The 140,010-nt window shown below is 36.3% G+C and overlaps 3 protein-coding genes, 1 long non-coding RNA gene and 1 pseudogene across 7 annotated transcripts; 4 read left to right on the top strand and 1 right to left on the bottom strand.

Moving 5' to 3' along the window:
• Positions 1-3,696: 3,696 nt before the first annotated feature.
• Positions 3,697-25,959, top strand: LOC113081469 (pleckstrin homology domain-containing family G member 5-like; annotated as a pseudogene).
• A 9,712-nt stretch (positions 25,960-35,671) lies between these two features.
• Positions 35,672-61,746, top strand: LOC113081468 (ankyrin repeat domain-containing protein SOWAHC-like). 2 transcript variants are annotated; one of them, XM_026253530.1, is made up of 13 exons: positions 35,672-35,944; positions 41,157-41,218; positions 42,074-42,313; positions 45,584-45,682; positions 48,362-48,418; positions 48,502-48,603; positions 48,745-48,757; positions 53,193-53,197; positions 56,687-56,773; positions 56,876-56,878; positions 58,157-58,229; positions 58,315-58,404; positions 60,758-61,746. In XM_026253530.1, the coding sequence occupies exons 1-13, from the start codon at positions 35,821-35,823 to the stop codon at positions 60,940-60,942; spliced, it is 1,140 nt and encodes a 379-aa protein (XP_026109315.1). In that variant the 5' UTR covers positions 35,672-35,820; the 3' UTR covers positions 60,943-61,746. The 2 variants fall into 2 exon arrangements, with proteins under 2 accessions (XP_026109315.1, XP_026109316.1); XM_026253531.1 differs by having other exon boundaries at positions 45,587-45,682.
• Positions 61,747-67,559: 5,813 nt separating this feature from the next.
• LOC113081475 (iroquois-class homeodomain protein IRX-1-like) lies at positions 67,560-68,889 on the top strand. Its single transcript, XM_026253538.1, has 2 exons — positions 67,560-67,766; positions 67,959-68,889. Exons 1-2 carry the CDS (start codon positions 67,560-67,562, stop codon positions 68,676-68,678), a joined length of 927 nt encoding a protein of 308 aa, XP_026109323.1. The 3' UTR covers positions 68,679-68,889.
• Positions 68,890-70,949: 2,060 nt separating this feature from the next.
• On the bottom strand, positions 70,950-76,317 carry LOC113081470 (tumor necrosis factor receptor superfamily member 5). Its single transcript, XM_026253532.1, has 9 exons — positions 76,164-76,317; positions 75,055-75,139; positions 74,678-74,800; positions 74,331-74,480; positions 74,066-74,156; positions 73,091-73,149; positions 72,655-72,753; positions 72,241-72,260; positions 70,950-72,105 (listed from the first exon to the last, which is right to left on the bottom strand). The coding sequence occupies exons 1-9, from the start codon at positions 76,191-76,193 to the stop codon at positions 71,899-71,901; spliced, it is 864 nt and encodes a 287-aa protein (XP_026109317.1). The 5' UTR covers positions 76,194-76,317; the 3' UTR covers positions 70,950-71,898.
• Positions 76,318-106,722: 30,405 nt separating this feature from the next.
• On the top strand, positions 106,723-109,388 carry LOC113081474 (uncharacterized). 3 transcript variants are annotated; one of them, XR_003282224.1, is made up of 5 exons: positions 106,723-106,784; positions 108,486-108,586; positions 108,690-108,755; positions 108,838-108,909; positions 109,019-109,388. It is a non-coding gene; the product is annotated as an uncharacterized LOC113081474 (long non-coding RNA). The 3 variants fall into 3 exon arrangements; XR_003282225.1 differs by lacking the exon at positions 106,723-106,784 and adding an exon at positions 108,255-108,403; XR_003282226.1 differs by lacking the exon at positions 106,723-106,784 and adding an exon at positions 108,356-108,378.
• The last annotated feature ends 30,622 nt before the right edge of the window (positions 109,389-140,010 follow it).

The raw sequence follows: 140,010 nt of genomic DNA on the forward strand, positions 1-140,010 counted from the left end.
ACTTAAATATAATGAAACATAAATATCAATCTTCCATTTTCCGGTCTTTTGTGTTTCCTCTTGTTGCTCGCAGATACTTTCATTCAACCCTTTAAAATGGCAAGGGCAAATTTTTTGTGCAGCTTTCCATGAAAAGAGAGATTAAATGCCTGCATAATTATCTGTATGAGAAAGAGGGATGAAAATGTATATTATTAAGACCGCTCGCGCTGTACTGTTAAAAGGAACAGGTGCTCAGTTTTGCGGCAGACGGATTAATCCTGAGCTAAAGGACACTGCACTTGACTTTTGACCTGAAACTCTTCACACTGTCTGAACAGCACCCTCTTCACCAGATATGGGCAGGAGAACATGCTAGCCACATAGAGACCACAGAACCTGTTTACCATGGGTCCCCTTCACTCCAGATCATGTTTGCAGATCGATACTGATGAAAAAAACCTTCGGCATGAAAAGCTTTCTAAATCAAGGATTAATAGCTTGAAATATGATTTAGGGGGGGGGGGAATGTGGGCATGAAACTATTAAAGCATACATTAACGTCATAATCCTTAGACACGCTCTGATAAATAGAGATGGTGGCTGCTATCGTTTATGTGTTGTAACCAAGAGTGAAACACATTTCCAGTGACAAGTAATTTGTTTTTTGGGTTGTTTTAGCCCTGGTATTATGTGTGTTTTTTTTCGGCATAGTTTTCGTTAAAGAAAAAAAACACTACCTCCCACACAGAATAGACATTTTTTTTTTTTTTTTTGGTCTGGGTGATTCTGTATTTGGCACATGTAAATATTTTCACATTCTTTACTCACGTAAAAAAATAAAAAATAAATAGTAGTTTGGTCCTATGATCTCTGCAATGCAAAAAAATACAGATGGAATCATTGAATCCGTGACCTGTAGAACACGGACTGTCACTGATGTTGTCAAATTTATAAATATTTTACTGAAAGCCAATACTAGTGGACTAGTGCCTATGAATATTAAACCACAAATAAGAGTGGGGAAATTTTTAACTGAAAAAAGTCAAACTGATTTTACAGAGCCCTATAGCTTAGAGTGGTGCCACGTGTGTCTGAATTGGATAAGCCCCTCTGACTCTTGTGTGTGTTCACAGCTGTCTGTTGTTCTCTGCTGTTCACTGACGATTATCTCCACACTCCAAACACTCCCCTTCCTGAGGCCCATGAGTAACACAGCAGAACTTCAGAATCAGACAGTCCACACACACACACACACACACACACACACACACACACACACACTCAGCTGTCCTTGGCTTGGATCCCTGGCTGAGGGTCCTTTTAAATGACCAACTGTTTGGTCAGCGCATAACATGCTTGAAGTCTCGTGATTTAGCCATTTCAGAAAGACTCATCTGTGCACTCAGTCTCTGTTCCAGTTCTGTTTTTAAAACCTGTTGAACTTCCTACCTAGACAACATCTAAAGGTAATTATAGGTAGAGATCAGGGTTATTGTAGTTAACTATTTTTCATTTAATAAAACTAATTTTTTATTACTCGAAATGAAATAAGTTAACTAATAAACTGAAAATAAAATATAAATAAAATATCAAACTGATTTCAGCTTGTTGGCATTCAACATTTCTCATTTTAATAGTTTAACTATGTACAAAAATAACAAAAACAAATAAAAACTATATGAATTTTTTTTTTGCGCAACATAAAACTAAAATGAAAATGTAAGTTGTAAACCAACTTATTCAAAATATTAATAAAAACTATAAAAGTATCTCATTTATTCTAAAATAACACTGGTAAAGCAGTTTTTTAAACCAGCTGATATTTATAATTTAATTGTGCATTGCTCATTCGCTGTGTTTACATTTGGATTATCTTCCATAATTAAACGTTCATATCTAAAAATATTTTTTTATTTTTTTAACAAACAATTTGCAGCACAACAGATGTTTAATGTTAATTAAAACATGGAAGAATCTGGATTTGTAAGGATTAGTCCTTAAACTAATTTTTTTATAATAATTTATTAGTAGTAGTGTTACATTAAAGACTATTAATAGAGATCTAGTTTTAGTAACAATACTGATAGTCTCAAACTTCATCAGTCACCTCAACTTCATACATTTTCTTGTATCACCTTTCTCTCCATCGCTTTATTGTAAATGAAGCAATGATCCTCTCATTCTCCTTCAGATAAATGTGTTGTCTTGTCATACAGACTCCCCTTTCGGGCTCCTAGTGATCCTCGGATCTCATGTGAAAAAGCTAAAGCATGCAGTGAAACCCAACAATGTTGCTTGCTTTGCAAATCTGGCAACATTTGCCCATTTAATTTCCAAATGTCTGCAAATCCATAAAAACCTGACTTCCAAACATGCACCAGTAATTAAGTTGTTCTGCCTAAAGTGACTTGTGTAAGTCGAACTGACTCCATATTTCACCATTCATGCCTATAAAGCTGTTGAAGCTTTGCATGAAGTCCCAGCAAGCCCTTGAATTCTAAAAAACATGAAAGTACACCTAACCTAATGTGTCGCTATCGTGGCAGACCATGTCATGCCTATACAAACAACAAGTGCCATTTAAAAGCAAATGCTATTTAAAAACTTTTTGGAGTCAAGACCACCTTTCTTGATTCATTTGAGGAGTCCAGTCTGAGAAAGAGATGAGCCCCATCTAATCTCCACCGCCCCATCAGATGGGTTCATGAGAGCACAACAGAGATTACGGGGCTTTGGACATCCGAAGACTGATTTGGTTTTGGGGTAGACCAGGGCTGCCCTAAAACTGCCCTGCCCCCATGAGCGCTTAACTTGAACTAGACACTAGGGGGTGGATTAATCGGACCAAGTCTTGTTGGTTCTTTGGGGGGAAGGGCATTGAACTGAGACTTTTCCATGTGGTTTTTGGGGTGTTGTGACAGTACTGAAGTGCTATTCTTTGCTGCCATGGACCCAGCGTCAGTGGAGGGGGCGGCCTGCACACATCCCATGATGTGAAGGTAAGAGTAGGAGACGGCCGTCTGATTGATGTGTTTCAATAGGAGTCATTTCAGATGTTGATTTGGATTAATCTTGAGTAGGTGTGGCAGTCGAGGCTTTTACTGTATAAAACAGCAAGCTACAGATGTGAAAGTGTGCAGTATGCACAAGAAACTAGTTGTGGTTCTTGGTTTTCTTATCAAAACAAGGCAACCATTGGCTTATCACTAAAGAAAACTTGATGTGGTCTTTTTACTTTTATCTTTACAAAATTTGGTTGAATTCTGAAGCATTCTACTACCTAAATGTTCATATTATTTATCATATTATAATGATTTCTGAAGATCATGTGAGGAATGATGCTGAAAATTCAGCTTTGCATCACAGGAATAAATTACATTTTTAAATATTAAATTAGGAAATATCTTGGAAAATCTTAATTTCTACCAAAGTAACGTCCAAAAACATGGTAAATGATATCACAAACAATGGTCTTTGTACCATGTAAATGCCATGGTATGTGAATTCTTCTAGACCATTCACTTCTGGGTTTCTGGATTGTTTCGAGGTTTTAAACGATGTGCGTCTTTTTCAGAAGAGAAAGCTTACAATAGATGGAATGATGTCAGCTGCAGAAACTTCACACAAGTTCTTTTTGTGGTCTGGTGAAGTGAAATGAACCTGACCGTGAGTGACTCCAAGCATCTGATGTGATTTCTCTCTCTGTTTCTGTAGGTGTGTCATCATCCCGACTGTCAGGAACTGAACGGTAAAAGCCCCCTGCACCTGTGCGAGTCATGTGATTCTAGCTGTCACCTGGATGAGTCTGATAGCATGCACTTTGACAGGCATCTGCGCTTCGATGTACAGACACAAGGTAAACGCCCCCACTGGTGCAAACACTTCTCTGACCCTCTGTCAAACAGGTTTAAACGATGTGTTCGGAAGTTCGGTTATTTATACAACTAATAACTACCAATAAAATTCAGTCACCCAACAACAGATAAGTGAAGTGACATTCAGTGAAGTGACATTCAGCCAAGTATGGTGACCCATACTCAGAATTTGTGCTCTGCATTTAACCCATCCGAAATGCACACACACAGAGCAGTGAACACACACACACAGAGCAGTGAACACACACCCGGAGCAGTGGGCAGCCATTTATGCTGCAGCGCCCGGGGAGCAGTTGGGGGTTCAATGCCTTGCTCAAGGGCACCTAAGTCGTGGTATTGAAGGTGGAGAGAGAACTGTACATGCACTCCCCCCACCCACAATTCCGTCCGGCCCGAGACTAGAACTCACAACCCTTCGATTGGGAGTCCAACCCTCTAACCATTGGGCCACGACTTCCCCTCTGAATATGAATAATATAATAGTATAGTAAAAATAGTATAAAGTTTTTTTTTATTGATATTGATTTATTTTGATAATTTAAAATAATTTAATTACTTTGATTTTATCTTTTAAAATGTTATTTTATATATTATATTTATATCTGAATACTGTATTTTCCGGACTATAAGTCGCACTTTTTTTCATAGTTTGGCTGGTCCTGTGACTTATAGTCAGGTGCGACTTATTTATCCAAATTAATTTGACATGAACCGAGAGAAATGAACCAAGAGACAACATTACCGTCTACAGCCACGAGAGGGCGCTCTATGCTGCTCAGTGCTCCTGTAGTCTACACTGAAGACATAGAGCGCCCTCTCGTGGCTGGAGACGGTAATGTTTTCTCTTGGTTCTAAATAAATGTGACTTACAGTCCAGTGCGACTTATATATGTTTTTTTCCTCACCATGACGTATTTTTGGACTGATGTGACTTATACTGAGTTGCGACTTATAGTCCCAAAAATACGATATATATATATATATATTTGTACACCATCATTTAAAACATTATGTAGTTAATAGTTAGTTTATTAGTTGATTTACTGTTATAAAGCAAATGTTTCTGTTTGGAGTAAAGAATGTGAGATCAGATTTGCATTAAATCTGTGTTGTCAGGTTCTATCCTGGCGCGGAATGTGTCCACGCGTTCCTGTCCCCCTCGCACAAGTCCCCATTCAGACCTGGATGAAAACGAAGAAGGAAGCACTGAACGAGGGTCAGTTGATGATCCACAACATTTTAATAACTGTGTGAAATCTTACAGCCTATACACACCAAAAGGCCCAACAATTTGCTGCAAAATTCAAAATGTCTTTTCAAATCAAGGTGACACGCATGAAGCGTTTGCATTCCTGAACGAGAGTGAAACACACTTGGTCAATCTGGCTCACTGTCCTCATGTGTCTGTGGTGTTCTTCTGTCTTTTAAATAGAGAAAATAAAACAGGAGGAATGAAGCTGAAAGCTAGAGAAGGAATAAAGCGGCGCCACACTGATGTGAGTGCTGTCCTCCTTTTGCAAAGGCTCATGGGAAACTTTTTTTATTCTTAGCTGAATGTACTCACTGATTGTCTAAAAACAAGCATGTATAGCTCCTTTACATCCTACATATTATATTAATATACCCTACCGATATTTTCTGTACAAGTACCTGTACAGACTTTCCTTTCCAACATAGTGTACAGGAAATGACACGTCTCTGAATCATCAGCAGCCCCAGGATGTGGTAGCCTGACGGATATCTTGATCTGATAGCATCTAGAGTTCATTGTAAATGACTGGAAGTTGTCTGTCTGTCGCCCACCTTTGACCAGCGCTGGTCTGTCGCCCCCTATAGGACCCCAGGAAGGAGTGCTTTAGCCTCAAGTTTGACCTCAACATAGACATTGACACCGAGATCGTCCCCGCTGTCAAGAAGAAGACATTACGGTGAGTCAGAGAACCGATCGCTGTTCCCTGGGAATCGAACACACAACCTTGGTGTTGCTGAGTCTGTTCTCTGCCTTTTATTCCACAGTAATGAACGAAATTGATCAAAAAATAAAATCTATTTCAAGTAAATGCTATTCTTTCTATTCATCAAAAAAGTGTTAATGTTTCCAACAAATATGATGCAGCACAACTGTTTTCAATATTGATAATAAAAAATGTTCTTTGGGCACCGAATCAGCATATTAAAATGATTTCTGAAGATCATGTCACACTGAAGACTGGAGTAATGATGCTGAAAGTTCAGCATTGATCACAGGATTAAATTATTTTCGTATATTTAAATAGACAATGGTTATTTTAAATTTTAATAATATTTCAGAATATAACAGTTTTCCTGTATTTTATTTTGTCCTGTATTATGCAGCCTCATAAACTTTAATTTTTAAGAACAAGTCTCTATTTTTACCTTCACTATAGTTTATTTTAAATATAAAAATTTAAAATTAAAAGAAAAACATGCATGTAGTATCTAAATGTCATAAAACATATTTATAAAAACGATAAAAAAAAATGTCATACCAAAGGAAAGGCGTATTTCATGCCATCTTACCAAATAAAAACACAATTTCTTACAGATGTTTCGTCTTTTAAAGGTCTAAATTTATTTGATTTGAAATCTCCATAACTCAGTCTTTGTTCATTTTCGCCGTGAAGCTCATTTACTCATTTTATTGCTCTTTAGAGAGGTGCTCGGACCCATTTTTGAGCGCAAGGGCATTGAATTATCCCGAGTGGATCTGTTCCTGGACCAGTCCAACACTCCACTCTCACTCCACTTTGAGGCGTATCGTTTCGGAGGACATGACATCAAAGTGAAAGGTAAGAGTCGTGTTGTTTAAAGCGTGATGCTTCCTCTGTGGTCTACAGCTTCTTCTTCTCATTAGCATCGTTTCCAGATAATCACGGTGACAACATATTGCTTTAATCTTGCTGTCAGCATTTCCCCTCTGTTTATGTAACCATTTCTTCCTACACATTTGCAAACATACACCATATCTCCGTATTACACAACACCGGAGTCACTGTGTCGACAGAACCAGACAGTTTCCCGGGAAATGAGGTGTGACCAATTACATTTCTGTTAGCCGTCATCCTTCTAAAGAAGGCTCAGAGGGACATGCTGCTGCTTCAAATAGATCATCTCATTCACACAATGCTTTTAATGACTATACAGCCATGTGCCTGTCTTTACAAATCCCCATGGCCCCACATCTTTAATCAGATAATGCAAACACACGCTAACTCAGGCATCCCACCGAGGCTCGAAGGCTGCTTGTGTAATGCACTGCCTGTGATGTGAGAACGAGGAGAGGGGTTAGCATTAAAATGATTGGGACATTAGCAGCCAGACTGAAGTTTCATTCATGCTGAAAATCCTTCTGTTACTTTAATCATACTAGCAACGGATGTCAGCTTATTCAGTGATGCTGATTATATGATTATATTTAACAAACAATAATACACAGTAGTGTCATTTATTTTGTTTTAAACTTTATTTTATTTGTTTACACTCCCTTACAGTGTTGGTCAAAGTTTTTTGTCATATCTAAACACCTTGTGAACTTGTAATATTCCATTTAGAATTTTTACTCTATACTAAACAAGTATTTGCTCTTGCTTATGTTTTATTTATTTAATTGTTTAATGTTATATTATTTTCGTACATTTGTTAATTTAATTGTTTTTATTTATTAATTTAACAGCAATTATTCCTTTTATATAATAACATTATATATATATATATATATATATATATATATATAAACATTAATGATAATAAACAATTATAATAATCTATTATTTGAAATGTTGGTTTTTAATGTCATATTTAAAATTATGAATTATAAAAGCAAATAGCCATTCAAAGCTATGTGCACCACTGTTTTTACCACAATTTAAGTTTTTATAAATATAATAATACACACTGTAATATTTATTTTAATGTTTTAAACTATATTTTATTAGGATTTGATTTGACATTCATTTTTTATGCATTATAGATCTATTTCATAAACAGTGTTTTCAGAATAAGAATATGATTTGTCTTTTTCATACAATTAAATGAGTGTTTATTACAGTGTGTGTTTTTCTGCAGCTCGGCCTGGCGATGAGCTGAAGGTGGAGCAGAGCGTGAAGGATCTGCGCTCTCTCAGTCTACCCTCCATGAATCCGCCAGTAGGGGGGCAGCGTCTACATCCTCACACCGGGCAGTGAGAAGCCAGAGCACGCGTCTTTACCGCGGCGGGAGAATGTTGACGTACTGGTAAGTGATGCTGCTTTTCCCTGTCTACAGACACTTAAGCATAACAAAAGCCAGTTTGTGTCATAAATTAAGATTTTAGAAACATGTCCTAATGTCCTAAGGATGCCAAAGGGACCATGTGTGCCCCCTAGATTTTATTTTATTTTAGAGACCATTTCTGCCAGATGGTACTGCTGCTTATCACGTTAATCGCATCAAAAAAAAAAAAAAAAGTTTTGTTTGTTTATTATGTATATATAAACAGACACACATTCAGTACATATTTTGAAAATATTTACATGTGTATATATATTATATTATTATATTTTATATTATATATAAATATATTTAATATATAAACATAAAATGTTTCTTAAATACATGCATGTGTTTGTATTTGTGTAATAATAAATGTACACACAGTACACACACATATATACTATGTAAACAAAAACTTATATTTTGGATGCGATTTAATCGCGATTAATCGTTTCACAGCACTTATAGATAGTAGTAGGTGATTCTTTTATTCTTTTATTATATTTTTTGTCATATCTGTTTTAGAAATGTTTTATTTTATTTTCATATGTTTCAGGAACACAGCCTAATGTGCTTATTTTTTTAATTATGTTTTACATCTTTGCAATATTTTTTTTTTGCAATAAGTCCTTAGTGGTTTTAATCATTTAGTTTCTCAAGACCAATTTCCACCCCTTCAAAAGTAAACAGGCTCTTTTCTTTTTGCCAGTTAGCAACGTCTTTACATAAAGAATTATTTTTATGATTGGCTAATCTATTTGCATGTGCAATAAGCGTGTTACTCTTATATCATGCACCCCTGTCTTTCTTGATTTCTAAAAACCTTAGTCCCACTTGAACTTCCTTTTAAGATGCCAGCTTGGTGTAAATCATCTTAAACCTAACACATGACCCCATACAGGAAGTTTACGGAGTGCATCCTCCGCCACATGCAGCACTCTGACCCTCTGACTAATGTTGCCGTTTGTTTGGGTTTTAGCTCTTTTCTGTAGAAATGGCTGATTACTCTTTCAACATCATGGGGCTGGATTTCCCCGCCTGCACCGTGATACTCAGTAAAAATGGATTCATGGAAAGGCAAGCCTGAACGTACTCCTGTGTGCGTGTACAAACATGGACATGCAGGCATCGCAGATGAGTGCAGACTTTAGGATTGTAGGCAAAGGCCTGTCGATGTACCCTGTGGGTTTTTACTGTGATTCAAGGTTGAATTTTCAGGCTTAGCAACAAAAACTTGAGAACAGAGCATACAGGTCTAGGCTGTGTCGTCCCGTCAGGCTTTGCTGGGTGCTGTGTGGATGTAGGTCACATAAAGGCATAAAACAAGTCTCCACGTGTTGAATGAATGTTGCACAGGTATTGCACATCAGAATCGGGTTTGTTTTTCTAGTTCTTCTGTAACACTGGCCTTTTTGGAACATACACAGAGAATCTTACTAATCCGACCTGGGATCTGATTTACACTTTTTCGTTTGTGATGAAAGGTTCATTTGCAACCCAGAAAGGAAAAATAGTTAAATTACAGAAATTACAGTTTCTTCTTTGAATATAGAAGAAAAACTCAGGAAAGATACTGTGTGTCAAATTACACAGCTTGTTTAGAAAATGTATGTTGTTACTTTTCAAAGCAATTTTGCTCCATCAATTTCAATACAAAGAATGGCTGTTATTTCGGTTTCTGCTTTCACAGAGATCACGTCTGGTGTCTTTGAAGGCTAGTGGTTTTGCATTCACACATTTGTTTCGTAACAACTAGCATGAGTTTGCATTATGGTATCAGTTTCTAAATTTGTAAGTTCCACCACCCACTAGTTTTCCAGCAGGGCATTTCTTATCACTCCATTCCCATTGTAGTTTTTTCATTATATTCAAATAGCACAATGTAGGGCAAACCTTTCCCAAAAAGTGTTTTTATTTATTTTTTTTATTTTTTTTGAAGAACCGTGATGGCCATTTAATGTATGGAATTTTTATCATTAAATTTGACTTGGTCGAGAACCTTTTTGGTGGCATCCTATTAGATTTAAGAAATTTGTGATTTATTTATTTATTTATTTTAATTAATTGAATGGCCATTAAGGTTCTGAAAAAAAAAATTATATATATATATATATATATATATATATATATATATATATATATATATATATATTATTTCTAAATGTTTTGAAAAAAAAGTTTATTTATTTACCAAATATTATATTTTATTTCTGTCAAGATTGTAGTAAAGTATTTTTATGCCAAAAGACAGCTAAAGAATATATATATATATATATATATATATATATATATATATATATATATTCTTTAGCTGTCTTTTGTCTTTAGCTGCTTATATATATATATATATATATATATATATATATATATATATATATATATATATATATATATATATATATATATATATATATATATATATATATAAGCATTTATATGTATATCTACACTACAGATCTGGGGTCTGTAATATATAAAAAATAAAAATGAAAAAAGTCTCTTTTGAGTGCAAATTTTGCATTTATTTGACAGTAAAAACAGTACTATTATTATTATTATTTTATAATTGAAATAACTGTTTTCTATTTGAATGTTTATTGAAATATGTATGTATAGATAGAAACAGAATAAAGAGATTTTCTGATCTATTGTAAAGTCCGACCTCTTCGTTTCCCGCTGATGAAATTCTCAAGTCATCTGCCAACTATTCCGTTGGAATTTTTATGAGAGCTGCTGGGTTTTGTCTGTGAGTGCGTTTGACCTGTATGTGGTAACTCACCCACTGTGTCTTGCCCCCTCACCAAAGCCTGACCTTTAGAAAGGAACCCATCACCCCTGGGATTATTGGTGCGGCGGTGACACCAGGACTCCTCTTTGAGGTTTGATTGGCCAGATCCACCCCGGTGGGGGAGTGACCTTTGAAGCGCGAGCGTTTGATGTAGCGCCATGACTTTTACGCTCCCAGGAGCTGAAAGACCAGTATCTCACAAAAGCAGGTTTTCAGGTGAAAGTCGTGTTTTTGCCCTTCTGTTGGCATCAAATTGCCTAAATATGATGGTACTCTAATGGTTGTGTATAGATATTAATACTACAGTTTAGTACCGCTTTACAGTGGGCGGGATTATTCGCGTGTCATTATAGTTGTCGCCCCTACTGCCACGGCTCCAAAAAAAATGTTCATTCCAGGTCACCCCGTCAAGCTCTCGCTGGATCCGCTACTCTGCTACAGTTTTAACGAGAGGAATGTCTATACTTCCACAACAGACAAAGAAACGTTTTGGTTTTTTTTAAAAAGTGCACATGTATAAAAAAAGAGTTCGAAACTTCACTGGGTGTGCTGGTTTAAATCTTGCCGTTCTTTTGTGTTTGTGTCGCAAGTTCAGTGATGCAGGTAGTGACGATTCTCTCCGGCCAGTCCGTGATCAGCAGAGATAACATGTCACATTTTGGTAATGGTACATTTCACTTGGAACCTCAACCAAAGTAGTACTAAAAAAGAACCCGGTACTGTACCCAGTGGAAAACCCCCCAAAAGGGAACTGTACTGAGCCGTACCATGCAGTGGAAAAGCACCATAAGATTCATCTGTCACCTCCAAGACCTCAACTTCAGGGCACTTCTCTTCACCTTTAACCTGTGGCTCTGTTGCATCAGTCAAATAGCCTCAGATTGATAATGCTAGCTGGCATTTGGTTGCACTGTTCACCCACACAGATCTCAACTGTCTAATGACCTGAGAGATGTATTACACAAGCCTACAGGTGGTTAGATCAGAAATCCCCATGGCCCTCAGGGGCCCCAAATGTGCAGTGGTGCAGAGAAATGGGTTATGATAGATCTAGTGAATCTTGTTCATGTAGCATATGCCATATATATATATGTATATATGTGTGTATATATATATATATATATATATATATATATATATATATATATATATATATATATATATATATGTATATATAGTGATTTTGGTTTTATTTTACTGTGTTTACATTATTTACATTATTTACATTAGCTTATGAAAGAATCAATAGCTATACAGAAGCTATTGGTGTGATTTAAATATTTGGCCTTTAAGGAACATTTGTCTTCGGAGACTGCAGAGTTTTGTCTGGAAAATGGCATCAAAAGCTGTCAGAGAAGGGTTAAATAAGGAAAGGGTGTGTTTGATCAAATTTACCTCAGTCAATGGAATATCAAAGATCTGGATAAACCGTGCAGCATCTTTCATCTGCGACTAACTGCAGGAAATGAGCCTTTTCCTGTTCCTATTTGACCTCTCTGATAAGGTTCAAAAGTGTATTAATGTCACAGCGTAGAGGTTAGCATCGGAGCAGACACATTTAATCTGCATCGGTTTCCCTCTTTAAAGTTCTTTAATGTTTTTTTTTTTTAAGGGGTAAAATAACTCTTGCAAGCTTTAGGCCCAAAAAAAACTGCACACGGCAGAGCTCTGTTTCACAATCTCTCGCATTAAGCAAGAGACCAATGCAAACAGTAGTAATCATTTATTTACATGGGATATCAACAGAGAGCTGCTCTTGACGCAGCAAACCCCCGCGTGTGATTGCTCTTCTGAAGTTAACACCGCAAGCAATTAGTATCTGACTATTAACACCCAGTGTTCAAAGACAATAGAACAAAAGATGATTAGCAAAAAATGGGTTTTATCTTCATGGGAAACTAGTGGGGCGAATTTAAACTGTTGTTAGTTTTCTTAGCATACATTGTGTGGAAAGCACATTCATACTGTTTTGCATAAATCACCTTCAAATGGAGAATTAGTAGTATCTGCAACATAACATAAAGCATCTTCATTTACTTATTATACATTTTTACATTATAGTGATCATAATGGGATTTTTATGCATTATGGTAACATGGAATAATGCATCAGTGCATGAAAAACTTAATTTTCTTTTTAGGAAAAATAGTTTTTTTATTAAGTTTGATTTTGCAGTGAAATGCGACCTGTTATCGTCCTACATTTTTATTATATACCCATAGAATTATATTTTTTCTATAACAGTTTTTTTTTTTTTTTTGCATTACAGCAGTGAGGAAAATGCTTAATTGTCATGAAATTGTCACATTGCGCAAATGGTAGCAAAATAAAAAATCTCTATTTTGCTTTTGGGGTAAAATGTGACTTATAATAATCCTACATTTTTATTGTATTTTATTATTATGACAATTTGCTTCTAAGCAACTTCTTTTATATTTTTGTTGGTTTTATCAATCATAAAGTTGTGGAACAACAAATACTACAATGATTGCATTACTTCACGATATAATTATTTGTTTAATTACAGAAACAAGAACAATATAGTAATTAGAAAATATAATTTCTTGTTTATTTTTAGTTTGATGTGAAACACGACCTACAGTAGATTCCCTCACCTTCTTCCCCAATGCTTCCACACTGTAAGGAAGTGATCTTGTGAGTGTCTGCTGGGGGAGGGACCGGCATCTAGTTTGTGATTGTTGTGTGCTGTGATGTGGAACCTGACTTTGGAGGAGATGGGAGGAGACATTGATGAAATCACAAAGCAAAAAGCTTAAAAACTACTCGCTATCATCCAGACCCTAAGCACATGTGGGGATTTTTAGCTTCTCTCTTAATTTTTGCCTCTTATCTGGATGTTGACTGCTGAAGTTTAGAGTAGGACGTGCACTTCAGTGCTTGAGTGAGGTTAGAAAGGGCGTCCAGGCTGGATCATGGTGCGTTTTGGCCATCTGTCTTCATGGCACAGTTGGGATCTGCTTCACATGGATCCTGAAAGTCTGTCTGGCGAAGCGTCTTTCAAGAGTCCATCGCCAGCAAAGTATCAGGTAAAGCAATGCTGCACCATTTATGAGTTACTTGCTCTCTTTTGAACATGATGCATGTAGCCATATTTTGAGCATTCATGTTTCAATGAATGCTTAGTCAATTATTAAACTTCTTTGTAGCATCATTTTGTTTCCACACCACTGTGTTTCTCATTGAGCAAATGTTTGTATTGAGTGGGAAGATGTTACGTGTTCATGTGTAATGGAAGCTGAATGTGCACGTAATGGAAAGCCGCTAGCATCATTCCGCGAACTGATGACACAAGTTAGGCCCCTGTCAGACGATAAGGCCGTATCGTGGTTTTGATCACTGATTAATCGTCTGTCCTTAAGCTTCAATGGCTCTTTGTTCTGCCTCTACTAATCAAAGTGAATGGCATTGTGGGTGTCTTTGGCCCTGAGATTAGTCCTGTGTTGAAACTCAAGGTAAAGTTAGCCGATGAAATGTGACCTGGTCAGAATGGTGTTTGTCTAATGTGTTTTTGTGACTTTAGTGTTGGTGCTCTTCCACTTCCCTTTGTTTGTTTCATTATTATTTAAAGCTTGATCAAAAGCTCTTCTTATCTTCACACTGCTTTGTTGGGTTCTTGAGCTGAACTATGTTGTCTAGAGAAGGTTTAAGTTAAAAAGCAGCCTCATGCATCACTTCCCAGTTGTCAGTCTGTTGTTGAATGGCATCAGGGTCTCGTACGGGAATCTTAGGAGTATGTTGCGGTAAGCAGTAATATTTTAACTAGGTGGAGGAGGAACTGATTTGAGTGCTGGTAAACCCAACCGGTGGGGAAATGTTAACTTGAACACCCCAGCTGACTGGTAAACACATAACATGACTTAGGAGTTATTCATAGCAATTTTAGTTATTTATTTCTGTGCATCAAATAAGGTTAATAAATATGATTTATTATTATGCAGATCCAGGACTGTGAGTCATTTTTGAAACCGCTGTATTGAGGAGTTAACATCCACTTAGTCATTTCATTAAAGATGATAAACATGTTTCTTTTATTTAAAAGTAGTGCTCACAGGTCAGTTGGGTTGGCCATACCTTGTTTAGATTAATAACAACGATGCAGAAATTCAAGACTTGTTTCAGCACATACGAAAGTCTGTGGTTCCCCAAAGTTTCATATTGTAGAGATCATTTCCGCGTAGTAAACCGGAATGGGATGCTTGGAAATCATTCATAGTACAGGAATGCCATTCTCCTGTCACTTTTGATTTATCATAAATTTAGAGGATCATAAGAACCTTTATCTAATAATAATAAATCATTGAATGGTTTAAATGAATAAACTCGCAGTGACAGTTTTGCTATGTGAAATATGATTTCAAGCTGATGGTGAAATAATGTACTTTTCCTAATTGCGTAACTTTTTTTTCTTTTTCTTTTTTTTTTTGTGCACAAGGACCAAAGTAAATTTATTTTATAGGTAATTTGAATAAAAAAATATGTTGGATTTCTTTGAGGCACCAGGATGTGTTCTTGGGATCCTGCAAGCTGTCTTCTCCCCTCCCTCTTTACATGTAACCCTCTGGCTCTCTCTTTAGCAGCCACACCTCTCTTTCCTGTCTCTCACAATGGGACTGGGACCTCCTAGTTGCCATGACGTTTGGGCTGTCCTATCCAGAAATGCAGGCAGACAGGCTCAGTCGAACAGCTTTACCTCTCATTGCAGATTGAGAAGCACTGGGAAACTAGAAAGGACCTAGTAGCGAACCCTGATGTGCTACATATTTTTAGAATTTCTAGAAAAGATGGGGTTGACATGGGATTGCACTGATTAATAATTTTTCGCAGTTCGTTTTGTCTCTAGAACTCTTAACACCCTTCCAGGAGGTTTAAAGTATTAGTGTATCTCTTGGTGTTTTTGTGAGCATTTGAAGAGAGGAGGCTTTGAGTGATCATAGCAGCTGGCTCTAGCATGGGTCAGGCTCCGTGAACCCGGCTGAGAGATTACCATGGTCTACCTTTCATTTGACATGCCGCTTGCTTCCATGGTGAGTAGAACAGATGCTGTTTTGCTTCATAAATTTGCTGGTCATTCAGTCTATACACAGAGAAGGAGAATATCCGGTACAGCTGATCCTAATGAGTTTCAATAGATTGCTTTTTTTTTTTGCGTTTGGATGAATTATTTACTTTACTGGTGCTGTGTAAAGTTTATCAAGATGTTGCTTGTAAGTTGAATTAAGTGTGTGTGTTGGGGGGGTCAAAATATTGATTTAACGATCTATGTAAATTATAGATGTGATTTGAGGCTTTCAACAGAATGTTCATTATAGATGCATAGATGTGTGAATTGCAACAGAAAGATTCCTTTTGATGTTACATTTGTTTTACCCATTGATGTTTATACAGTACTTTATTTGTTGGTTGTGCGTAATATAATATAAACCAATTATAAAATCATAAAACAAATTTAAAAATGGATAGAATTAATACACTTTTTTTTCTTTTTTTTGATGGCAGTAACTTTTAATTTTGTGCCAAAAGTCAATTTTTGTCTTGAATTTACATCCCCAGTGCTGATAGTGCAGTTATAACCAGTCAGAGGTCCCTTGTCCATCCTCCTCAAAGTTAGGGACATTTCCTGACATCTGCGTCCTCATCCTTTCACCCCAGATTCCGCAAAAATCCCCTCATCAAAGCTCATCGTCTGCTTGAAGTCTGCTTGTCTCTGTTCTAAATTTAGCAAGGGGGACATCGTGGCCAGTCCACCATTCATTTATTTTTGCAGGGATGATGAAGACTGGAGTAATGATGCTGAAAAATCTGCTTTACCATTAAAGAAATAAATTACATTTTAAAATATATTAAGATAATATATATATATATATATATATATATATATATATATATATATATATATATATATAGTTTCACTGTATTTTTTATCAAATACATGCAGCACTGGTAAGCATATAAGTCTTCTTTAAAAATCATATTGAAAAGTCTTAGTAAAATATACTTTTTTTAGAAATTCATTCAATTGTATAAAACACCTCCGCAAGTCTCTGAAGTGTTGAAATCAAATACTTCTGTTATTGCAGCAGGTATCAGCTTCACCCGTGTTTGTTTAGGGGATTCCATTGTTATGTCTTCAGACTTTTCCTGTTTTTTTGTGCATTCCCCAAAAATGTCGTAGTCATCTCTGGAATTTGCAGGAGTTTTAATGGGTAACGGCACTGAGGGCAGTGGAATTCCCTATGCCCTGGCGAAGGGTCAACAAGCCCATCTGCGTCCCTCTCAGAGAGAAGTCTACTTCCTTAGATACTAAACAGCTGTTTGTTTGTTTAACTCGCTGCAGCTCGTCTTAATAGAAAGATTTTGCAATGCACTCTAGCAAAACAAATGCTTGTGAAACAATAGCAATCTTAATCTTTCGGAGCAGGGTTGCTGACCTCCTTGACTTTGGTATGATGTAAAGGGGGAAATATTAACATTCAGCAGGATCTTATTGTTTTGAAAAATCAGTATGAATCATAATGCATTGTTGTTTCTGTTTATGTCATCACTTTGTGGGAGCTCTAAGTTTTCCATGTGTCCAGCTAGGGTTCGGAAAAAATGTCATTTTAAATGATAAAATGGTAATATGCATAAAATTGTTTGTGATGAAGAGGTCTGATTTAGAGGCAAACACTCACAGAGTCAAATAATCCTAGTTTTAATTAATTAATTTTTTTCTCAGTGTTTTTATGTTCTCTTAAATGTATATTCCCCTGCAATTTACAATTGACTGTTTAAAAAATGTATATACTATGTATTTCTAATTTATGTATTTAGTAAGTTATAAATGTTTTTATTTAAATAAATATATTTACGTATTTAATAAAGCTGAAAATAACTGGAAATAAATTACTTTTACACAAAATATTTATATTTTTATATATTTAGGTAAATATTTCAGTTAATTATTTGTGTAGTTGTTCATTTCTTCATATAATTTAAATGAATTAAAATATATTTACATATTAATATATTCAAATGTAATTAAACCTGAAAATAACTTTAGCTTATTTAAACCTGTTTAGGTATTTGGAAGAAAAAAAATTGTATGATGTGTAGTTAGAAATCTTAATTGTTCAGTTCTATTTCTAGGTCAGGTTTTAACTTTAAAAATATTGTGATTGCAAAAGTGAGCCAACCCTTTTTTCCAGTTGATCTTATTTTGTGATTGTGCTTTGTTATCTTTAGATGAATGCTGGTACATTTACTTTATTTACTTCTACCTGACTTATCTCTCTCAGTCTTTTTTTCTAAATCTCTTGTTTACCTCTCTCACACCCCCTCATTCTGTAGGGTAGTGTTACTGATAACGCTCTCTCTCTCGTATCTCTCGGTCTGTTGTCCTTGACACACTTGATAATATCCTTCTCCCAAACCTCTGTTTTTCTGCATTTGTTAACATTTTGTCATTCCCACCCTCTTATGATTTCCATCTGTTCCTCCTCACAGGGTCAGCCCCCTCGGCGGAAGGACATAACCAAGTTTCTGGGTGATGCCAACATCCCATCACCAGACACTATGGCCATGCTTGGTGGGCCTTTACCAGGTGGGGTTCCAGGAGGTTCAATGCCCGGTGTGGCCCCCGGAACCGATAACTGGAAGATCCGCGCCTCCAGTCGGATCAGCGTGTTCTTCGGCGCCGGATCTGGAAAGGTAAACCTTATCTCACTCATCTTGAAAACCTCAGGAAGTTCAAGGAAAGCAGGACATGATGGTGCAACTTTCCCTGGGGTGATTTCCAGTAAAAAGATCTCATTTAAAGATGAACCAAAGAAACTGAAACTCAAACTGGAGGCTGATGAAATATCTGTGTCTGTAGTAGGTTGCACCGTAATCTAGTTTCAAATAAACCTGGAATGGAATATTACGATTTATAAAAAAGGTTTAGATTATTATTGAATCAGATTTGGAGAAATGTAGCATTACTCTTGGTATCCAATGGATGCTCTGCAGTGAATGGGTGCCGTCAGAATGAGAGTCCAAACAGATGATAAAAACATCACAAAAATCCACATTTTGTCCAATAATGGAGAAGTACTCTTGTGAAGTGAGAAGCCACTTGATTGAAACAAACAAATCCATAGAGATATTTTAATCCTAAAATTGTGGCTTCCAGTTGAAATATGAATCCTCTGTCCATAGTATTGCTTGCTTTCTCCAGTAAAGAAATATGGTCTCATCTGAATCAGGAGAGAAATATGCACAAATCAAGCACCATTTATAACCAAAAACTGTCTAAAGTAGCTCTAAACAAATATTTTGGTGGATTTCTATGTGAGAGGACAAGAAGATGGGCTTTTTCACTGAAGGAAATGCTATTATGAATTACAGACACATATTTTGGCGGAAAGTGACGGCGTAAATATAAAATGCCTTAATATTGGATTTGTTTCATATACAAACACACAGCTTTTCACTTCAAGAAATTAATTGATGGACTGGAGTCGTGTGGATTATTGTGATGTTTTATAAGCTCCTCATGCTGACGGCACCCATTCACTGCAGAGGATGAGCAAGTGATGTAATGCTAAATTTCTCCAAATCTGTTCTAATTAAGAAAAAACTCATTTACGTCTTTGACGGTCGACGTGTGAGTACATTTTTCTTTTTTGGGTTAACTAATCTTTTAGTAGATGACTAAGCATTACAACAAACAAAATCACACATCCCATGAGCCTTTAAAAAAGATATTTACACCAGATGCTTGACTAGTAGAGATGGTAGATGTCACTCACCTGTCATTTCACACTTCCATCCTTTTCACAATTAGCCATGAAACCCCCAAAGAAGACAGATGGGGGTGTTCTGGTGTCCCACTGGGACTCTTTTTCACAAAGGAAGGGTTAACCAGTGTTAAACCAGCATCTCCAGCAGCCAGTTCAGAGAGCCTGTAGTCCACCTGTGCCTGGCCTGTATTGTTTAGAAGCACTCAGTGCGTAATAATCGTTGTCATAAGTACACTGGCCGTCCCATAACAAGCCAATAGCCCCAGCGGCACATGGGTCGTCAAAGAGGGTCACTGACATGAACGGATGGGGTTTAAAGAGAAGGTGGTGTTTAATGAAAGGGGTGTGTAGTAAGGTGTCATAAACCCTGTCGGGGGTGTTTTGTTGGAACCGACAGGCATTGCCTCACTTGTCTAGTTTTTGGTGGTCTGCTGATGTGAATTGTGTTGTGATTCTGCTAAATTGCTGACTTTTGTTGATGCTAGGGACTCTTTATAGTTGCTTATAGTTGGTTCCGTCATTAACAACACAAACTACTTTGAAATTTTTGATATATTTTACCATTATAAAGCTATGATTTTTCCACAATATCTTCTATTATGAGTATGGTAATTATTTAGTGCACTAGCATTCAACATTTTGCGGTTGATGCTAATTGTAAATGTTTTTGAAAGAAGTGTCTTATGCTCACCAAGGCTGCATTTATTTGATCAAAATGACAGAAAATTTTAGCAATACAGCAATATTGTGCTTTATATCTTAATAAATCTTTAATATGTTTTAAAATGTCATTTATCCCTGTGATGCAAAGCAGAATTTTTATTAGCCATTACTAATAAATTACATTAGCCATCTAATATGCTGGTTTGATATTTTTGTGGATATAAACCACATATTTTTAGGATTCTTTTATTTCTTAAATAGAACAGCATTTTTATGAAATCGAAATCTTTGGTAACATTATAAATGTGTTTACTTTTGATCATTTTAATGCATCCTTGCTGAAAATATGTATTAATCTCTTTAAAAAGAAGTTAACATTGTTTAAATTGTATTATTTTCTCATTTTGTTTTGTGTGTTAGGAGGTGGACCGCGTGGAGCTCCTTCAGACTAAGTTGCAGGCGTACACACAGTTCGGTCTGCCCAAGGTTCCTTTTCAGCTCGCCTTCCACCAGGATTCCTGGGAAGAGGAAGAGGAGGAGCCAAACCTGACACTCGAGGAGAGCTGGAGGGAACTGCTGGAAGACCCCAAGGTACCGATCTTCTGTGATGGGACAATACATAACCATTCCCATCCATTGATCATTCCATCTAACATGTGTTCATAACCAGCTACAACTATTGATTGCAGTGGCCTCTGTTTTCACATAAACCAATTGCAATTTGCATTCCAGACTGCTAATATAATATAATTATATGATTTGTAATATTTCACAAGCAATCTGATTTTTTTCTGCCCGTTTTCAGAGTCTAAGTAAACGTCAGTTTCAACAACAAGAAGCAATATGGGAACTGATCCAAACCGAGGCTTCGTACATCAAGAGACTCAGGGTCATCACTGATGTAAGTCGCTTTAGCCGTTTCAATTTCAGGAGATTCAGAAATGTATTGAAGTTGCCCTTTTTAAATCAACGTTCCTCGTCCTATTGTGAGACTTCTTCATGTATACTGTGTATAATTCAATCAGTTCTAGATAATGCAATCAAGTCATTTCCCTCTAAAATTGTGTGTGTTGTGTTGTGTTTATCTAGTGAAACTGGATGCTGATTGTGTTGTTTGTGCAGCTGTTCCAGTGCGGCCTGCTGAATCTACAGGACAACGGTCTCCTGGTTGAGGTGGAGCCCCAGCGGCTCTTCAGCAACATCCATGACATCGTACGTCTGCACTCAGCACTGTGGGTTCAAGTCATGCTTCCGGTGCTGGAGAAAGCACGAAGCACAAAGATCTTGATCGACCCCGCGGACCTGCAGCAGGGGTTCAGTACGGTGAGTTACACATGAAGGTGTTATTCCAACAGACCATGATTTTTGTCTCGTTTTCCTCGCATTCTTAAATCAAGACAGATTTACTCGAGATATAAGATATTAAGTCGTTTTCTAAAACAAAGTATCAAAATGAAGTGACTTTATGCTTAGAACAATAAAAAAGAAAAATGTTGCTTTCAAAATCTCACTTTAAATGAAAAACTAGTTTGTTTCAGGTTTATTGTTACAAGTTTTTATGTTTTAAGCATTAAGTCAGTTGGGAGATATATATATATATAAACACACTTGTTATCCTAAAGCAAGATACAATTACTTGGGAAGCCAAAATGACACAATTCAGAATTTCTGAAAAAATGACAAAATTAATTGACATTACACTTAAACCATAATAAAAAAATACAAAAAAATCATAGCGGAGTATGAAAAATAGATTAATTTAAAAGTAAAAACAAGTTTATTGTTCTTACCCCTTTGGCAGTCACTAATTTTGATACAAAAAGTCACATATTATATCATTTTGCTACTCATTAATTCTACCTTGATTTAAGAATGTTTAGATATTTGTAAAATACTGATTTTAAAAAAAAATGTTGGGGGATTGTAGATAAACTTGTCATTTATCATAAATATATATTTAATCATATAAAAAAGGCATTTTTCGAAAAGCATCATGTTCGCTTTTGAAAATCATATTATTGTAAAACGTCTAATAAATATCTTTAAATCAGCAGTTTCACATACATTACAGTGCATATTGTCGGAAACATCTTCTGAATTGTGCGTAAACATTGACACATGACCGAATGCTCTTGTCCACTTTGTCTATAGATACCGTACATATACATATAGATATACATACACATATGACATATAGGTTAGATAAGTATGTGGAATAGAATAATTACAGGCTCGAGTGGTTAAAAATGTCTTGTTTGTGTGTATAGTTTGCATCCAGGTTCCAGCCGTATGTCCGCTACTGTATGGAGGAGGAGAGCTGTATGGAGTACATGCGCTCGCTGCTGAGAGACAATGAAATCTTCAAGATCTACGTCACGGTGAGTAGTTTGACACCAAACCATCAGACCATATATTAAACCAAAGTAGAACAAAATCATTGAATCTTATGTCATTGCAGTGGGCAGAAACAAATAAACAGTGTAACCGTCTGAGGCTAGCGGACATGCTAGCCAAACCGCACCAGAGACTCACCAAGTACCCTCTGCTCCTGAAGACCATCCTGAAGAAAACCGACGAGCAGACCTCCAGAGAGGCTCTCAGTAACATGGTTAGACATTTCACAGTTAGCCTTTGTGTGTGTGTGTGTGTGTGTGTGTGTGAGACCATCGAATGTGCTAAATGTTTGTAAATGTGTTCAGGTGGTGTGTGTGGAGAGCTTCATTTACAGCGTGGACTCTCAGATGCGCCAGAAACAGGAGAAGGAGAAAATGGCCACCTTTTCGGCTCGAGTGGAGTCGTACGAGGCCGTGGAGGGAGCCAGCGAGGAGGTGGAGAAGGTAAGAACTGTGCACAGTACAAATAATTCATTATCTAGGGTCTAAATAAAATAAAAACCGATGTATCATTACAGTACAATATTATAGATTTCATAGAAATGTATTGTTTGACTCTTCAATCTTACTTCATTTCTTTTTCGCTGTATGTTTACAGGTCTTAAAGGAGTTCAACCGAATTGACCTGACCTCACCGATGATTGACACTTCACCAGAAGCAATCAGGCAACTGCACCTGGAGGGGGCGCTCCGCATGAAAGAGGGCAAAGACAACAGGGTGCGTTCAGATTCAGTCATCAGCTTCAGTTTCTCCAAATTTCAGATGCACTTGGAAACATTTGCAATGTAGTTTTTTTAGTAGTAGTATTATTATTATAAGCAGTAAATCTGTTCTTAAAATGAAATTCCAAACCTGTATTATTTTCTTTCTGCTGTGGAATCTAAACAGTTTAGTTTCCCATTGACTTACATTGTATGGACAACAAATGGAATGGAAGACAATTAGAACCAACATTTTTTTATGGGGTTACCAACATTCTTTGAATTATTTAATTTTTTTGTTGAGCAGTTAATAATTGGATACAGGTTTTAAATGGACATAATTTAATTCACATTTTTGGGTGTACTGTCCCTTTAAGTTTCCTGAAAGTTTTAATATTGCTTGTAATTGAGTATTTTAGTTTATGTTTTACAAGTATCTGTCTTTTTCTGCGTAGATGGATGTTTACTGCTTCCTTTTCACTGATCTGCTGCTGATCACTAAACCAGTGAAGCGTTTGGAGAAGGTGAAAGTGATCCGACAGCCTCTCCTCCTGCAGAATGTGGTGTGCAGAGAACTCAAAGACACAGGTGAGACTGAGCCCACGTCCAAATACTGCAAACAATTAATATGACAAAGGAGCAGAAACAAGCAGCTTAGGATCTCGAGAGAACGTAATGTGAAGTTTTAGATTTAAAAGTAGCATGTTTCTGATTCTTTTCTCTTTTTTTCCTTTCTTAGGCTCGTTTGTCCTCATCTACCTCAATGAGTTCAAGAGCGCGGTGGCTGCTTACTCTTTCCAGGCCAACAGCGCCACCCAGGGGAAAAGTTGGACTGATGCGATTTGCAATGTCCAGGTAAAATCATACTTGTCTGTTACCAATAATCTTATATAAGAAATCATTTAAAGTGTTCGCTCAGTAATGTAGTTTGCTGATTTAGCTGTTTTCTACATGCATTGTAGAAACAGCTGCAGCGTTTGCGGTCAGAGGAAGCTCGCCGACAGAAGGCTTGTCTGAAGAAAAGACTATTGGAAAATCAGGAGGAAGATGAGGACAGCTGTAACTCCACAGCTAGTTCTCCTCAATTTATACACAAAAATCAGAGCAACAGGTATTTTATTTTATTTAGTTTTGTTGAAAAAAATACATGTTTTACTTAACAATTTAATTAATTATTTAATCTTTTAATAAATATTTAATATTTATTTAGGTTGACTTTCATTTTTAAATAATATAAAAATGTTGTTAAAAATTTTTTTATTCTTAAAATGTGTTTTATTTTAATAAATACATTATTCTATTTTATTAATGAATAATTTAAGAATATTTAATTTCAATTGTATTTAATTAAAGAAATAAAATTTTCATCAATTAGAAAAATAATACATTTGATTTAAAATATTCTGACAATTACTATATTATTTTTGTATTTCATATTTTAATTACCATTTTCTCATTTTTCTTTTCTTTCTTTTCTTTTTATTAATGCAACACCATCAATTAGCTGACCTGTTGGGCATGTTGTTTTAGAATAAATAAACTCACATTTTTCTTCCTGTCTTAGCCAATCAGATGGCTCCGCAGAAACCCTGTCGGTGATGGATATGGATGAGTCTGTATCATCTTTGGATCCTTCTACTCTTCAGTCTGACCTAGCTGGCCATTCAGACCATGATGCCCGTGTGTCTCCGCTCTCTGACCCTGGCGTCCCACAGCGGGACTTTGAGCCCCATCCGGACAGTCAGGAGGGCTCAGACCTGGACCCTCAGTGCTGCTCCATGTCCATGGATAGCGCTTACGGGACCCTTTCGCCAGAGACCATACTGGAAACCCAGAGTCGAGTGGCCCTGGGAGAGGAAGATGATTCTGAGGATGACAAGGGGACGACGGGTGACGAGGGGGAAGATGAGGTGGACGATGAGGAAGATAAAAGCTCATTCGGATCTCAGAACTCAGTGGCGAAAAACGAAAACTCCGTTTCTGTAAAGCACAGGCGCCGAACGCCTATCCTGTGTCGCCTGCCGTTTTTAGAGAGACTTATTGTCAAATCCTGTTCCGAGGACAACCTGCTGTCCACAGTACACCATTGTAACAGTAACCACAGTGTCACCAGGGCAGCCACAGAGTGCACAGGAAGTCGGCTCAAATGGGAACAAAGGGTTAAATACTTAGAAGCGCCGCTCAGCAGGAGCCTGACGGAGCTCAACGCTGCTGAATCAGACGAGAGTCTCCCGACTGATCCAGAGACGGATGAAAGCCTCAGTCTCACATGCAGCTTGCCCTCGAGCATGCTTATGGACACATTGAGACGAGCCAGAACTGCACATGAGGCTGACAGCAACCAGATTCCCTGCAGTGCGTCAGACGGGGAGCTCTCGCCACCCTGTCGCCTGGAGCGAAAGGGCCGATGTAAGAGACCCCAGAAGCACCGAAAACTCACACTGGCCCAACTCCACAGGATACAGACCACACTGGTGCTCAACTCAACGCTCACAGCCTCGTAAGTAACACTCGGTTCTGAGTGCATATGTATTTAAAGATTGTTTTGTTTAGTGCTTTTACTTAAATGATTTTTTCCTTAATTAGGTTATGATATATTACCGTATTTTTCGGACTATAAGTTGCACCTGAGTATAAGTCGCATTTATTTACAACCAAGCACCAAGAGAAAACATTACCGTCTCCAGCCGCGAGAGGGCGCTCTATGCTTTCAGTGTAGACTACAGGAGCAATGAGCAGCATAGAGCGCCCTCTGGCGGCTGGAGAAGGTAATGTTTTCTCTTGGTTCATTTCTCTAGGTTCATGTCAAACTAATTTTGATAAATAAGTCGCACCTGACTATAAGTCGCAGGACCAGCCAAACTATGAAAAAAAGTACGACTTATAGTCCGGAAAATATGGTAGTTGTTTTATTGTATGAAGGAACTGAGATGTTATCAATTCCTGTAGCTCTTGTTACAAAATAGCTTGATCCAATGCAGGTTTCATAAAACAAAAAAATAAAATATAGGGTAAAAATATAGTAAAAAGTAATTATCATATAATATTTTTTATATATGTTAAATGAAATAAACACTTTTTAAATTAAATACAAATTTTATGCTCTTATTTTATTGTAACATTGGCAATCAGTTGACCTTTGTGTTCAGTTTTACAATATAGATTTCTCCAGATTACCAGAAAATAGAAAAATGGACAATTTAATTAATAAAATTAGTTTTTATAATATAATAGAATGTTTATTTATTGTAATGAAATAAAAATTTTAAATACATGAAATTTCCTTTATTTTTACTTTATATTATTGAATTTATATTTATATTATATTTTTTTAAAAATTACACATTAAGATAGGAGTTCTCAAATAGTAATTTTATATTGGTAATCAATGACATCTGATTTCATAAAAATATGAAAAAATACAATAGGACGATTCATTGATTTATCATTTTATTATTACTATTATTTAAATTGGTAAGCGGCTGTAGTGGTTTATTTTTTACATTTGAAAAGATTTACCTATTTAAATTAAATGGATACAATGTTGGTCTCAGATCGACACTGAAACGTTTAGTGTTGCTAAAAGCTCAGTTTTTTGACTCTTGTCTTCTTTCTCCTCAGAGAAGTGTAGCATCCCTCTGGAACAGACGTTTTGGGACAACATTGTGAGACTGAATTCTGCAGGACACAAATGCCCTCTCGCGCCCTCTTCCAGTCGGATGGATTCCTCAGCGTGTAGCTTCCTGTGGTTTCTCAGACTCATTAACTCCTTGCACTTTGTAAAACAACCAACTACTAATAGGTCAAAGCTTTTAGTGAAACTGCACCATTATCCGAATGAGAACCCAAGACCAAACGATCAAAGAGAAAGTGTGACCGGAGCCCTTACCGCAGGACATTTGAGGTTTCCGAGGGTCACGTGATGCCGAAAGGAAGTAGAAATGAGAACATGAGAATAAAACACCACATCTTGGATTCCTTTATCACCCTGTTTGCTTTCTAAGAGTATTTCTGCTTTGAGGATGGAAGTGATTCATGTTAACTGCACTACTGTTATGTGAATGTTTGTGTGTGTGTTTATGAATGAGAAAGTGTGCGAATTCACGTGCATTTGTGTATGACTGAGTGCATTATAAACCCAATCACTGTTTGACTTCAGATAACTTGAGTAGCCACTAAGGCACGTTACACATTAACTTAGGACCAGTGTTATGTTCATATGGCAGGAATACTTCTGTCATGCTACTGCTTATACTATTGAATCTTTGGGTTGACGCAGCTTATTTTAGTTATACATGAGCACATCAAACCTTTTACTGTATATTGTGTTGTGTGGGTCAAGTTGGATTCATAGATGCATGATGATATCCAAAATGCTCCAGCAGATGTGCAGCTAAAGGCAAACAGAAACTGAAAAAACTCTGTATTTTGGTTTCTAACATTTAAGGATTCAGGAAGCGTCGCCTGACACTAGATGAGCACTTATTCGAGTTTAGCTGACACTGAATAGGGTGTTTGGTTTAAGTGAAAGCTCATGTTAGTTTTCAAGCATTAACAGATGTATTGATGATTTATTGTATGTTTTGGTACTCTTTTGATTTCACAGATACTGCTGTTCCCCGAAAGGTTAAACTGAAACTAACTGGTGCTTTCACTAAACCAAGCCCTTCTGAACTCCCGTTTTGAAAGAAATAAAAAAGAAAAACACCCTGCCCAAAGAAAAGATGGTGTATTGTCTGTTTACTGATTAGGCTTTTTGTGTTTGTCATATTTATTGAGCTTGCATTGTTTTATATATAAAATATGGTCTATGATAGTTTAATTTCACTTTACTGTTGTATTATATTTTTTTCTTCGTTTTAATTAGTTTAATTTGTTCATTGTCATTTGATGAATTCATTTCGCAATCTGCTAAGAACCAAAATAACCTTGTTTTCCCATGTGAGGGAGTGTTCCTTAAATGTCTTTCGAAATAAAAGACATGTTTCAGTATTTGTGGATTTTGTTGTGCCTTATTTAATGTCTTCTGTTGTATTTAATATAGATAGATAGATAGATAGATAGATAGATAGATAGATAGATGTGTGTGTGTGTGTATATATATATATATATATATATATATATATATATATATATATATATATACAGTCAGGTCCATAAATATTGGGACATTGACACAATTCTAATCTTTTTGGCTCTATACACCATCACAATGGATTTGAAATGAAACGAACAAGATGTGCTTTAACTGCAGACTTTCAGCTTTAATTTGAGGGTATTTACATCCAAACCAGGTGAACGGTGTAGGAATTACAACAGTTTGTATATGTACATCCCACTATTTAAGGGACCAAAAGTAATGGGACAGATTAACAATCATAAATCAAACTTTCATTTTTTAATACTTGGTTGCAAATCCTTTGCAGTCAATTACAGCCTGAAGTCTGGAGATCAATTAGACATCAGCGTACGCTGGGTTTCATCCCCGGTGATGCTCTGCCAGGCCTCTACTGCAACTGTCTTCAGTTCCTGCTTGTTCTTGGGGCATTTTCCCTTCAGTTTTGTCTTCAGCAAGTGAAATGCATGCTCAATCGGATTTAGGTCAGGTGATTGACTTGGCCATTGCATAACATTCCACTTCTTTCCCTTAAAAATCTCTTTGGTTGCTTTCGCAGTATGCTTCGGGTCAATGTCCATCTGCACTGTGAAGCGCTGACCAATGATTTCTGAAACATTTGGCTGAATATGAGCAGATAATATTGCCCTAAACACTTCAGAATTCATCCTAATGCTTTTGTCAGCAGCCACATCATCAATAAATACAAGAGAACCAGTTCCATTGGCAGCCATACATGCCCACGCCATGACACTACCACCACCATGCTTCACTGATGAGGTGATCATGAGCAGTTCCTTTCCTTCTCCATTCTCTTCTCTTTCCATCACTCTGGTACAAGTTGATCTTTGTCCCATCTGTCCATAGGATGTTGTTCCAGAACTGTGAAGGCTTATTTAGATGTTGTTTGGCAAACTCTAATCTGGCCTTCCTGTTTTAGAGACTCACCAGTGGTTTACATCTTGTGGTGAACCCTCTGTATTCACATGGTGAAGTCTTCTCTTGATTGTTGACTTTGACACACACATACACCTACCTCTTGGAGAGTGTTCTTGATCTGGCCAACTGTTGTGAAGGATTTCTTCACCAGAGAGAGAATTCTTCGATCATCCACCACAGTTGTTTTCCATGGTCTTCCGGGTAGTTTGGTGTTTGGAAAGCAACCAAAGAGATTTTTAAGGGAAAGAAGTGGAATGTTATGCAATGGCCAAGTCAATCACCTGACCTAAATCCGATTGAGCATGCATTTCACTTGCTGAAGACAAAACTGAAGGGAAAATGCCCCAAGAACAAGCAGGAACTGAAGACAGTTGCAGTAGAGGCCTGGCAGAGCATCACCGGGGATGAAACCCAGCGTACGCTGATGTCTAATTGATCTCCAGACTTCAGGCTGTAATTGACTGCAAAGGATTTGCAACCAAGTATTAAAAAATGAAAGTTTGATTTATGATTGTTAATCTGTCCCATTACTTTTGGTCCCTTAACAAGTGGGATGTACATATACAAACTGTTGTAATTCCTACACCGTTCACCTGGTTTGGATGTAAATACCCTCAAATTAAAGCTGAAAGTCTGCAGTTAAAGCACATCTTGTTCGTTTCATTTCAAATCCATTGTGATGGTGTATAGAGCCAAAAAGATTAGAATTGTGTCGATGTCCCAATATTTATGGACCTGACTGTATATATATATATATATATATATATATATATATACATACACACACACACACACACACAAATACCCATAAAATATTATAATACAAAATAAATAAACTGACTGAAATAAATTATTTAAAAAAAATTATAATTTAAATAATACAATTAGCAGTACAGTTCTGTTGTGGGTAGGAAGAAACTTTTATTTAAAGACATTTTTAATGTTGCAAAAGATTTTTCTTTTAAATAAATGGCATTGTTTTGATTTTCACATTCATCGAATAATCTTGTGTGTGTGTGTGTGTGTGAATTAAAATATGCCTCTAAACCATATAGTTCTGATTAATAAACCCACATATTAACAAACATGATAATGTAATATATTAGGTTGTAGAAACAATATATGATGCAAATAATATTTTACGCTATAGAAATTTAGTTTTTGTACATCTGGCATCTAAATGATTGACAGCTCTGTCCTACTAGTTAGTGCACACTAAAAGACTTTCAGGCTGAAGTAACTCCTCACTATGAGCACTAGAGGGAAATACCGAGTCACAGTTGACAATCTCTAGCTCAGTGATGCTGATTCATAGTAAACTGTGAACTGGCTCTGCAATAGAAAGCTAACAGTACTTTAGCTTGTAAGTTATTATTTCTCACTCACTTTCCCAGTATATGTAGTATTTGGGCAGTCATAATAACTTGCTAAACGTACTTCGCATTAAAAAAAGGCCTCTTAAGGGTAGTGATTGATGACTATCATCTCAATTCAAATTTCTTTATGATGTTTTTTTAGCAGCCGGACAGTCAAACATTAGAAAGTGTAATCTAGAAAGAGCTAATATGAGGCTGTATAAACAGTCCATCTAAACAGTTACTTCCACTGATCGAAATTCAGCTACAATTACTAAATCTGTTGAGCACTGACCACATATAATCACAGACTTTGATTCATCATGCATTACAAACGGCAGATCTCTACCACATTGAATATACTTTATAGAAACATAAACACAAGATACACATATCTGTGTATTTACATGTGGCAGACATTGAACCGTGCATGGCCTTCTTTACTCTCAAACTGTTTCATGGGAACATTCTGTTTTTTTTTTTTTTATTATTCTGTGCATTCGTGTATTTTCTTCAGATCTTTCTGGGGTTTTATTTTAACTCATTGACTCTCTGTTCACGGCAGCGGTTGGTATTCTGGGATGTGTGCGGGCCAAGGTGTATTTACAGGTGATTATTTCAGCTAATCGGTGGATTACAGCATGTTGACTCCACACAAGACCCTAATCCTCATGGAAAAGGCAGCGTTCCGGCCCGTGGGATTTTCTACATTAATCCCATCCTAGATTTGCCGGATCCAGCCCCAACCTCCTTGATTCCCACATCTGGCCTTCTGAGGTTTATCAATGTAATCCTCAATTTTAGAAGTAGTTTATTATGCTCCATCACTGATACACTGCACTTTCATTATAAAAATGCAGCTTTTCGCTGCGACTCAAAAGTAATTACACAACATTAGTCGATTAGCTGCTCTGTGTGTGTGTGTGTGTGTATGTACCTTCATACACACCCTGTGGTACAGTATCTCATGATTCTCTGTGTAATATACATGTGTATGTGTGTGTGTGTGTGTGTGTGTGTGTGCATGTGTGTATACACGCACACACTCAGTATATACACTGAAAAAATACGTTACTCCACAAGGATGCATTAATTTGAAAAATAATTACATTTTAATTAAACACACACACACACACACACACACACACGTTTCATTACTTGAAAGGAAACATTATCTAAAATGTAATTAATAAAGCTGACGAGGCAACATTTTAATTTAGTTTAACTTTTACTGAAATAACAAATGCTAAAACACTAATAATAATAATAATAATAATAATAATAATAATAATAATATAAAAATGAGAAAACAACAACATTATTAAAGCTTTAACCTAAGTATATACATTTTGGGCATATTATACATTCTGAAAAGTGACAGTAAAGTTTCATAATAATGTTACTAAAGATTTACATTTATTTTAAAGAAACATTAAGTAAAATAAATATATTTTTATATTGCAGCTAGTTGCCGAGGCAAAATGATATTAAATTTAAATTTAAAGAGAGAGAGAGAGAGAGAGAGAGAGAGAAGAAACACGAACCAATTACTAAAACTACAACCTAAACCAAGATGAAAACATAAAATATAAACATAAAATATTCAAAATATTATATACTAATATTTTGACTATAAACTATTGTAGTATCTCAAAGATACTAAAACAATATATTATTATTCTATAATATATTACACATAAATGTATATGCCTCTTAAATGTGTAGTTCTGATGCATATTAATAATAATTAATAATAATACAGATTGATGAAAAGAGTATTGTGAAAAGATTGTTATTTTTCTCCAATTAAATGGACACTGTACTTTATGTCTGTCACCATGTCTGACCCAAACGATCATGAACTCCTGCTTCTCCTTGTGACAGATGTCATAAAGCATCCTGTAAAAAACTGTCTGATTAACACAAAAGGGCACTTTGGTAAATCCGGATTACGAGAGCACTTTCCTTTATTAAACGCTGCCAATCCCAGCATTCTCTGCAGCTCTGGGATCAGGATCAGGTAGACACCATTGTCTGTCGAAACAATCCCCCTGTAATCCTGCTGCTGTTCCTCTGGTCATGATGGAGTGAACATCGTTCTCTGAGTTCTCTTTAATCAACCTCATCCACTTTAGAGGCTGAGGTGATTGGATTTAGGTTGTGTTTGTGAGAGAGGGAGAAATGGGAATGAGAGCTGAGGTATGTTTACTAGGATGTGCATAAAGATCCCGCGACAAGCAGTGGACATATGGACAGACTCACTGTGAGAACAGCTGCTTCCATCATCAGCCCATTATACACTGACTGACCTTTGTATTGACACTAAAGCTGCCAAACAACATCTGCCATCATTAGGCACAGTGGTTTTTATCAGGTAGACATGGAATAATGCACACAGATCCAAAGAGGAGACATGGAAAATCTGGTTTGAGGTTTGATATCTCGCCAAAGATAAGATGGGGAAATAGTGTTTGGACAGTTTTAATTACCGTTGTTATTATTATTTTATATAATTATCATAATTATTTGTTACCACAAATACAATCAATTATTTAAAATAATAAAAATAAAAAATTATAATATTAATCTCAAATAAATATTAAAACCGCTTGAATATTATATTTATTTTTGCAGCTAATAATTTATATTTTAGCTGCAAAATAAAAGATTATATAATATAATAGATTAATAATATTTGTATTATTTAAAGAAGATGTAACCTTACCCCCCACATTCCCATCCCGTCCTGTCCCGACCACTTTATTAAGACAAATTTACTGCTTAATCTTAATGTATTATTTAATTGTCATTATTTGTTACCACAAATATAATATAATATAATATAATATTAGGGAAAATATGATGATTAATAATACTTATTATATTATTTATTTAATTATATTTATTTTTTGGTGATTATTTGTCATGACAAATAATAAAGATAAATATATAATAAATATAAACATTAAAAAGCATCACAAACTATTACTAATAAGGTTCACATAATTTATATGCCATAAGGAACCAGGCAACCTTTTTATGACTTCTGTGTGGCTTAATATTTAAGCTGTTTTTCTGTTCTGATTCTGTCCCATTAGTCATAACATATGTCTGCAAGCTCATAATCATTACTTAGGTGTTTCGAAAAATGAAAGTGACCATACGGCACAGTTTAAAAAAAAACAACTTTACAGAGATTACTGTTATTGTATCAGCCCTAAGAAGCTTATTGTCATTCCACTGTTGTATTTTTAAAGAGGTTAATGCACATGATAATGAAATGAAAAGCATATTATTTAATGAAATGGAAATCCATTTGGAGATGCCAGACGCTGCCAGTGAGAAAGGAGGTAGAGTTGTTTTTACCACCATGTGAATTTTACAGTAAAATACTGGTGTTGCTGTAGTTTAATTTACAGTATCTTCCTATATTACATTAAATAACTATTTTAACTGCATTTTTTTTTTACTTTAAAATGTGTATGCCATATTTAGAGGAAGGATGTAAAATGCAATATATATTTTCCTGATTGCTGAATATTAATGACTGGCAGCTGATTTTTTTATTTAAACTATTCATTCAACTCAACTGCATAAGCTTTAAACAGTATTCAACTGCATGAAATGTTGTATAATGCATATTAATTTATTATTTCACAAAACAAAATAATGAAAATAATAATTTGACACTTCTGAAAAACAGGGTTTTCCACAGAATTTCACAAATTTGCATTTATGTATTTATTATTTTGAATTCCAAAATAAATTGAGAACTTGAAACATATTACCCTGTATGACTTTAAAACCAAAGTTAACAAACATTCTCATAATAAAACAGTTCTAAAAACCACAAACTGATGCTGGAACAGATGCTATTCCATCACAGCTGCAAAGAGTGCTAGAAATATTGAAAAGAACAAAACAGGTAGATAGAGGGATGACAGAAATAGAGATAGATAAATGATGGCAGACACAGTCAAAAACAGATATAGGGATGACAGACACAGTCAGATACAGACCGATAATGGCTGTAAACAAAGCAGCGCTGTGCTAATAAATGTTATCATATAAAATGAAAATACCATTGAAACTTTCTGAAGACAGTTGGTTCCTTTCAAAGAATCATTCACATAAAAAAAAAAAAATACTTGCTACAAGTAGGGTAAACAAGAAACACGTTCAAGGCGCACACGTAGATGGTTGTCCTGGTAATAAAGAGCGAAAATAGCAACCTTTCGTGTTTTAGCATTTATGTGTATATCATATATGAAAAGCATTTTAGGGGCCCTTGGCTTTAGGGGGTCCAAGGCAGTCACCTACCTTTGCCTATGGTTAACTCTGCCTCTGTTTACCACGGTTGTGAATAACTCACAATGCCTCTGAAATTAGAAATTTACAGCAAAATACTGTATATTTGCTTTAAACCGCCACGTGACCCCAGAATACACTGCAGTTTACAGCAATATGCTGTATTATTAGAAAAACAGCCCATGGCTTTAAAATATTGCAATCTGTTTGTGTTTGATTTCCTACCCAAATCTTTATCATGTTACTCCATACTGAACAAAAGCTAAATAAGTCTGACTATAGTGCGGGTGAAGCGCGTGGCTAAGCGTCATCAAATGAGTGTCCAGAAGAGATTGTTGCGAAATGTTCAGTCACATCCAGTCATTAAACAATATATACACACACACACACACACACAGATATCCTTACTTATCCTTTATTAATTCTCTTTATTGGTCTCTTCAGAACACAAAGGGTTAACTGTAGGAGGTTCTGTTTGCAGAGAAGGGTGGAGTGAGTTTGGCCAGTCTGTGTGTGAACACTTTTTCCAGCATTGGCTTCTAGCAAAGCCATGTCTCAGCATCTTCGAGAAGAACCCGTGACGACTAACTTACATCACATTTATTGTAAAATATTGTAAAACATCTTGTTTCAGTTCCCTGTCAGAGATGGGCGAGATCAGTGAAGCGTCCTTGCTGGATTATATCTGTTCCTCTGGAGGAAAAGTCAAAAATTCTGATCTGTCCAAAGCATATAAGCATTTTATAAACCATAGCGATTTGCAGCTACGTGGTGAGTAAATAAAGTATATAATTTTTCACTTACGCCGTTCGAGCACTGCAAGCACGCGACACAATGCGCGCTCACATGCACAAACAACGTTTTGCGTTTAGAAACACAGCAAGCTCAACTGAATGAAACACAACGCGTGGGGTCTCGAGACTAATTTTGGTAAATTAATTTAATGAAATCGATTTTTTTATTTGACACGCGAACGAAACGCTCGAGGAGCGACGCAACTGACGCACGTGACAGAACGCGTTAGGTTAGAATACACTTTTAAATTAACGTTATGTCGAATTAAAAACTCGCTTCGCTTGAGGAATGTCTGTAACGTTTTTAGTTGATTAAAAACCTGTAAAGTAACTAACTGTGGCAATTAGATAAAAAAAAAAAAAAAAAACTTCCATCAGATAGAATTACACACAGCATTCTGTCATTTCCTTTTGCTCCCTCAGAAAGGGTCTCCACATTCCCAAACCATAACAGTTGAGCTCTAAATGCAATATTCACTTACTTGATTCATATCCCGGTATTTATCAAATGGTCATAGTGAATTGTGCAACACACTGAATGCAGTAATAACCGGAGTAAGCTGATATTCCGAATTCTGTAAATCTGAATAGCTAACACATCTGGCATTTGTTTGTATCTGTGCATTTCCAAATTACGATAAATCTGAGTGTTATTATGTATAGAAAGTTGTGAAAAGTTGAGCTATTGGGATTTGGCACAAGGAAGAGACTCTTTTCCTTGAATCTGAATATGACCTCATTTTTAATAATATTGGAATATTCCTGTCCCCTTGAACACATTCAGTATCTTATTTTGATAAATGCTGAGTTGATAATGCTGATTAATTCTTTTTTGATGGCTCAAATGAATCGTTTGTTGTTTTACCCTAATAGACTGATGTGTGTGGGCTGATAAATTGTCAAATATTTGATAATTTTTAGATTTACACCTCATTAATGCTCAGTTTCAGCACATTTATCGGTTGGTTGATGCACAGTTTATTTTCACAATTTATTTTTTTATTTTTTATTTGTGTGTGTGTTTATGTGTTCTCAGTATTGCTTCCCTGAATAATTTATAGATCTCAGCATCTGCCACTGAAAAACATATTGGTTGAACACTAGTGTTTTGTGTATGAACATTAATATTTAATTAATTAAAAAAAAAAATGAAATAGTGTAGCAAAGTGGGCCAAATTATCAAACATGATGTTCTCATAAGCCATTTAAATTGTAATTAAATTAGACGATGTTACATTTAATCCTACATGCATGTGTCAAACATGAATTTATGAAGCAATTATCTGTAATGGCTTTAATGCCCTGTCCAGCTGTGCTGGTACAGTTGTGTACAGAGGTTTCAAAATCTGCATTCATCTGGTACCATCTGACATCGCTAACCAATTATCATAATTATTTGTGATTACCACACCAGTCAGGCATGATGTGCTGTGTAATTCTGGAGTTAAAATGATTTTAGTCCTTTTTAGGGATGTTTTGATGAGATTTCAGGCAGTTGCTATATTCTGTGTGGGAAGATAGAGTCCTCATGTAGTTGGCAAGCAAAGACTAATAAATGTGCTCAGAAATGTAAACTGTGTGCCTCTGAGCACCCCGACAGGAATTCTGCGGGCTACAACTGTTAAGTGTTGACTTCCCTTATGGTTTCCTGTTGTCATCCCTGTCTTTTCCTCTGGCAGGAAAACGGAAAGGTTGTGTAGGGTACATTCTGTACTTAAAGATCTTAGTCCAGATAAATTTTCCCTGTTTGGCACAGTCCAGTTTAAGTGGCTCTCAACGTTTAACCCTTTATTCTCATTTTTAACCTATTTTATAAACAAGTTTTTGAAAGTTTATAATAAATATATGTATTATTATTTATTTATTTTTTTTACAAAAAACTGAACAAATGTAAAAATAAACAATAATAAAAATAAGAATATAATAAAAGGTAAAATAAAACATTTGAAATCAATCAATCTCTGCCAGTTCAGTAATACAGTGAGTAGGGGAGATGTAAAAATATAATTTAACAAAGACAAAATATTATAAAACTTTTTTTTTTTCAAATTATATAGCTAATTATACAAGTCTTTTGGTCCCTTGAGTGAGAGTGATTACATTTTTGGGTCAGTGGCAACTTAAAGATTGAAAAGCCCAGACTTAGACTATGCAATGCACTAAATATGTGTTGAGCCAATATGACATGTTTTTTTTTTATTTTATTTATATTTTTATGCTATTTTGAAAGATGAATACTTCAGAAAAATCTTGCATGTTGACCTTCAACAAAGTGGCTCAAAATCTAGAATCAACTGTCTGTTGCTGTGGCAACAAAATAACTATTTCACAGAAATGAAACCTTGGATCCAGTAAAACAGCATCTGCAAACAAGCCTGTGTGATAGAAAAATTTAACAGGACCACGTACAGTTAAAACTAAAGCAGCGGTTTTCAAACTGTGGGTCTCAAATCACCACAGAGGGGACATAAGTGGAAGAATGATGGTACATTCGTTTCATGTCAGAAATGTGAAATGTCTGTGTTCTCAGATTCAGTTCATGGTGTTCACATCTTGTTTACATATTTCTGACATGACGCATTACAGCAGCGCTTCCTGAACTCCCTCTCCTCACGGTCAGCAGTGCATGTAAAAAACAAACAGTCACCACCTGTGTAGTCTGATTCATGAACAAATGACTCTTAAGAGTCTGGATCAGTGTGATGAATCTCTTACTGAATGAACTCTGTCGGAGTGGCTACTGAATCAACATATGACTCACTTTGCATGTCATAGCTCATTGTGTCCCTATATTCACAATATTAATCAGCACCATTGCACCATCGATTTTTTTTTTTTTTTAAATGCATATTTGGTTTGAAAATGTGCGTAGGAATATATCAGCATCTACTGTGTAGTCCGAAAGTTGTAACAAATGACTCTTATGAGTTGGTTAATAACTGATTCAAACAAACTGACTGAATCAGTATGATGAATGTTATTTTGTATGAACTTCATCAGAGGGGCTACTGAATCATCATAGTACTCGCTAACTGAACTGGAAGTTCCATGACAAAGCTCATTATGTCAGTATAGGTATTCTTATTTGTGGCACAAATAAAGCAAATATATATTCTACTTAGGGAAATAGAATGAAACTGAAGGAGGGGAAATGTCTTCCTGGGATCTAAATAAAACTACAATCCAGCAGGAATGGTTGTTGAAAAGGCATATGAGGCTGCTCCCTCTCTGTTATTTAATAATTTTCTGTTCTGGTATGGTAACTCAAGCCAGCTTCTGGTTTCTCCCTGCTGTAGTCGGTCTGTGCTGAAGTGATGTTGCATAACCTCACAAACTCCCACAGATCAGGAATCGGAGTCCATTGTGTGTGCCAAACGTTAAACATCTAATATTTGAATCAGTTCGGGAGTTCGGAGCGGCTTCGCGGATCATTTGAATCAATTCGAGAGTTCGTAGAGGGTTCGCGAATCATTTGAGTCAGTTCGGGAGTTCGGAGCGGGTTCGCGAATCATTGAGTCAATTTGGGGATCGCAAATCATTTGAGTCAGTTTGGGAGTTCGGAGCGGCTTCGCGGATCATTTGAATCAATTCGAAAGTTTGGGTTCGCGAATCATCTGAGTCAGTTCGGGAGTTCGGAGCGGGATCGAGAATCTTTTGAATCAGTTCGGGAGTTCGTAGTTGGTTTGCAATTCATTTGAGTCAGTTCGGGAGTTCAAAGCGGGTTCGAGAATCATTTGAATCAGTTCGGGAGTTCGTAGCGGGTGGGCAAATCATTTGAGTCAGTTCGGGAGTTCAAAGAGGGTTCGCGAATCATTTGAGTCAATTTGGTGATCACGAATGATCATTTGAATCAGTTCGGGAGTTCAAAGCGGGTTCGCGAATCATTTGAGTCAATTTGGTGATCACGAATGATCATTTGAATCAGTTCGGGAGTTCAAAGCGGGTTCGCAAATCATTTGAGTCAATTTGGGGATCGCAAATCATTTGAATCAGTTCAGGAGTTCGTAGCGTGTTCGCGAATCATTTGAGTCAGTTTGGGAGCTCTGAGCGTGATTCATTTGAGTCAGTTCGGGAGTTCGGAGCTTGTTCGCGAATCATTTGAGTCAGTTTGGAAGTTTGAATGCAGTAATGCAATAGCTCTTTCTAAGGGTATTTTTTCCAAATCCTTTTGCACATTTTATTTATGTTCAGTAGTTCTTTCTAGCTCAAGCAAATCCACAAACTAATAAAAGGATTTATTATTAAGGTCGCCTGTTGACTGCTGTATAGAAAAAGCCCTTCAACATACTTGTTGTTACCTCAGGGGATGAGGGGAGTCATCAAAAAAAAAAAAAAACGGAAATAATTTTTTTTGTGTGGCTATAATAGAGTACCGACACCTCTTTTGGGCCACTTAAAGCACTGGTTCAAGGGTTAATTTTAATCACAGAAAACAGGTAATATTGTTTTTAGTAGTTTTGTTATTTTGTTGACAAAAATAACCCTTAGGCCATTCAAGGTGGAAATTAGTTTGTTTCTTCATCGCAAAAGATTTGGAGAAATGTAGCATTATATCACTCACTCACCAATGGATCCTCTGCAGTGAATGGGTGCCATCAGAATGAGAATTCAAACAGCTGATAAAAACATCACAATAATCCACAAGTAATCCACACAAATCCAATTATGGATTCGTTTCTTACAAACATGCAGCTTTGATATTCATTGATTGACTGGAGTCATGTAGATTACTTGTGGATTATTGTAATGTTTTTAATCAGCTGTTTGGACTCTGATTCTGGCGGCACCCATTCACTGCAGAGAATCCATTGGTGAGCAAGTGATGGAATGCTAAATATCTGTTACGATGAAAAAAACAAGCACAACTACATCTCAAAATGCAAAATGTAAATTTTGGGGTGAACTATTCCTTTTAAAGCTAATGCTAATTCTTTCATCTTTTACACAAAAGAAAAAAGTGCATTTACAAAAAGTAACTAATTTTGTGTTCCACAGAATAAAGCCTCTAGCCTATGATATGCTTTGGGATTTCTTCTAATGTTGAGTTTTGGCTTACAAAGGAAAGAACGAATGCAAGGTCATATTGTAAATGTAACCTTTCTTTTAAGATACATTTGGAAAACATGTTGTGAAAAAAATGTTTGCCAGCACATACTCATGACACTTTAATCTCCCTTTTTTCTTTCCAGCCAAATACAGAGAAGAGTTCAAACTCGTCATTGATAGAATTGCAGTGGGGAAATCTGAAAATGTGAGTACATGTGTTGTCAAATCATTATTGCAGAGTTTAAATGAATTAACTCATCGTTCAGTCTCAATACGATCACATTTTATTCCCTGTCCCTGAAGAATATTCGCAACAGGTTTCTATTCCCACAGTGACTCATTATTTACTCTGTGACTGGGATAGGCTTCACTTTCTCAGGTTTATGCTATAACCACACCCTTATGATTTAAGATCATTGTCCCACATGCGTACTTTCCCTTGAAATGAGATCACTTTCAGTCTATTCTGAACTGTAATCCATTGTTTTCCATCCATACGCTGCCATTCATAAATTTGGGGTCAGTAAGAATTGTAGTGATTTTGCAGGGTATCTCTTGTACTCACAAAGAATGCATTTATTTGATCAAAAATTAAGTCAAATATTGTGAGAAATTATTACAATTTTGAATAACTGTTTTCTGTTTGCATATATTTTAAAATGTAATTTATTCCTATGATGCAAAGCTGAATTTTCAGCATCATAACTCCAGTCTTCAGTGTCACATGATCTTCAGAAATCATTCTAATATGCTGATTTTCTGCTCTAGAAAAAGATTTTCTTATCTATGTTGAAAACGTTTTTCTGCTTTATATTCTTGTGTAAACTGAGATCAATTCTTTCTTTTTTTGAGATAGAAATGGGAATCATTTGTAACCATATCTTTAATGTCACTTTTGATCAGTTTAATGTATTGATGATACAGTATATAAAAATAAAAATTTCTTTTAGAAAAACACTTATGTTTATATAATTCTGTTAAATGTAGTCATAAACCATTTATTTTTTGTTTTAGATTTTTATATAACAGTATAAAGGTAATGGTTCCTTTTTAATTTTAGGGGGAGAAATATCTTGTCCTCAAGAAGAAGTATAGACAGCAAATGCAAGATCAAGAGCCTGGCTCTGGAAAGGAAGGACAATCAATCAAGCAGTTTCATCCAAACACACAAAATGATCTCCAGGTCTCCAATCCAGGGCAGAACCGTAACCCAACAGCTCAGAAACCAGCACTGGTGGGCTGGTGCTCAGGACCCATGATTACAGTCACAGAGGCAACAGAACCGACCTATACAGATAATGTGAGTGATTGATTATGATAGCTCTGCTTTACTCTTAATCAGAATCAGCTTTATTCACCAAGTGTACACAAACAAACAAGGAATTTGTTGTGGTTTTTAAAAAAAGCCCTTGGTACATACGTGCATATATACATATATACATATCATATATTCATATCTGACATGAGAACAGAAACAGGTTGTGTCCGGGGTGAGACAGGTCTGTGATGATGTTACCTGCCCGTTTCTTCACTCTGGAGTTGTACAAGTCCTGAAGATTGTGCAGGTGGACACAAATGTGATTCTTTCTGCTGTCCTAACAGACCACTGCAGTCTTCTTACATCTGATTTGCTGGCTGACCCAAACCAGACAGTTACAGAGGAGCACAGAACCGACTCACTAACAGCCCAATAAAACTGTGTCCTATGCGCCTGTGGCAGGTTGAACTTTTTCAGTTGATGAAGGATGTATAACTTCTGCTGAGCCTTTTTCATGATGTAGTCAAAGTGAGCATCCCACTTCAGGTCCTGAGAGATTGTGGTTCCCAGGAATCTGAATGACTCCACTGCAGCTACAGTGATGTCCATGATGGTGAGTGGGGGGAGAGCAGGGGGTTTCTCCTGAAGTCCACTATCGTCTCCACAGGTTTGAGCATGTTCTTGGATGAGGCCGATGACTGTAGTGGCATCTGCAAGTTTCAGGAGTTTGAAAGAGGGGTCTTTAGAGGTGTAGAGGGAGAATAGCAGTGGGGAGAGAACGCAGCCCTGAGGAGCTCCGGTGCTAATGGTGCAGGTGTTGGATGTGAGTTTTCCCGGCGTCTCTAGCCACTGCCTGTCTGTCAGGAAGTTGGTGATCCACTGACAGATGGAGGTGGGCATTGAGAGCTGGGTCAGTTTATTCTGAAGGGGGTCCGGGATGATGGTGTTGAAAGCACAGCTGAAGTCCACACACAAGATCTTTGCACAAGTCCCTAATTTGTCCAGATGTTGCAGGATGTAGTGCAGTCCCATATTGCCTCCATCATCCATAGACATCCATAGACCTTTATTGTTTTTTTGTAAGCAAACAGCAAGGGTCCAGTAATGTCCTGTGGGCCAACACCATTCTCTTACATGAATTCATCACCACAGATGTTAAAACGATAGGTCTGTAGTCATTAAGTCCTGAGATTTTTTGGTTTCTGGGTACAGAAAAGTCATTTTTTGTGCGGGTGAGTTGTAGTTCGTGTGATTTATTTTCAAGGAAGCAGAGATTCGTAAGATGAATACTCGGCAGCAGAGTCCTAAAACCAGGATGTTGGAATTTCACAAGCGTACAGCGTGCTTCCCTCACTTGCGACGCCTTTAGTGCTTGTATAGGAACACAGCTCCTCCGATTAAAATGTTTAGTAAAATGTCTGAATGTTCCTACGTTGGCAAAAAGTTATCTGTGCTAGTCCTTATGTCCAAGAGTTTTTTTCTAGTAAAGCTGATCGGAGAAATGATGCTTAAGAAAGGATAAACAAACAAAAACAGTAAAAGTACCAAGGAAGATGTGTGGAGATGTTTACTTGTAGATTATTGTGATGTTTTATGAGCTGTCTCATTCCGACGGCACCCATTCACTGCAGAAGATCCATTGATGAGTAAGATCTTTTTTCATTTTTGGGTTGACTGTTTCTTTAAGAGGAGTTTGCAAGTAAACCAGTTTTGTCACATCCATGTTATCAAACATGACGCATCTTGACATCTTGTGATTTTAAAAAATAAAAAAAACATAAGAAGAAATGAGCTGACGAGGAATCTGAAATCTGAGTAATGCCTAGCATGATATATTCTCATCAACTAGTGTAAAACTCTTGTGAATTTCAGGTCACTATTAATCATTTTCCAGGATATCACCCAGAGTCAGATGTTTTTGCTAAATGATTTCTAGCTGGATTACAGAAGCAGCTGGTGATCAGAGAAATCTTGTCAAAAGCAGATAACATAGTGTTTCAGTTGCCTTCCCCTTAGCTGGAGGACTTCAGCCGTTAAAAACGTTATTTTGAACTTTGCATATTGAAACTTCCAGCAAGGGAGAGTATAGTGGGCATGTAAATTTTCATTTTTGGAATGACTCATTGCTGCTGTTTTTTTATTAATTTTTTTGCTTGGTTTTAAGATAATCTTCACTTATCTTTGAATCCTTGAAGGATTTTTGGATCATAGAAGTTTTTGAGGTTTGCATCTCTGTGTGCCGGCCTTGACAAAAACCTCACACAGAAGATCTGTGTACAATGTCATGTGTTAAAGTGTCTCAGCACAACATTAACATGACTTTTATTGGCAAGCATAACTGTTAGTGCAAATCTGTGATGGTCTTATGATTTCAATGTGAAAATTTTTATATTTCTCTATAAAGGTAAATATCATAAACATATCCATTGAGTCCCTATTACAAAAATTTGTGAGCTGATGATAGGGTTATTATAGTTAGCTAAAAGTATTATTATTATTATTTTTTATTGAAGTAAAACTAAAATAAAATGTATTAAGTATTTGATTGAACAATTAGAAATGATGCCAAAACTGAAATAGATTTAAGTTGAAGCACTAAAAGTACTAACTGGGAAAAAACTTAAATTTATATACATTTTATATATACATATAAAATTAAGAAATCTAATAAAAATGCAAAAAAATGCAATTCAATCTAAAAATTTAAAGTGAAAAAATTGAAACCAATTCTGAGTCTTTAATATGAGAATGTTATGTTCAAAGAAAAACTCAAATGTCTTATTTCTTAAGGAATTAGTTTAAGCTGAAGCACTAAAACTAACTACTAGCAAATGTTTTTATAAAAGAATTAAGCACATGACAAAACTACTAGAATTAAACTAAAAATAAAATGAAACCTGAAAATAAATTTATTTCAAAATCTTAATATAAACTTTGATAGTAAATTGTACTAAAATAATACTGGTTGCCGATTGGCAGTTTTCAGCCACACATTGAGTTCAGCTCAACATAGAGTTCAACACATAATAGTGTGGGTTTCCTGTCAGCGCTTATTTCAGCCAACTTTGTCTAGAAAACCGTTAAACAGAAATAGCCTATAATATGAAAGTAGCTGCATGAAAACACAATCTTCCTGTAGTTAAGTTTTTCTGATCTCTGTATAAAGAATGCATATCCATCCATGTATGTCTGTGAGAATGTGTTTGGCCCATTGATCTGCTGTTTTGTCAGCATCAGCTGATTGAAGTGCAGTGGAGAGATCCTTACTATTTGATCTTAGTGAAGTGTAACTTCTGCTTTTCTTGTGATTAGCAGGCCGACAGCACCCTCTCACCGCCAGACGAGGAGAAACCAGACGAGCTTTCAGCTTCAGACAGAGAAGATGAACTCGACAAGGATTCAGGGTCAAAGGTTAGAGTCAAGTAGCTTGAGTAACCTCATCTGTTTTTTTTCTTCTCGTTTCTTTTGATCACACACTTTTTTAAATGTTTGTGTTAAAACACATTTTCATGATTTCATGAAAGCACTAAACATTGAAGGGTCAATGACATTTCTGTATGTATCAGTTTACACACTTAAAAAAAAAAAACATAACCAAAGCATTTCGTACAGACAATGACTTTACCTTATTTGATTTAACAGTATTAAAATATCCGAAATAAAATTTATTTTGCGCTTAAAATTAACATGTCTAAGAGATTTACAGTCCAGATAGAAAAAAATAAATAAAGAAAAACAAAAGATATTATATTATAACATAATATTATTATATAAATATTATTATATTAAATAATATAGTGTTCTAATATTTAAAATAAGATTAATTAAAATGGAAATTGTATAAAAAAAAATTGTAAAAAACAAATTATAAAGTAATTTGGCATATTTTAAAAAATGATGTATTTACCAATCAATGCACTCACCCTGCTAATTATGTTTCAAGACCTATATATCTATAGTAAAAAAATAAAAATAAAAGTCTTAAAAAATATTAATGTATTCAAAAATAACAGATGAAGCTGTTTTATTTTAAAACTAAAAAGTTACAAAATGTTAAAATAAAAAAATTTAAAAGCTAAATTAATGTACATTTTATGTAGTCACCATGCATAAACAGGAAATGACATCACAGGGAACCCCACTGTCGACCCTCAAGACTGTGCCAAGCCTTTTTTAATACTGCTTATCAATCTGTAAACCCCCAAGAAAACTTCATAATAAAAAAATATGTTTGCAAAATCTTTTAGGTAAAGATTATTAAAAAAAATTCAATATGTTGTGACTTTATATTTGATTATTACACCACTTCAGAACTTTAGGTGATAATTGTTATCTTAAGGTAACACGGAAAACCAGCATCAACACATACGGTAGATTACATTAAAATAAAAATATTGTACATGCATTTGAAACTTTTTTTTGTTTAAAGCTTTTTCCTTACGATTGTCGTATTATTTGTCATTGCTCTTATTTGTACATTCTAATAATTCACCCAAAAGCTGACAATAATTAAAGAGGGCTCGCAAACTAGCTTCTCAAATTATATCTATAATGTTAGGACTAACCAAAAGGTGGCGCCAGAATAAATAGCTGGATTTTTGAGAGGCTTTATTTCAGCCAGGGGTGACAGCATGGATGACACTTTCATTTGCATTTGAATGAGACTTTCTATTCTTGTGCAAAACAGCAACATGCTCCACCTCATTATAGAGAAAATGATCATCTGTGCCCTCCGAACATTTGTATGCAGATCAGTCTGAGATGAGGCTTGTTAAAGGCCAGTGGCATCATGTTGGAACATGGGATTTTATGCTTGATTTTAATCCTTTTTATTAAATGTTTTATGTAATATATATATTCACACACTAAAGTAATATAAATGTATATTTTTGTATAAAATTTTAATTTTAAAGCTTTCTCTTTCAACTGCACTGCTCGCAAACTGTTTAAGTGGAAGAGATTCACACGTAATAGCTCTTCACACCGAAAGCTGTTTCCAAAAAGTCATAAAAAAGCGTCTATTCCTATATAAGAATTATTCATGTGATGCATTGAAACTGAAATCATCTGCATAACACCACATGTTTAATATTTTACAATGCGGCTAATCTCTTTCGTTGACGTGTTTGGGTTTCACTACTATTTATTTGTTACGTCTGGTTGATTTTCACATGGAAAAAAATAACTTTGCATGCAATTATTCGGTCAAATTTGTTTCAAAGGGAAATCTGTCTGACTTAGTTCCTATTTAAGCACATGTAAACAAATATTGCATGCAGTCTTTAGGAAAAGAGACCTTGTTAGTTTAGCCTATATGAAAGAGTGCAAGTGTTTTCCCACTGTCCGCTCGTACACTCAAAGGCTGTCCGGAGATCAATTAACCATCACGTGCACTGCAAAAATGACTCAACCGCTCCATTTTCCCTCACATTAATCAGCCTGACTGACACTGTGGTACATAACGAGAAATTGACCGTCGCTTTGGCTCTCATAATGGTTCTTCTGGTAAAATGGTGTACGATTTAATAACACAAAGGCATAGTTAGAGCAATTTGGTGCTCATTGGAGCTATTACTTCACCTCTGTGTGGTTTTAAACATTTTGTAACCTGCGACTTGAGGGCAAATTGGAGGAATTATCCTTTGCTTTAGCGATCTCCCATTTCAACGAGCTGATTTATTGTGCTTTTGAGGTAAACATCCCTGGAAGTTTTGTTTCTGGTATTCGGTGTGAGTACTGACAAACAGAGCAGCATTACGGGGGTTTCCTGTATTCGCTGTGTTGACTGCATCTTCGCTGGGGTCCGTTTATGTTTATGTGTGCTCTGAGGACTTTGTGGTCTGTTTACATTGTTTATTTGCCACCAGAGTACGTTCGTTCTTCACAGCGCTGGGTTCCCCTCCACTCATTCCACAACTGTAGAACAGGAAGAGGAAATGCATGACTGCAAACCACAACGCCCACTCTAGTGTGTCACTTTATTTACGCTACTCTCTAGTTTCAGACTGACTCCTTCTAGCTCCAGGTGATTCTGACAGGTGGTTTTGTGACTGATTTTGTGAATCATATCGTATCCTGTTCCTTTCCCAGAGTGAATCCGAGCAGGATGAGGAGTGTGGAGGCAGTTTGGGATCCACCGCTGTGGCTGTGAGTGTAATGGCGCATAACTCATCAGTGTAAAAATTAGATTTCAGGGTAATATTGCTAACGTAAAGGACTTTTCTTGATAGCTGGATCCTCTTGAGAAAGAGTGGATCTTCTCAGCAGCAAGTGGCAAACTGTCTCACCTTACTCAGCTCCTGAAACAAGACTCTTCCCTGGCCAATAAAAAGGTAGGAAGAGCTCATATATCATCAGTATATACTGCATTAAGTGTCCAAATGAATGTTAGTAGACTGCCTGCGTCTCAACCCATAAATTCAGTTTTAATAATTACATGTTATTTATTTTTTTACATGCTCGGAACAAACCAGGACTTCACCTCAGTAAGTCTGCAACCAATCATGCAACACTGCGCTTATAGTACAAGTTATACGTTTGGAGATGTATGACTGAATTAATATTTCTGATAATTATTAAAAACCTCAGCATAAGATCGAAACGAATTTTGGTAACACGTTGATTTCTTTACAAAACTACATTTTAATAATTGAAAATAAATTATTAATGATATTAAATTCTACTATATTCATAAATAATTTAGTAATGTACTATATTAATAAATCATTATATTAAAGGGGTCATATGATGCGATTTCAAGTTTTTCTTTCTCTTTGGTGTGTTACAAGCTGATTGTGCATAGATAAGATCCCTGCAGTGGCAAAGACTAAAGTCTCAAATCCAGACACGCTTCTACATATCTATGTCACTATGTGGAAATATTTGTGTAATGCCGCCCAAATGTTTACCCAAAGAAAGAAGGCTGGTTTCAGTAACAGTAAGTGTTGAAGCAGTCATGTCAGGGAGATGCTGTGTGTATCGAGGCGAAAGCAAAAGCACTTTATTTGACCTTCTGAAAGTAGATGCATTTAGGGATATTTAAGATTACTTACAACAGAACAGCAACGCATTTTTTGGACGATCGTTTCATGAACCTAGGAGAAGAGGTCATTCTGACTTTGCTATGATAATCTGGCACTTTTGAATCATGCTACAACAATCTGCAGCTTCTGTTTTGTTATTAGTTTAAGTATTTGCTATTGACTGTTCAAATGTCGTGTGTGTGTTTGTGTGTGTGAGAGAGAGCGAGAGAGACAGTCACACAGTGGAGTCCGCTGTCTTAACCGTCCGTGGCTTGTGTAATGCAAACACATACGAGCTTCATCACTGTGTCTGTCAGGTGACTCTGTTCCCCTTTCAGGCTTGAACTGATGGTTAAACTAAGGACGTTATTAACTGTCTTTACATTTATTTAGAAAGATGAAGCTTGCGATTATGGAAAGGGGAGTTACATTTCTGATCAGTACTTGCGGTGTTCGGCCAATCACAATGCACTAGGTCAGTTGGCCAATCAGAGCAGACTGCGCTTGTCGGAAGGAGGTATGCATTTGAGAGAGGCGGGGCACAATAATCTACAGTATTTGTTTTTTTAATTTTTAAAGCATTTTAACATATTCTGTAACACCAAATACTCCAAATAATGATCTTTAAAAAAGCATCATATGGCCCATTTAAAATATTATTTAAATAAATTAATAAAGATAAATTTAATAATATATATAAATAAATATCCCTTATATATACCCTATATTAATTCCTTGAATACTGTTTTAAAAGTATCCCGGGATGTAGCTTGTGACATTGATTGAGAGGATTGGTTTAAAAGAATGTCATTAATTAATCACTAAACAAACCTCATACCTTCCATTTGTGAAAATTGATTGTTGTATTAACTTTACTAATCTTCTGAAAATTTCCAATGTATAAAAATGTCAAATTAAAGGAGCAGATGTTTTCATCATTCAAAACCTCTAAAAGTCATGAATGAAAAAATGTCCACTTAACTTGGCTCTCATTTTGTTATTGTGTAACTTCATTAATGGATTTCTTTCTCTCTCTCTTTCTCTCATTTCTTTTCCTATTTGACTTCAAAAAGGGGGTAAGTAAAATATTTTCTTTTTTTTCAGTTTAATGGGGAAACTAGTTTACCGAGTCAAGATCTCATGCTTGGCTGCATTCTCACTCAAAACAGCATGTTAGTATTTTGTTGAAAAAGCTAGTTAACAGAATACCTACAATATTTTTTTGTTGTTCATTTTGAGTTCCTCTGTCTTTTTAAAGCATTATTATGTTTCAGGTCATTAGTAGTGATAACTGAGTCCATTACAGCACATGTAAATGTTTGCCAGCGACGTTCATGATGTTAGAGTTCTGCACCGCTGATTCCATGTGGCTCCTGACCTTTCACAGTTTCCACTCTTGTACCCAGGTGTAACACAGACCAAAGAGCAAAGCTCAACCCCGATCATGCGTTTCAAAGGCTTATTTTCAGAAGGATTATGAAAGATAGCTTTTTAGCTCCTTCACCCCCCAAAAACAAGCTCAAATCCTTTTATTAGTCCCCTCTGTGCGCTTAAGAGCTTTGAGCCGGTGTTTGTGGTCCCTGCCTGGGCTGGAGTTCTCACACTGTCCCGTGTCAGACCACCTTCTAAGAACCTCTAAGCCCTTCGCCTTCCCCGCGCAGACAAGATACAGCGACGGCCATTGAAGTGCGGGAAAGATTAGGGCTCACCTCAAAGACTTCAACCACTTAAAGATAATCTGAAAGTAATAGAGCAGGCTGGGATTAATTGGAGAACAATCTCTGCCATGTCCCCAGGAAGGTGGTAAGTCTGACCCCCATGTGGCTTTGATGCCCCCCTTCCTGAACCAGGACGGCGTGCCCAGTAACCACCTCTCTTCAGTTTGGTACAGTTCAAGAGATGACGGTTTAAGAGGTCATTTAACAGCTTTCCCAGGCGTTTTACTCTGTAAAAAAAATCATATGTTGAGGAAATTCAAAAACTTCAGGCAATGAGCATCAACTTGGTTGGTCTGTGCTTTCATTAAATATAAGATACAGGTTATATAAACTCAGAATTAATGTTTTTAAATTGTAGCTCCTCATTCAATCAGTGTGTATTTTAAATTAATAGAAGTAATAGTGGTGCAGAATTGTCTTACTTTGTCTAACTTACGTATCAAAATGTTGCCAATCCAAAAATACAGATAAATATATATAATAATACTTACTTTTGCACTCTAAAGAAAGCATGTACTGAAATAGATGAAATCTCACTGAAGAGAATCACTCTAATGGTGACTTGAGACATACATTTTATTACAAAATATAACCAAAAAGCTAAAAATATCAGTTCTTTCTGAATAACAAATATTTGTCAGTAAGTTGGATGTATTTATCTTTTTCAAGGATGCTCATTTTTTTGCTGTCCTGGATCTTTTCTGCCACCTCTGTTGTTTAAGTCTTAAGTTTAAGTAGTTAAGCTTCGCCTTTAGCCTCTCAGTCGCTAAAGTTACACATCACCCCGAGCCCGTAACCCGACACAACGCGCATTATCTCTGTTTTCCTTTCACACGTTGGGGGAAAATTCCAAGTGAAGCTCTCACAGTGAAGCCCATAAATAAACAGCCACGATCTCAGATGCAACGCAAACACTCTTTGCTTTGAGCCACTCGAGCAGGACCGCTCGCTTTCTGACCGCAAATGAGATAAAGGAGCTAATCTACTTCAAGAGAAATCAAAGATTAACTGGTGTGACGTCATTTTGAACAAAATCGGTTCATTTCATGAGAGTCCTGCACATGACGTGGATATTAAGAATTTGTTCCCTCATTTTATTCATTTGTTCCATTGTTTTATTAAATTGTGGCATTGTTGCTCTGATTCATTACCTTGATTTGAATTAATTAAAACTAGGGAACAAATTAGTTCAAGGTGATTTACTAACAGGGTTTAAGTCTTAATTCATTCTTCCACACATTAAGATCAAAAAAGGTCTTAAAAGCTGCGGTAGGGAACTTTTGACGCTCTAGCGGTTAATAAACAGAACTGCTTGCGTCTTGCGGAAGAACATCGTAGCCGGAACTACTTCTCTCTGTTTATGTCTATGAAGAATCACAAAGGTACTGGGTTACTCCGCCGCGGTAACCCCGAAGCAATCTAAAATAGTCCGAATATAAACACTTATTATAGGTGCACCCTAGTGATTCAGGACAAGCTAAAAACACGGTTTGGAAAATGGATTAATTGTGTACTCGCTTATTATATACATTTTTCTACAATTTGAACACAAACAAAGTTACGGACCGCAGCTCTGATTGTTTTTTACCGGGAGCGGATGACTTTCTGCAAATGACAATAGGACCACTGAGAGGAGCCAGAGGAGCTTGATTTTTACACAGATTATCTCTCTCATATTCTACTGTCAGGACATAATGACAGGTTTAACAAATATGTAAAAAATATATATTTACAAAAGTTCCCTACTGCACCTTTAAATCAGAGCAGAAATCAATAAATTCAAAGTCATTTCATGTTGCGTACTCTACAAAAATATTAATGTTTTGCTTAGTATTTTTATTTTGTTTTCCAAAACAAATATTTAAACATCCTAAACGTCTTGTTTTCTGAAAACAATTAAGACAAAATTAAGTGACTTTATGCTGAAAACAATAATAAACATCTGTCAATATGGAAAGTTGATTTAATTCATTTTTTTCTTAGCCTGTTGGCAGATATTTGTTCTTGTTTTATTCATAAACATTTTACTTCTCAAGTAAATCTGTTGATTTAAGAATCCTTATTCATTTGTACTAGAAAACAAACAAAATTACTGATGAAGAACATCACTTTTTTGTGATCAAGTTTGATCAAAGGGTACAGTGAAACAGATCTATTCAAGTCTTATGTATTTATTTTTTTGGTTTGTTTATAAGGTCAATTAAGAAATGTAATGTTTGTCAAATTAATTAAATGTAATGGAGATGTGTTGGAAGTTGATTTTTCAAACTTTGAAGCATTTCTAATTCAAGACATGTTGATTTTGAAAATATATTGATGTAATGTGTTCCATGTAATTTATCCCTTAAATTTTTAAAAACGTCAAACGTTTTGAATTTACCATTATAAAATCTGCAAACTCAAACTAAAATGAAGGAACAGATTCTACAATATTGACGATTTTTTTGCCTGTTGAAATTAGCTGAAATATCTTCAATATGAACACACAGTACTGTTCGATAACATTATTCTCAGGTATTTCGTGAAGAATGAAACAAACTTTGGTGTACAAAGGTGTAAATCTGTGCTCATCTCTGTCTCTTTCTCTCTTTCTGCACCATGTCGTCTTTTCCCGATGTATCCTGGACTTCCTCCATCCTCTCCTCAGTTTGTGAGTACATCATTTATCCATCGCTCTTCTTTAAAAGCCGCAGTGAATATGTCTCTGTTGTGCTGCAATGGTAGTCGTCCCAAAGGTGCTATTTGGTTAGTGAGAGCTGAGGGTTCCCCGCCAGGCCAAAACAGGAACCAGAGGAACAAGGGTAAGAGACGTCACATCCTGTTGGCCGTCATCCATCAAGCCGAGCCTCCATGAGACCTGTCGTGCTGTCAGTCAAGCATGTGTGCCAGCCAATCCATCTCAAGGGTGCGACAGCCCAAACAATAGAGCGGCTGATAGGGAAACCAGACTTCATCAATCACAATATGTCCTGTGGGCAGGACTGGAAACACCTACAGGAGACAGGACCCTCCCGTAGTACAGAACACATGCTTAAGAGGACACTGTAGTGGACATATGAAGGATACTGTGTACAGATGAATAGTATGCAGTATGCATGTGTAGATTTCAGACATTGTTGGCATGTGACTTTAGTCATTAAGTTGGGTCTAGTTGGGTCTAGTTCTGTAATTAAATATTATTCTAAGAAATTAATGTTTCTTGAGCAGCAAATCAGAATATTAGAATGATTTCTGAAGAATCATGTGACACTGAAGACTGGAGGAGTGATGCTGAAAATACAGCTCTGATCACACAGGAATACATTACATTTTAACATTTATATTCAAATAAATAGCTATTATATTTCTAATATTTCACAATAAAACTGCATTTTTACAAATAAATGCAGCCTTGGTGAGCAGAAGAGACTTCTTTCAAAAACATTCTAAATCAAGTTATTAATTTTGAGCCCGTTGCATTGTGGGATGCAATATTTGGAAATTCTATTCCAAACATAGCCATGTTATGCCACTAAAAGCATTCTAGTATGCCATATTGTTGTCACATGACCTCATTTTGTTTGTTTTAAGGAGTGGCATCCTATTCTTGCAATCATCTCAGGATTTTTTTTTTTGTGTGTGTTTTTAGTGTAGTTTTGTGTAGAAATGTCTTAACTCTAATCAGTCTGAATTAGTAATTGACAAATTGATGCAAAACATTATTTATTAATTGAAATCATATCAGCTGATAAACTTTCACAATGCATTCAAATGAGTGAAATAAATTAAATAATGTAGATCAGAACTGTATTTTATTATTTGATGCATATGAATTTCTCTACAAAACAAAAACAAAAAAATCAGTTTCATTTATGCATTCATTCATTACGTTTTTTTTTTTCATTTACTACTTTCAGTCGTTTTTAAGAGTATTGAGAGGTTTGGTTTAACATTCCAGGAACAGAAAAATTCTGTGTTAAATAATGTTGTTCAGAAAGGCATTTTATTCATCGTGAAAATTGAGATGTGATTTAGTATTTAGTTTTTTCCCCCTCACTCACATGACCCTTCTTGAAACAGTTCAAATGAGGATAAGTCTTATTTGGTCTTTCTTTTCTCTTTAGAATAACATGCACTAAAAAGTTTGCAGAGTACATCCACATAAAGTGGCTTGATCCAGTGCCGTCTTGAAGAGTCCTGTCGCTCAGGCTGGGGTCAATAGCTTTCCCTTCTTCTCTGTTTTTCGTGTTTGAGCGCAGGGCATTGAGAAGCTCCAGCATCCATGTGCATATGTGAGCTAGTGTGTGGTGCATGGCCACTTTTCCTCTTGACAGGCCTTGTCAACAGGCTGATTCCTGGGTGGGTCCTTCATCAGAGGGTCATACCAACATCATCAATCTTGCACCTCGTGACAGGCCTGCGCTCCCCCGGTAGTGCGTGCACTGGTTTGTTGTTTTGTAATTAGAGCGCTATTAGATGGCAGGAAACCGTCCCCTCCACACCCTCTGTGCACAGCTGGGGCCCGCTGGCAGCCTATGGGACCCACGGGCCGCTCCACAGCGTGGCGTTAGGGGGGTGGGGATCTCGCTAGTGTGAGAGAATGAGCACGCAGTGTGTAAATGATGTATTACAAGATGAATCAGATGGCTTGACGATTGTGTACTAGCTCAGAGAAGCTGCTCAAACAAGCAATATGAGGATTCAGATCAACTGTGCTGCCCAAAAGTCTGAGACCACACTCTTTGGATTTAGACAGGAAATTATAAGTTTAAGATTCAAGTTTTGCAATTGTGAAAAAATGTATAACAGTTTGATGAATTATTTAAAAAAATGCTTAAATACATTTTCAAAAAAATTTTCAAAATGAAATTAAAACTATGAAATAACATGAATGCAAGTGTGATAATTACGTTGTGACCAACAAAAATGTTCAACCAAACATCTCAAACAATTTTGTTGTATAAAAAAAGTATGAATAAAGTCTAATAAAAATATTAAAATAAAATAATAAATACATACATATTATAATAAAGATAATAAATGTTATAATGAATATAATATTTGAAGGAGTACTTCAGATTCTGCACAATTGCTTGATTTAAATATAATAAATGATAAAAAACATTTGTGAGTTAATGAATGTAATAAGATAAATAAATATAATAAAATAAAGTAAATAATACATATAATGGAAATGCAAGTACAAATATTAAGTATTCTGCACAGTTTCTAGGTTAAATGTATTAAAAACATTTAATAATAATTAAATGAAAGAATGGATAAATTAATAAAGTAAAAATAAATAAATATGCAAATAAATTATATTGTAATTAAAAATGTTATCTGAAGAATTAATGTTAAGTGTTCTGCACAATTTCTAGGTCAAATGAATTAAACGCATTTAAACAAATTAATAAAAGAATGAATGTATAAAAAAGTTAAGACTATTCAAATAAATTTAAGAATAAATATGAAAATAAAATAATAATATAATAAAAAATACTATTTGAAGAATAAATATTAATGTATAAATTTAATAAAAATAAATAACTTTTTTTAAAAATAGTCCATGGCTCATACTTTGTATAGGAGGATGCTATTTCAATGATGTTATTTTAATGTAAATGTGTCTATATATCGTGTGTATTTACATTTATATATATATTTTAGTATTGGAATGTTTCAATCTCTTCCAGACAGCGCTGCACTGGGCTGCCAAACACGGTAAAGAAGACATGACCACAATGTTGGCAGAAGCAGGGGCTGACGTCAATACAAAAGCAGTACGCACTTCATAAATCAATTATTTCTTTTGTCAAATCCATATATGCCTAAACTCAAATGCATTTACTAATCATATTTTGGTGTCTCTTTTTCTCTCACAGCATGTAAGTACTCCTCACCTTCCATTCACTCTGGATGTGACAGCATGCCTGGGTTAATGTTTCTCACCCGAAAGTGTCCGCTTCTGACATAACTCCTGTGAAAGGGTATGCGGGTGCCCAGCTGTGCAAATGAAGCCGGGCACTGTTTGAGAATGTCTGTTCATAAATCAAACTCTGTCATGTTAACAGCGTCCCTTAAACAATGTCTTCATGTATTCCATCAGCAGGCTCAGAGCAAAGCAATTTCACTCAATTACCAGGCAATTATGATTCTGTCATTAGATTTTGTTGCTGTAACCTCAGTTAATTTGTGTCCCGTCTTTCTCTCCCCCTCTTCTCTTCTTTCTGTCACTCTCTGATTCTGTTGTGTTATGTTTTTATGATTTGGACATGGGCACTGTATAATGACATGGGTATGACACAGGTATTAAAAGGAGAGGGTGACTTATGAGGACATAACCCATGTCCCCATTTTTCAAAACGCTTATAAATCATACAGAATGAGTTTTTTTGAGAAAGTAAAAATGCACAAAGTTTCCTGTGAGGGTTAGGGTTAGGTGTAGGGCCATAGAATATACAGTTCGTACAGTATAACAACCATTACGCCTATGGGATTTCCCCACTTTTCACAAAAAACAAACGTGTGTGTGTGAGAATAATGTCATGCAAAAAATGTAAAATATATTTTCAGATATGTAATATTTTTGAATGTATAATATATATTTGTATTTAAGTTAAATATTTAATTAATTTATATTTAATTAAATAGTTTTGTTTAATGCAATGTATTTATATATTTGTGTGTATATATGTACATGTTACGGAAATGATAATTTTTAAATAGGTTTAATTGTCATGACAATAGTGTCACAAAAAAAATCTAAAATACATTTTAGCATGACTAATTTTATGTAAAATATTTTTAATGTAAAATGTATTTTGTATTTAATTTAATACAACATATGCATGTATTTATATATGCGTGTGCCGTGTGTGTATATGTATGTGTAACAGTAACGACAATTATTAAATGGGCTTAATAGTCATAAATAATGTCACAGTGCAAAAGATGTAAAATATATTTTAACATACATAACAGTTTTACTACATGTAAAATATTTGTAAATGTAAAATATTATGTAATAAATTAAATATTTTTGTAGAATTTAATTTAATAACATTTTTATTTATAAATATTTTTTATTTGATTCTTTTGATTATGAGATGAATTATTATCTGCTTTTGACACTTTTTGTGATATTCTGTATTTTATTCTCACAGGGGTACACACCTTTACACATAGCAGCGCTGCACAGGCATCGACATATATTTGACCTGCTGGTCAGGACATATGGTTAGCATTCATTGTTTTATTTTATTTTATTTTAAACTATTAAGTTGGTTAATTTAATATTACTGAAATTTGAACATGTTCACAGGAGCAAATGAGCATTTGCGGGACTACAGCGGCCACATAGCATATCATTACCTCAGTGTACGGGAAACACAATTAGAAGACCATGAGCTATGTGAGTAAAACTCAATTCTTGTTTTTGTGCATAAATGCAATATAGCATGCGTGTGTTTAGTCCATTCAGACATGTGGCACATGTGGAAAGAGCAGCACTGAAGATTAGGGCTGCATGATTAATCGAATGTGATTGTCAAGCACATTTTGCTAGTAAAGCCGGTTCTGTAATCAGCAGTAAATCATCATCACATGCTTTCAGATGGAGCAGCATTTAGTACAAAGAGCCATAGTTCACTGACAAGCTACGGAAAAAAATTGTAGATGATTTTATTGCATGATTATGAAATCAATCGCGATAATGACAGCTGTTTGCGTAGCTTCTCAGTGAAGTACGGCTCTGTGTAGTAAAAGAAAATGAAATGAAATGAAAATGAATACTACATTTTATAACGTTTTTACTCTAATGAGGTTTTTAAATCTGAAGTATCCCTGTACATTCTTACAATGCAAACACCCTTAGGCATGTAAACGGTTATTTTTTTTTTATGTCAGGAATTTCCCCTACTCCCCGGAATTTTCTCCTGCTTTGAATACCTTTATTTACCTTGTACAGTTATTCGTTGTTTATATAATTTTGTTATAGTGTTTTTATTCGTAATTCGGCGCTAAGTCCAAATGTTTCAGCAATGATTTCATTAACAGCATTCATTGTAAAACAGGTAATGATTTAAAAGGTGGTTAAATTAATTATTATTTTAGCATACAATATTTTACATGGAAATGGTAATGCTAATAAATGTATTTTCGGGATCTTGGAGAGTCTGAAATAGATGTTCTCAATCAGGACATTAAAAATATACACATCATAATTTATTCAGAGTAATAACTTACTGTATACAGAACGGATTTAAAGACATTTAAAGGCTTTATTTCCAAGATAGTAAATTAAGATTATCATTTCAGTATATAGAAATATTAACAGATGCTATTGTATTATTCACTGTAATATATTCAAATCCCTTTCTGATACTAATACGTTCATGTTTAATAATTCCTTAATAATTATGTTAATAAAGAAATAAGGTATATGTTTGTGTTGGATCAGTTACCTGTATCGTCAGTGGTGAGTGACTCAATGGTGCTCTCTGCTGGTGGGGATAAGTAAGATCGAACTCTTTCGTTGGCTTTAATTCCTGTTGGCAGTTTAGAATGAGTTGAGCGATCCAGTCATATATAGATCAGTGCACGCAACATATTTCATAGTATTCTTAGTGGTGATAACGGCACTGTATTATAAATATAATTTATTTTATTATAAAATCATAAGAAGAAGAACTCCAATAAACCATATATTGTCATAGTCATCTGTTTATTAGTCACGTTGAATCAATGAAAGCAGTTAAATTGTATTTTTATCATAGACAGTAAAAGAAATGGACACAGCGACCCTATTGGAACTCAACTGAGACAAGTGAAGCCTATTTTTAGCACTTCTGTTTCTGACGCGCAGACTAAAACTTAGCTTGACGACGTCAGCAACCTGTCTGACAGATGTAAATCTTCTAGTAGCTGTGCGTGCAAACTGCCATCGTTAATCTTGCAGAGACGGCGAGCTTGAGCGGGGAGTTCTTTGGCGTGAGTGAGCAGGAGTAAGTATTCTGATTAATTATTTTGTATAGTATTTTAAAATGTAACGCCAGTACGCCATATTAAATTAATTGCCCGTGAGCTTCTCCTCCTGTCTGTACGGTAATGCGACAGAGAGTCGAGTGGTTATGACGCAATCATTAGCCTATTTTTACAAAAACTGTTTCTACAGGGCCATAATGTAACATAGAAGGTAATCGAGCCCTTTATACATTGTCGTGTATCCTTAGAAATAAATAATGGACAAATTGAGTCTTTAAACGCCTCAGATGTAAAGTTATACACTGTCAAAGTGACGCCAAAATGAATGCAAAGTCAATGGGATGCTAACGCAAGTGAAGTTCTGCTACAAGCCGACTTCAACTTCCGGTCGACTTCCTTGCCGCCTGATTTTTATTCATCTGCAGCGGCAGGCATTTCCTGGGTTTCTTCTTCTGGGCATATTTGTATGTTCAGCGTGAGAGCGCCCTCTGGTCTTCGGATTGAGATTTACTGCTGATCACAGAACCGTGCTTCACTGAAAGATATGCATGAAAATCAAAGGTTCTGTCGAACTATGATTACGATTTCATTTAAGTTAATCGTGCAGCCCTACTGAAGATGATTTCCATATTAGCCAAGCATGTTGTTTCTCTGAATCTACACGGGGTGCTTCATGGATAAATTTGGGACGGTTTGCCTTCACCCTATTCGTCCTTCCAGCATGTTATTTCATGCACAGTGTGGTCTTCTTCTAAACACTGATTTGATGTTTGTTCTTCAAGCTGAAGTCAGCGAGTGCCACAGTCTAACCCAGGCTGGCGAGCGCAGAAACAGGAAGATCACCTCAATATTTCACTCCATGAAGAAGTGGGGTTCAGCAGAGGAGCTGGCGGCCGTACCGGAGGAGAGGACTGTTGCTCATCAGCTCATGCTGCCTGCGTTTAGGCCCAGAAAGTTCTCACGGTAGACTATGTGAAGTCCAAAGATCTTCAGTATCGCTTTAGTGCCACGTGAATAGTTTACAGATGAAAATGCACTTTGCTGCTTTTTTCACACAAATAGTATGATGTAGTTGTATTCACATTTAAGTAGCTTCTTAGCTCAATAATTAGCATTTGTAATGTTATGCCACAGCAGTGTGTGTGATGTCTTTTTTCTCTGCTAAAGGTTTACAGTTTTTATTAAGCAATGAAAAGGCATTTTAAAATACCTGTACATCATATGATCCCAAGATTTTACAAGAACTCAGTTTCACTAAATATGTCAATGCTAAAATTCTATCTTGAATAGAGACCAACTTCAGCTTTTATTTGCCTTATATTCACCCTACATAAGATGCCTACATATATATATATATATATATATATATATATATATATATATATATATATATATATATATAATTTTTTTTTGTTGTTGTTGTTTTTTGTTTTTTGTCCACACACGAACACATATGTAACAGCCAACAATATCGAAAATGTATGATAAAATTCCTTTGAAACAATCTGCCCTATTCTCCATTATTTCACTTTGAAATATTCAAATATAATTTTATGGAATTTAAATGCTCTGCACAAGCCTTTACTTTTATTCTTTTCTTTTCCATTAATGTCTTTGTATGTTTTTAGCAAATGTCTGTTGCATTCCAAAGGATGGCGTTGAGTAAATCTTCTAGTTTGTGCCTTACACCAAAATTCTTTCCTGTTACCTGAGTGTTTATTTTCATAATGTAATTTATGTTAAATATATAATAAACTGTACTGTGTGTAAAGAGTGTAAAGATCCTTTTTTTACCTATATTTTACCTTTCCTCCAGGCGCTCACTCTTTCATCACTCTTCTGGATCACCCTAACAAGATCACACTCTATCAGATCTTCCACCTCCACCTCACTGTCCCCTGGCTTACACCTTCACAGCGAAGCTCCTTGGTTCTTTCTCCTCTCCTTTGATGCCGCTTGTCAATGAGTTCCCCAGATGGAGCAAATATGGGCCCTAGCGACCCTCCGTAATGTCCTGAGCCCTTAATTCCAGTTTAGTTGCAAAAGGCCAGTGCTTGCTTTCAGGTTTTGGGTATCACAGGAGAAGACAGGCAAGTGGTTTTGTGCCTCATTTCTGAAGGGCATGGGAGTGTTTGAAGGATAAGAGGGCCTTGCTGTAATAGATACTTATCTGACTGCCCTGCAGTCCTCAAACACGCTGCTTCTCTGAAGAGATTAGAACCCAGGGAGGGCACATTAGCTCTAATCCCATGCTTTGAGGGCTCTGCCCCACCCCACGCTCCACTTATTCTTGCCCCTTCTGTTGCAGGGGGATACCTTGTATCTGGTCCATGTGTAAGGAGAGCCTGTGGCTAAACAGGAGGGGGGTTTGAGGGTGTGTGCGTGTCTGCGTTTGTGGGGGGGAGGCCGCTGAAAAGCACGGAGAGACCTCTACTGCTGTGTTACTGATTCCTGGCTCTCTGAAGAGATTAGGCACTATATTGTTGGTTTGGTTGCTCATTTCCATCTGAGGGCCGCTCCCCCTGCGGTTACGGGCCGCCATTGTGCCTGGGAGGGGGAACTGAAACCAGCCACTCGAGGCCTCCAGCTTCCTTGTAGCCTTTGTTTTACAAATGACCCAAAATGTAGATGTCTTGTCACAGATGTCTTACAAGCACACCAGGTATTGATTGTGAGGAGAAAACAGTCGCATGAGGAGTGCATTTAAGCGCTTCATGCAAGTCTGACTTAAAGTTTCCACCCATTTCTGATCACATAGATCTATCTATCTATCTATCTATCTATCTATCTATCTATCTATCTATCTATCTATCTATCTATCTATCTATCTATCTATCTATCTATCTATCTCTCTCTCTCTCTCTCTATCTATCTCTCTCTCTCTGTCTAATGCATCTTCTGTCTGTTTCTGTTTAATGCATCGTCTGTCTGTCTTTCTCTTTAATAATGCATAAATATCTGCCAGTCTGTTTCAATCTAATCCATATCTGTCTGTCTTTCTGTCTGTCTGTCTGTTAAATGCATATTTATCTGTCTGTCTAATGCATATCTACCTATTTATCTGTCTGTCTGTCTAATGCATGTCTATCTGTTTCTGTCTAATGCATTATCTATTTATCTGTCTGACTGTGTGTTTGCATCTGTCTGTCTGTTTCTGCCCAATGCATATCTATCTATCTATCTATCTATCTATCTATCTATCTATCTATCTATCTATCTATCTATCTATCTATCTATCTATCTATCTATCTATCTATCTATCTATCTATCTATCTATCTATCTATCTATCTATCTATCTATCCGTCTTTCAAGATAACTGAGGTGTTCTCTCGTTGCACTCTTGTTCTCTAGGTTTATTTTTTCAGCATCCCAGTCTGTCATTCAAGCAGCAGAACACGTAGTAGAAATCTGGATTCTGTATGGATGCTCTGCACTTTATTGTCAACCATACATAAGCATCCTCAGGTGGATGGGCACCAATCTACAGCACAAACTCCAACCACCATGCTGCCTGTCACAGACTAACAAACACCACCTGTCACTCACCCCATGCGGGGGCTGTCAATCAAATCACACCCCAAAAGAGAAAGAGGAGTGGGCAGTACCAGTCTAGACCCCTAACAAAGGCATCCTCCCATTGGTGAGTACTTGCAATGTCACTTCTCTGTAAAGAGGAGTGATAGAGCAGGCCTGATAACACAAATGACAAAAGATAGATGGATAGTGGAGGGGGCGATTGATAGAGGGGAGGTGGGAAAGACTGATAACATTCATGTTCAGCTAACTTCCCTCTGTTTGGGCCTGTGGACCTGGCATAGCTCATTAGCTCTCAAAATGAGGGTTTTGAACACAAAAAACAAACAGCATTGTTTTAGGCCAACACTTTTATTAGGTCACGCCATTTAAAATAAACCTGTCATGTGATGAAATGGCCCATATAAAAATAATTTTTTTTTTAAAAGGTGATTTTGAAAGAATTAAGAGCCTAAATATATGTGCCTGTAGTGTTAACAAGAAAATAACTCGTAACCTTATTTTATTCAAGTTAATATTAGAATGTCTGTTATAACCATGTATAAAACAGGTTACAACACAAAAGCCAATGAAGGTCTTTTTTTAAAGGTCAGATTAGGTGGGAAAAACCCTCAAAGTAGCAGATTGATAGAATTATTTTTAAGAATTTATGTATGGTCAGATTTTTAAACATGTATCTCTTCTCACCTCGAATTGCTTAAAAAAGGAACTACTTCCAGAAAGAAAAACTAACATGTAGAAGGTGTGAAACACACTCTGTGGATTCCCTTCATGCTTTTGTTAACAGATCTTATTGACACCTGACTTGGCCATTCTAATGACATGTTGAAGCCTTTTGTCTGCTCAGTGGTATGTGATGAGCGCTAAATGAAGTCACACCTCTGCCCATCGGCATTATCAACTCATTAGGACACACATACTGCGCTCAATGGTTGATCCTCCCATTTGCAAAGAATTCCATTTGGGTAAAATCCAGATATTTAATTTTCAGTGTCGGAGTAGACAGACCGGTCTTGTTTTGCCTTGACATGTTTAACAGTTATATTTCATCACCAGCAGAAACTATGACTTGTTTTTATGTTTTTTTTAATTCAAGCTTAATTTGTATCTAGATTAATTACAAATTTCTTATTTTACATAATTACATAATACTATATGTGATTATTTTTATTTACCATTTGTATGGTTTATTTTTGTATGTATGGTTTAATTTTAGCAGCCAATTTATAGTTTAAAACCAGGTTTTGTGCATATACATTATTGATTTATGATTAATTCATTTTATTCAGTATATTAAATTTTCCATGCATGTGTATGGTTATTTTTATTTATATATTTTTTATTTAAACTGCTATTCTTAGGGTATGTCTTAAAGCCAAATTTATTTTATTTATCTATGACCTTTTTATTTACCATATATTTGTATTTTAACAGCCATCTTTGAGTATGTATTTCTGAGTTTATTACTATTATTTACCATGCATATATAATGTATGAATTTTTTTATTTTTATTTTTTTATTTTTTTTTGTGGTGCATTTCTCTGTCTCTATTTAAATGTCTGTTCTGTATCTATTTTGGTTATATAGAAAAAGTATATAATATTAATATAACAGTGAATTTATTATTCTACTTATTTATTGTCTGTATGATTAATTATGACCTACGAAAACATCTTTTCAGTACACCTACAGATTTTCTGTGATGTTACTGAGGATTTCAGTTGACCTTGATGTGCAGAAGCAGCACTAAGCTGGTAAGTACTGGCACCTTTTTCTCTGATCCTGCAGTTGTTGATTTGTATCGATTAATCTGGTTGTGATCTGTTTGGTTAACCACAACACAAACAATTAGGATTCTGACACGAGTAGTTCCAGTAGAGTGAAACAAAATTGAATTCAGCTCTCAGGAGAAATCTCCGCTCATGCAGATCTTGATTTCTTTGCTTTCTCTGTGGTGAAGTACTGGAAGAGCTCATCTCTTATCTGAAATATATCAGTCTACTATCTCACACTGTTCTCCTCTCGGCAAATGACTGACATCCCATGAGCAAACAGTCTTAACTGGACCTGTCAGGACATGAGTACACCTGTATTGTGTGTGAGAAGAGAGGAAAGAGAGGAGAAAGCTGAGTGTGTGAGAAACACAATAATCACAGCCCTGAGCTGCTTATCTCCAAAGATGCAGCATAAGCTTTGCTCTTTGCTCTCCGTTTTGACCATTGTGCTAGCTGGGTAAATTTGCTCTTGGCCCGAAGGGATCTTAACCTCGCCCGCTTCCAAACTTATCTGTCTAGCTCTCAGTCCTTCAAATGTCTATCTCACCTTCACAACTTCAACATACAAAATCTTAATAAACATTTCCAAAGAAAAGGGGATGAACCTTTGAACACACTTCTTTTCATCAGATACCATACTGAAATAATACATGAAATGCCACTAAACTTATTTCTGTGAGACTCTGTCAGAGTTTTAGGAAACAATGCATGCCAGCATTGTTTACTAGATAACAGATTCAAGAGCCAGTTTCAACAAAAAAACTTGTATTTCCAATGTCAGAGGGCCTGCACCCCCTGCTATCGGGTTGTTTGCTGTGCTTTTCTTTCCAGGGCATTGGTATGTATGTTTAGGAATTCTAATCTTATCTGAGTATCTCTCTGCATTAACATCTGTTATGCTGCAATTACCATATACATTAGTCGACACCTGTTTCGCTTAACCCTATTTAATTACGCCAATTGTGCTGGTTTGTTGTGGGCGAAAACAAAGTCATCCCCATTTAAGAGAGGTTTGATGTTCGTTCACAATAAAGCCAAATAATTCATAGTCCAGGGTCGTTTGGAACCGAAAGAAAACCACAATTTGCAACCATGCGGAAATGCTTTACATGAATGAAATAATAATAATAAAACAATACGATTTTTGACTAGTTAATTTGATTAGAAAAACGGCGTGTATAACGAGAGTTTTTTTATATCTGTGTAAAAATTATAAAAAAGACGACATCAAGTTCTCAGATTTTCTAAATTCAAATTATTTAATAACTTTAACGAAATTAAAATACATAATATATTAAACTTGCTAAATGTTAATACTATTAATGAAAGCTAATCTACTTCTATACCAACGAATCGAACGTGCAACACAAGTTAAATAGCCCTACATCTGCAATAGCCTAGTTATTTTACACTTCATGTAATGTGAAATCAAAGCAACTTAACTTTCCACTTTTTTTTCAAGCTCCTCAGACACATATTGCACCGTGTTTCTAATCCAGTTCGGATAATTGCTTGTCATGTCGTGTCTTGTAGGCTATCGGTTTGCTCAGACAAAAAGAATAGATGGTCCCAGCAAAATGGAAAAAAAAAGTTTATTCTGAGACGTTAATGTGCGACATTTGAAGGTGTTCCGATGGCTTTCAATCGATCCTCTCAGCTGAGCTTCATTCAATTCAAAGTGTTGCATTTCATGCTATCAAGATTAAATAAAACATATAAAACGAAACTAAAATAAATAAAATGTAAAATGTCATTTTAATAATATTTTTTAAATGTAAATAAGAAAATGTATAGGCTATATATATATATATATATATATATATATATATATATATATATATATATATATATATATATATATATATATATATATATAGAATTAAGAACTTTAAAAAGATTATGTAACCTACCATTTATCCTATAAAGCAAAACGGATTCTACAACACTTTTTTTTTTCATTGTTATAATAATTAGGCTATATATTTCAGATCGATGTACAAATCAAACACCAAATTCCATTTAGGAATCTTCAAAAAAAAAAAAAAATCAAATGGAGCCCTACTTTTTCTACTCTTCAGTAAGGATGAGTTTAAAGACTTTTAGAGGCCATTGAAAGGAACAACCGAAATTCTCGTTTGATGGGATTTATCCCCTTTGGATGCCAGCTGTCAATCAACCACCATGGCACCGCCCACTGGTACGGCTCCGCTTATAAAGAGCGCCAGTGACCTCGAGAGACTGTCATTCAAACAACCAGAGCTCAGGGAGTAAGGATGCCTGCTTTACCAACGGGGTTTGGTAACTTCTTCATGGACAGAAACATCAGCATGCCCGCTGGATATCATTTATTGGGCTGCCCGCCAGGAATGCAGCAACCACCGCCTCATCTTGTGGGAATGGCTGGGGTTCCCTTACCCTTCTCAGGAATACCGGGATACAGTTTCATCCCTTATCCTCATGCGGGACACCTTGCACACATTGTAAGTATTCTGAAACATTTTTAGATAGCATAATATTACGGTTCAATGCAAATCTATCGTAAATTAAATGTTTAGATTTTATTTTGCATTACAAAAGGTGTAATTAATCTAGAAATAAACATCACAAACTTTATTGTATTGTAACATGCATATTGTTCATTTTCTAAAACCGACTATTTTGCTTACTTTCAGTCAAATTCCTATGACCTCAAGGCTGCATCTCCGTATCACCCAGCTCTTCTCGGACGTGGAGGACCCTATTACACCCCATATCGTCCCATGCCAGCTGATGACCCGAGTAGGGTCACCAAAGTGGCCACTAGAGAGAGCACCAGCGCTTTGAAGGTGTGGCTCAGCGAACACCTGAAAAACCCATATCCCACCAAAGGTGAGAAGATCATGCTCGCCATCGTCACCAAGATGAGTCTCACGCAGGTGTCCACGTGGTTCGCCAACGCCCGGCGCCGCCTGAAGAAGGAGAACCGGGTCAGCTGGGCCTCCAAAGGAAAATCCGACGATGAGGATGATGATGGTGAGAGCGAAGAGGAGGGGTCTTTGAGAAAAGGCAGTGATGATGAAGATGAAATCGATCCTCAAACGGTTGAGGAGGAGGAGGATGTTGCGGGGTCAAAGTCGGTCGAGGACCGTTTAGCGGAAGGACTGGATGAGCAAAAGGAAAGGGACAAGTCTGACACGTCGTTTGAGAGCAAAAAAGAGGTGTGTAAACAAATCGTGGAAGTCCAGAAACCTAAAATCTGGTCTCTCGCCGAAACCGCGACTTCAGATATCGTCAAGAAACCCAGCGATCTGAAACATCTCCACATTCCAGGCAAGTGGTGGGCTGGGTGGCCTTCACGGGACACCTCACCCGTGAACCTCTCCACACATGACCTTCTCAAACAAAGGCAATGAAACCGTTCATTGAAGACATCTTAGACTGAATTTTGCACTTTGTAATCCATTGGGAACGTTTTGTTGTGGAAGTTTGCATCCAAGATTGAATCCAATGCCTGGTTTAAAAACCAAAGGACTGTGTAAATAATGTACAGTTATTTTGTTTAAATTATAAATGCATTTACCTGCTGACTTATTTTTGCTAAAATAAAACATTTAAATATTGAAAGGTTCTGGTCATGGTCAATGGTAGGAATTCTGTTGAAATTATTTAAATGCGTGTTGCACTGAAATAATTGTAAAAAAAAAAAAAAGTTACGCTGCTTTGCATTTAGTTTTAGTTCTTTGGTACTTTCGATATCCAGTTGTAATGCTGTAGTTTATTAAAGTCCTAAAGAACCATTAATGAAAGGCAAGAAATGTCACAAAAACTTCAGTGAATTAACTCTCGTAAGTGTTCATAGCACAACAGCAAAAGCAATAGGAACCTTATTAAATGTCATAATCGAAAATAAAAAATAAGAAGAATATACTTATGTTTTTTACACAAGCAAAGCATCAACATGATGGAAACTGTATAGGCCTACTGCTTCAGCTACGTCTCATCCCATTAAAACTGGCACAAAAGTTATAAAATGCACAAAGTATAATAGTTAATAATATTCGACAATAATTGGAATGGATTCAACAAAACACGCATATATAGCTTAACTCTCAGAGATGATGATGCACGGGGAAACTTTCTGAGCAGTGTTGCTGGACAAAGTTGGCGTTAACCCATGTAAGACATTTGTTGCCTAACATTGTTAAAAAAAGTTGCCCTGGGTATCATCACCTTAAACCCTTTTAAAGTAGGTGCTCACAATAGAACTTTATATATGATAATTGACGGCGTTCAAGAGGAGTTCTCAGATTTTGGAGATTGCAGATCAAGATGCGTTCAAAGCGTTTCACTTCAAGGCTAGATTTAGGCTTCGTTATCAGCGAGGACACTACAATTAAGGGATTTGCATATCTGCCTCTGATCTGTTAAAACAATTCAAAGCAGCGCGGATTAAGGACATTAATTGTTCTGTTTTAAAGGGTGATAATTAGGATTATTCAGTTTAGTCATGACTTGACAGAAAAAAAGTGCCAGAGGCTTCTACCTTTACCCATTTAGTGCTTAAATGTGCTATCAAACATGAACAAAGTGTCTTGTTACAAAATAAATGGTACAGGCCTACTGACACTAAAAGTCAAGTGCAAAAAGTTAAAACTTAAAGTAAAGCCAGCTTGAAGTAGAATGATTTTATAATATTCAAATAATATTAGGCTATAATATGTTATAAAACAACAACAACAACAAAAGGTCCAAATGGTTCAATAAATAAATAGGCTATAATAAATTAATAAAGAAAAGAAGTAGTAGTAATAAATGAATGAAGATGGTGCTCACAGTTAAATATAGAATAAAAAAACCTAAGCAAATAAAATAAAAATAAATACAAATTCCAAAATAATATGAATAAATAAATGTAGCAATTTATTATGACACAAGAAACATGGTACTGGCAATTAAAATATCCTGTGCATATTTCACCATCCATATAACTTTTAACTGCTACTGGTTAAGAAATGGCAAAAAAAAAAAAAAAAAATGTAAAATAACCTGATCTTTCAGGTGATGGGACATCAAAAATCGTGCATCCTTTGGTTTCTTTTATAAAGCTCTCTGACACAAACACACCAATGGGATTAAGCCTTGGGACGATATTCTGTTTTTGTGGCCTCCCCTCTGCAGAGGGAATGATAAAAGGAAGCTCTTCCTTGCCAATCACTTTGGCCTCCATGTAAATTCAAAGGCCTGTGGCCTGCTAATCCAAGGATAATGAGAAAACCCCTGGGTACAAAAAAGAAGCACCCCCCACCCGCCCCCCGAGCACATATTCACAGCTAACACACACTGGGCACAACAATCTCCTCCATGCCCCCCACTTTCCATGGCCCAAATGATGTGTAATCCCAGTCTAAACATGACAGGCAAAAGGCTGTGATATTGAGATAAGGATTGAGGCGTTGAACAATGGCGTGAGAAACAATGCCTAAATCGGCCATCAATGGGCTCCTCCATCCGAGCATATGGTCAAATGCTTTGGATTCTACAGCCTAATTTATAGTTCAACAAGCTACTTTTGGATTTGTTTGTTTAGATATATACATAAATATGAGTTCTGTGAGTCAAAAATCTAAACATCACTAAAACAACACTTTACATTTTTTTTAAAAAAAATGAAGGGAGTTGGTTTAAGAAAAATCATGTTTTGATTTTAATGTGAGGCAAAAGTGAAATTGGATGTTGGAACTGTTTTTTGCCAAAATACCTTAAATATGGAAATGGCAACCTCTTGTGGACATTTAGAGTATCCCACAATGCACGAGCAAGTCATCAAAACTTAAACTACTATCAATAGTAGCAGATGAATATATTACAGTGCCTATTGGCTATTACAGTGGCCAATGGGTTAGTATTCAGGGAGAATCAAGAAATATTTAATATATACAGAGAATTACAAATCATTTCACAGTACAACACAACATTCACAACAATGCTTATGTACAAAGGAAATATTTACACAAAATACAAAGCAACCGAGCTTCCACAACATTTAACAGTTGAAATGTCTTTGTTATCTTAATCTCAGACAAAACAATTAAAACATAATATACATGAATACATGATCTCTCACTTCTGCAGCACATTATTTTCAATCCTTACGGACACGTCATTTTTAAGTTATACAAGCATTTAGGAAAACATTAACTGAATAACCTTCAAAGTGTGCCATCCTGAATATAAAGTGCCAAGCATCGAGATGCATGTGTGTATCACATTGGTGTTGCTGTGAGACTTTTTCTTATCATACTGAGGGAATGTTCACTTCTTTTCTTTCTTGCTCTTCTATTCAGCACTAGTGTTGAATGCATGGAGGGTATGCAGCATTTCGTAGCAATCGCAGGATGCAAGTAACGATACAACGGCAAAGGTTTTCAGCAGCAATAATTATTTTCTATTTATATGTTTAAAAAAAAACAAAGCTCAAGATGTATAGCTACTGTTTCAGTCATAACTGTGTAAGAGAAATGCTGCTTTTGGGACACTTAGAGTAAAGAAGTGCTTCCCAATGTAATGCTCTATATGTTGATCGTTGTAACATGATGGGAGGACAGCTATCTGTACTTTGTAGAAGACTTTGCTCTATGAATATGAATATGAATATGAATTTGATTCAGCACTTGGATAGACAGGTTCTTTGCCCCTCTCTTGTTCTACAACATTTCCATTTTCAGTCACGTTACTTGGTGAGGGGCTCACGGGTTCATCGACCTCCACAGGCTGTTGATAGATTGGTTTCTCAACATCTAGATGTTCATGCGATCTTCCTTTATTGAAGTGTTTGTGGAGCTAAAAACAAATCAATCATTATTATTAATCGAAACACATGAGAATGACTATTCCATGCGATTAATCTCAGAAAGACAGTGCATGTCTTTGCATTACAGTATGTTGCATACGTATGAATAGTTAATAGACTTTTACCTCTTTCCAGCATTTATTTCCTAGAGGAAATTAAGAGAGCAATTATTGGTAAACTCTTTTGATTTATCAAAGCTATAAAATGATATGAGCACTTGATTAAGGATAGTTCACTCCGAAATAAAAATTCTGTCATTTTTTACACATCCTGAACTTGTTTGAATCATGTATGAGTTTCTTTCTTCTATGGAACCATTCAGTTGTTGGTCCCCATTTACTTGAATAGTATGGAAAATATATTATGGGGACAAGAAAGTGTTTGGTTAACCACATTCTTCAAAATATCCACTTTTGTGTTCAGAAAATGTAAGAAATCCATAGAGTATGGGTTGAGTAAATGATAACAGAATTTTCATTTTCGGGTGAAGTATTCCTCTAGATAAATGCATTAAATAATTACTAGGACGCAGTACATACCTTTTGTGAAGTATAATGTTGCAGCAATTCCAATTAAGATGAGCAGAAGTGCTACAACTCCAACCACAACTGCACCTCTGTGAGCGCGTCTATCATCCACTGAAATGTGACAAACACAACACAACTCGGATGACAATCTTTTAATAGTACTGGGGATCAAAACATTACTACTGACAGCATTGTAAAACGTTTTAGGGTAGGCTTTATTGCAACCATGCAAACACGTCACAGTCTTTTTTTCAAATAAGCATGATTTTTTTATTCTGGTGGAGTGATCAGGAACTGGACTCCACCCACACAGCTCTATAGTTTCACTACTGTACTCTCAACACCCACATGAACTCTTTTAGGAACTAACATATGAACAACAGTATCAGCTTTACTGACAATTACACTGTCATATTGAGTCACTAAACACATTTTACAGAGTACTCACCACAGATTCGGTCTGAGGTTGAACTGCCAGGAGCGTTTTTATCAAATCCATGTTCACATCTACACAGAGGAGAAAAAAACAACAACTCATTTAACCAGACAGTAAATAAATGAACTATTTATTAACTACCTATTTTGCATGCTGGTCAAACTCCCAGACAAAGAAAACAATTCTGACATAAACCATAAACTGAATCACCAAATTAAAACCAAAAACATACACTACTGTTCAAAAATTGGGTGAAAGAAGACTTTTTTGCTCACTAAGGCTGCATTTGTTGATCAAAAATACAATAATGACAGTTATATTGGAATTGAAAATTATTTAAAACTATTTTCATTTAAATATATTTTCAAATGTCCTTTGTCCTGCGACGCAGGAATTTTCTGCATCATAACTGCAGTCTTCAGTGTCTCATGATCCTTCAGAAATATGCTTAATTGTATTATCAATTATTATTGGTGCTTAATTATTAATAAGGGCTCATATGAATGTTGAAATCAGTTTTTGCCGCTTAATATTTGGAAATTAGTTTTTTCAAGATTCTTTAATAAATAGAAAGTTCAAAACAGCATTTATTTAAAATTGGAATCTTTTGTAAGAAAATGTATTTTCTGTCACATCTGATCAATTTAATGCATCCTTACTGAAAAAAAAAGAAAAAAAAGAATTCCCTTAAAAAAATCATACTCTAAACTTTTTAAATTGTATTGCATGATTTTTTGGTACCGTTCTATCAAATTATTTCAGTAATTTCTTTTAAAATTACTCCGTTAACCAGACTTCATTAGGTTACACAAACATAAGTCATTTTAAAGGGCTAGATCAAGTAGAAATACAAATTTTATGAAACACTTGCATGCTACTGTGTAGATTAAACTCAAAATGACACTAGAAACAAAAGGGCCTATTTCCTTCTTTTAGTACAGTATCTAACAACAGACACCAAAAAAAAAGAGAAAAAAGTTTTCATACATTGTCCATTCCTTGCAAGTGACAGCTGACTCATGGGTGGAGAATGTTCCATTTTTACATGGCTCACACACAGTATCACCAAACTGTGAACCTGTGAAAAAAAAGCTATATTTAACCACATTGATTATAAAATCTCTGAATTACACCCAAAAATATGGTCTAAGTGATGTGACAAATTATTGTTCAGGAGTAGAGTCAACATAAACCAGTGACTCTGTATATGAATATTATCTTAAAACTGAGTCTTTCTTCAGACCGCACAAACCTTCTATGAGGATTTTCTCTCCTGCCTTGCAAACTGTGCGTTTCCTACAAGTGTCACAGTCGTCTTCTTGCGTACAGTAGTATCCAGCTTCACACTGACATTTGCTTAAACTGGTCTTACTGGGATTCATTTGTGGCTGAAAATGTAAATCTGAATTAAACAGAAAAACAAAAAATGTTATTAGTATGCTATAGTATCACCCGAGAATGCTTAAAACGTGTAACTGTCCAAAATCGTAGACTCTTTTATCTAAACAAATATACATTTTAGAGATTAAACGTGACCTCCATTAGACTTTCTCTCTCTGTAATATTTGAGCAGTATTACTTTAACCAGTGGACACTCACTGGGGTCACAGCTGGGCTGGCGTTCACATTTGGTGTCGCTGGTGAAGCCGCTCTGATACTCTCCGTCCAGGCAGTCCTGACAGCGTGGGTCGTCACAGTTGTCATCCTTCAGCATCCTCTTACCTGTGACACATCCTCTGATTAGACCCGTATATTAAAAGAAGACTAAGATTAAACAAAACGTAAGAGTATCGATGGGTTTATTTCAAGGCAACATGTGAAACAATATCACTTAGTTACAGTAAGTCAAAACAAGCCGGTACTGTGTAACAGGGTAGACTGCTCTTGCGTAATGGAAACAGACTGCATGCTGACATTTCCTCTACGTTATGCCAGTTTAATATCGCGCCACATTGAATTACAGTTAGTCCACATACCTGGTCCACACTTCTTGCAGCATTTATCTACCTTCAAGTAATGTGTGTCCTCATCACAACACGACACAAGGTACAGCAATGTGACCTGTCAAAGACAAATGCAGGGAACATTCAATCATTCATTCTTGTGCTGAAAATCCTTTACCTAATTGTGTCCCACATATTGCTTGGAAATCTTGGACTCAGTTTTTAGTAAACTTGATTTCTGTCAGTTAGGACAGAACTGATTGGTCCTAGGCCTTATTGATCTTGGTTAATGCACCTCTGTTCTTGAGTGAAAGCAAGCATTATTTGTGGAGCATTTAGGCAATATTTAAAAACTGAGGAGCTCAGATCAGTGAGACCCAACAAGATGACAAAACAATTGAATCCAATATTTGGTTATAATATCAAGACAGACTGTCAACCAGGTTTTTATTTTGTTTTATTTTTTGGTAGGCTAGTCATTTTTGGCTCGGATCAATTGTACCAAAAAAGTATAAATGTTATCCATTTTATATGTTATACACCGTTTGTCAGTAGGTTTGAGACCAATGCTACAAGATTAACTAGCATATTGGTAAAAAAAAAAAAAAAAACCCTCTATGGGTCGAAATGACCAGAACACAACATGGGCGTTGGCAAATTGATCACAGGATATGTGACGCCAACATATCAATAAATACTATATTTCAATGTTAAGCATGTTTTTGAGCTATTTAACGCATATGAGGTTCGTTAGACCCCAAAACAGATCATGGTGGAGTTGGAACCGAAACGACCTTCGTGGCAACACGGAAAGTCCCCGAGAACCCCATTCACCACCAGCTTTTCAATACAGAAGAATGCAACCTTACACTAACACGTTAAATAACTGCTTAACAACAGATAATGCAGATATTTCGTATGTCAGTTAGATACAGACGTTTTAAATGCTTCTCCAATATCAATGCGCAGTCATATCGAAAGTGAAAGTAATAAGTCATTCGATAACGACGACTTTCTAAACGTTCTAAATGCGGCACATGAAAAATATAAATGGATTCATTGTTACAATTCAAATAATAACCACCATGAATGTATATTGCCAAGTTCTCATGCACGCGCAAAGCGTTAAGCACATCACTTACCAGAAAACAGATAAAGACAACTGTTTTCATGATGAAAATATCCACAGAAACGGATCCTTGTAACCAGATGTTAACGCCTCACAGTCACATAAGACACTGCTCTGTCAGCTGCAGACCTTAAACTAACGCTTGGCACTCGCGAGAGGGGATTTCTTCCTAAACACACGCCCACATGTGACATGTGACCATTTCCCTTTTCCCTGTGCTGTTCCCAGAAGTGCGAGTGGACAAAGTAGGCTGTTGACAGTCTAATGCGTGATAAAACTGGTCAAGTTATGACACTTCTTATATTATTGTAATAATTATTTTGCCTTTTAGAGATCCGGAAAGCTGTAAAAGAAGCATTAAGATATTTTAAATGAATAGCCTATAGTATAAACAATTATTTTATTAATAAAAAAAAAGCCCAGGATATAACATGAAGCTGGTTTATCTGTCAGGCTAACTCCACGACAGTGTTGCTTAACCAGGCAGAACTTCCCAGCTTGACTTTCACTTCCTCCAGACCAAAAATACGATATTATTGAGTCCCGTCAGCAGTGTCAAAACGTATCATTTACGTGGAAGTGACCTTTTTTAAAATGAAATATTTACTTAGTTACCTGATTTAATGTCACATGGTATCTTCATAAGCAAAACAGAAGATCATAGTTAATTTACTACACTCTGTGACTAAAACAGAAAAATACTGAGCACTGCGGCCAACCATTTTATTTAGTTTTTTACTAAAAATTACTAAAACAACAGAAACTGGAGAAGTTATTTTTGGAGGATGTAAACATTTATTGTTCTGTCAGTGCAGTGACCTTACATGACTTTAACAAACTTCAACATGTAACCTAATTTTGCTATTGACTAGTTTAATGTGCTTTAATAATAATAATAAAAAAAAAAATATATATATATATATTAAATTAAATTAAAAAAGAAAAAATATACTCAAATTTAAAAATATAAAGCAACAATTATATGTGTTGTCTTGGCAAATAACTGAAAAAATTGTTTACATTTATAAATATAATTATTAAAAATAAAAATACAAATAAATAACAGAAATCAGTAGATACAAGTATAGTAGATACAAGAAATGTTGATACAATGGCAGCAGGATTTGACACAACTGACACATTTTGCTACTGTGAGAAAAGAAGAGTCAAACAGTATGTAGCGTGAGAGTTTTACAGGCCCGGGTAAATCCTTCCCCTGCTGCAGGGCTCTCTTAAAAGAAAAAAACCCAAGTCTGGATTCAGCAGACACCAGGAGGAAGTCCCCATCTTACAAGGAAGTTGTTTTGGAATATACATGCATGAGTTGTTTAAGGGACATACCATGGAAGACGAGAAATACTCTAAGATCAGTGATCTAATCAGTCAGATCCCAGCACAATGATGTCTGAACCCAGGAAGTTCACACAAACAAGTTTTTCATAACATAAGGCTGATTGTCTCACTTCCTCACCAGGTATACAATCTGAGAATGATCTGATGCATGGCATACTGTAACTAAAGTTCTAGTGAAAAACCCTCAAGTCCCATGAGAAACAATTCAGGGAATGTGGACGTCACATTTTCTACGTCAGTTTTCAAAAAATGTTTTTTATCTTTCAAGACACTGCACAGTCAGGGGGCTTGTTGTATAAAACTTGTCTACAATTACAGTGTATGTGTGTGTGTTCAGAGTGCAACGATTGACAAGTATGCAAAAGATACAGATATACAGTATGACAGTATGACAGATCTACTGTACATGTGAGTAGAGTGACCTTCAATAGTTAAACTGCACTAATTACTAGACAGCAAATGAAATAGGATGTAAACACTTCCTTTTCTCAGTCAGTCACCTTGATGCACAGGCTATTTTAAGTATGTGTGAATTGACAGCTATGAATATGTTTGGGAGTTTTTACAGTTTGCTTGCTACATAAGAACACAACCTTTAAACTTTGTTTAACTCTTAATGTGAAAGTTTATTACAAATATAATTTATTTGTGAAATTAAAATACCAATTCGTTTATAGTTCAATATATCTAGTTTGCACCAGTGATTTAAGTGGCCCAAAAGAGGTGCCGGTACTCTATTATAGCCAAAAAAAAAAAAAAAAAAAACATTTCTTTCCTGTTTTTTATTTTTATTTTTATTTTTTGATGACTCCCCTCATCCCCTGAGGTAACAACAACTATATTGAAGGGCTTTTATATACAGCAGTCAACAGGCGACCTTAATAATAAATCCTTTTATTAGTTTGTGGATTTGCTTGAGCTAAAAAGAACTACTGAACATAAATAAAATGTGCAAAAGGATTTTGAAAAAATACCCTTAGAAAGAGCTACTGCATTCAAACTTCCAAACTGACTCAAATGATTCGCGAACCAGCTCCGAACTCCCGAACTGACTCAAATGAATCACGCTCCGAACTCCCAAACTGACTCAAATGATCCGCGAACCCGCTATGAACTCCCGAACTGATTCAAATGATTCGCGATCCCCAAACTGACTCAAATGATTCGCGAACCCGGTTTGAACTCCCGAACTGACTCAAATGATTCGCGAACCCGCTACGAACTCCCGAAATGATTCAAATGATTCGTGATCACCAAACTGACTCAAATGATTCGCGAACCCGCTTTGGATTCCCGAACTGACTCAAATGATTCGCAAACCTGCTACGAACTCCCGAACTGATTCAAATGATTCGCGATCCTGCTCCGAACTTCCGAATTGACTCAAATGATTCGCGAACCCGGACTCTTGAATTGATTCAAATGATCCGCGAAGCCGCTCCGAACTCCCGAACTGATTCAAATGATTTGCGATGCCCAAACTGACTCAAATGATTCGCGAACCCGCTTTGAACTCCCGAACTGATTCAAATGATTTGCGATCCCCAAATTGACTCAGTGGTTCGTGAACCCGCTCCGAACTCCCGAACTGACTCAAATGATTCGCGATCCTGCTCCGAACTCCTAAACTGACTCAAACGATTCGCGAACCCGCTCCGAACTCTCGAATTGATTCAAATGATCCGCGAAGACGCTCCGATCTCCCAAAATGATTCAAATGATTCGCGATCTCCAAACTGACTCAAATGACTCTGGAACCCGCTACGAACTCCCGAACTGACTCAAATGATTCGCGAACCCGCTCCGGACTCCCGAACTGGTTCAAATGATTCACGCTCCATACTTCGAACTAGGAAGAATTAGGAAGCGTGCATTGTGATGGGTGCTCTGAAAAGCGCAGCGCAGGCAAAGGATTAAAACCTCTATTAAAACAGATGTCCAAATGAACATATCTGTATGCTAAAAGCATGTTCTGGGCACATGGAGAGGTGGCAGTACGCTCAAGAGCTATATTTGGAAGTGGTGGTATTGAGTACCAGTGCGTACCGGCCCACTTAAAGCACTGGTTTGCACTTTATTTAAAGTCCAGTTGGTCTTTACAGCGTCATAGTGATTTGTTTGCATCGACTGTGCGCCATCTAGCGGTCGAACCACTGTAGTACATCTTTTAGACATATTTATGTAATTGCATATTTGGATAGGCTATCAGTGTTTTATTCTACTCGTCGTATTTGAGAGTACAAGTTACAACCATCTATATATCAAATCAACAGCACTGAAAGACAAAGTAGATATGTCATATGTGTTTAATAACTTTAAAACCGAGAGAAATATTAGAAGTCATATTCATATTAAGGAAATTGCCTTGTAATAAATACACATACCACATAAGGTTTCTGTCACACAACACAGCTCTTTTCCTCTTTTCAGATGTCTGCAAAGCTCGAGTCTAAATCAGTTTACTATTTTGCAGCATTTGATGGGTGATGTGACATATGTTTTGATCTCCTGAAGTCCAATGAAGAAACGTGGATCACATAAAGACAGTGGGCTACATAATATCATTAGAGGTAATACGATTATTTATTTATTTAATTATGTTTTTTAATTGTGAGTAAGATGTTTTACCTTTGGTCGAGTCCAGTATTACAGAAGTAATGTAATATTCTTTAGATCATGTATGCACATATTTATTCCTGCACCAATAAACATTAAATATGTCAATCTTTGACCAGAAATGACTGTTAGCACACATCTAGGCACCAAAATAATTATATTTGTCACACCCTCAGCTCGTTCCCTCAGCCCCAGTCACCATTGCCAGTCACCATCCACTCAATCTCCCATGCACCGCTCACGTGAACCGTCACCTGAATACTGATTACCTGCACCTGCACCAGCAATTACCACACCTTTAAATACTCACCTCACTCATTCACTCACCGGCTGGAATCAAGATTGCATGGACACTCTTTGTGGATCTTCTGCCTGCTCCTTGTGGACCGTATTGTGACTCTGTGGAGATTCAGACACAGCGATTAAGGGAAGTGACTCTTTGTTGTCTGGCCTGGCTTTGTGCTTGAACTCACCTATTGATCAGTGCTTGAAGATTCACCGTCTGTGACCACACTTACCAGCTCTGTTGAAGTCCTATGTTAATAAAGCTTCACGAAAATACTTACCCGTCTTCTCCTCTCCTTGTGTGGATGTGACAGGATTCCAGCCCGAAAAACAGAACTTCATATCTCCCATGGATGTTAACGCTGCTGCTCAGGGAGCGGCTTCGGACCCGTTCACCGAAATGGTGACTGCCCTCCGCCAAGTAATACAGTCAGTTTCACCACCCACCGAAACTAGTGCTTTCACCACCAACAGCACGCCCCTTGCACGTCCCGCGTGCTATACGGGTGAACCGAGTGGCTGCAGTGGGTTTATTCTGCAGTGCTCACTGTTCGTCAACGCGAATACCAGTAAATTCCCCAATGAGGCCACCAAAGTCGCCTTTGTGATCTCTCTCCTCACCGGACGAGCGCTACAATGGGCTGAGGCTCTTTGGAACTCCCAGAGTCCGGTTCTATCCTCATTCGATGCCTTCGCCACCCACCTCCAGGAAGTGTTCGGGGTGGCTCTAACTCCTCTTTCAACCCATGATGAACTCTTAAATCTCCGCCAGGGAGCCACGGAAATTCACGACTACACTCTCCGTTTCCGGACATTAGCCGCCACCAGTGGTTGGAACCAAACTGCCCTGCTAGCTGCATACCGTAAAGGTTTAAAGCCCCAGATCAGAAAGCAAATGGTCATTTACGACGATAATGTCAATCTCGAGACATTCATCAGAAAAACTATAAATGTTGCTCAGCACCTCTCGGCTTGTGCCTCCCCGGCTTCATATACCATCTCTCCATCAGCCAGAACGCCCTCGCCTCAACGAAACCAGGAGGAACCCATGATCACCGACTCCTACCGCCTAGATGCCTCTGAACGGAGACGCCGCATCCAGCAGCGGCTGTGTTTATACTGTGGCGAGGCCACCCACCTGATCCACGCCTGCCCGGTCCGTCCGCCTCGCCCAATGGTGAGTACAGTTTCCATTACCCCATCTGTATCTCACATACCTCATATCAAAGCCCAGATAACAATTAACTCACGTAATCTTTCCATCCATGTCCTGGTGGATTCCGGAGCCGCAAGCAACTTCATCTCATCTCACTTCGTAACCAAGCACCGTATACCCATCACCCAGAATGAGACCACCTACCGTATCACTACCATCCAAGGATCACCGTTAGGGGGAGGCAAAATAACTAGAAGGACACACGAGCTGGAACTCGTTCTGCCCCACGGACACCGGGAACAACTGGCCCTCCTCGTACTTCCTCGCGCTACCGTTGACGTCGTCCTGGGTAGGCCGTGGCTGGCCCAACATAACCCACAAATCAACTGGAGCACAGGGGAGATCCAGGCATGGGATCCGGGATGCCAGAGTCACATTCACCGTTCACCAGTCCAGAGTTCACAGTCTGAGCCACCGCACCTTCAATTGCACTCCACCTCCATAGGAAGACCTGCCCTTTACTCCTCCTACTCCGATGTGTTCAGCAAGGAACAAGCCACCCGATTACCACCACATCGGCCCTGGGACTGTTGTATCGACCTGCTGCCAGGTGCCAAGCTACCACATGGGAAAATATATCCACTCTCCCGTCCTGAGCAGGTGGCGATGGAGGAATACATCCAGGAGGCTCTCGATCAGGGGTTCATCAGACCATCCACATCTCCAGCTGCATCCAGTTTCTTCTTCGTCCCCAAAAAGGATGGCGGACTTCGACCATGCATCGACTATTGAGTGCTAAATGACGCCACCGTCAAGTTCGCCTACCCATTACCACTCGTTCCGGCGGCCCTGGAGGAACTGCGTGAAGCCAAGGTGTTCACCAAACTCGACCTCCGCAGTGCCTACAATCTGATCCGTATCCGAGAGGGAGACGAGTGGAAGACTGCTTTCATCACCCCTGCCGGGCACTACGAATATCAGGTTATGCCCTATGGGCTTGCTAACAGTCCATCCATCTTCCAGAGTTTCATGAACGAAATATTCCGTGATTATCTCCACCAATTCGTCATTGTCTACATAGACGATATCCTGATCTACTCCCGGAACATAGAAGAACACCAAACCCATGTCCGCCACGTCTTACAACGACTCCGAGACCACCACCTCTACCTAAAAGCTGAGAAGTGTGAGTTTCACTGCACTACCGTCTCCTTCCTCGGATATGTGATCTCTGCGGAGGGAGTTCAGATGGAGTCAGCCAAAGTAGATGCTGTGACCAACTGGGCGGAGCCCACAACGGTGAAAGAACTCCAGCGTTTCCTTGGCTTTGCCAATTTCTATCGGCGCTTTATCAAGAACTACAGCCTGCACTCGGCTCCTCTAACATCCCTCCTAAAAGGAGGTCAGCGCCGGCTGCGCTGGACACCCCAAGCTCGAGAAGCCTTCAGCCATCTTAAACACCTCTTCACCTCAGCGCCCATTCTTCGACATCCTGACCCGTCCAAGCCTTTCGTCGTAGAGGTGGATGCGGCCAATCACGGCATTGGAGCCGTGCTATCCCAACGGTCTGGTGAACCTTGCTCACTCCATCCGTGTGCGTACTTCTCTAAGAAACTCTCTCCTGCCGAATGCAATTATGGAATCGGAGACCGTGAGTTGTTGGCCATTAAACTCGCCCTTGAGGAGTGGCGGCACTGGCTAGAGGGAGCTCAGTTCCCATTCACTGTTGTCACCGACCACAAAAATCTCCAATATCTGCAGAATGCCAAAAGACTCAATGCTCGTCAGGCTCGGTGGTCACTCTTCTTTGCTCGCTTTAATTTCCAGATCACGTATCAGCCCGGTCACAAGAACACTAAAGCAGATGCCCTGTCCCGTATGTACTCACCAGAACCAGACACCAACAAGCCTGATCCAATTCTACCACCCTCCGTTTTCCTCGCGCCTATCCTCTGGCAGATCGACGAGGAAATTCGAGCCGCCACCCTCGAGGAGCCTGCACCTCCGGAGGTACCCACGGGTCTAATGTACGTGCCCACCAACCAGCGACTCCCCCTACTGGAAAGTACGCACACGTCACCTGGCTCAGGACACCCTGGCAGCAGGCGAACCCTCTCGCTCATCCAGCAGAAGTACTGGTGGCCTAACATGGTTCGTGACGTTACCCGGTACATCCTCGGATGCTCGGTCTGCGCCGTTACCACCACACCTCGTCAACTTCCCGTGGGTAAATTACAACCACTGCCCATTCCTCGCCGACCCTGGACCCATCTAGGGGTGGATTTCGCCACTGACCTTCCCCCTCAAGGGGGTACACTACCATTCTAGTTGTTGTTGATCGCTTTTCTAAATTCTGCAAACTAATCCCATTAAAGGGTCTTCCCACAGCGTTCGAGACCGCCGAAGCCCTCTTCACCAACGTGTTCCGGAATTATGGCACTCCAGAGGACATTGTCTCGGACAGAGGACCTCAGTTTGTCTCCAGGGTCTGGCGAGCGTTCTTCCAACTCCTCGGAACATCCGTCAGTTTATCTTCTGGATATCATCCTCAGACCAACGGCCAGACCGAGCGGAAGATTCAAGAGATCTCACGGTACCTCCGTACTTACTGCTCCCAACACCAGGATACCTGGAGCCAGTATCTGCCGTGGGCTGAGTATGCCCAAAACTCCCTCCGCCAAACCACTACAGGCTTAACCCCTTTTCAATGTGTTTTAGGCTATCAACCACCGCTGTTTCCCTGGTCAGGAGATGTCTCTGAAGTGCCCGCGGTAGATCACTGGTTCCAGGAGAGCGAGAGGGTGTGGGACTCAGCTCACATCCATCTCCAACGGGCAGTTCGGAGGCATACAGAGACCGCTAACCGACGCAGATCGCCTAATCCCGTCTATCTACCTGGAGACAAGGTTTGGCTCTCCACTCGGGATATCCGCCTCCGACTGCCCTGCAAAAAGCTGAGTCCCCGCTACATAGGGCCGTTCACCATCCATTCTCAGATAAATCCCGTCACCTACCGCCTGGACCTACCACCACGTTACCGGATCTCACCCACGTTTCACGTCTCACTGCTAAAACGTCACACTGATCCAGTTTCTCCTTCCTCCACAGAACCAGAACCGCCTCCCCCTCCAGACCAACCCGAGATCCTCGGAGACAACATCTACCAGGTCCAAGAGATCCTCGACTCCCGGCGGCGGAACGGCCACCTGGAATACCTCATAGATTGGGAGGGGTTCGGTCCCGAGGAGAGGTCGTGGGTACCACGCAATGACATCCTGGATCCGGCTCTCCTCGAAGATTTCCACCGACAACACCCAGACCGCCCGGCTCCCAGAGGTCGTGGTCGTCCCCGTCGCCGCTCTAGGATGCCTGGAGTCACCCGTGGGGGGGGGGGGGGTAGTGTCACACCCTCAGCTCGTTCCCTCAGCCCCAGTCACCATTGCCAGTCACCATCCACTCAATCTCCCATGCACCGCTCACGTGAACCGTCACCTGAATACTGATTACCTGCACCTGCACCAGCAATTACCACACCTTTAAATACTCACCTCACTCATTCACTCACCGGCTGGAATCAAGATTGCATGGACACTCTTTGTGGATCTTCTGCCTGCTCCTTGTGGACCGTATTGTGACTCTGTGGAGATTCAGACACAGCGATTAAGGGAAGTGACTCTTTGTTGTCTGGCCTGGCTTTGTGCTTGAACTCACCTATTGATCAGTGCTTGAAGATTCACCGTCTGTGACCACACTTACCAGCTCTGTTGAAGTCCTATGTTAATAAAGCTTCACGAAAATACTTACCCGTCTTCTCCTCTCCTTGTGTGGATGTGACAATATTACTGTTTTTGGAACAATTTCTTGCTTGAATATTGAAATTATGAACCAGAAATGACTATTTCTGCACACTGCAGCACCAAAAGTAACCGCTGATTGTTGACTGATGAAAAGATTACCTGCAGAAAGTGAGGGGGATGTTACTGTCATGAAACCTGACAAGAAATTTCCAGGTTTAAAATCTAAAGGAAAATAAGAAAAACTTTTTTGCTTTTTTGAGAATTATTTATTAGGACCATTTATTTATTTAGGATATCATTAATTTAGGATTAAGTATCTTTATACAATATATTATACCAAGAAAAAATAAAATAAAATAATTGTATTTTTTTCCTTTACATTTTTGGCCGAAACATAACTTGTATATGTTTAAATGAGATTTGCTCAGTTTTCCATGTTGTAAAAATCTCATTTAAAAGGCTTTTTAACAGGGTCATTGTTTCCCAGACAGAGCATTTAATGGAGATGATTGCAACGCTGTATCATTTGCACAGATTTAAGTGAAAGGTAAAGAGGAGTATAGTTCCTTCAACTGCTGCAGAGTCGAGGTGAGGTGAACTTTGACCTCTCGCTGAGTGTTACATGTGACCTCGCTGATCTTCAGTGGACTCATATTGAAATCATTTCATTGTACTAAACTTTGTTATTGATTTGAGTCTATCGTTTTCTATGAGTCACAGTGTTTTAAATCACTTTATAATGTGCTTCAGGCTGACTGAATTTGTATGATGGGTTTTATACCTGTGTTTCTGGTGTCACACATTTGTAAGGGCATCTCCATCTTCTTGAACTCCTGAAGCCATGTCCCTATTTGTTCTGCATTTCTGTCACTCACTGATTCCAGGTCAGTACTGGCCACTGACACATCCCAGATCTCTGCCTGAGGATCCTGGTCAAAATCATCCCTCAAAATGTGTTTCTCTATTTCAGAAAGCTGCAGACAGTATTAAATTATAATATTCTAGTTAGTTTTGTCAGGCTTATGGAAAGACCTCAACATTTGTTTTGTCTTGCACACCTTTTTCTATCAACTGCAGCAAATCTTGATAGTGCACCTGCAAAGCAGCATGACAAACTTTCATGAAAATAATTCATATATACAAAAACATATATGCGTAAAAGCACTTTAACTATAATTTGAAATAGTATAAATTGATCTTAAAATTTATATTTACATTTAATTGTGTAAATGTGTGTAAATGACTCATTTAATAAAAGTAACATTAAATGTATCAAATATTATTAATTAAATATTATTTATAAAAACTTTCTCAGAAATTAAACTAAACCATACAAAAAAAAAAATTCACTCGTCTATTTTATAGATTTTGAGATTTAAGGATCTCATAAAAATCCCATACAAGTCATATTTCATACCAAAACAAAGGAATAATATATATATATATATATATATATATATATATATATATATATATATATATATATATATATATATATATATATTGCAAAAAGAAAATAAACATTTTTTTATTACCTATATGTTTAATTGTCATAAAACATTTTTTGTACAAAATTGAAACCAGGTCAATCTAATAAAAACACATAATTCATGTTTCATCTCAACATCAAAAGAAAAACAAAATGATATATTGCAACAAGAAAATCAAACAGATTTTTTACTTCACATGAAAATAATTTCACAATGATAGATAAATAAATAAATAAATAAAGATTTTTTTACAAAATGGAAATGAATACATTTCATCTCAAAATCTAATCTATTCTAATCTATTTTCATTACCAGTATGCTTAATTGTCTTTAAAAATAATGTCACATAATAAAGTAAAAACATAAACAGGTTAATAATGAAAACAGTTATTAATATGTAGTGTAATATGTAACTTTGTCATGGTCTTCTCATGATCCTGTCTCTATCTCTCTCTTTTTCTCTCTCTGTCTCCCCCTGCTGGTTTATCCCCTCCTGTCTCCCTCGCTCTTCGCTTCTGTGTCACAGCTGTCTTCACTTCTCATTAAAGATAATTTCCCCTCCACCTGGTTCTCATCCTGCCTCGTTACTTGGGCTACTTCTACCCTCTCGTTCTCGTGTCTCTTTGTCAGATTGTTACTTCCGTATGAAGCTGTTGTCTTTGGCGTCTTCACTAGAAGTTGGTCCTGTCCTGTCCTGTCCTGTCCTGTCCTGTCCTGTCCTGTCCTGTCCTGTCCTGTCCTGTCCTGTCCTGTCCTGTCCTGTCCTGTATAGTCGGGGTTGGGTTAGTTTACTGCTATCACTGCCCGTACCTCTTTGTGCTCACCATTTGCACCCCACAGAACCTTACCTGCTCTCCAACGCCGCGGCCTCCCCGCTCTGCGAGCTCTGATCTCCGGTTCACCCCTGAGCCCCGTCAAGCCTCCGCCTCGCCAGCCTGCTGGTCGTTCCAGCCACAGAGGTTACCTGTGTTATTTATACCCAGCCTTCGGGTCTTCCTCGGTTCTCATCTTTTGTACTCCTTGGTTGGATTTACCTGTGGCTTTCCCTTGTTTAATTAAAGACTGTCATTTTGCCCTCGCATTTGAGTCCTCTCTCTTCAATAACCATCACAAACTTGTCTTTGAAATGAGAACCATTAATTAATTCAACAAGTTTATTTCTTATTTAATCAGCAAGTTGATTTCTGTTTCATTTTAGCTGAGCCTGAGTGCTTATGCCACCAAAATTGTATAATGACATTTAATAATATTTCTATACAAATAATAATATTTGTTGTAATTCCCAAAGGTTCTGCTTGTGCCAGTACTTGCTCCTAAAGGATCTGAACATGCAGGCCAGTGTGGTGAGCTTCAGTCAGAGTTCTGACTGATGGAGGATTCCTGATCAGGACATCGAGTGATGTCACTTCCTCCTCGATGATCTGGAATGTTTGTGGTTCCAAATCGTGCAGTTCCTCCGAGACAGATGAAAGGAGGCAGAACTTTGGACTGGATTTAACTGGCTCCCTCATCCGGACATGTGGAGTAAGATTTGTTTGAATTTAGTATACGCTACCATTTAAAAAAAAAAAATATATATATATATATATTTTTTTTAGATAAATTAATACTGTAGGACCATGAACGATCTCCACATGGCGCTGTCACACAACGTCTGTCTGGGACCTGAATCATTAGCAAACTATAAGCATCCAGTCATCTTCTGCACGGGCTTCAGATATAGCACATTTATTCCTTCTAGTAAATCATGGGAAGTGGATTTCAGCCCAATTGGTTAACACCAGGCTTCAGCACCACGGACAGTGCAATCATTTGACCTCTAAAGTCATCTGAAAACTGGCCAGTGACTATCACACAATAGTAATCAATACTAAATTACTGAGTTTGCGAGACATTAGGTTTAACATTCAGTGTAGTTTATGCTGTAGATGATTTTTTAGTACCTGTCTGAGGGCATCTATCTGTATGCTCAACTGGTCTCAGATGCTCCAGGTCAAGAGAAGGTGATTTTCTGCTTAAATCTCCATCCATGACTCTGATAGTGGACTGTGTCTGTCCTCTGAGCAGTTTGTTACCTCAAGATGATCTGTAGCACTATATATAATAATAAATGTTTTTTCATATTTGTATTATTGTTCATATTAAATATATAATATTAAATGTAATGACAGGTGTAAATGGCATTTTATTTTTTGTCCTGCACCATTTGCATACTGCCTAAGCAGTACATTTCAATTTAATAAATGTTTCAAGTTTATTGATTGGTTAGTATTATTATTATTATTATTATTATTATTATTATTATTAATTAATTAATTAATCTGCCAACAATTAACTCTAATTTAACAATACTAAATACAAAAATACAGATATATTTAAAAATATCAAATATATAATTTTTTTTAAATAAATTAAATTTTATAATTTTAGATTTTTTTTTTTACAATAAATTATAACATTATATTTTTCTTAAATTAAGAATAAAGCTACTTTTTTTTTCTTTTTTCTTTTTTTTTTAACCTTTTTGTCCCATCAGTGAAATACTTAATTTGTTCCCGCCCAACAATCTTCACCACCAGCTGTGGCATGATGGTCTTTCCTGTGGTTTTCCATCCATCCATGATGTGGAAAGCTCCTACAGAAAAATGAGACACAAATGAGTGATTATTCATACACACATGCTTATGTTATGCAAAAGGATTTGAAAAAAAAGTGCCACTGCATTAGATAACAAGATATCAAACCTCAGAACTGACCTCACTTTCCTGAGGCATTTTCTCAGTGACTTTAAATATACTATTAAATCTATCAGATACTTTAATGTTGTAACTCTCGTTGATATTTTAATGCTGAAAGTAAGCAAAAGAAAACATTTACTTACCCACTTACACTGAACCACTGCTTTTTTGTGTGTGTCTTTCAGGTCTATATGTGTGTCTGAGATACAAGCATGGGTCAGGTTAGGAGCAGCAATATCCACAAATAAGAGCACAGCCTGTTCTCTCTAGGGTTCTCTGGACTCCAGGAGTATAATCTCAACTGTGCCATGTTTACCCGAACAGCCCAACTTCTCTGCCACAGCCACTTCCAGTACATACACAGATAATAGTGATTTTTTCAGTCTGTTTCTGCCTGACTATGACAATGATAAGGTAAGTAAATGGGTTTTAAAAGCCTAAAATGGTCGTCTACCCCAATGAATAGCTACAGTAAATGACAATTTATATCATTATTATTGTTTTTTTTTATTATTTTTTTATTGTTATTTTTATTATATTTTATTATATTCTGCAAAAATACAAATAAAATGAGAATGATAATAATAAATTAATATTATTGTATGATGAAATGTATTTTATATTTTGAATAAGCTTATTTTAAATGATATTTTATTTTATTTTCTGGTATTTTTATTTTTTTTATTTTTTGTCTAACCATACAATTATAAGGTAAGTGAATGTAAAATCAAAACAAAACAAAAACAACAACAACAATAATAATAATTATAATATATTAATAATTTTTATTTTATTTTATGTTATTTGTTTTGCCTGACTACACAATGATAAGGTAAGTAAATGTTTTTAAAGCCTAAAGATAGTTCTAGGCTTTAAGATAGTCAAATGGCTTTTATTTTATTACATTTATATTTTACATTTTATTTTTTACCCTGCACCATTTGTGGTGTGGACAATAATAATAAATAAAACAATACAAATATTTGTTATATCTAAATTTGAATATGATACATGTTTACAAGTCCCTTCATTAAGTAGTCTGACAATATGCTAACTCTAACTCAATAAATAAATATGTAATATACTTGTAAAATGTCAATTCATTTAGGCCTTTATGATTCAGTTGTTTAGTTGTCAAGGCCGGTGATATGAACCCCCACCTCTAGGGGGCGACGTAACACAGGAAATAGACATTTCAGTCCCAATCTTGTGAGCACTGACATACTTTCAGGACAGGTCAAGATGAGATTAATAATTAACAGCCCATTCCTCATACTTGAAGATTTATTAATTGTTTTATAATTACATGACAGATAAGGTCTTCCAGCCAGTGTTCCCCTGATCCTTTCAGATCCATTCAGTCATGGTTTGATTATTTTATCTATCAGGATAATTACTAGTCTGTAGTTTATTTGATGGAAGTAAAGTTGCTAATAGAATCAGCACAACTCTTGATTAGTTACAGGGACATATAGACGGGTAGAATTGGGTTAATTATGCATGGAAGTCCTCAAACCGATTGATCTGCTGTCTCGGATTGACAATTAAGGGCAGAATATTTTTCTGATTGGACTTTCAGTGGTCAAATAAAAGGCCAGCACATGGTGGATGAAGAACTCAAGTCTAATAAGCACCGCATGTTGTTTGACTTGTGCAAATTAAGGTGTGAAAGTGCTTCTTAATGGATGCGGAAATAACCGGTTTTAGGGAGCATCAGTAGTCATGGCACATCCCAGTGTTTCTGCTTCTCTAAACGGCTTAACATGGCTGAAGTGTGAAAGTCAGATGTCTAATTCTGATCCCAATGATCAAAATGTGATCCAGCCAGCGGAGGCTCGGATTCCCTCCACGAGGCAGATTGTACAGCCCCGAAACCTCAAAGGAGCGTAAAATCACAGCGCTAACACACTGAGTTCACTCCAACTTCAGAGGCAGGCACAGACAGCGAAAAAAAGCCAACAGAAAGATGAAAGAGAGTGAGAGTTGGTTAGAGATCTGGGGTGGCAACTGAAAGACTGCAGGTTCAAACCTCACAAGGGGTGATTTAGGAACTCTGCTGAGGCTCTATGGTTAAGATCCTAAATGAATGTGTAAAGATTCTGATTAGAATTCTGTCCAAATTTTGAATAAGTCCTGATGGGATCAGATAATAAATTCTCTTAGATTTAAATAAGGTGGAACTGGATTAATAGAGGATTTTTCCAGTAAATAGTCTTTATCAGAGCCTTGCTTGTTGTATTTGAATAATGTACTTTTGTTATATTGGAATGCTCTTAGAAAATTCACTTTCCTTCTGGATTGCTTCCAAATTATGAAAAAAGTAAAATCTGACTAAAAATAGTAGAAGTGGTGTCAGGATTGCTATTGCTGATCGTGCACAACACCCTACCACCGATGTGGTGAGATTTGCACAGGTCAGAAATATGTAATTTTTATAAATTGTCTGCTCAATGCATTTAAGTCGGTAAAAAAATAAAAATAAATTGACTTTGGACTCAGGAGCACAAGATGAATATATATAATTTTATTTGTTTATTTATTTTTTGCTCATGAATTCCACTGATCCAGCATTATTTTTTCTAGGACATCAATATAATTAATCTATTTTGAAAAAATAGCATAAAAAATCAAATATCTTTATTTATTGTTCTGCAACAGTATTTAAACAAATAAACTGCAACATACTGGAAACTATAATATAAATAAATATTAATAAAATAAGTGTATTATTTTGTTTAAAATTGATACTATGTTAAAAACAATGGGTTTACTCAAGTTTTATACTACTGCAGCAAAAATAAAAAATAAAATAAATAAATAAATAAACAAAAATAAATCTACTAGGAGAAATTTTATTCTAGGAGAAATCTACTGTTTATTTGTCTGAAGCAGGAATTATAAAAGCGGAACTATAAATAAATATTAATAAAATAAACATATTATTTTATATATCTTAAAAAACATACATTTTATTTATCATTTTTATTCATAATTTATTTATCCTACAACAGTGTTTCTATATTTCCATTGATACTTGTAGGCCTAACAAATGCAATGTCATCTTGGTTTTGTTTGTGTGGAATGATGAATCTTTGGAGATTCTGTTTCATGTGTTTCTATCAGGCTGAAATCATAATGATGTGTCTAATGGTGTCCTGATAAGGTTGGTTGAGCATTAGTGAGATGGGATTTCTCTGTGGTTTGACACATTCCTGTGCTGTATTCTCATATCAAGATTTCAAGTCTTCTCATTTCAAAAGCAGACACAAGCTGCTCTGTCTTACATAAAACTTTAGTGTTTATTTAGCTGTGAGGACAGCCAGTGTTCATTATTCAAAGCATTTATGATTACAGCCTCTTTTGTGACATTAATTTTTGTGAGAGATCTTGTCATGAGTAAGTTCTACATTTCTGATGGTCAAACAAACTCATAACCTTTAACCAAATACAGAGTTACGGCATGAAACTCCAGATGGCGCCATCCCATATAGTTCTAACTCAATCTGACCTAATGACATCATCACACGGCACAGCTGATTGGTTCTCTCCTGTATCGGTAGCCAATGAGCTCACTGCTCAACATTAAAATATATGACTAGTGCTTTCTGTAGCAGTTGTGGCTTACCTCAGAAACCTCCACCTTCCCCAGCTCCACCTGTATAGAGGTGATTCATGTACGCTATATGGGGGTTATTTCATATATGTTATATTTGCAGCAGCAATAATTTTTTTTACATGCTCACAGCAGCATGTTGTGGATGTACTGGCTGTAGCAATTCTCTGTACTTGCTCTGCCGCAGCAGTAGAGTAGCAGATCTATTCCGCCAAGAGCAAATACAATAAAATTGTCATGTGCATTACCATGGCAGAACTAAAATCGTGTTTATATCTTGCACTTTATAACACGCGATTCCGACTTTATATCCTGTAATTCTGATTTTATAACTAGCAATTTGTGATTTATATTTCACAATTCTGGAAAAAAAAAATCTGAATTAGGAGTTTATATCACACAATGCATAGATGTTAAAAAGAAAAAGGGCCCTATTTTAACGATCTGAAATGCAAGTGTCAAAGCGCGAAGCGCAAGTAACTTTGTGGGCAGGTCTCGGCGCTGTTGCTATTTTCCCGGCGGCATAAATGGCTCTTGCGCCCGGCGCAAATCTAAAATGGGTTGGTCTGAAGTAGCTTCATTATTCATAGGTGTGGTTTGGGCGTAACGTGAAATAAACCAATCAGAGCGTCATCCAACATTCCCTTTAAAAGCAGGTATGCAAGTTCCATTATGGATTGCTATTATTATGGCGTATTTACCAGGCGCACGCCAGGAGCGGTTCACAGCCGAGGAGACTGGTGTTCTTGTAAGAGAAGTTGTGTTGTATGGGGATGGGAGAAACCCACCCAAAATAGCGTCATGATTTCCGTCATCTCATGTGTTAATATTTTTTTAGTGTAAGAATTTATGAATTGCAAAAATAACTGTTGCATCTGTGTAGATTACATGAGCAAAGTGTATTTCCGTTGTGCACGCTATACATTATGGTCAAGCATGCGCCCCTAAAATAGCATAATGAACAACGCGCAACGCGCCACTGACTTTAGACTAGGTTTTTTCTGGTCAGTGGTGCAATTGTTTAATGGAACAGCAAAATAGCACCAGGGATTGTTTGCGCCGGAACACGCCTCCTTTTTTTGCGCTGAACCGCCCAGGGAGCGCAAGTTCATTCACTAGTTTAGCGACGTGCTTCTGTGGAGGGAAAAGCGCGCTTTGCGCAGGTGCAAAATAGGAATGACACATGCGTCGGTGTACAAAATCAATTGCGCTGGGTGCAAGATAGGGCCCCATGTGTTAATCAAATTTTACTACATTACAAAGAGTTACAGTAAAAATCTAGTACCATTTTGATGCACAGTATGTAGTGCACCGATGCATGTTATGTTATTGTGTATTTTAGCATAACTGTAATTCTTCATTAAATCAGTTAGCATCCGAACTCAGATCTGTTTTGTACTCGCTCATTAATACACGTGGATAATGAATGATTCTGGGCATATGTGTTTCCCAATGTCTCTATCAGTGTAATGTATTCAGCGCAGCAGACTTTTTCCCACCATAATCTCCTAGTGTTTGTCACTCTTGTTGAAGAGTTTTGTTGCCGCGATCCGCGAGACAGTCTCTAATTGATCAGCTTTACAATTAAACACAGAACAAGGCCTGTCTCTCTCTTTCTCTCTCTCTCTTTCTCTCACTGTCTCTCTATCTGTCTGTCTGTCTTTGTATGTCCAACGCTATCTCATGACCAATTCGTACTTATTTTACGAGGTGGCTTATTCGTACGAATTTGTACGACCTCACTCGTACGATTTTATACGACCCCAGTGACGGTTAGGTTTAGGGGCGGGGTAAGGTGTAGGTCATTCGTACAAATTCATACGAATTGTGCAAATCGTAAAATACGTACAATTTGGCAACAATCGTATGAATTTGTATGAGTGTGGTCATACGAATTCGTACGAATAAGCCACCTTGTGAAAAATGTACGAATTGCCGTGAGATCGGGTTGGTATGTCTGGCAGCTGCTGCTCTGAGTCAGGTTATCCTCTGACAGATAATGGATGTAGCCTGTATCTAAGCGTGCTACCCAAAGCCATCTCAGTTCCTCCAACAAGATAAAGCAGACAAATTGTGACCCAAAAAATAAAATAAAAAATAAACTGTCAGGAGGAGAGCCAGAGAAAGAGGTGAGGATGTAAAGAGAGAGGAAACAGGTGAAAGAACAAATGTGCTCAGAGATTAAATAATCATTTGGTGTGCGATTCTCTCATCATTAACCTTTAGAGCAGCGCAAATGACGCGTCACTCCATTTAAACAATGAGGTTGTCCTGCGTGGCCGGTTGTGTATCTGCTGTCAGGAGGAGCATTGATCAAGAGCTCCACATCAGACTAAATGTGCTCCATTCATTCATCACCTGAGCCTCCTCCTGCTCGCGTCCATCCTTATTAATGTCCTCTATAATTGTCAGCACCTCCCTCGTAAGTACGGCCAGGGGAGAGTGTCGCACATCCTTCATACTTCCTCAAGGTCTTCAGGAGTTTTAGGGAAACTGCCAATCTGAAACTGAAAGTTTTCCAAGGGGTCTTTAAAGGGACAGTTCACCCATAAATTAAACTGGTCATTATTTCATGCCCGTTCAGACCAAAGATGATCACCATAAAGCTTTAATAGTCATTCTAATTCTATCAGAATAGGGAAGTCTATACACCATAACGACTCTGAGGTGAGGAATGATATAATTGGAATCACTCTCTTTTTTTTTTCTGCTGATGAACAATAAAGGCACTGGTATCAGCTGAAAATCTCAAATAACATTCTTTACCTCATTTTATAATCATTCTCCATTTTCAACACACTGAACGAGAATCTGAACATGGATGAGAACTTGGAGCTTCAAAGGAGAATGATTATCAGTAACTGGGTTTCTGTTCACATATTTGAACGTGAATGCTGGGTAACGCTTTAAAACACAGTGCATGGAAACACCAAAAATTTGCATTAAAATGTATTGCTTGAGGAGTTTTGTTCATTTAGAGGACATGCACCACACTATACACAATAACTATAATGATAAAAACATTTTAAAATATAAATGTTGGTGTGGATGTTAAAATGGTTATTGTTATAATTATCTTTATCATTCTTTATGTGAACGGGCCTTTACTCCAATCCTGTTGTTTAAATATTTTGTTATTTTTAAGAATTATGAAGCCATTCTTCCCCAAACAACAACATGGCCATGAATAACAAAAATGACCCAAAATAGTGTTTTTCATTGTCCTTATTCAAACAGTGGACTGCATTTCTTTTCCACACAAGTGAGATACACTAAATGTGTATCTGAACATGAATTAGACTTCGGAACTTCAGTGGGTTTCTATCTACATATTTCTATGCAAAGGTTGGATATCACATTAAAGATGGTGCATGGAAAATTGCACAAAATTAACAAAATTGCTTATGTTGGATACATCTTTTTATTCATTTGGAAAGTATGAGCATAAACCAAAAAAAAAAAAAAAAAGACGATGAAGAAAATACAGTAATGTTTTAGTGGATTACTTTAATGATTGTTAATGGCATTGTTAGATTTGTCAGATATGATCACTATACATCATCTTTGTATGAAAAACAGTTGTGTGAACATTCTTCTCATTTTCTCCTCTTGTTTCCCATGGAACAAAGAAAGTCATATGGGTTGGAATGACATGAGGTTTAGTGAATGATGAAAAAAGTTTCAATTTGGAGTAAATTGCCCTTTTAATGTCACCTTGGAAGATTTTCTCTACTTTTAGTTTAAGATTTCAGCCCCCTGGTATGTCTTTACAAAAAAACCAAAGACATGCTGGCCTGATTTAAAAGTTACCTGAAATTGTCTGGACATCAGTTGTTTTTTGTCATGCAATAGAGGATTGTTGCTGGAAATATCTGGAGCAGGTCCGCTGTGACATAATTATTCAAGGAGCATTTTGTCTAACCTTCACAAACGGCTCCGTTCATCCATCCAGAGCCTTGCGTTTGGGTGGGAAATGTAGCAGGACCAGGGTTCAGTGTGGGACCTCAGGAGGCAGTGAAGCAATATGTTTCCATTTTTCTGAAGGTCACTTGACCTACATATGCTGCAGGAAGTTGGAATCATTTTTTTACTGCCTGTTTTTACAGATTTATCAGTGTCACTCCTTAAAATGTGAGTAAATGCACATAATTAGTTCCATTTATAACATTTGTCATGGCTGTTTTGTAAGGCGTGAAATCAAAACGGACCCTATTTGCGTACTAATACATGTACCAGGAGTTTTTGTACATCTTTTATTAGTACATGCTATTTTAAATGAAAACATGACTTACTCTAGCTCTGAATGGTGAATGGTGACAATGATTTTGGTTGGAATCATTGTACATCGAATCATTGTACAATCCGTGCTAGTGAGGTTTTGTGTTCTGAGATATTTTGCTGAGATATTTGAGTTGTTGTAGATATGGTGATGAATAATATAGGAGAGCACTCTCGCATCAGTCCTGGAGATGCGGCTGACCTAGAAAGACAGAAAAAACACAAGAGGGAAATAGACAAAGGGTCACTCAGTCAGTTCAGCTGCTTTATCTTCAGCCCTGAACCCTGTGGTGTTCAAAGTCACCTAAGACCATTTGGAAACGTCTCCCTTAGTTGAACAAGTTCATAAATATTCAATGCATTAGAATAATAATATACAAGCTGAGGAACGTTCATCCACTTAGACACGCTGATTAACAGGTGAAGTGACTAATGCTGCATTCTAGTCCTCTTGAAATCATAATTACAACACAATGGTTTTCTAACTCTATGGCAGTTGTTAATAAAAGGTATGGTAAAATGTGTACAAAAAAACTGTTATCTCAAGATTCAGAAAAAGGATTCTGCCTCTGAAGAATGACTTGAATGCAGCTACAGATTGATTTGTTACATGACATCTTAAAGTGTTGGAAATGTTTGCAGATATAACTTATAAGTACTATTAGGTTTATATCGTAGATTTAGTTTATTAATCTCATATTCTCTACCGTTCAAATGTCTGGGGTCAGTAAGGTCTATTTTTTGAAAGAAATCAATCGTTTTATTTAGCAAGGATGCCTTAAATTGATCAAAAGTGACAAAAAAATTGTTTATAATATTACAAAATATTTCTATTTTAAATAATTGCTGTTCTTTGAATCATTTTTGATCATAGAATAATTCTGAGAAAAAGTATTTTTTCCGAAAAGTATCTAACACAACAGTATTTTCATAAAAACAGTTTTCAACATTGATAATAATAAGAAACGTTTCTAGGGCAGCAAATCAGCATATTAGAATAATTGCTGAAGGGTCATGTGACACTGAAGACTGGAGTTGCTAAAAATTCAGCTTCGCATCAGAGGAATAAATTACATTTTAAAACCTATTCAAAACAGCTGTTTTAAATTGGCAATAATATTTTCACAATATTACTGATTTTTTTTTTTTTTACAGATCAATCTTGTGACTGTATTTGATTAAATTCTTTACACAAAGTTTTTCTAAAAAAAAGAAAGAAATTCTATATATCTGACATTGTTCATTTTCATACAAAAGTATGTTTTAATTAAAATAGTTATGAATTTAAATGAACGGTCTGTAGCTCTGCTGTCTGAGCTGACACTATATCTGAAATAATTCAAAGGTAGAAATTAAGTTTGATTTGAAACTGAATGAGACCTGAATGAAACCTCTTTTTTCCATGTATTTTCCATGAGTAAATGCTGCGGCTCCCGGATGATTGCCTCCCCACCTCTTTGTCATTTCACGACAGTGTGTGAATCCGCCGCTGATAAGGAAGCTTTACTGACAGAAAGACTGATGGTCTGTCATGGGCTCACTGCACATTGTCTCTTGATCGGGTTTAACTTGCTATTAAAAGGAGTCAGCGCTAAATTTTCCCCATGTGCTCATGCGTTTATTTATATGCTAACCAATGCAAATAGCCTCACTGTTATCTCTCAATTATGCCATATTATTTTAATCCAGCAATACTTTAGATCCGTAATGTGTGCTGGGAATGATGGATGCCAGTTTTTTTTTTAACTCGGACAATGCCTGTTTGAGCTGAAGCATTGGTGGCTTCTCTTTGCAATAGTGCTCCAGCTCACACAGGGGACAAGACGGATAATGGAAGTTCAGAGCAGAAAAGCTTGAAGGTTTGCTGGGTACACCACGTGCCTTTCCCCTCTGGATTCACCTGAAGAGAACCTGAGGGATTCATTCGCACGGCAAAGAAAGGCATAAAATGAAACTGGAAATGCAGCTTTGCAGTTTTGACATGATTGAAATATGTTGCATGGTTTAGTGTTTCTGTATTCAGCCAGTTTAACCAACTTGCACCAGTAGTAGACCACTAATGCCCCTTTAAAACCAGTTTTGGATTTTAAAAATCATATTTCTCATATAAAACTCATATGACTTCAGAAGATATGGAAACAGTACACTACATGTGACCGTGGACCACAAAACCAGTCATAAGGGTCAGTTTTTCAAAACTGATGAATAGATAAGCTTTCCATTGGTGTATGGTTTATTAGGATCGGACAATATTTGTTAGATACAACTATTTGAAAATCTGGAATCTGAGGGTGCAAAAAAAATCTAAATATTGAGAAAATCGCCTTTAAAGTTGTCAAAATTAAGTTCTTAGCAATGCATATTCCTAATCAAAAATTAAGTTTTGATATATTTACAGTATAGGAAATTTACTAAATATCTTCAAGGAGCATGATCTTGACGTAATGATTTTTGGCATAAAAGAAAAATCAACAAACCATCAGCCTGTTAAAGCTTTATAGTTATTGTTCTTAGTGTGAATGAGCCTTTACTATTTCTCATATTTAAAGTCAGGGATTTGATCAAATCTCTACCCCCTTAGTAAACTCTGGAGCTTAATTTGAATGAAATATTCAGGATAGGTATGCTTTTACTTTAGTAAGTGATGACGGACCCAAAACAGGTGCAAAAAATCCCATAGGCTTACAATGGAGAAGGGACCCAAGCTATATTTAGCTGAGCCTAATTGTCCAGCAAAACAAACAAAATGTACTTAGTGCACCTTTAACGACATAATAAAATGACAAATGTGTACATATACATATTTATTTTATGGAAAACAAGGGGAACATGCAAATAAAAAGCCATCCAAATCATTCATTAGGTTAATATGTAGGTCGACTATCTAGACACGAAGCGTCTGCTCTCATTGTGCTTGAAAAGAAACTTGCTGGAAATTTATGACAAAACTCAGACACACTGTATGATTTTAAAGGGACATGTTTATACTGTTAACTTTTCATAACTCATGAATTTGCCTAGGGGAAGTAATGCATGAATAATTAAACATTATGTGTACATATAGCTCACTCATGATGAGTGACTGATTTGGAACGTTCCACCGGAAGCAACTCTGCTAATGTCTGTCAGTACGCTCACTTGACAAAACAAATGGAAAATGCTATTAAGTTAACAGATGATGCCATAAATGCTATCTTTGTTGGGTTTTGAATACAGTTATACAGCACTACCTTCTCAGCGGTGCTGGTTTCGGAAGTATTATATTACCATTCAAAAAATATGCAGCTGTGAGTCTGAAGGATCTGGAGAGATTCTGAATGAAGGAATGTTCTCCGATCTCTTGTCAGGTGATCTCCAAACTCATCAGGAATTATAGGTGAAAACGCAGAGCTGTTATCTTGGGAAATATGACGTTGCAATAATTGAGTGTCAGTAATTGTGGCCAACGTTAACTACAGAAAAACGATTATTTCATAATGAGATTTTCCCTCTACTTTCCATTGTTTTATTTCAGTGATAGGTTAGAATTTTGTTAATTGTTGAATGAAAGATCAAAATGTTCAACGATGCAGATTTATTTTCACAGCCAACTTTGCTCATATTTACTAAGGGTTCCAATAGTAGTAGAAGGCATTGTGTGTATGTACGTATATGTGTGTATAAATAAATAAATATATATATATATATATATATATATATATATACACAGTACAGACCAAAAGTTTGGAAGCATTACTATTTTTAATGTTTTTGAAAGAGGTTTCTTCTGCTCATCAAGCCTGCATTTATTTGACCAAAAATACAGAAAAAAATCTAATACTGTGATATACTATTACAATTTAAAATAATTGTTTTTAAATTTATTATACTTTAAATTATCATTTATTTCTGTGATGCAAAGCTGAATTTTTAGGATCATTATCACATGATCCTTTAGAAATCATTCTAATATGATGATTTATTATCAAAGTTGGAAACAGTTCTGCTGCTTAATATTTTTTCAGAACATGTGATACTTTTTTAGGATACTTTGATGAATAAAAAGTAAAAAAAAAAAGTAAAAAAAGAAGCTATGTTTTTAAAATATAAATATTTTGTAATAACAATATACACTACTGGTCAGTAATTTGGGCTCAGTAATTTTTTTTCTTTTTTTTTTATAAAATCAATAATTTTATTCAACAATGATGTGTTAAATTGATTAAAACTGATAGTAAAGAAAATATATTATTAGATTTTTTTTTTGAATAAATGCAGTTCTTTTTAACCTTTTATTCATCAAATATATTAGACAGCAGAACTGTTTCCAACACTCATAATAAATCAGAATATTAAATGATTTCTAAATGATCATGTGATCGACTGATGTTACATGTGACATTGAAGGCTGGAGTAATGATGCTGAAAATTCAGCTTTGCATCACAGGAATAATTTTTTTAAGTATATTCAAATAAAAACTATTATTTTAAGTTGCAATAATATTTCACAATATTACTTTTTTTCTGTGTTTTTGATCAAATAAATGCAGGCTTTATGAGCAGAAGAAACTTCTTTCAAAAACATTAAAAATAGTAATGTTTCCAAACTTTTGGTTTGTACTATATATATATATATATACAATATATATATATTTATATAGAACATCCCACTGTTTTCGTGTTTGAAATACTTTGGCGAATGCCCAAAACATGCAGTTCATGTGTGTTTTAAGAAATGAATGCATGTGTCCGTGTCTGTGTGTATGTGGTTGTGTTTGGCTGTGTGTCTGCTGTAATAAAGGTAAATAAGGACATCTTTTCACTGACACACAGAGAGAGCTGTCAGTCTGACCCAGAACACGACTCCAACAGGTCTCTGTCACATGCCACGGTAGGATATTGTAGAATATTAATTGCCTACTTGGTATGCTGTTGTCATATGGCTTTTATTAGTATTCTATTAAGCCAATGAGGTGTGAGACCACCAGATGTAGCTCAAATGTCTCTCACTGGGGGAGTTCCACTATGTGTCGAGCTTGTAGTGTCAGATCGGCGCTCCACGCCTCCTGTTCGTAATGTTAGTGAGATGATGAACAAGGATGGGTTTATAAATGCTGTGGGCAAACACCGAGGGCCCTATAATACACCCGGTGCAATGTGACGCAAGGTGCAGCGCAAGTGTGTTTGCTAGTTTCAGTCTGGCGCCGTTCGCATTTTCCAATCCAGCGTCACGTCGTTTATTTAGCAAATGCATTTGCATTTTTAGATATTTACTTCATATCTAAATTATAATATTAATTACCAATAATTTATATTTACTTTGTATGTATTATCAAATATTACTATTTTAATTAATACTTTTGCTTATATGTCAAATTCAAAATATATCAAATTATTACACTAAATTTGGTTCAAATGGTGTTTCTTTTTTTCCTCATCTGGCCGACCATTAAAATGAAAATGTATTTTGCCAATTTGTGAGAAGATTGTGGTTTATGGTGGTGAAATATTATAGACTTGTAAATAATATAGTGATTTTGTGTTTAAATGGTGTGTAAGTTTGTATTTGGTATATGATTTAATTTTGTCTTAATGACTGTAAGGTTTGGGTAATGATGTTATAGATATGTTATGGTTATATTATTGATAAAGTAGAGTTGTTGTTGACATACAGATGAAAGCCAAGTTCTGAAATGTGTTTGTTCCTCTAATCATATTTATTAAATCAAAAGCAACTTACATCTTTTGTATGTGGACCGTCATCATCATCTCTTTGTGACTTATTTTAATACAGAACTGCATACCTATTCTAATTTTTTCTAATCTTTTCAGTTCTTTTTTGTCTTAATTGGTGCAGTTATTTTAAAGACCAAATCTGTGCAATATTCATATGCAAACCGTAGTGATGACTGAGACAGAAAGAGAAACATCTTGGGGCTACAGTGACTCGTGACACTGAACGCGCTCAATAAATTAAGATGACAGAGAATGTGTGTGTGTGTGAAACAGAATCGGCGTGAGAGATTGTGTGAGAGAGAGTGTGTGTATCTGCTCTCCTCTCGTCTTAGGCAGCTGAGGTCAGTGCTCTTGACCTGCTTAAATGCCACAGTCACTGAGCACTTTATCTGCACCACACAAATGATCAGCCCCTCATCTGTATTCAGCAGCCGATCACACACACACACACACACCAGTAGCGGCTCCAGACAATTTTGATTGGGGGGGCAATGGGGGGGTCCTGGTCTTTTCAAGGGGGGTCTCATGAAAACCAACAAAAAATACAGTGGACATGGCTAATAACTGCATATTTCTGCTACTAAACAACAAAAACACCTTTGCAATGTAAACAAATGACAGGCTACATTTGTTATTCATATCCTTCACACTGCACTTTCATGTCAGGTATATTAAGCATTTTTATTGACATTGATATTTTTACATTTATTTCCAGATAGATATTATTGAGTTTACAGGCTAAAGTGGTCTTGCTGTTGTAAACACTGTTGCTTTTGTAGAAAAAATATTTGCATCACATTTAAAATATAATTATATTTTAATTCATTTCTGAATAGTTTTTATTTTTATAATGATAATTCAGAGAATGAGAAAATCTGAATAAGCCTTACCAGTGTTGTGATAATTATTTTTACGTGTTAAAAATAAATAAGTACTGTAATATAATAAAAGTTTATTCAAATAACATAAAAAAGACCAGACCCCTCGATGTCTGTGAAACTTTTCTCCCTCAAACAGCACGCTAGTGTTACTTCTACACTACAGGCTACACACAGCAATATAAACAACGTATCTGCATGTTCTCACATCACATCGTTCTTGTAAAATAATAATAAGTAAATAAACACCAAAATCACTTCGCTGAGAATGAAACACCACTTACCAGCTGCCACGATGTTGAAAATATCCTCTAGCAATTAAAAAATGCGCGTGCAGCATGAGGAATCTTCCCGGTTGGATGATATCGTAGTCAGGTGAACTGTCATCATGTTGGTCATTTTATTTACGGCTAAATTATTATTAATAAATTGTACTAATATCATGATTGGGCGTGGGCAGGCATTCACAAAAGTTTATGTTATTACAAAAAAAAATTGAGGAAATTTTGCTTTGACAAAAGGGCACTTAAGGGGCAAAGGAGCAGGTGCTCAAGTGAACCGGTTCTTTCGGACAATTCGATCAAATAAACCAGCTGAAAAAAAAATGGTTCACCGGTTCTTTTGCGCTCGATGTAATGCCGTCATTGGCGATGATTGCCCTTCATTCAAGCCTTTGGTTTACCCGCGCTTATAACATTAGCAAAGAATCAGTTCAGAATCAATCACCAAAAGAATCAGTTCGGTTCAGATGCGCTCTGTGTCAGTCTGCTTCGCGCTGAATCACGCATGCGCAGTTATCATCAGCTCATCGGTTCTCGAATCGGACGCGTCCGACAGAAACGGTTCTCGGTTCAGTGTATGAATAAATGTCGAAATAATTATTATTTATTATTGTTCTGCGTAGTTTGAAGAGAAACATTTTTGGATCTTTATCCCGAATATATATATTTTTTAATCAGGAAGAGGCTGGGGGGTCAAATGGGGGGTCAAGGCATTTTTTGGCAGGGTCTTGAGACCCCCCAAGACCCCCCCTGGCGCCGCCGGTGACACACACACACACTGTCTGTTTACCACATAACCACTCAAGCACAGGAATTGTATTATCTCACACTATCACTCGCAGTCGTTTACTCCGGGAAAGTTTGATATGCAGGTCCAACAAATATGGAGCAGTTGTGACCTGTTTGTCCTATTGATGCAAATGCTTAACTAGTTTGTTAGATGACAAAACACTATTTAAATAATTTATATATTTTCATATGTATACACACACACACACACACACACACACACATATATATATATATATATATATATATATATATATAAGTGATATGCTGTGTGATGTACAACATTACCAGCCAATCAGAATGTCTGGTGTTTTATATGCAGCTTTTTGGAGTGGGATTTTCAACCAATGAGATTTAACTGTGGGCGGGGCTAGCCTGTTTCTCCTTATGTTCCAAGTTTCCAGTTGAAAAAGCTTGAAACCAAAATAAATTTTCTTGAAAAGGAGCACTTCTTAAAAGGCTTGTTTTCAGAAGAATGCACCTTTAATACTGCACTAGCAGAATTCTTCACTTATTTTAAATAGAAATACATTGATGGGTCTTTCTCTGAACTGAACTGTAACATTCATAAAATTTTATTTTACCATGAAAAGAGTTTCTCTCTGGACAAAACAGTTTAAGCTTGTATAATTTTGTCTTGTTAATCACGGAACTGAAACTATTTAAAGTAACAGATCAACCATGAATTGAAATCCTGTCATGTACTCAGGGGCGAATCTAGAAAAATATTGATGGGGTGGCGAGGAATTTTTGAGGGGTGACAACATATGGCAGACGTATATGTACTGAATTTAGTCACTGTTATCACAGATTGATAATAAATATGTGTGAACACTACAAAAGGACACAGGCTATCATTTACAAACTTAATCTCATGCAATCAATAAGCACCACCACACTCACTAATGCATACAGTATGCATCAACATGTAACTAAGAGCATTATAAAAGATTCAGTGTTATCAATATGTCAGTTTATTACAAGAAACACAAGATTTTAACAGCCAATGCAGGATTTATTGTTGTGCCCCCCTTCCTCAATTATGATGATGTAAAAAAATCCTACTATAGGGGTGAAAAAATAACTTTAATCAAATAAAAAACTAAATTAATAAATTGTATTATTTACAAATCACAATTGTAGCTCTCAACATTTACCTGTGGCTATAACTTTATTATGACTCTAATTTTTTTATAGTCTCAAGCATTCAGAAATCATGCAAAATGAAACTAAGCAGTTTTACTATGATAAAACCAATGATTTGGGTCAGTTAGGGGATTGCAAATCATTTGAATCAGTTCGGGAGTTCGGAGCGGGATCACAAATCATTTGAATCAGTTCGGGAGTTCGGAGCGGGATCACAAATCATTTGAATCAGTTCGGGAGTTCGTAGCGGGTTCGCGAATCATATGAGTCAGTTCGGGAGTTCAAAGCGGGTTCACGAATCATTTGAGTCAGTTATGGGGATCGCGAATCATTTGAGTCCATTTGGGAGTTCGGAGCGGGATCGCGAATCATTTGATTTGAGAAGGGTCTGGCTGCAGACCATGGGCGAGTGGAGCTCCACTCTCAAACCGGAAATACGTCACCTCCACTTTAAAACATCAAGATGGCGTCGCCGGGAGTACTTCAAACTTAAAATCAGGTAATTTTATCTCTGCATCGCTAAAATGGTGAACTGACGCTGTTGTAACGCGCAGTGTAAGAAAAACGCACAGGGCTTACGTGAAATTATTAACATAAGAATTACTAAACACTATGGATTTATAGATTTATATCGCGAGCAATGTTGATGTCTGGCCACTGATCATATATACACCACATATAGTAATTTATAGATCAATGTTTCTGTCCAATGTGTTTTTTTATTAAGTTATCAAGTTCAATTACAAACCTTTACCCCACATTTCAACAACTGGACACATATTATTAGTGTTGATACATCCAAATAGAAAGAAAAAAGATGGAAAAAATAACAATAATCACACCATAAGATAAAACAGAATAAATAACGGAAAGAAAAAGAAAGATGTCTTAGGGTCTTATTCTAACAACAAAAACAAGTTCAAAGCATACAAGAGGTTCTGGGCGTTCCTGTCAATCCTGTAATGAAGAGACTTTGCAAATATCTTTAGTTCATTCTTCCATCCGCTGAAGTGAGGTACTTATCTTACTTATCTACTTATCTATGAATCTAGTATTTTCACAAAGTAATTAAGTTATTTATCAAAAAGTCTAGGATCTTTTCCTTCAACAATACTCCAACCTTAACTGAGATCACAGTCAAAGGGTGTATTGATATCTGTTTGAAATGAAGCCAGTTTTGAAATTCCAGCCAAAAAGTCTGTACAGATTCACATTTCAAAAACATATGATCAACAGTTTCATTATCTTTCTCACAGAACCCGCATGAATTGTTCTCCCAATTAAATCTTTCTTGTAGGAAGTGATTAGATGGATAAATGTCCTTTAGAATTTTAAATGTTACTTCTTTGGCTTTAGGAAGAACTGGATAAGTAAAATAAAGCTTCCTTATTTTCTTTGCCTCTTCTTCAATAAATTCTTGAAGAACATACTTTCTTTTCAGTTGACTGGGGAAGTAAAGTTTGGATAATACATTTCTGATAAACTTATTTGTTAATTGTTTGCTCTTTAAATTTTTACCTTTAGTACATGATGGATAGCATAGATGTAACTTAGTTTTTGGTGGCTTGTGGTAAAATAACGTAGTGAATAATGAAAGGACACAATCGTTTTGTATGTGTATGCCTTTAGCATTTGTTGTATAATTTTAAAAAGGTCATATGAGGAGGTTGTTTTCATATTTAATTTTTCATTCACCTCCAGGGATAGAGGTGAATGTGTATTTTTAATAAGTGATTTTTTTTTGCACTAAAAAAATCTTTTAACTGCACTGTTGTTCACTTCATTGATTTGCACTATATCTCTCATTTACCTTGCGCTGCTTTATTTAACTTTATTTTTAACTTTTATTTTTATTATATGTCTTTTTTTATAATTCCCTTATTGTATAATTGTATCTACATTTTATATTTGATCTAGTTATTTTTTTAGGCTTTAATGTTAATGTTATCTGTATGCACCGGGGTCTGAGAGTAACGCAATTTCGATTCTCTGTATGTATGTACTGTACATGTGGAAATTGACAATAAAGCAGACTTGAACTTGAACTTGAATAGGATTGGCATATAAGATGCAGCACTCTTTACATTTTAAATGTATGTTGCCACCTTAGAAGTCAAGGTCTTTTTACATGTGACATTAACATATTTATTTTTTCTATTTTGTTGTTCTGTTATTCTATTGTTTTACTTTTTTGTTTCAGATCAAATGTATATCAAGTGTTATCCATCCTCATAACACCTCCACAAATAGAGACTGAAACTTCTGAGTGCCATCACCTTGTCTGCTATGGGACTGTCATAGGTGAATGATGCAGTACTATTCTGTGTTGAATTTACAAAACGTCAGCACACAGACTTAGTATTGTTCCAGTTTTGCTGTGCTCATGTCTTCTTTGTGTCCCCAGCCCAGCAATCAGATGCATCAGAACAACAAGGCACAACTGTGGTGGCCCAGGCACCTTCAGCAACAAGTAAATTGCTTTAACATTAATGATAATTAAATGTCAGTATTGTAATTAAACTTGACCCATCTGACGTAATTGTTCATGCCAGAGATTTAACAACACTGTCAGTCAGGAGCATATTTAACAGGAGCCACACTCAACTGGCTTGATGGTGACTTCAGTAAGTGTGGTCAACCCTCTTGTTTTTGTGGCTATAACAATTAGACTAAGTAATCTCACTCTCTTCCATTTCCTTAACATTAAACTTTTTTTTTGTTGATACTGAACAGGTGCAGTGAAGATATTTAAAGAGACACTATCTAAAGTACAGAAAGCCGTACATAATCTCTAGGTGCAGTCGCCTACAGTGCAGCCAGCTTCACAAAGACTGTGGGGCTGGTCACCAGGAAAATGGCCAACAAGGAGTGCTTTTGGGGTTTTACTCCTCAGATGACCACACTGGCTACTGTAGCTGGGATTGCTTCACAGAAAATGGAGGTCTTGAAGAGTAAATGTGCGTGCATGTGAACACATTGTGTTATTACAGTAACAATTATGGTCACTTGCAGTTCATGTGTTTTCAATGTAGTGTAAGATGTGTTAATTATTATTATTACTCAAAAACCATTAAAACTTCTAAATTGTGGAAGTTATTCTTCATTATTTTACTGTGGTTATTTTGTATATGTTGTTATTTTGATTAAAATACAAAATTCAACACACATAATTCTGGTTGAGGTATTATTTTAATAATTTATTTAATATTTCATTTATTTTTCACTGCTATATATTAAAAACATAAGGTTAACTTTCTCAAATGTATGGAATGTTACATTGGCAGTTGTACACTGGTAAAACAAACATGAACAAATTGATGTCTGTAGTGCTAATTTGCTGGGGGTGGGGGTGGGGGGTGGGGGGTGGGGTAAGAAATGCTGTCTTGTCATAAACCGTAAAAGATTAGTGTATATATATATATATTTTTTATTTCTACTAGGTAAAAGTAACAAAGATAAAAGTACAGAACATATTAACATTACGTACAAAGAGGTGACATAACTGGCAAAGCACCCTTTATACGTGTATATAACAAGTAATACAAAACGAAAGTTTGGTGGTAGTGACATATTTTCCCTCTTAAATGGAGCTCCACTCTACGTAAAGTGTTACCCGGACCAACATGGCGGCCGCGTCATTAGTGGAGGCGACGTAATTCTACGGAAAGTAGGGCCCGGTCCAACATGGCGGCGGCGTCGCTAGTGGAGGTGACGTATTTCCGCTCTTGAGTGGAGCTCCACTCGCCCACATGTCTGCAGCCAGACCCTCTTGTTTGATTTAGTTTGGGAGATCGGAGCATAGACATCATATGTCTATGGATCGGAGCGGGTTCACGAATCATTTGAATCAGTTCGGGAGTTGAAAGCGGGTTCGCAAATCATTTAAGTCAGTTTGGGGATTGCAAATCATTTGAATCAGTTCGGGAGTTCGTAGCGGGTTCGCGAATCACGAAAGATTTGCGCTTGTAAATTTTCAAATTGGCCATAACCTTTAATTCGTTGCTGCCAACTGGAGTCCGCCCCTGCATGTACTGTTTTTGACTATATTTCTTCCATGCAGGTGAACTTCAGGATCCTCTTGCACAGAGAGAACAAAAGAACTTTGGGCTGGATAAATACATTATGAAATTATTAATTTGCTATTTAAATTTATATTAATGTATGATGGAGTAAATGTTATTATATAAATACAAATATAAAATTAACTTTTTAAATAAATCAAATTATTTAAATATATTATATATGATATAGTTTTTATGTAATTATATTTAAATTAACATTTAACTCATTTAAATATATTTGAATTAATATTTAAATAATGGCATGTACTATTATATTTAAATATGCTATTATTTATCTGTGGACAAAACATTTAAATAAATAAATGAATGAATATATAAATATGTTATTTATTCATTTTCAAAAAGTTTTTTTTTTTTTTTCTATGATACCACTGCATTTAAATCATTTAAAAGAACAGTTTTTTATTTCTTTATTTCTTATGCAGGTGAATTTCAGAATTTACAATAAGGGTAAGTAAATGATGACAGAATGCTTATTTTGGGCTAAATTACCTGCATGCACTCCCAAACCAGCTGCTTTAATATCAACAGACGTCTCTTTACATTCGACAGGAGGAACGTCATGAAGAGCAAAGTTGTGTGTATGTGTGTAAAATTGCATGTGATTTAAACGCATTGACTGGAATCCCTGCGCAGGTGTTTGTGTAATATGATCGAGCAGCTGTGATTGAGGAGAGAAAGCGGTGTTTGTGTAATCAGTACTTCCTTTTGGAAGCATGCACCTGATGAACTGATAACAAGGGTCATTATAACTCAGCCATCAAATTACACAACAACCAATCAAAACACAGAAAGAGGGCATGGAATTTAGCGCATTCTCACTATCACTGTCGCTCTCTCAATTTGTCCATCCTCGCTGCTGATCTCTCTAGAGAGATGTGTGTGTCTGTGTGTGTGTGTCTGTGTTTCCTCATTTCAGAAGGAAGCTGGCATTACAGTGAGGTGCCTGACCCTGATGTCATGAATATTCATGAGCGTATACAATCTGTCAGCCAGTGGCTCATCATTGTGTCGTCTTTATCAGTGTGTGTGAGTGTGTGTGTGTGTGTATCATTTCTCTGGCACTGGTTTGGAGAGGTCTGATTTGTAATTATGTCGTTCGATGCCAAGAGGCTTCGCTCTGAGACACATGAGGTTGGTAAGAACTAGATGGAGACTTTTCGCTAAATTATATGAAACCTGGTTGTATTCCTGAAAATGTCAAACTCAAAGTTATTACATCAGTTTTAAGGGGTCATATTACATCAAGTAACTTTTTTTCTTGAAAGTAAAGAAAAATAATATATATTTTCTTATAAATCTTCTTTTTTTTAAATATATTATACACTATTCACTAATATAAGTTAACCTCAAGGACATTTTTTATATTATATTATAATACACACACCCACACACACACACACACATTTTTAATATACATTCAAATTTTATTCCTGTGATCAGAGCTGTATTTTCAGCATCATTCCTCCAGTCTCCAGTGTCACATGATCCTTCAGAAATCATTCTATTATGCTGATTTATTATCAGTGCTGGAAACTGTGTGTTGTGCTGCTCTATATATATAATTTTTGGAACCTGTAACAATATACACTACCATTCAAAAGTTTGGGGTCAGTAAATTTCGTTCTTTTTTTGAAAGAAATTACAACTTTTATTTTGCAAGGATGTGTTAAATTCGATAAATTAAATAAGAAGTGACAACAAATATTTATATTGCTAGAAAATATTTATATTTTGAATGAATGCTTTTATTTTTTTTTGTTTTTATTTTTATTCATCAAAGAATCCTTAAAAAAGTATCGCTGTTTGCAAACAATAAATAAATAAATATTTGGCAGCACAACTATAGTACATTAATTTATTACATTTTATTACAATATTATATTACAATTATTTTCAAATAGGTTATTTAAATTTAAATCAAATATAACACATTTAATTATTCATAATTAAATGGTCAGTACATTTGAATTAAATTTAAATACAGTATAGTACATTTAATTCATTAAATATGACCTGTTATTACAGTTACTATTGTTCCATATTATAATTATTATATTAAAATAAATTTTTATTTTAATAAAATGTAGTACCTTTCATGATTAATTAATAGTAGGAAAAAAGGCATAGAGAGACTAGGAAAAGAAGAAGATTTATTGTCTATCTCATTCTCTGTGTATCCTATCTTTTTTCTTGCTGACCATACAGTATAACATGGTACACACAAGCACTGTCCATCCATATCTTCAGATGTAGATACATTGCTGTTGTACCTGGCTCGTGAATATGTTTGTGAGAGTGTACAGAGAGGCCGTTCTGCTCTGTGTCCCTGCAGTATAACTGACAGTCACTTTACTTCAGCCATCACATATTTCCCATCTCTTCAGCAGCTCAGCAAGGATTCCCCATGCAGAGCTCATTACCTCGTCTGACAATTCATTAATAATAGTGTTGTGTGACTGGGCTTCATCCACGAGGATCACGCTCACACAGGGACGGGGGTCTTGGGTTGTGAAAAGGGGTTCAGGTCATTGATGTGTTTTTGTTTGGGAACAGGGCTTTGATAATAATGACGACTAACTGGAAATAATTCACGCTTGGTTTATTTGAGATTAATCTGAGAGCATGATTTATTTAATCAGAAAGAGTTTTAGTGCCAAGTATGCAATAAAATCATTTTATTTATTTGTCTTCATTTGGGTGTTGTTGTATGGTTGCAAGGCCAACCTGAGAACATCAGTATAAGGCATATCGACATATTTTTTTTTTCCGAATCAGCCAATGCTGATGTTTAAATTTAAAGCCTTCATCGGCCAATTCCGATAACATTCTGATAAAGATGTGCATCCCAAAAGTGTTTGCTGTGATTATACACTTATCAAACAGACTGGTGGGTTCTTACAATCACACTATGTCTTGTTGCAGGCAGCTGAGTCGCAGCATGTTTTAATGATGGAAGTAGGCCACAGACGAGGAGTGTTGGATTAGCCAGTATTCGTGACACACACAGTTTGTGTAGCCACAGATCCTCAGTAATTACATTTCCCAGAATGAGCAGTGGCTCTGTGACACAGGGGTAACACCTAGAATATCCCCCTCTCTCTCCTTCTCTCCATCTCTGGTGGAACAGATAGAGGCCGGGTGAAACAAATGCGTTTCATCAGGGGACCGCATGATGCTGCTGCTGCTGCTGCTGCAAAAAAAAAAAAAAAAATCCTATTTGTTCCGAGTTGCTCTTTATCAGCTCTGGAGCTGAGATACGGGTGGCACTGGACTCTCATGAATGACCTAATGAATCCTGTCCGAACTGCATGAAGGGAAGGCGAGACCTGCTTTTAGGCAGATATCGCAGAGAAAGAATTTTGTCCAATATTTCTTTCTTTTTTTCTTCTTCAGGACATTTTCATTCCGGAAATTATTTCCTGGAAGCTCCGGCTCTTGCGCTTCTCATCTTTCCGTATTAAAATCCAATGTGGATGATTCAATTTTCTCCTGCTAATTTACTGCGGCCCAACTTTAATATTCTTTAACCTTTGGTGATTAAAGTTTTCTCGGTGGGTGGACAGTGAACGGCTAAATCAAAGAGTATTAATCTTCATTCTTAAGTTATTATTTCCTGTCTCACGCAGCATAGCGGGTGTTCAGCCGTCACGCTATCACACACCTGACCTGATCGCTTCACATAAAACCATGTGTGTTTGACATGTCTGTGATTGACAGCCTGAATGGAGACTCTCAATGATTATACATACTTTATTATGTTTTTAAGTTCATATTTTTAAGTTCATGTTTATAATCATAGCGAACAGCAGCTCAAGATTTTGGAATGTGCATTTTATATATATATATATATATATATATATATATATATATATATATATATATATATATATATATATATATATATATTAACAGCAATAATAAGCCAAATAAATAAATAATTTAAGCAATAACAGAATTGGTAATTCATCTTTTAGTGCACTGTTGTTGTTTCTTCTTTCTTTCTTTGTACATAGTCTATGTTAAGTATGAATTTAATTTGGTTCACAAGAAATTAATTTTACCATGTAGCAATCACCGATTTCTTTTCCGTCTTCAGGTTTTATTTTGTGGCAGCCTTAAGTGACCGTGACAGGCGTCCTGTCACTTGGCCGCATGGAGTTATATGCAATATTTAAGGCGAGTGCAGATGAAATGCTTCATTATTAGTGCTGTGTCAGAGCGAGGAGGAAATCTCTGTAGATGGATACAGGGACAAAGAGCCTTAGGAGAGAGAGACAGAAGAGCAGTGTGGGAAATGCATTATGGAGGTATTGATTACAGTGACATGACTATCAGCTGTGACTTCCACAGAAAAGGTCACACGGCTTGAGCCTGTCCCCCAGATTCGGAGAGAAAAAAAGAGAATAATACAGAAAAAAAGAACAAGTGGTTGAACACAAAAACAGATATTTTGATGAATGTTGGTAAACAAAAGTCTACTTCAGTGTACTTGAATATATACATGCATATATATATATATAGTGTTCAACAGAAGAAAGAACTTTAGGCTGAGGAAATGATGACTGATGATGAAATTTCCTTATATTTTTTTAAGACTTGAAGTCATAAAATAGCTTTGTCTCAAGAACAGACTGAAATTTAAAATGCACATCTTCCCCTTTTCAAACTTATGGAAAATTGTGAGATAAACTTTAAAGGGGGGGTGAAATGCTATTTCATGCATACTCAGTTTTTTACACTGTTAAAGAGTTGGATTCCCATGCTAAACATGGACAAAGTTTCAAAAATTAAGTTGTACGTTTGAAGTAGTATTTCTGTTCCAAAAATACTCCTTCCGGTTTGTCACAAGTTTCGGAAAGTTTTTTTCGAGTAAGGCTCTGTGTGACGTTAGATGGAGCGGAGTTTCCTTATATGGGTCCTGAGGCACTTCTGCCGGAAGAGCGCGCTCCTGTATAGCAGAGCAGAGACATTCACTGATCAGAGTGAGAGACCGAATTGTCACAAAAGAATTGTGTTTTTGGTTGCGAGGGCAAGACAACCCTGCACAGATTACCAAAAGAGAAACAGCATTAAGGGACCAGTGGATGGAGTTTATTTTTTACAGAGCATCAACGGAGTTGTGCAAGTGTTTGTGTTTGTTCCCTGTATTTCGAAGATGCTTGTTTTACAAACAAGGTCCAGTTTGACGCCGGATTTGCACATTGTTTATTTCTTAAGGATGATGCAGTCCCAACGAAAAAGGGTCACGATCGTGTGTTGGAACCACAGGCGGTGAGTAAAACTGCTTCAAATATCTCTGTGTTGATAACTTAGCTATCGGCGCGTAAGTACATCAAGTAAACAACATGCGATGTTGTCATCAAACTGCACTTTCCACATGTAACGTTACAGCTTAAAAAAAAAAGAAAAAAAAAAGACGACATAAAGTGGAACTTAGTCATTTTCCAAAACCGCTAAGCAAATACATACAGTTTCAACACATACCACATAGAGATGTTGTTGCTGATGCTGCTCTTGTTAAATTTCAGCCTCTGGATCTGATTCTGGATCATAAATATACGCTGAATCTGACTGTTAGCCATGGTTTGTTTTGGATGTTTTTTTCCTCACGGTATTGTCACAGCTTCCAAACGCTCTCAACGCAAAAGCCTACTGGCGCTCGTGATTCTTTAGCTCCGCCCACACGTCACGCCTCCAGACACTTGTGTTTTTCCGGGAAAAATCAGTACAGACTATCTTTCTCTTATGAATATAATAAAACTAAAGACTTTTTGGAGTTATGAAGGATGCAGTACTACTCTATATGTACTCAAGATTAACATGATATTGAGTGAAAACGAGCATTTCACCCCCCCTTTAAAATAAGAAATGGTCACATTGTGACATATAGAGTTGCAGTTCTGAAAAAAAGTTGCAATTGTGACATAAAATGACAGTGCAATATATAAAGTTGCAATTATAAGATATAAAGTTGCAAGTGTGACATGTAAAGTCAGATATTGCAGTTATGAGATGTAGTGTCACACTGTTACATTCTGTATGCAGTTCTGAAGTCACATTATGAGAAAGTTGCAATTGTGAAATAAAAAGTCACATTCCGACTGTCCAGTTGCAATTAAAAAAAAAAAGTTTATTTTGAATAATTAATTAATTACTCTGTGGGGAAACAGACTCCCATACACATATCATATAAGTGCATATATTTGTTTATATGAAGGATAATGTTTTATTTTTTCATTAGCATTCATCCTCATTCAGTAAATGGAAAATAGCATTTTTAATATTGCTTAATATCTCCTGCATTATATAAAAGAAAAAAAGATCATACAGTAAAACATGACAGTAAAATAATTGATGACAGAACTTTGCAATTTGATTGAACTATTCATGCAAAAACAGTGTTGCATGAAAACAGTGGTTTTACAAGTAAAAACAGTGGTTTTAACAAGTAAAAATAAGCTGTTAGTCTTTAACTGAAGATAATTTTGGTGAGACGCACGCAGACTGCACTCTGATCCTCTATGTGAGTCAGTGTTCTGATTCTAATTTCCTAAGAGAGCAAGTGTGCATGTGCACGTGAGAGAGGTTTTCACCTCTAACATTGCTCTGTGATCACAATATTACAAATCAAAGCAGACAGCAATGCCTGCACCTATTACAGTCCCCTCATTCACCATAATCGTGACTCATCTCACTTTCCTGTAATTCTTTGTCCTCGGGTTTATGTAGTGCAGTTTAAATCTCTGAAACCCTCTGGGTAAAACTGATGAATCTGCTTTTCATGACGGGATTGGTGAAGCCTTATCGGAGCAGCTGGGACATGCATGTCAGGCCCGGATGTGTCGGGATTCACTTCTCAAGGGGAATGTTTTGTTCTGCAGAGCCAAAACCTGAACCAAAGTGAACACACTCAATAAAAAACAAAACAAAACCTTACATATATTTGAAATACAGTCCATATTTCTTGTGCATTATTTTCCAACTTATCTGAAGCCGTACAGTACTGGACAAAAAGTTAGAATAATTACGTTTTTGAAAAAAGTCTCTTCTGCTTTCAAAAATACAGTCAAAACTACGGTGGCCGGTGGCTTCAGAAAACACATCTAAATAGAAAAAGCACAAGAAAAATAAAGTAAACATCTTCATCAGTTTGACAGCAGGTGCTTCAAATGCTCACAACAAAACCAAATAAAGAAGTTTATTTGCAGCGCGTTTCGTTGTTTGGTTGTTTTGTGTGTTTTTGCAGCACATGTGTTGTCAAATAAATGAAGTTGTTTTCTTAATTTGCGTGTGTTTTTTTTCTATTTGCAGTTCATTTCTTTGTTTGGTTGTGTTGTGAGCATTTGCAGCATGCATGGTGTCAAATAGATTAAGTTGTTTTCTTAATTTATAGGTGTTTTTTTATTTTTATTTGCAGCGCATTGAGCTCTCTCAGCCACCGTACAAAACAGTAATACTGTGAAATATTACAATTTAAAATAACTATTTTCTATTTGAATTTTTGTCTAAATTAAATTTATTACCGTGATGCAAAGCTGAATTTTCAGCATCATTACTCCAGTGTCACATGATCCTTTAAAAATCATTCTAATATTCTGATTGGCTGCTCAACAAACATTTCTTTATATTATCAGTGTTGAAAACATTTGTGCTGCTTCATATTTTTGAGGAAACCATGATGTACTACCATCTGAATAATACTTTTATTAAGTAAAAACTTTGATAATATTCAAACAATTCTGAACACTGATAAAAAAATGTATTGGCAAATTAACAGCCTATTAGAATGCTTCCTGAAGGATCATGTGACACTGAAGACTGGAGTAATGATGATGCAAATTCAGCTTTGCATCAGGAATATTTTATCATATAAATGCAGCCTTGATGAGTAGAAGAGACTTATTTTAAAAACATTTCAAAAAATCGTATTACACGGTTCTGTGGAATACTTGATTCTGATTGTTCAGTTGCAACATTCCGAGGTATGTTATTCCTTGATAACAACCGGTAAAAGCTGATAACACAGGCAGAAGCTTTGCAATTGTTTAGCAGCAGCTAAAAAAAATATTAAAACTTGATAAAAAAATGTGTACAATTAGGCTATTTAATTGTCATCCTGATATCTGATATATTGTTTTGTACACTGTAAGGGATTATAAAATAACTAACAATTTGGTACGATTTTAAAACAGTTTCGTTTAGTATAATTATTTATGTGGTGAAATATTGTGTAATAAATTGTTTGACTGCAGGGGCGGATCTACCGGGGTGGCATAGGGTGGCAAATGCCACCCTAAAAGAAAGCCTTGCCACCCCTGCTGCCACCCCAGTTGGTAGCAATTTGAAAATTTACGAGCGTGAATCTTTCGAGATTCGTGATCCCGCTCCGAACTCCCGAACTGATTCAACTGAGATCCCCAAACTGACTCAAATGATTCGCGAATCCGGTTTGAACTCCCGAACTGACTCAAATGATTCGCGAACCCGGTATGATCTCCCGAATTGATTCAAATGATCCGCGAAGCCGCTCCTAACTCCCGAACTGACTCAAATGATTTGCGATCCCCAAACTGACTCAAATGATTCGCGAACCCGCTCCGAACTCCCGAACTGACTCAAATGATTCGCGATCCCCATAACTGACTCAAATGATTCGCGATCCCGCTCCGAACTCTCGAATTGATTCAAATGATTCGCGATCCCCAAACTGACTCAAATGATTCGCGATCCCGCTCCGAACCCCTGAACTGACTCAATCTGGGGCACCAACTCCCAGAGGGGACACCATCCCAGTTGCTCAAAAAAAAAACTAAAAAAAAACTTCCTCCTTTCTCCCATCCACGCACGCGACTGCTCGTACCATGTTTCCAGCTGAATGTTCATAACTGATGGATGAATCCAATCCAGCGAAGAGAAAAGAAAACTAAAAGTAAAAACAAAAAAACAAAAACAAAACACAGACATAAAGTTGGCTTGAAGTTGGACGAGTCTCTAATTTAGGGGCCTTCTCTAAAGTTACATGCGATATTGGTATACACTTTTCTAACGTCAGTAGCATTTGAGGAGAATGACTTAAGACTTAAGAATGACTTATAGTCATAAAAACAACTGTAATTGTTCATGTAGGTGTCAGCTATAAAGCACAATTGAATTAAATGTTTGATATTTCTTAAAATAATCTGTAAATCATGTAAATAATGCTACTCTTTCACATGGGCTCAAACGCAAATTTGAAGCTCAATAGCATTTGAGGAGAAAGACTTGCATTCATAAAACAATTGTAATGTGTTCATTTAGGTGTCAGCTACAATGCACACCTTATACATTTTTAATATATATTAAAATAAAGTATAAATCATTTAGGTAAAAATGAGGCCTGTTTATCACTTTCAGGCACATTCCTGTGAAAGTTTTTTTTTTTTTTTCAGGTTCCCTTATGAAAATTACCCATGGTTTTAACTATAACACCACAAATCATTGTTCTTGTAGGCATGGTAACTGCAAATTAACCATAGTTTTGTTACTTCAAATAATAATTTACAAAGTATTAATATACTGTAATATTTTTTTGTTGTTGTTGCTATAAAAACAGACCTAAGCCATCAATAGCCTTTAAAATGACTTAAAATGCATTATATAAAAAAATAATGATGCAATAATGATTGGTTGATAATAACACTGTTAAAATACATAATGTAGGCAAATACAAAATAAACTATTTATGTACATTTTATTACAAATGCCATGTGATTGCTGCTGTTACACTTACAGGACAATCAAATCCTTGTTTAGGCTACTGACCAAACATTTCATTCAAACATTCACTTCATATTTCATTTTTGGACACCTTTTTGCTATAGATGGCACAGGCTTTATAATTTCTTCAACAAAAAACGTGCATATCACAACCCTTACAAAAATAAACCATGGTTTTATCATAGTAAAACTGCTTAGTTTCATTTTGCATGATTTCTGAATGCTTGAGACTATAAAATAAATTAAAGTCATAATAAAGTTAAAGCCACAGGTAAATGTCGAGACCTACAATTGTGATTTGTAAATAATGCAATTTATTCATTTAGTTTTTTTTTTTTTGATTAAAGTTCTTTTTTCAGCCCTATAGTAGGATTTTTTTTCCATCATCATATTTGAGGAAGGGGGCACAACAATACAGTCTTGCTTAGGGCACACATTTGGCCAGCAGCGGACCTGAAGGTGTTGATATACAGGTCTCTGGGAATGTGTGCTCTACTACACACACACACACACACACACACACACACACACTGAAGCACGCGTGGTGTTTTCAGCTCTTCACTATATTGATGCATGATGTATGCTACACATGTGCAAGTGTGCAAGGATTTCACCATTTCATTTGATAAAACTATCATCATTCATTCGTATTGTATACACAGACTGACAGAAACAGCAATGTCTTTATGACAACCTGTCAAAATAAAATCTCGGTATAACTTGAAGAAATTCAAACAGAAATATAGTACTATTGCACAGTAAAGTATGCTATACTTCAAGTATTAGCATACTTGTTAGGCTATACTTCCTATTAGCTAATAATAATAGTTAATTAAAAAACACAGAAACTCTGTCTACAACTCGCCAAAATAAAAGTTTGGTCTAACTCAAAGAAATTATGTAAGAAATTGCTTTGTAAAATATACTTAAAAAAATATCTACTAAACCGTTCTTTTAAAGGAATATCACACAAGTTTTCATAGAAGTTTTAATTTAAACTTGCCAAAACAATAACACCATATTTGTCAAAAACAATTTCTAAAAGTACATTTGTATTTGTGCCTATAATGTTTATTTATTTATTATTATTGTCAGCTAATAAAGCCTATGCTTCAGGGACCATATTCATGTAACATCTAAGTCTAAATGTAGCTCTTGACTGGTTGAGTTAGATGATGATTAACACTAAACAGCAGAAAATCAGTTGAGTCTCCCCAGCTGGAAATGTCATTGGCTGTTAAAATCTTGAGTTTCTTATAATAATTTGACATATTGATAACACTGAATCTTTCATAACGCTCTTAATTACATGTCGATGCATACTGTATGCATTAGTGAGTGTGGTTGTGCTTATGGGGTATGATCACTTATTCCTTATATGAACTGTTTCAAATACAAGACATTGATTACATGAGATTAAGTTTGTAAATGATAGCCTGTGTCCTTTTGTAGTGTGCACATATATTTATCATCAAACTGTGATAACTGTGACTAAATTCAGTATATATACGTCTGCCATATGTTACCACCCCTCAAAAATTCCAGCCCTCTTCTCGCCACCCCCATCAATATTTTTCTAGATCCGCCCCTGTTTGACTGCACCATATCCCTTAAATGTCCATCTAGTTTGAATTGAAACTGCTGTATTCACGTAACCTTCAAATATTTCAACTCAAAATCAATATTTTATATGTAATGTTTTACTTATGTGGCAAGTAGCAGTGGTATCTTGGTGTCAGGGTTCTAATCACCCTGTCAGGGGTTATTCTGTGATAACACCCTTCTGGATGTACATTATCCCTTACTTATACTACGTGGCTGTTGAATGCTTGAATCCGATTTGTTGACGAACGTTCTAAGGTGTAATTATTTTCAGGGAAATGCAGCTAAAGTAGTTTCAGGTAGGTCTTGACCACATTATTGTACATGTCCATATCACTAATAATTCAACGCCATGTCGACAATTATTCCTATATTAAATGACAGATATTTTTTGTTATTGTCATTTTTATAAACTATTCCTTTAACATACTAAGCATCGTTGCTGTGTATGTGTGTGAAACTGAAATCTGGTTGGTGTGCATTCGATTTTTTTCCCGTCTGAAGAGATCTCTGTGCTGTTTCAGTTCCCCCTCACGTCAGCGTGACACGTGGCTCTGAGTCATGCAGGCTGGGACGGTTCCGCACTTCTGCAGCATCACTGCAGACTGTCTCACGCACCACTGTTACTCTGCTAGTGTGTGAATGCTTTTCTCTTCCAATTTATTTCCAATTACATTTTTCATGTTCTTGACATCATCCATAGAAAAGAAAAAGAAAACTACCAACAAAAAGCCATTTTCAACTTCAATAAATATAATTATCACACACCCTTGAGCTCTGTTCCAAAATCTCATCAGCTGCCTACACAGGCTGTTGACCTCTAAGGCAGCGTCATTCCAAACATGATGTCAGTACACAGAGAATGTTGTTTATTTTTATTCATTTGCTGCAATTATTTGATCAAAAATAGTCAAAACAGTAATATTGTGTACAGGGATATATGCTTTGGAGAATATAGAAAAATAAGTTCTAAATGTTTCTAAATGGTTCACGAACTTTCAAGCAGCACTATATATACTCTATCTATCTATCTATCTATCTATCTATCTATCTATCTATCTATCTATCTATCTATCTATCTATCTATCTATCTATCTATCTACAGTATCTATACAGTTTATACAGTATATACAGCAGAGCTGTTAAATCTGCTGTTGGATACACTTTTGTTGTTGATATGCAATTAGCACTTCATTTAAGACCACAGCACACTAAGTGAGCACTAAACAAGCCCCAGTGCACGAGGACAGAACTACCCTACTGTCACTTCATAAGCACATTAGAGACAAGAGAGCCGGAGCTAATTAATATCAAATTAATATGCACGACAGCACTTCAGCAGCCCTTATCGAATGAGAATGCACTGTTTAATGCTTTCACTGAAGGGTTTTCATTTCAGGACTTTGTAACGTTTTTATTGAAACCCACGCTCTCAAGTATGAGCTCACATGCATTGTCCTAGTGTCGATAGCACTGCTCAAAAACAGTTATCTATATTAAAATGAATCAATAATCAGACTGTTTGCTGTATGAATATGTCATGCACTCAATTATGCCATTTAACTGGACGTGTACACTGAAAACATAATTGTTGGTAGAAAATGTACGCTCAGAAATTGCTAGTGAATTTCAAAAATATGAATAATAATTATAAAAAAAACCTGAAAGTAGCACACTGAATTAAATGTTTTTTTTGTTTGTTTTTTTTTTTTTTTTAGTAGAAAATCTTGCTAATTCTGCTAGTCTACATGTGCACTAGATGGATGTCTTGATGTTAAAGCATGTCTTGCAATGTTTTTGCCATCTCACGTTATGAGTGCTGTCTTTTAAGTTCAGAGAACAACTTAAATACTTTCTTGCATTGCTACAACAAGCTTCAGTATTAAAGAGGGATCACTTTGAACATCTGTCATTAATCCAGATGTCATTATTCCAAAAAAAAAACAATTGCAACATTTAAATTCAGAATTTTCTGAAAACTTGCAGCTTGCAATTCTGGGAAAAAATTTAAACTTATAATTAGATGTTTTCTAGCATACAATTATGAGACAAAAAATTACAATTAACTTTTTTTTTTTTAAACAAGATTCCATGAGAATTAATTCTTTTTTGCTCTCTTTTATTATGTTTTTACTAGAATTTTACTGAACTTTTTTGTTTATTTACAGACTCATTGTTTATTTTATTCATGAATGTAGTAGATTATATTCTGAACCAGCATTCTTTACTTATACCTTTACTCAAGTCATTTTTTTACTGTATACATCATATGTAACTTTAGCATGAAAATCCTTATGAGAAACATCTAGTTGCTTTTAGTATGTATGTGCATGTGCTTGTGAAATTACTTGATCGTGCTTTATTTTGGTTGCATTGTAAAACTGCAAACAGCAGACTGCAGTGTTTCAAAAATGTTGAAGTTTTCCACATGGCTGATATAACCCTATTTTAAGTGCACTCCATCCTCCACAAAAAAATATGATCTATCACACTATTTCTGGCTAAACTGACTATCTGCTAGCTGCCTCACATCACAGAAGTCAGATAATTCTTAGCACATATAGACTCTTTAACCTAGATATTATTCTATATAAATAGACTGATCTAGCAAGTACAAATAACGTCCAAACAAATTTTAGGATAACAATTTATTTGATGTTCAACTACAAGCTCGATTCAAAAGCATAAAAAAAAATACAAACATGGCGGATATGCACGACCAATGGTTAAGTAGAGAGGTTGGTGCGTTCATGCCATTTCGGACTTCATGTAATGGTGTTGCAATAGAAAACATAATTCCGAGTCAGAAGACGTGAAGTGCTCTGAATGGAACGTCACATGTTATCATCTCAAAATAATGGTAATTACCATATGGCGTGAATGCAGCATGGGTTTGAGTTATAATAATCTTCATTTAACCAGGTAAAAAATATTTATTTAATGTTATCTGTGTTATGTTTCATATACAGGAACAATGTAAACTTCTATAAACATCTGTTTGTTCGTTAACTTTTAAATGCATCATTATACAAAAAATATGAGCAGAGTTCTCCACATGAAGTCCCACGGATTGCAGATTAATGTGCTACTTCATTTCTCTCCGATATGGTAGGAAGTTAAATGAAATGAAATGAAATGTGAAGGATATAAACTGTGACAAGATGATTGACAGGCCAGTTTACAATGTGACAGAGTGGTCCATTAAAGACTGTATTCCATAATAGTATGTCCCAAAGCTTGCCTACTCTTCTACTACACACTCAAAAGTGTGTACATATTCTTCACCAAAAAAAGTACATACTTTAAGGGTGTAGTGTACATAGGCACATTGGGATGCAGCAACCATGTAGCTTTCAAATAAGCCTGAAGGACTTGATTAGTTGGATAAGGTGTGTTTAATGAGGGTTGAATCTAAACTCTGCGGGGCTCAGGACCTCCAGCAATGAGTTTGACACCCCTGATCTAAACCAGTACCATGTGTGTTAGATTCTATACCTTCTAAGCTACTAAAATAGGTGCTTCCAGAAGTCATAGATCCTCTTCTGAATATCATTAGGATATGTCATTAGGATATGTCTCAGAAACCTTAAAACTGGCTGTTTTAAGTCTCTAATTAACTTGATCCTGGAGAATTAGTTAATGTATATAAATAATTAGTTATGTTCAACAACTATGTTCTTTCTTAAAGAAAAATGGTATTTGAGGATTTCTAGTGATGATTTATTCTGTATCATAGTGCAGAGACTGCTCTCATCAGAGAAATCCCAGCAACATAGTGTTGGCCCAGATCCGGCCCACATCTGGCCCGCATGAAATCCATATCTGACAAGACTAAAGTCTCAAACCCAAAGAGATATTCTTTATAAAAGTTAAGACACCATCTTAAACATCTAATTTAAACACGCCCCCACAATGTCTACGACACAATGTGGGAAGATTTGCATATCACAGCCCACATGTTAATGCAAAGAAAGAAGGCGTGACTTTGATTCTCACTGTTGCCGCCGGCGCCATGTCGTAGAGATGCTGTTTTATTGTGAAAGTGAAAATACTTTGTTTGGCCTTCCAAAAGAGGATACAACCATAAATCAGTGGTTAAGTTGTATTTACAACACTGTTCCAGAACAGTTTAACCCAAATATTCAGATGTGTGCACCACATTTTATGGAGGACTGTTTGCTATTCCTGAGAGAGAAGACTACAATGCTGGCTGTTCTGACTCTCTGTATGTCTGTAAGTATGTTTACATATGTAAAGGATTTGAAACTGATGATTCAAATCCAAGTTTTGAAAAGTGGTTCTCAATTTCAGTCTTAATTTCTCAATTTCGCCTGTCACTCTAGGAGCAAGGAGACACTGGATTTCTTCAACATGAACTCACAGAAGACATCCCACTGCTCTGCACATTTTGTATTTTCTCTTATGGCTTCAGATGTTTGTTCTATTCAAAGGTAAGTGCCACAGTTAGTGGACATCACAGGATATTCCGCCATGATTCCAGTTTGAAGTGAACATACAGTATATGTTCCATTCAAAGTGCATTGAAGTGTGCGAGACGTGAATTGAACTTGTATTTATTAACCGAGGTATATGATGCCACACTTGTCTGTGTGTGTGAAGAAGTTGCGCAGCGCAAATCCGTAAATGAATGTTCTGAAGTGAAGTAAACTTCAACAGATTTCTCCTGCTCAGGGAGTAGGTAGCAATGAACACCGTGTAGGGACCATGTCAATGTGAACAGTACATGCACGAAGCTCACTTCTAACGAGCTGATTATCTGAATCAGGTGTGTTAACAAAGAGAGCCATGCAAAATACGCAGAGCTAGGGGGCACAAGGACTAGAATTGAGGACCGCTGGTGTAGAGTAGCAATTGTTGTTTGTTATTACTCCGATCACAAATGCAGAAATGATTTTATGTTTATGCGGGGCAATGCAACACAACGTGAAAAAACACAGTACAAGCCATTATAATCCGAAATGAAGTCGTGATGAAGTCGAAATGAAGTCGTGGCCTAATGGTTAGAGGGTTGGACTCCCAATCGAAGGGTTGTGGGTTCTAGTCTCAGGCCGGACGGAGTTGTGGGTGGGGGTAGTGCATGAACAGCTCTCTCTCCACCTTCAATACCACGACTTAGGTGCCATTGAGCGAGGCATTGAACCCCCAACTGCTCCCCGGGCGCCGCAGCATAAATGGCTGCCCACTGCTCCGGGTGTGTGCTCACAGTGTGTGTGTGTGTGTGTGTGTGTGTGTGTGTGTGTGTTCACTGCTCTGTGTGTGTGCATTTCGGATGGGTTAAATGCAGAGCACAAATTCTGAGTATGGGTCACCATACTTGGCTGAATGTCACTTCACTTTTTCACTTTAAATTATGTTCCCACTGGATGCAACAAATGCCTTGTTTGTGATAGGTTTTATTGTTATTTTCTTGTCACACTGGTGTTCTGACTGGGACACACATCGTAGTATGGCACATGACCACAAGAACCAGACGAGTCCTCTGCTCAGTCTGGAATTAAACCACACCATGCCGGTTTCGTCTGTCCAGAGGAGAACTGTTCCCTCGACTGAGCCTGGTTTCTCCCAAGGTTTTTTTTTCTCCATTTCTGTCACAGATTGAGTTTTGGTTCCTCGCCACTGTCACCTTTGGCTTGTTTAGTTGGGGACACAATATCTGGCAACGCTGTTGACTTGACTGCACAAACACTATTGGAAGAGAACTGAACTGAGCTGGAAGATGACATCACTGAATCAACAATGAACTGACTGACAAACTGACTGTTTTCTATTGACCTCTTGCATTATCAGCACACGTCTTTCCTGCTTAAGACTGTAAAGCTGCTATTTTACACAATTTGTATTGTATATAGTGCTATATACATAAAGGTGACTTGACTTGACATTTCTTCCAACCTGCTTTTCTCTCTGGAGAACACCGCATTTGTCTGATTGATTGAATGTCTTGGTGAGACGCATTTCACACGAGGCTGATACATCAAAAAGGTAAATGTTTGCTCTCTGATGTTTACAGCCAAGCAAATATTTAATCTCTCTTTCCTTTATATATATATAAACATAGCGTGCATAATACATCAAATATTTCAGAGTGACTATTTACACCCAGGAAATTTTACGCTAGCCATACAACTACATGCAGCCCCACGGATGCTAAGCTCTGACAACAATTTTTTTTTTGATGCTGTTGATCATGTGGCCTGAAGGGTATTGCACATATTTTGACATCAGCATCCCAAGTTATATATGCTGAATGTAAGAAAAAATTAAGGAAGTAAAAAAAAAAAAAAAAATTGGCATGAGCAATAAGAAGTAATCTAACCTGAACTTTGCTAATGTAAATCTTAGGAAATTCAAGAAAACCCCTGCCTTCACTTGTCTTCTAATAATGGAAGTCTGATTCTTCCACCTGAAAAAAAAAAGCTAATTCTGAGTGTATATTTCAAGATTTTGACTTTATTGCTTGCAATGTGAATTTATTTTAAACTGGAATGCTAAAACCAAGATCAAATTAAATATTAAAAGTGACAGTCAACATATTTATAAGATTTTTATTTTAAATACATTTTGTTTTCTATTCATCAAAGAATTCAGAAAAAAAAGAATAAAATGTGTTTTTCAACATTAATATTTTAAACCAAATTAGCACATTAGAATGATTTCTGAAAACTCACATTTATTGACATCACAGATTTCAAAGTATATTAAAATATAAAAAAGTTATATTCTGATAATGTCATTTTATTTGGATATAAAAAAAAAAACTAATTTGAGATTCTAGGGCAATGAATGTAAGAGTTGTGTGTGTGTGTGTGTGTAAGTGTGTGTGTGTTTTAATGATGACCAGTGGGAGTCTGAGACCTGTAGAACAGGGGAAAATTCCCTCCAAGGCGTCTGGCCGGACTCTCCTGTCATCAGGGCTGTGATAGCACTTTCCTCTCTTTCTTTTCCCGAGAGAGCGAGTGACAGAAGGGGATGAGAGAAGCTGACTAAAATGTGTGAAAGAAATGTGCAGCGGACTCGAGGCTGCATCCCTTCAGCAACAGATGGGCTCCTAATGAACAATCCTCCGGCCAACAATGTGGAATGAGTCAAGAGCAGCACGCGGAGACAGCAGGACCACCGAATGAGTCAGCGGGCCACCAGACTCCCGTTTCAGTCGTGGGTTGTTTATCCAAAGAGGACAGAGGAGATGTCACTACAGGTGAACACAGGAGGTTACCTAAACCACCTGTCCACTGGTTTGTATCCTAGAGGCCACCTGTTTCCTCTGCAACAAATTGTTGATGGGTGTAATCTCAAAGGTTTCCGTAAAATGATTGAACAAAATTTACAACTGCCTGTTGTAAACTGTCTTTTTCAAACTCACAACTTTTGGTAAACATGTCAAATTCGCATGACCGACTGAACGATACCAAATCTTAATTCCCTCGCATGAATTCCTTTTTTTTTAACCACAGTATTTCTCCCAAGATAATTCGCAGAACAAACATAACAGTATCTTCATTCTCACGTTGTTGGACTTGCAAGGATATATCTATAAAGTTGTATAAGTTAATAATTGTTCTAATTCTATCTAGGACCTAGGTTTGATTTTGACATAGGTGGGATAACAGCAGACATCCCCCCTTCTCTCCATCCAACTACCCCAACCTTTTTGCTTTTATGATAGACTTTTGACCATGGTTTCATGTCATCTAAAGTCTTTATTCATAGCTATATGGTAGCTAACATAGGCCTACTCAATATTCATAAAGAGAGCTTTTTTTGTTAGCATATTCATCAGACAAAAATGACACAATTTTGATTATATGAAACCAACAACATCACAGCAGCAGTTTTAAATATGTTTTCTTTGGATTGTTTAGAGAAAATAGCCTAGAGATGGTTTAGCAAAATAGCCTATAACTTTATCAATTAGTGTTTCCATTAACAGATTTTGCATTAACAACACCATGTCTCTAGTATTGGGATTGACTGATATCATGTTGACATGATATGAGTTGTGTGTTTCTCTCTTCACAGCTTTCAGTGTAAGAGCATTTTATAATGCGTTGTATTTTTGGACTTTGAATGTCTCAGTGCAGAAGCATGAATAAAATATCTCATGCACATACCATAAGTGAATCTGGACCACTGTTTAAGGTTGGCCAACTGACCCTTAGATTGCATTGAAGACTGCTGAATTATAACTACATGACATTTGATCTTTAATTTTGTGCTGTGGTGTAGCAGTTAAAGCTCAGGACGGTTTTAGAAACAGCACTCAAGTCAATTTACTTCTGTAGCTTATTTCTGAGCAAAACAATTCAGCATAGGAGCAGGTGATTTCTAGGTGCAAATTTGAGAAACTGATACATAAGACATTGTAAAATCAGCCACAATAAGATCTGTAATGTATATTAGTGAAGTAGATAGGGCCAATTTTGATTTAACAGTTTACTTATTTGGCAGTTCAAGGTTTTTTAATTCCATAGATATTGTTTTAAAATGATAGCATGCGTCATGATCTTTATTTTATATCACGTAGTAACTATAAAAAGCATTTTACATCAGAATAAGACCCTGTTAATCAGCAATGGATGTTTCTTGCAGTGTGATAATTTTAGCAGGATGAGTTTAAAGGGGGGGGGGGGTGAAATGCTCGTTTTCACTCAATCTCCTGTTAATCTTGAGTACCTATAGAGTAGTACTGCATCCTTCATAACTCCAAAAAGTCTTTAGTTTTATTATATTCATAAGAGAAAGATAGTCTGTACCGATTTTACCCGGAAAAACATGACCGACTGGAGGCGTGACGTGTGGGCGGAGCTAAAGAATCACGAGCGCCAGTAAGCTTTTGCATTGAGAGCGTTTGGAAGCTGTGACATTACCGTGAGGAATAAAACATCATCCAAAACAAACCATGGCTAACAGTCAGATTCAGCGTATATTTATGATCCAGAATCAGATCCAGAGGCTGAAACTGAACGAGAGCAGCATCAGCAAAGGCGGTATGCTATGTGGTATGTACTGAAACTGTATATATTTGCTTAGCGGTTTTGGAAAATGACTAAGTTCCACTTTGTCATCTTTTTTTTTTTTTTTTTTTTTTTTTTAGCTGTACATGTGAAAAGTGCAGTTTGATGACAACATCACATGTTGTTTACTTGATGTGCTTACGTGCCGATAGCTAAGTTAACAACACAGAGATATTTGAAGCAGTTTTTCTCACCGCCTGCTGTTCCAACACACTTTTTCGTTGGGACTGCATTTTATCCTTAAGAAATAAACGATACGCAAATCTGGCGTCAAACTGGACCTTGTTTGTAAAACAAGCATCTTCGAAATGCAGGGAACAAACACAAACACTTGCACAACTCCGTTGATGCTCTGTAAAAATAAACTCCATCCACTGGTCCCTTAATGCTGTTTCTCTTTTGGTAATCAGTGCAGGGTTGTCTTGCCCTGGCAACCAAAAACACACTCCTTTTGTGACATTTCGCGACGCTCTCGCTCTGATCAGTGAATGTCTCTCCTCCTCTGCTCTGCTATACGGGAGCGCGCACTCTTCCGGCAGAAGTGCCTCAGGACCCATATAAGGAATTCCGTTCCATCTAACGTCACACAGAGCCATACTCGAAAAAAACTTTCAGAAACTTGTGACAAACCGGAAGGAGCATTTTTGGAACAGAAATACTCCTTCAAAGGTACAACTTAATTTTTTAAACTTTGTCCATGTTTAGCATGGGAATCCAACTCTTTAACAGTGTAAAAAACTCAGTATGCATGAAATAGCATTTCACCCCCCCTTTAAACAACTTTTGGTTGTATGACGTAAGACCTCTCTCCCGTTTTCAAATTAATCTTCTTAAAACGAGGCTCTCTGATTTGATATGCTTTACTATATAGAGATGAGGCTCTAGTGTCTGCTCATTAGTGAAGAGGATAATGATAACCACTCATGCTCTCATACAGAGACAGTTTCTCAAAGCGTGTGTGTGTGTGTGTGTGTGTGTGTGTGTGTCTGTTTAAATCTGTGTGTGTTCTATCTTTGACCTAAAGAGACTGTGATGTCTTGTTCTAATCAGCTCTACCTTCACAGATTTAATGACTAAAAATGAACTCCATCACAGTCTGTTTTAATTTGTATGGTGAGGATATTAAACTGAGCTTAATTCACAGAGTTCAGATCAAAAGTTTATTATTAACAGATGTAGAAATAACAATACTGACCACCAAGTTAGGTCTGTTTGTTCATGTATATTCATGTATAGCGTGACTGTGTCGGGTGAATTTCATTAAAAGAAATGTCCAGGCAATATTATCCATATATATTATTATTATTATTTTTTAAATGTATAAAATAATATTATAAAAAATACTTTTCTATCAAAAAAAAAAAAAAAAGAAAAAAAGAAAAAACACTGACAAGTCATGGAAATTCATTGGTCAAAAGGTGAACAATAATGACCCATGTATATACCAAAACACTGTATTATTTTAAATATTTATTTATGAGAATGAGAGATTTTTCTGAGCAAATGGCCATGAAAATAATATCACAGTGCAAAACATTTTAATGGTCTTTAAAATGGAATTAAAATAGCTTTTGATATGGTGAAATATAATGCACCTTCTGCTGATGCAAGGAGGAAAGAAAACTTTAATGGTGAGTTTTACAATTATTCCTGCAGTGACTTTCTGCTTCCTTAAGCTTACCACCGCCTTCAATCCCATGATTCATAGTGCCATAAAAAACAAACTGCTAATGAGTTAATCCCTGTAGTGGTCTGCCCTTTCAAACTTCACTCCCTCAGTAGTTAACACTAATCCAGCACCACAGAAACTTTAGGATTTACAGCCATGTCCCATAAGATGCATATCCTAAATATATAACAGATGCAGTTCACCTTCTGTCCCACTGTAAACTCAAGGGGTCTGTCAGGACCTCCTGCTAAACCCAGAGGAGGTGCTGATGAAAACTGCTACCAATTTACAGCTTTCAATTTCTATAGTTAGCGAGGCAGTTCACTGTCGACTGCTCATTTTTTCACCATTACTTTATTTCCCAAATATCTTATTAATCACTTGTTTCACCTTCACTAGTCTGTATTGAGCCTCACATTGTGGCTACTGTTGATTCTGACTGTTAGGGACAAGACAGACTAATTTGATTTTTAAATCATATAAATATTTATTTGTGTGTGAGTGTGTCAGAAACTTTAAAGATAATAAAAACTACATTTGTTTATATATTACTCCATATTTGTTTTTGTAATCTTTTTTTCAACATGTAATAACTTTCCATTTCTGAAACGACTTTCTTTTTTAGATGCTGCCACAAATCCTTTTTATTTTCAACTCCTCCCCTTCCACCACACACATCAATTGGATCATTTTTTATGATCCTTACAATTCCCGATTTTAATCATTCAGTGTCCGGTGTCACTCTGAAATACATCAGATTACAGAAGTAAAATGTGTTGTGAACAACTTTTCATGTTTATAAGTCGAATTCAGTGAGATTTTTTTAAAACAATAAACCTGTCTGGAAGAGATCAGCTGCACTCATCTCAACCCATTCTCACTCCAAAGGCGTCAAAAACCGAAGCATGGTCAAGCGCCCCTAGCGTCACTTTTATGACGCCAAATGTGCCTCTCGGCGTCGACTATCGAAGCACTACGACCTTCATTGCTTTCAGTGGGAAACTTTTGGCGTCAGAATTCGACACGAGGACAGGAGATGTTTATCGCTATGAAATCACGTTCAAGAAGTCTCATTCAGCACACATCGCGCGATACTTGCTATCAGTTCCACAGTTTGGGTGAGTAGTCGTAAATACGCTCTTTTAATGCCTTTTATCAAATGTATTCTGTCTTCTTTATTAATCAGACTAGTGCCATATGTTTAATCGCTGTATTATATCGGTCATCCGCGGCTGTCTTTGAGTTTCATTGCGTTTAAATAAATGAACACAGCTGCTAATTAGTGTGATTAAACTCTATCTGTCACGTGACGTGCCATAGACCTTCGATCCTTTTTATATTATTATTAATTTCAGGATCAATGATGTAAGTTGTATTTGTAGTAAAATCATGGTAATCACGACACAATAATAAATGAAATGTGAAGTTAAAACACAGTAAATGGGACATTAGTAACTGTAACTGTAGTTTTACTATGATATATTAATAATCAATACAACAATACAATAATCACCAAACCAGCTATGTTTGTATCACTGTAATGCTAGTGTTTTTATGTGCTTTTATATGACAGATATCACAGTAATCATGTGTTCTGTACCATGCTTTTAATACCTTTTAATGTGAATCCAAAAAAAAAAAAAAATCAAATTAAAAATAAATAATAAAACATGTATTTTTCCATCTTGCAGTTCATTCATATCAGTTTATATATATATATATATATATATATTTTAATATATATATATATATATATATATATATATATATATATATATATATATATATATTTTCATATATATATATATATATATATATATATATTTATTTTCATATATATATATATATATATATATATATATATATATATATATATATATATATATAAATATTTTGCTCACAGATCATTATTAACATTCTGTATATAATTCAATTTTATTTTCTCTCCCCTTTTTTATTATTTATATTTTTAGCTGAAAAGACATAAAGGCAGTCAGCCCAGTGGTGTTTCTGGAGAGGGATTCCTTCAGAAATGGAGAAGACAGAAAGCTGCGGAGGCAGATATATGCAGCAGTAAGTCTGTGATAGTTTGTCTCTTTTATCAAAAATTCCTGCTGTTATAATTTGTACAGCATTTGTTGTTTCTTAAACTGTTGCACTGTCCAAATACCCACACTTGCCATCTTTTCACTTGACCACTTGATTACTTATTTGACGTCTTTCCTGTATTTGGCCTAGTGTTCGAGTGAGCATGATGACCACGAGTGTGTGTCGAACTTTTCATGACCTGATGACTGTGTTTCCCAATCCTGATCCTGGAGAAGCCCAGCACTGCACGGTTTTGGCGTCTCTCTTATCTGCCTTGGAGTCTTCACTGATGAGCTGATGAGTTGAATCAGGTGTGTTTGATCAGGGAGACATCTCAAATGTGCAGTGTTGGGCTTCTCCAGGACCAGGATTGGGAGCCACTGCCTTATGGGACACTTATGTGTTTAAAGAGATTTTTAATATCTAATTATCAATATTTCACATACTGTACATTGGACAGCTTTCCATGACCTCTTGTGAGATCTCGGCAAAAAGTCTGACGATTTATTCCAAAACATGATGCATGATGGGATACACTAAGCTTTGTATAGCGCTCCGGAGCAGTATTGGAGAGGTTTAGTGTGTGTTAAGGACGCTGTGCTTTGGCATTATTAAGACCGGGGACAGTCTCGTTCACACACTGTCACGTACACACACTCTCAAGTGGCCAAGACTGCAAGTGTGGGTATCTGGACAGGGTCAAAGTCTTAAAAATGATCCCTAAACACATCACAGTCTTAATAATCCAGTTTAACACTTGTATGATATTGTACAAGCCCCAGGACGGTCTCATCTGACACTATCAAAAGAATTCATATGACTATAGCTTGTTATTAATTACTTGCTTTCAATAATGGATTCATTTAACATTTAATTATACAGCATCTTTACAGAGGTGTAATGTACAAGCTGCACGTAATTAATAATATGTCCTTCCTTCTGTCTTACAGGATTTTTTCCAGATAATGCTGTTCTTCTTTTTCAGGTCTAAAATGTCGAGCTCAACAGCTATTTTAAGAGCCAACCCTCACAAACCTTCCTAAAAACTAAAAGAGCTATTACTGAGTCTCAGCGAATCTTGCCATGATCAGCTCTTCCCAGGTACATTTGTTTAGAATATTTTTTAATCAACATTTACTCCTCAAATGCTCTGGTCTGAATCTTACTTTAAATTAACTTAATTATGTTTAATGAGCAACATTAATTGCACACAGAGTAAGTAGAGATTTTCTTGTTTGACAGAAGAGAAGGAAGACCAAGGAAATGATTTGCTCAGGATGAGAAATGAAGATGGCCATCTTGAGCTCAAACAAACAGAAGTCCTCTGGTATGTGTGTGTTGAAGCAATGCTGTGTTATACAACATTTTATAATGATCTCTCACAGAACTGGTCATGTCAGCCTTGATTTCGTTTTATACTATTACAATTACAGCATGTTAGCAAAGTGTGACTGGACATTTTTAATATTATGTTTTTAAAAACACACCACCTGTTTTAAAAGCAGACAAGTATCATGAAATTGGTTTAGTTGATGTAAACACCAATTGACATTATTTCATTGTTTTGTAAATGTTATGTTATAAATTGTGAATTGATAGTTGATTGGTTTGAAGCCAGGCATTACACTGCACAGACTAAAACACATTTGTGAGAGAAGTCAGGAACTTTGGAGAAAGATTCTAGAGGAAGAAAACACATTTACTGCAACAAAAGATGAATTCTAGAGTCTCTGAGAACTACAAATGCTAATGTCTCATGAGCAAGACCTTTGCTTCTGTAACTTTTTCTTAATTCTTGCAGAATGACATTTTTATTGCAGTATTTTAATTTTTACAGATGATCTCATCAGCCATATGAGGGGTTTTGACCAAGTGATGCTCTTGAAAGGAGAGAAAGAAGAGGATGTTGTACATTCTCTTCAGAGAAAAAGCTTCTCAAAAGGTCTTAAAGCAGCTTGAAGAATGGTAAGTGTACAGTACTACAAGGGTCATAGTTGCTCACCCTGCTAAAACCACACAGAACATAAGCTGAGCTCTCTGTCCATTAAACAACTTCTTCTGCATTGTGTGTTTCACTTTGACCAGGTCTGGGATGTTAGGACTGAGAGATCCTCTGGCTGAGAACAAGCTACACCACATCAGTGCTGGACATCAACCACAAACTGTTTCCAGACATGAGAGAAGAAGATCACGATGGGGAGATGAAACCAGTTTAGATGTGATGATAAGGAATCATTATTTTCTGGAACAGTATCACATGTCTTATATGTATCACATGATCTGTATCACAGTTGACTGAATGGGACTGTGTGACTTTTAAGGACATTTCATCACTCATCTGTGTGAACTGATTTATATATGAGGTTAATGTATTTTTGATGATAATTATTTTCATTGAATCTTATTTGTCTTGATGCTACTTTATCAACTTTATAGTCTATGCTTCAATAAAATGAAAATGGTGAATATTGTGTTCTGAAGATTCTTGGTAAATACATCATTTTACTAGGTAGGCTCATATGTGTTTATTTTAGACTTGGAAAAACGACATATTAATTATTGGGATTATTTTTTTATTTAAGACATGAACATTTTTGATCGGATTAATAACATCTGGGACATCAGTACACCAGAAAGTATTTTTTTATATTTTAGTAACAAATATGCACATTTTTTGTGAAATACAGGGAGTTACAAGATTAATTATTCTGCATTACAAGATGGTGCCATGGGCTTTATTGTTACAAGCACTTGACGGATTACTGAGAATGTAGCAGGAATGATCAACGTGGATCTTGTACTGCATTAAAACCAAGAGCACACACATTACTGATGTCCAGCACCTGAGGAGCAAGATACGGGGGTGAGGAGGACATTTTTACACTGATTTCGGCTAATTAGTTATATATAATGCTAATATATATATATATAAATTAATATTCTTAGCACTGCATGAATTTGTCCTTGTGTAATAGTGAAGTATCACAATGTGTATACATTGTCCTTGATTACTGCTTTACAGTGGGGAATAGATAATGGCAAGTTGTTGCAGGTTCATCCATTATATTTCTTGCCATTTACTTCAAAAATCAAAGAAATAATCTATTATTTTCATTATTAAATCATTTCTTTATAATTTTTCCATGTTTCATCAGATGGCCTCACAATGTCCTGTCAAAAGGTATAATAGCCATGATGAATAGAATAGAAAACAGAGGACTGTGAAAACTGTCAGATATAAATGTGACTCAGCTCAGTTTGTTGTTCATGATGAGGATAATACATATATGTAGGTTTTACTGCCCTGCTACCCCCAGGGGCCCAGTAGCACCCCCCGGAAGAGCCCAAAACTGTGCATTTCAAATGGCTGTAAATCAGAGTCCAATTAACATATCAAAGAGAAAATGGGCAGGATTATTACTTATGCTATGCTGATAAAATAATGTTGAGCTCAGTTTTCAGAAATAAGTGGAAAGCTGGCATAAAAGCATTTTAAATATTGCTCACTGTAAAATACCACATTTCAGCCTGCCTCTCAAATATATCACAGATGTTTGCACAATAAACATATTTAGATATCCAGTTTACCTTAAAATAAATAATTTATTTAGTTTCGTTAATAAAAAGTTTTAAACTACATTACCCACAAGCCTCCGTCGTTCTATCTATAGAAAGGCAACACTAGGGGGCTGTTTTTTGTAGTTCATTGAAGTTATGCTTAGGGTTAGGATTAGGATCTCGCTAAAGATGTCATTTTTCTCAAGATAGCAACACTTCATTGTTGACTTAATATATTACTAATGTGATGATAGGAGCAAAACATACTTTTTAACATGATGCGCTGTTTAATATGGGTTAAAAGATAGTCCAACCACAGACTGTCCTGAAAAGTCATAGCCAATGACATCAAAGCTGAGCAGCAGCGTCACACTTCCTTATCCATGTATGACAGATGTCTTTCGTTTTTCGGCTGAAGGGATAGATTCGGTTAACAATAGATTAAGCTTGCTACTTATTAGATTCTGTTTTATTAACGTCTTCACCTTCCTCCGTTGTTCAGCTTGACAAAAATTGGGCAATATTGATGTGCACATGCCCAGCAGTCGCAGTTGTATCCAACAGATAGATTCCTCTCATTAAATATAAGACACATTTTTAAGATTTGTATTTTTTTTTTTTTTGACCAAAGACAAATATATTTACTAATCAAATGACGTGCTTCTAAAATTTACATTGTATATTACATTGTGTTTTAAAGTTAAAATTGTTCACATTTGTGTTTCTGTGATTTACCATTCTCTACCATTTGAACCCTAGGAATAAAAACAGAAATTATAAATTAATGAATGAATGAATGAACAAATAAATACATAAAGCATAATAAACATGCATATTTTTGTAAGGATCTTCCATTATTTATTGATATGTCAAACTCATTTAAAGACAACATGCCCAAATTACTACACTGCATCCTCTGTCACCAAGCTCGTTTTTGCCACCATAAAGAATAAAAAGGCAGTTATGTTGTAAACATTAACTATTTTCAGTATGCAAATGAAAATGCTTTTATTAAAAAACAAAACAGTAAATACAGTATGTCTTTCAGAGAACACTGGAAAAAGATCAATTTTATTAAAAAAATTAAATTGACCAAAATGTTATACAACACAATGTAAATGTTTCAAACTCACAAAAAAACACCATGAAGACATGCATGTCAAGTGTGCAATATCATCTATAAAACTCAATCAGCACAGCATCAAATAAACACTGATTGTCTGAACAATGGAAGACAGAGAAAGTGTTCAGGAAAACAAACACCTGCTAGCTTTGACAATAACATCATGAATTCACTTCATGACTGGAGCTAGGGGATGACTGTGTATGAATATCTCCTTTACTAAAACTCTTAATTAAAGTCTAAAAAGTTCACTGTATGAAGCTTGAAAAAGAGAACAAAATGCTTTATCAATACGAAAAATACTATTTTTAACTATTGTTTTCATCACTGGTTCTGTAATGTATTCATTATGAGCTTATAAATAAAACAAAGTTACATCTTCTGCAAAAATCAAACCACTGCAAAGTCTAATCACTGATCCAGGGACCATATCTGTGTGTGTGGGGGATAAAGAGTTAACGAGGTGAGTCCTTGTGCGTGATGGAGAACTGCAGTGTTATCCTCAAACAATCCTGTAAAACAGAAATATTACATTACATTCAACTTATACATTACACTGTGTTTTGTTTAGACCATAAAAGCAGCCTCTGTAAAGATGCTGTAAAATTAAATGTTAAATGAATCCATTATTGAAAGCAAGTAATTAATAACAAGCTATAGTCATATGAATTCTTTTGATAGTGTCAGATGAGACCGTCCTGGGGCTTGTACAATATCATACAAGTGTTAAACTGGATTATTAAGACTGTGATGTGTTTAGTACAGTATGTGAAATATTGATAATTAGATATTAAAAATCTCTTTAAACA

Source organism: Carassius auratus, unplaced genomic scaffold (assembly GCF_003368295.1).
Source record: "Carassius auratus strain Wakin unplaced genomic scaffold, ASM336829v1 scaf_tig00034482, whole genome shotgun sequence".
In the NCBI taxonomy this organism is placed as follows: Eukaryota; Metazoa; Chordata; class Actinopteri; order Cypriniformes; family Cyprinidae; genus Carassius; species Carassius auratus.

Excerpts from the sequence above, each read along its gene's own strand:
- LOC113081468 (XM_026253530.1), top strand. The coding sequence starts at position 35,821 with ATGGGCGAGATCAGTGAAGCGTCCTTGCTGGATTATATCTGTTCCTCT. Across the intron at positions 42,314-45,583 it reads AACCGACCTATACAGATAAT|CAGGCCGACAGCACCCTCTC; the intron begins GTGAGTGATTGA and ends TCTTGTGATTAG. Across the intron at positions 45,683-48,361 it reads ACAAGGATTCAGGGTCAAAG|AGTGAATCCGAGCAGGATGA; the intron begins GTTAGAGTCAAG and ends TTCCTTTCCCAG.
- LOC113081475 (XM_026253538.1), top strand. The coding sequence starts at position 67,560 with ATGCCTGCTTTACCAACGGGGTTTGGTAACTTCTTCATGGACAGAAAC. Across the intron at positions 67,767-67,958 it reads CGGGACACCTTGCACACATT|TCAAATTCCTATGACCTCAA; the intron begins GTAAGTATTCTG and ends GCTTACTTTCAG.
- LOC113081470 (XM_026253532.1), bottom strand. The coding sequence starts at position 76,193 with ATGAAAACAGTTGTCTTTATCTGTTTTCTG. Across the intron at positions 75,140-76,163 it reads TTGTCTTTATCTGTTTTCTG|GTCACATTGCTGTACCTTGT; the intron begins GTAAGTGATGTG and ends TGTCTTTGACAG. Across the intron at positions 74,801-75,054 it reads CTGCAAGAAGTGTGGACCAG|GTAAGAGGATGCTGAAGGAT; the intron begins GTATGTGGACTA and ends GATGTGTCACAG.